General features: G+C 39.9%; 2 protein-coding genes across 2 annotated transcripts; one reads left to right on the forward strand and one right to left on the reverse strand.

Annotated features, from left to right (window-relative positions):
• Positions 1 to 1,953: 1,953 nt before the first annotated feature.
• Positions 1,954 to 78,790, reverse strand: NSD2 (nuclear receptor binding SET domain protein 2). Its single transcript, XM_084286296.1, has 23 exons — positions 78,639 to 78,790; positions 63,588 to 64,212; positions 46,614 to 46,779; positions 39,115 to 39,281; positions 38,225 to 38,716; positions 33,441 to 33,585; positions 32,324 to 32,401; positions 30,752 to 30,870; positions 27,631 to 27,712; positions 26,499 to 26,623; positions 14,234 to 14,365; positions 13,040 to 13,163; positions 11,789 to 11,989; positions 10,957 to 11,136; positions 9,748 to 9,904; positions 8,727 to 8,932; positions 8,196 to 8,299; positions 7,667 to 7,936; positions 7,455 to 7,571; positions 5,748 to 5,889; positions 4,940 to 5,046; positions 3,669 to 3,873; positions 1,954 to 2,321 (listed from the first exon to the last, which is right to left on the reverse strand). Exons 2-23 carry the CDS (start codon positions 64,182 to 64,184, stop codon positions 2,053 to 2,055), a joined length of 4,185 nt encoding a protein of 1,394 aa, XP_084142422.1. The 5' UTR covers positions 64,185 to 64,212; positions 78,639 to 78,790; the 3' UTR covers positions 1,954 to 2,052.
• A 25,245-nt stretch (positions 78,791 to 104,035) lies between these two features.
• LETM1 (leucine zipper and EF-hand containing transmembrane protein 1) lies at positions 104,036 to 134,273 on the forward strand. Its single transcript, XM_084286663.1, has 14 exons — positions 104,036 to 104,169; positions 107,302 to 107,359; positions 108,757 to 109,213; positions 112,933 to 113,076; positions 114,840 to 114,977; positions 118,012 to 118,215; positions 118,732 to 118,851; positions 119,456 to 119,587; positions 121,489 to 121,659; positions 122,300 to 122,440; positions 125,543 to 125,677; positions 126,255 to 126,445; positions 128,733 to 128,871; positions 130,374 to 134,273. Exons 1-14 carry the CDS (start codon positions 104,100 to 104,102, stop codon positions 130,521 to 130,523), a joined length of 2,250 nt encoding a protein of 749 aa, XP_084142789.1. The 5' UTR covers positions 104,036 to 104,099; the 3' UTR covers positions 130,524 to 134,273.
• The last annotated feature ends 9,906 nt before the right edge of the window (positions 134,274 to 144,179 follow it).

Here is a 144,179-nt window from a genome sequence, read left to right on the forward strand (position 1 = left end):
CACAATTTTTTGGTTTTGATTTTAAGCACAGGCCTATGCTTCAGTCTCGGTATTACAAATATCTATAGTAGAGGAAAAGTTTCTCCTCAAACTCAATTAAGAAATCTTCATTTTCTTCCTTGAGTGCAAGGCTTGGTATACCAGTTCTAGAATACAAATATTTAACACTTTCCCCCTACTTCAAACTGTGCTATTTTTTTTTCATAATTACTTGGGGAAAATAAAAAACAACATCTTCCAACAGTGTTTATACAATGGATTAAAAGAACAAAGCAGTTGTTTGGTTACAAAATAGAAATTAAAAGAGTTCAGGACAGGGCAAAGCTACATTTAAAACCTGTTTGAGTTAATAACTCCTAATAAAACCGAAGTTTTAAGTGTTGGGAACAAATGGGGATTTCAGTTAATTTCAACTAAATCTGCAGTCAAATCCTGAAAAAATACGTTTGGAAGGAAACATACACTTTTAAGATATAGCAAGGCTTCAATTTCAAAAGGGCTACACAGAGTTTCTGCACTAGTAAAGGCAAACTAAGCTAGAACATACACAAATCCTAAATGGACATGAAGGCGCACATTGTGTTTACATAGGCTAGATAACAATGGCACAAGTCAAAACTTACTTGTAACGCTGCCTAATCACACACCAATGACATGCACTGGGAAGAAAACAGGTAAAGACATTTTTCTCTACCATTTTTTCCTAGTTCTACCATTATTTCCATTAAAACTAAATCTTGTGTATTCATCTCACCGCACTGTGAGAACCTACCGGGAGCAAAGCGTTCAAAACAGCTTTGCTGATAAAACACAGTGGCGATAAGATAGTCAAGAGCAGAGCTTCTAAAAAAAGGAAGGAATGATTTCAAACAGTCTGCCAAGTCAAGTAGCCAGTTTTACATAAACTGCATAAAAACGAACAGAGTTGGGCTAAATTTCACACCACAATTTTTCCTTACATGCTTCATCAAAAATCTACTTCACTTTTAATTAGTTGTTTTGATAACTTAGTTTTTGGACTTCAGTAGCTAGTCAAGTTGCACCTTCTGTTTCAGGGTTTCATTCATGGTTTTCTCTTTTGTTCCTTGTTGGGCATTTTTTGCATTGCCACAAAGTTGCAATGCTTAGAGTTCAAGCATTCCAAAGAAATGTTTGCCTCTGCATTCTACTCCACATTAAGGAAAAAACTTTTTTTTTTTTCCAGATAATAGGTTTTCTATGATTTGTTTCTATTAAGACACAAAAATCACAGTATTGGGCCTAGAATGCAAGACGATATCCCTTTAAATCCAGACTTGTACAGCTCTGCAAGATCAAGTCAAGTTTTGCTGGAATGAAATACAGGAAAAAACAGTATAGAAAAAAATCTCTTACGATGTAAAATTTCCACTCTCAGGTACAGGGTGTGCCTTTCCCACCATGCACTATATTTCTTGGTGGAAGGATATTTAAAAAAAAAAAAAGGTTGTTTAGGAATCATTGGAGAGCAGTTTTATAGGAGCACAAACAAATTGTTTTGTGTGTGGTGACAGCGAGATACGCACCTGGATCGTGAATGGCATTCAAGCACTTGCTCTAAAACACACAAGGCAAGCAAATCTCATTGGGACCACGGACCAAGCTATTTCTTACTTAAAAGGACTCAAGCTAATAACTTCTTTCAAGGATATACTATTTTAAACATCTGTTGGTTGACAAATACTATCTTAAAACCTATGTTTACGCCTACCTGGTTTGCTTTTAACCTACCTCCAATCTGAAAGAATATTGGAGGGAACCTTTTACATTCGTAACAATTCAAGTGTAACTGTAATGCTGAGTAATAAGTTTGGTTTGTCCTGAAATTTTCTGAACTATGCAGTTCGTTATCAGTGCAGAAGCAGCAGAAGACTGCTGTGGTTGGCTCAGTGGATTTATAAAAAAAAAAAAAAAAAAAAAAAAAAAGCCCCCCCACGTAACCTTTACAGAATATACGTAAAATTGTGTCCTTCCCTGGTCATATTCACAACTTATCTACAAGATAGTGTTGGCAGTAGAAACTGCAGTCCATGACTATTTGCATTCAGCTCTCATCCATCTGTTCCTCTGCTTTCTCTTAGGCTTCAACTTGTTCAGTTTTTTGCGGGGTTTCTCAGTCTTCTGAGTTTCAACAGAATCCACCCCAAGAACATGTTCAGAGCAGCATAACTGTCCATTCAACGTGGAATTTAGTACTGTCCCGTCTTGGTGTTCCTTGCAGAAAGAATTTGGGCAGAAGTGGCAGAAAGAAACAGAAGGTTTGCCACAAACATCACAGTGGTGCCAAGGACACTCCCACTTTCCTGTGACCAAAACCAAAGAACAAATTACTAGGGAGTAAAAAAATGTCATGGTCTTTCATAGAAGTTTTGTGTTTTAGCATCTAAACAATGCACGACTTCTTTCAAAGCTAGATGAGACAGGATTACTGTGGCTAATCTCAAAAATAAAAATGCTAAATCATAATTCCAAAGCTCAACTGACAACAATAAATAATGGACTCGACATCCTTTCATTTAAATGCAGCAGTGAACTCCAGATAGAAGAAATTATTCAGGCTTTATTCCACAGCATTTTACAGAATTTGCAAGCTGGTAGAATACTCAACATCTAGTCATCTGCTGCCTACCATTACAACGCTCACCTGTTTGTTGCCGGTTTTGCTCAGGGTTGGCCAATCACAGAATCACAGAATTTCTAGGTTGGAAGAGACCTCAAGATCATCGAGTCCAACCTCTGACCTAATGCTAACAGTCCCCACTAAACCATATCCCTAAGCTCTACATCTAAACGTCTTTTAAAGACCTCCAGGGATGGTGACTCCACCACTTCCCTGGGCAGCCTGTTCCAATGTCTAACAACCCTTTCAGTGAAGAAGTTCTTCCTAACATCCAACCTAAAACTCCCCTGGCGCAACTTAAGCCCATTCCCCCTCATCCTGTCACCAGGCACGGGGGAGAACAGACCAACCCCCACCTCACTACAGCCTCCTTTAAGGTATCTGTAAAGAGCAATAAGGTCGCCCCTGAGCCTCCTTTTCTCCAGGCTGAACAAGCCCAGCTCCCTCAGCCGCTCCTCGTAGGACTTGTTCTCCAGGCCCCTCACCAGCTTCGTCGCCCTTCTCTGGACCCGCTCAAGCACCTGTGCTTCATCTACAGAAAATCTTGTCCCAGCACATTTTAGCAGTCATCCTTTTACTTGTTTCTGGGATAAAAGGCTTTGCCTGCAGAACCGGGTAGCTCCGGTAGTATCTGGAATTGCAACCTGATGTCTACTGCCCTTAAAGTTTTCCTACTCATCTTATTCCAGATGCTGCTGGTATTCTTCTGGCTTGAACTCAACTGGCTTGATATGCATTTCTGAGATATAATCAGCTTTCCTGTGACAGAGCCACACTGAGTAGGTACATCACCCAATAGGCGCAATTGCCTACATTCATAAAACCAAAGGTTGATTTTAACAGAGAAGCAGGAGAAAGGCCATCATCGTGCCTCCACGTTGAGGAAGAGCTCCTACACTACTCATGAGTGAAGTTCCCACCATCCAAAAAGAATGTTTTCAAAAAAGACACTTGTAAGAAGGTTCCTGTGCAATTAACAGGGTACCTGCAAGTTACTTATTCACACAAGCTTAACAGGGAGGTGACTCACCAAAAGGACGTTTCACCAAACCAAGACAGGAGAGATGATAAGCTTTAGTACAAGATTTCCTGTCACACAGCACCAGTTGGCCTCCATCACCACAACGGAAACAATCATCTTCAGATTCCTTCTTCCCTTCATTTTTCGTTCTGCGTCTCCGTGTTCTCTTTTTGGTCTTTTTGCCTTTTTCTTCTGAGGCATTAGTGGAAGAATTCTAAAAGATTAAGTTGCAAATCCGTAAATGCCAGTTTTGCAAAAGACAAATATTACACAAACAAGCAAAGCTGTTGGCATTCCTGGCAGACAGCACACACAGGCAAACGTTTGACTTGGTACAGACCTGTCTAGAGCCTCATGGTGCCTATCCATGTTAATAAAACCCACACTAACTCTTATAAAAAGACAAATAGAAACCACCTCTTGTCCCTACAGTTCCTTCCTATTGGTAAGCTCTTCCACTTTCTTATGACTTAAAAAAAAGTCTTCCAATTTCCAGTCTAATCTACTTATGGCTAATTTGCCTCTATTTTGTAGTTGCACTGCCAATCACTTCAATATCCTTTTTTTTTCCTCTTCCAGTTATGAGTAAATTACACTGGAATTATTAAAACCAGCATCCAATTCTATTCTTTGAAAAACACACAGCAGCGTTTCAGGAATTGTAACTGTGTACATTACGTGGGGTATTAACTATGTACATGTCCTTCTACTGGAGGACAGGTTTCAAGTTAACCTGACGTGAATCATACAGGCCATTTCGCAACAGTTTTATGTCTCCCCTGCCTCCCCACTTCAAAACTCACAATTTTTTATTCTTTAGTTCAACTTCAACTGGAAGATCTTTAATGCCTTTAGTGCACATTTTAGATTTAAACTGCAAAGTCAGAAAAACCTCACTGGCTATAGTTGAGCTCTGGAAGATAGGGTTTACCCAATAAACATTCAGTTTTGTGCTACCATCTCTCCCTGAATTCACTCTAATGAAGCACTCGAGCACCTATGGTCAGTTTGTTCTTAGTTCCTAGTTCCTATAACCTTTCCCCTCCCTCATACTTTAGAGGTGATTGGGATTAACCAGAAGTTATTCCCCTCTGCACCCACTTTTATTGCTTCTGATTCCAAAAGCTAGTGCCAGTAGCTAGCAATGTTTCTTATTCAGGAGCTAAAGTGATTATCCCTTATCATAACATAAAGCTGGTCTACCTAGACATACCCTAAAAGAAAAATCAAAGCTACTAATTTGACAAGACATTGTCAACTTATCTTGATATATTACTTGCCTTTGGTCTGTCCCCAAGAAATCCACTGCAGTTTGGGGCGCCACATTTGCAGACTGTTTTTTCATTGCCCAGACAGTCAAGGTTGTAATTGAAAGTCAGCTCCGTCCCTGAGTGAGATGAGACACACTCTTTTATTATGAAGGACAAGGTAATGAAGCCTATCAAAATTATTACAAACAAATAAAGGTTTTATTATCTGTCTTCTGGTTCTGTACTTGCTTGTCAATTTATTATCGTAAGATTTTTTACCCTTTACTGCTCACAAGCACTGACAATGATTAACTAGGTACCAGTACTGCACAATGTCTTATGCAGTTACATTTTAAAGCACGCTAGTTTGACTTTACAAAACTGCATGTGCGTAGTCTGCACATTATAGATATCCATATATATGTAGCTGTTGATATAGATATAGGTAATATAGCTGTATACAGACGTGTGCACGTATGCATTTCAATATTGTAAAAACAAACCAGAACATACATATTTTCAAACATATTTTAAACACTCACTCTCAGTCTATCTTCAGTTGAAGAAAAGATGCAGAAATACTGTTTGAGATCACTGAAACAAAAACTGCTCTACTCTTGACAGACACCACAAAGCGACTGCACAGATACTAACTATATTTAAAGAATTCACTATTAAGAAATATTACAGTAAAAGGAACACCACAAAACATCTCTTCCATGTTCTATACAAAAATATTTTACTGAATCAGTTAAATCACGACCTTGCACTGATTTAGCATATCCATGTAAATGTTTAGCTTAGTGAATTAAAATAAAACCAACACAAACTGAAATACCTGCAGGAATGTCACACACAGCAAAGAGGCCGACACGAGTGTCTCCATTTACTGTCCATTTTAGAGTTTCACAATTTGGTTGGCAGCTGTGATTCATAAAACGAGAATAGTTTCCTTTGGGGCCAGCATCAATAATACGGTCCTGGAGATCAAATCAGCAACAGAGTGAATGTTTTTCTCCCTCCCATCACAAAAAAAAGCATTTCCATAAATTATTTCAGTAGTTACATTCAAAACAGACATGGTTTTGCTACCCAGAAACTTAAAAGTAAACCAATATTACATGTTGTATTGAAAACTGTAGTGTCCCAGGTGGCCTGGAATGAGACACTCCCAAAGCAATACTCATGATCTAGCTCACCTTGTCCCAGAACCCATCTCAGCCACATGGCAGGATAAGCGTTCTTGTGAGCACTCTGCTGGTCATGTAAAATTCCCCTCACTCCAACAAGCTTTAAAACTCAAAATCAGTCCATTTACTCTTTACTTTGCATTCAAAAAGCTGTTATGCATTTACAAGTACTGTGCTTTATGGTATTTACCACGTCACTGCATGGCTACTTGCAGAGATTACCAGATTTCCACCAGCTTTCTTTCCCCAGATCAGCCTATTTTGAACAAAAACAAGTTCTTGGTAAACTAAAGAAGTCCTATCCCTAGACACAATTGCCTTTTAAGTTCTACCTCCGCCAAACATACCAGACAATAAACAAATAAAATAAAACCTTGAAATATCCAGAATTTGAAACCATGTTTCATTGCAGAGCTGCTTGAGAGAGCTTTGCTTATTTACAAAAAATATTGCACCATTCTGTCACTGAGGCAGAACTACAGTATTTTAGTTATTAAGGTTTGCTTCCAACTCATTTTTATAATGCACATGCAAAATTTTCATGACTACATGCACATACATTCAGCCCCCCTAACTGCATTTATAGGTCAACCTACAAATGGCACAGACATTTGTGAAAGGCAGAACCACGATGGTTATTTACTAACTACAGCAAGAGTCAAATGCACATTCAGTTCAGATATTTAATGAGCTGACATTGTGTGCCAGCTTAGTAGAAGGGTGAGTAACTTAAGTGTTTAGAGAAACATGGTTTCATCCTTCTTAGGCTGTGCAATAACTCCTTAGTTAGAGGGCTAACTAAACCTGTAGCTTTAGAAATATAGAGCAGTACAACCTTGGGCAAAAGAAATGATTAGGACTGCAAAAATATGAAGCCAATTCTTCTTTGCTTGGGGATACTTTCATATATCTGAAGCAGCCTTAGAACTATATTCCACAGTACTCACAAGTGAGATTTCTTTTTTAGTTGAAGTTTTGGAAAACGTATTGCTAATTAAGTCTTTCAGCTACAGCATTATTTCCCAAAACTTCACACTTTCTCCTAAAACTAGGCAGATAAATACTTTTGCTATACTTTATTTCAAGCAGCAAAGCACAAAAGGTACAGACCTTAACATATACTTTATTACATTACCTACTTAGAACCAATGAGGTACATTATAGATATACATAGAGAGAAAAAGGAGCAAGCAGGCACAGAAGATACAACATTGTAAATACATGAAACAGTGGAGCATCACAGGTGTGTGTTCAAACACACAGGAACATCAAGTGTCCCCCGAGGTTATCAAAAGTAGGAAGAGAAGTCAAAATAGCATTAGTTAAACAACAGAAGGAGATTTAAAATACTCTACCTTATCGATAGTAAGCATATAGAAGTGAGTAATGTCATTTTCATGTGCATATTTGATTCTTGCCATACATTCCTCTTCATCAATTAGCTCACCAACATACTCATTCACAAACTCTCCCTGAAAGATACCAAGTACCACTGGTAAAGTATATACCAAACCCACAGAGGACATCACAAGTTACCAAATCTTTGCTAGGCAAGAATGATTCATACCTTTTTAATGTCCCTCTTCGCAACCAGACCCCACCCTTTGCCATCCGTTTTGATGATCTTCGTCTCAGGGTATTGACGTTTTGTAAAGCACTGGTTTTGGCATCGTTCTCCTGCTGGGCAAACTTGTGGATGACACTCATACATCAGCATCCGATTGAGGCACTCGGAATCGAAGCCACAAGGGTTTTCATCTGTGGGTTTGCAGTTGCACTTGGGAATCTCAGAAATGTCAGCAGTGTATATCTGTACTTTACCACAAGGTTTATTCACCTGAATAAGACATTAAAATTGTTCAAATATCACTTCAAAACGTTAAATATATTGTATGAGTTATTACAGCTGTTACTAATTTGCTTTTGCAACATTAGGTGTTCCAACAGAAACAAAATTTCATAATTACTTGGCTCTAAAGAAAGCGCAGTTACCAACGCATCATTACAACCTCTCCTCCCCATCACACCATTCAGCTCTTACTTTCCAGTGCTAGCCTAGACCTCTGAGTACAGAGTGGGTCTTCCTCAAATTTTACCTTAATATGCTTGTACGGTGGAGGTTTACGTTCGCTTTCTTGGGTTTCTTTGGCTTCTCGCTGTAACTTTATTTCTCGAAATCGAGCTTCAGCTTCTTGCAAAGCTAAAAGAGATTGTTGTATCAAAAAAAAAATTAGAAAGAATCACTCCTGTCGAGTTGACCTGCTTAGTACCATGTGTGTTAGAGAAACATGCTCTAATTCCTAGCTAAACCATTAATTGGCTTCCAACCAATGCTTCTGGAGTGTTAATGCTCTTAACAAATTTATCAATTCTACTGCCCGAGTTATACTCATTTGCTTTTCAAAAAGCCTAAGTCATCAGAAAGAATTTCAATCAGATGCTTTTTTTTTTTTTTAAATCATGTTAATAATGTTTTAATTCAAAGTTAGTAATAGTGACTACTGGTCAAAAAAGTTTTGTACTTCAATATTGTATAACAAATGCACAGAAACAGTCCTGAGGCTACATGTGAAGAAAGTAAAACATGCATATCACAAGTTTATTTTTCTTTACTTTTAGCTATGTACCATTTTTGAAGACTTTTCCAATTCCTTTAATTCCTTGGTATCTACTCCCTCTGTCTCCCTCCATATACGGGAACACCCGTGCTTGGTGCGTCCAAAAGTAATCCTTGGAACCAAAGAAAAACACAGGAAATTCTCCGATTTCGTGCTTCATTTTCTGGATATTTGGTGGAACGTTTTTCGGATGGCAAACTTCTGCAGGCCACCATCTAGCACAGAAGTACAAATAGAAAAGCACAGCAATTTAGTAAAGCTTTTTCAGCAAGTTTAACAAAATCACCTTGAGTGGCAGTAACTGATAATTATTTCCAAATATAGGATGAAAAAAAAAATGCCTCAAACTGAAAACCAAATCAAAACACCCTGAAGTAAACTTTAAATCCCCTCCTCCCCACACTCCAACTCACTGGGCAGAGGAAGAAGATTAGGCTAGAAAACAAAAGCCCACACTCAGATCTGTAGGACTTTCACTTGTCTGCAAGATAAGCATACACATAAAGCTCCTCATATCTGGTTAGCAAAAGCATCTTTAACAAAGTCTGCGATCTCTGTAATTGTCAAAGATTAAGAGACAGCTGATAACAGCTATTAAGGCTTTCCAGGGTAAACCCCACCCACCTCTACCTCACCCAAATCTCAATGAAGTGTAAAACCTTGACAGCTTGATTGACTTATCTGCCAGTCAGGAAGGTAGCAATTTAGCCAATTACAAGTTATACAAGCTTAATTATTCGAAGAGATCTCTGAAACAAAAGGGGTTGAAGGCATCCTTAGTAGAAGCACACATCAGGAGACTCAGGAGGAGTCCTGTGAAGATACTGCCATGGCAGAGAGCAACAGCAAAGCTTTAAAGTCTTGGGACTGGGGTGCTAAGCACAGCAACAGCTCCACGTGAGGTGGGATTCCTCGTTCAGAGAAATGAGAAGTGTGTGTGCAGCAAGGTTGGCCTACAGAAGAAACCAGCTATATGACACTTTATTAAAACACTCTATTACTGTAAAAGAAAATAAATTGTTCATCAGACCTGTAATTTCCCAGTTTAACCCAAATAATATCCTGGAAATGGAGTTTCTTCCCTGCCCTGCAGTCGTTGCAGTACCAGCTCCCATCTGGCATTTCAATGTTTAAACAGTCTGGGTGAAACGCTGCAGGACATGACTCGCAGCACAACAAGCTTCCTCCTTCCGAGAAAAAAAAAAAAAAAAAAAAGATTGAAAAACATCAAGACAAAAAAAAAGTTTTGCATTCCAACCAGATTCAAAGCAGTGCGGTACATATGTGGTAGGTTCAGACAGAAAAAAATGGTTAAAACCATGCCAGTCTGCAACAAACATATCATTTAGTTGTGTACCGAAACCAAAGGATCCTGACTCATTTGAATGCCTGGCAGACTTGGGGTTAGTGATACATACAAATTAACAAGCAAGCTAGTTACAAAAAAGCCAGAATAATGTACCACAAAGTAAAATTACTTCATTTTAACAATTATAATATATTTAACATAGTTTAATATATATTAAGAATTTACTGTATGTAAAATTTGGACAACAAAAATTAAGCCTAATCAGATTTCTCTGATGTTTTTTTTCCTCGGGAGAAGAGGTGGGGAACAAGATTGTTAGTTTGTTCCATGAATTAACAAGTAGAAAGTTAGCTGCTGCTTAGCAAGCTGCTACACTGCATGTTAATTTGTTAACAAATCAGGTAAACCCTCGTTGCCACAGTTTAATCAGCACTACGCGTTTTGTGGTTCTCAATATGAAATAAATTTATTATACAACATAAAGGAAAACATCCTTAATTAGTGGCCCGCCTGGCAACAACTACTACGGATTCAATTTGCTGTCTGCTATTAAACTGAAAGCAACTCTTAAAATATTTATGTTTTAATATTACATATTAGCAATAAAGAAACACAAAAAGAGCTTCAGTACGTTGCACACAGGAAAGAACAGAGGACTTCTCATTATGCGTCTCTGGCAAAGAATTAAATTAGGCTTCTGGTTGCTGGACAAAGTCCAAGTGAAAACATTCTTTAGTAAATTATATCTGCAAAAAAAAAAGGATACTCAAAAACTTAAAGCAGCAAAAGCCAACCTGAAGTTATTTCAATATCTAAGGGAGTCAAACACTTTTCTAATAACTTTCTGTAGACAGATTAGTAAATAAAATGTAAATTGAAGAATAAAGCATTTTGCTGTTACATATACGTAAGAGCTTTGCATCAGTTTACCTTTTGAACACACAAAGCACCAGCTCACATTGACATGCGCATGATGACTTTTCCCTTTCATGGCAGTGAAATGATTCGTACAAACAATGCTGTTGGAAGCGATGACTGCACATCCTGCAGCAATGCAAACGTCTCCAGCATGGTATGCAACAGGACAGCGAACACAACGCATCATCTTTCCTAGCAAAGCAGAATACTGCCATATTATTTTTGAACAACACCCATCTCTTATTTGATCTAAAAAACTCATATTATTACCCGAGGTAGCCTATATACACAAAAAAATATATCAGCTACATCGTCAACATCTGCATATTTACGTTCAGCAACAATACTGTTTTAACAAAAGGTTTTTAAAGAACATTATACTGAGTTTAAAACACTACACTATTTAACCGTGAAGGCTTTAGCTGTGAACAACCAAGTAGACAAGCTTTCCTCAGTCATGCAGTTTTGTCTACACATGTTGCCCCAAGCTAAAAATACACATGGAGTCACATCTTCACGTTCAGCAATGTGCATTTGCAGATTTTGCCCTTGCTCTGTGTGCCCTGTCTCTCACTGACTACCATATATGCATTTCATTCTCTCTTGAGAAGAAAACATGCCTAGCCATAGATAATTTAAAGCTAGTTTAAAAAGACCATAAACAAGGTAAATACTAACATTGACAACAATTATGCAATTATTATTATTTAAAAAAAAATCTGAATCAATGGTACACATATGCCTGAAATTGCAGCTTGGAGCTACTACATAAACAAATTCCTTACCTTAACAGACCGTAAACAGACTTAATTTATCAGGCATTAAAATGTAAAAATGAAACTACCTTTTGAAATTCGTGGATGGGAGGGGTTACTAACATGACAACTTAGGCAGCTGTGGAGAGGACATCGAAAACCCCTGTTCTCAAAAACAGTTAGATGGAATTTTTTCACACAGGCTTCATGGTAGAATTTTCCACAGTGAGAGACGACACAGCGTTTCAGATCTGCCTTTCTCTCTTTACACACAAAACAGGTATGCACACCTAGTGGCAAAAGTAATGAAAATAATGTAACTAACTTTTCATCCAAATGTATATTTAAAATGTTTTTTTTGTTTTGTTTTGTTTTGTTTTTTTTTTTAATCACACAGTCACATGTAGGGGAGGTGTTGTGTTTTCTTTTAAAATGAAAGCAAATTATATTATTGGATAGAGCAATTTATTTGCTTTAACTCTTCAGCATTAAATACTGATCTGTTTAGATACAGAAAAAATAAAATCAAACAAAGCAAAAAATAAAGTTACAATGCAAACCCACTGCAGTTAAAGTGTACGCAACACCCAAAGCCTCACTGATCTGCTTTTATGTTCTTATTCATAAGCAACAGTATGCCAGGACAACTGAATTTTTTGTTAAAGCAATGAAACTGGATGATTGGTTGTCTGTGATCCTGTATAATTCGAAGCAGGTCCACCAACCTAGGAGAAATATCTGCCAATCTTTTCTCTGGACTGCTTGGATCAACCTTATTTTGAAGCAGTCTTTTTCCAGCAAGGCTCACCACATGTTCTGAACTGAACTTATGAGCAAGAACACAAATGTTTTATGTAATATTTTCGATTAAAAACTTCCAAGCAGTTATTATAGGATTAAAAGCAAATGAAATTAATAGCAATAAGGTAGTCTTTTAATAGGAAAAGCAAGAGATTGATACAGACACACAAAGAACTGAAAAAGGACTTAAAATGTTTCACTTGCTGCTTTTTAGGTCTTTTTTAGGATTTCTTAGGTCTTTGTGACAGACATTAATTCTACTCTGTAATTGTAGTCAGCAAAGAATCTGCAATTATGAAGGCAGTGGAATTCAGGGCAAATCAGCCAAGTTGCAAGAGAGCTCTCACTGAAAACAGAGTGAGCTTCCTAAAACATGGCAAAGTTACAACAGCAGTAATGAATTCCCACCCTGTCAGGCACCATGGGATAAGTATAGTTTATTCATAGATACATACTCTGTCCAGGATGATTTCCTGTAACAATGTATGAGAAAACTACAACTTTTTTTTTCTTTTATTAATAGAAAGGGACAAACTTGCCTGATGTACATTCACTACAAATGAATTTTCCTGCAGGTCTTCCAGAGAGCCCAAGGCAGCTTACATGAAAAGCTCGATAGCAAAGTCCTTCACACAGTAGGAGATCACCTGTTTTTTCACACAGCTTTTACAACACAAAGGCATTGAATGTTAAAGAAAAGTTCATATGTGGAAAAAACTGTTTTCTTTATTCCTTGTCATATATTGCTCCTCAGAAATCTCTTTTCCCATTGTTGAAATCAAATTTAACAAGTGAAGACAATTCTACAAGCATCATCACATGCCCTTGCTTCCAGTAGAAACAATTATTTGTCATTAAACTGCTTAAACTGCTAGAAACACCACTCATAGAAATATGGTTCATGAATAAATACAATTTGACAGAAAAAAGGAAAAGAAAAAAGCTCTAAGAATTTTTTCCCTGAGCACACTGATGCATCTGAGTCGTGTTAAAAAGCATCCTTATTTCCCTTTTCTTTGGCAAAAAAGAAATTAATCTAGGAGGCACAATGAAACTTCTATGCCCAGGCTGTTAGCAATGACACATGCATAACTAAAAATGAACTCGACAATAATGCTGGCAGAATTTAAGTGATTAGCCAATAATTAAAGATAGATATAACCTCATCATCACTATGTACAAGAAGAAATAGAAATATAACTCCTTGTCCAGTCTCCTAGAAACAAACATAATCTGCCCAGAGGTATTGTGTTATCCTTTCGTAATCTAAGAACAGTGTTAGAATAGTTTCAGGAAGGGTTCTGCTTTCAATATACAGGCTTTGCTCCTCGTGCAGTGCTCACTCAGAAGTGCAGAACCAACTGTGTTATATTTCCTTCACTTTATGAACAGATAAGCAAGCAGCTCTTCCCAATCATTTAACCAGTTATACGACAACATTCATGCACTTACTCTGAGGTACAAATTATGTTTATTTTACAGACCTGGAAACTAAAACAGAAAGGCTAAGTCACGTATTTGAGATCAAGGAAAAAGAAATTAGGGATCAAGAAAAAAAGAAATTAGGAATGAAGAATTCCATTTACTGACGTGGGGACCTGATCACTTATATCTCCTCCGTGAGACATGCACAATAAACCTGTTTCTGGCCTAATGTCATTTTCACCTTTAAAAAGACCTTTTCTAGGAAACCTCAGAAACCACAGCTCCCTGCCCCAGCTAACATCTCTCACCTGACACACATATTCTTTTTTTGTTCCCGCTCCTCGCTCAGATTTTTTGGATGATATAGACACTTCAGTCTGAGTTTCATCAGCACTTTCATAGGGAGACTCTGAGCGCTCATCTCCTTGGCCATCGGAGATCTGAAGATTAAACATACATGTTAGAGAAAGCAGTCACGTATGGTGCAGTTTGTTCAGAATATCAACTGAAGCAGACGGCAATTCAGGCTAACAGACTGAGGCACATTCTTTTGGGTTTATTTCCCCACCTTTAAAGGAAAAAATGGATTAAAACCAGAGTATGTATTTGTGCAAGTCTCTGCAATAACAACCATTTTCACAAATTCAACAGCTGCTAAAGCAAAATACCAAGACTTTGTAATATGGCATTTTATTCATACTCAGCTCTATGATCTAGTTAGTCAGGAGTGCCCAGCCAGTAACACGGGGACATTCTCAGATTCCTTGATTAAAGTTTGAATATGTGCTTTACGAGACACTAATAGTTCATTTCAGAAACTTAGTAAAACCTTATGCTGCATATGAAAGTCTCCTACCCAAATATTCTCCTAGAAAGTGGGACCAATATGTAGAAGAAGAAAAAAAAATACGTTCGTAGAATGTTATAACTAACAATGAATTCAAAAAGATGACTCTGTTATGGATAAATCTTATGTAACAAATCTAGATGTGTTAGAGGATCTTTTTAATATCCATAATTTACTTTAGGGAAAAGAAAGTAATACTTAGGAGAAAATATAGGGCATTTTTCAGTTCAATAGAATTTAGGGCTGGAATGCAGAAATGAGTCATTTGTCTTATCTCTTGTTACAGCATAAAATGCAGAATTTCAAATTGCTGCCCCCAGACTGAACTCAAAGAACTGTTTGGCTAAGTACATTCTCCAGGAGAGCATCCCAATTTGCATTGCAAAACAAACCTGCCACCTCTCTTGAAGCTTATTCTAATGGCTATTCACACATACCATCAAAAATACTGCCTCATGCCCCTTTTGAGTTGTCTAACTGCAAATCACAGCTGATGATGGTTTCTCAAGGGGTTTCACCTACATTAAAAGTCCTTTGGAACCAGATTTTTTCCTCCTGTGGAAGCAAGCTGCAATTAAGCCCGTTTCAATCCTATTTGGATTGAAGACCACATTTAGCCAGAATGAGGTCTCAATTTCTCACTACGGATTTTTTTCCAGCTTCAAGAGGATTTTAGTGGGTTTTCTCTAAACCTTATCTGTACTTTACAAAGGCTGTTGAAAAATCAGGCATGAGAACACCACAAGCCTCCCAAGCACTATATTCAAAGCAAATCAACATCCTGCTCCTCTCCACTACTTCTGTTCCCCTTGGCTAAGGCTCTCCCTGAGCATTTTCAACACAGCACTGAAACTCACTGTAAACTGCCAGAGTGCTCAAGAGATCATTTTGCCAATAGCTGTTTGTCAGGACACAGGCAAACTTTATATGAAGAATTTGCTTTCTGCTTTCAGATGTACAATCTTATATTTATCTACAGTAAAGCACATTTGATTAAAACCTGTCCTGCTCACCAAGTAATGGAGACAGCTACATGCAACCTCCCTATGAGCCAATCTCCACACCGTGTGCAAATTTATTAGAAGTGATTTATTTTGAAATCAGAGATAAAAATGTGAAGATGTATCAGGCCTAACATAAGTCTTTATAAAATCCCTTTAGAAATGCAGGCTTTGAGAGATTATTTCTCACCGTTGCTTCCAGCTAGCTTGCATTCCTTCAATTACCATTTGCTCTCTTTGACTTTGTATAAGAATATTTCACAAACTGGATCATATTGACTTTTTTTTTTTCCAGATTACTTGCAATGATTTAAATGCATTTTCTCTGTGCAAATGCATACTACTGAAGTGATTCCTGCCTACATTTTACCTATGAATATTTCTACAACTGGATTGATCTTGAGATTCTGCCAGAGGGTTTTAGAAGTGGGTTAAAAGAAACTGCACGTAAAATCATTGCTTTGTTCAGATACCGGGAAACCTCTGTCCTCTGGAAAGAGAGTGGAAATAGCAAACTGCAAACGCAGCTGCACCCTGAGCAGCCAGTTTTTGCTGGGAAGCGGCAGATTAAGAAAGGTAGTACCGGAGTTAAGCAAAAAAACAAAAATGTTTTCCCTTAGGGTTTAAGCGAAGTTACACAACACGCTTATTTCTGTTTAAACTATTCCCCCAGAAATGCTAATTAGTATAAGCCGTGCACTGCTGTAACTCTAAGGAAAGGTAATCCTGTTGACAGATGACAGCCCTTCAGAAACCCCTCAGATATGGGGCACAAAATCACAAACGTACAAATCATAAATTGAAAACTGTTTTCCTACAAACCTGGAATGTTACTGCCTTAGTTAATGCAATAGCCTTTCATTTACATTAAACGGCTCCTGAGCCAAAGCAGCACTGGCAAGAATTAAACACTACATCCCAAACACGGCCACAAAACCCAATTTCTAGCAGCCTGTTTAAGACAAAACTTGGCAGTTTACAGCAGCCTATAGATTAATGCCGGATTTCAAGCCTGAATACCGACATGCCTAGCATGAAGCAAATACCTTTAGTCATAGAGCTATACAGCAACGAGGCTGAGAGTGTCTTGTGAGACGAGTGTGATCTGCCCTTTGTGACTGCCCGGAGCCCCCCCCGTGTTAAAAACAAGATGCTCACCAAGCGCCAGCTCTGCACTAAGCAGGGATACCTGCTTGTGGGCTGCTGCAGTGCCAAAGAATCAATACGTGCATAAGCTCAGCATCAGGCTTTTATTGCCTTGTGCAGGCTGCTGCTACAGAGCAAAACCGCTGCCTGGCTGCTGCCGCTACCTGAAGGTTTATCACATCCAACAGTCACGTTATATGTAACTCATACAAAGCTACCATCATCACCACCCATTTTATACCAGCTCATTTTAGGAAGCTCACGAAGGAGAGGGGCTAGCAGATTCCCCCATACAATTGTAAGAAAGGGGAGCATTTCCTGAGGATAATTCAGAGTTTGAACCTAGTCTCAGGCGCTTCATCTCACAGGACAAACACTTTTCTACCGGCCACCTCCCTGTGTAAATATCCCCCATTCTACGCAGCCCTCTTTTGGGTCTGCTCCCTCTGCGGCGAGAGCTCAGCTCCCTCAGGAAAAGCGGAGGATGACAGCAGCAAAGTGAAATGCCTGCCCGTCCCCTTCAGGCCTGCGTGGAAGGGGCTGAGGCAATTTTGGCTGAAAATGTTTCTCGGGGAGGCCTTATGGCCCGGTGGCATGTAGGGCACGGCAGGCCTGGGAAGGCCACGCCTGCGCCCTCCGCAAGCCGCGGCGGCAGGGCCAGGCCTCAGACCCAGCCGGGGCTCACAACACAAATATCTGCAGGTCACAAACACCAAGGAAAGGTGATTTACAAGACAACTGCCGCAAATCGGTGCCTAAAGTAAAACACAGCCACCTCTAAAATTAAACATTAACGCTCCTGTGGTTTGTTAGCATGGCTAGCGTGTCACAGAGTGAAGGGTCTGACAGGACGTACACAAGCACGTACCCACGTCACAGCATTGTGCTGCGAGAACCGGAACAGCTTTTGGGGTCTTTTTTTTTTCAAAAATTGCTACTTTACAAACTTCAATCTTCCTTGTGATCATGCCAGAGCTTGTCTTGTTCTTATTTTTGTAACACAATCTCCTCAGCAAAGCAAATTGCATGTAATTACCTCTTCTGATATTTAGGCCAAGGTTCAAAGGAACCAACACTTCGATTAATGGCAAAAGCTGTTAATTAGTAATTTATAGCCAATGCTGGTTGCTGATTTTACATTTTGAGGAATTTCTTATTTCTCACGAAGGCAAAGTACAACTTTTAAGAAAGAGCGAATTTAGGGGGGAAAAAAGAGTTTTTCACTTTGGCTGTATAGTGACTGACAAGTTTCGGCAATGAAATCACACCCGAACTCTATAATCACCTGCATTTTTCATTAGCAATTAAAGATGTTGCAACACGGAAGACACCGTCCTTTTGCTGCAGTTAGTATCGGCACAAGCACCGGCAAACCTTACACATCACACAGGCTCCCCTTACCACCGCCTTCAATTTTTAAATCTCCCAATTATTTTTAGAGTGGCTCCCGTTAGAGGCTTGCACTGGCTGAACACAGAGCAACCGGCTGGCATTTCAGAACTCAAATCCACGTCTTTCTACTGGAAACCGCGCATCTGTGAGCACAGGGGAGAGGGAAGGGATAAAACTGGCCAGAAAACCTGGTCTGACCGAAAGCACGAGGAGCCCTGCTTCCTTTCACCGTCGGATTCTCAAGACTCTCTCTCCTCTCCCGTGTACATCAGTTGTTATTCACTGCTCGCACGTGTAAGACTCAAAGAGAACACGTAAGGACACGTGACTATTCTTATTCCCCCCTCCCCTTTTTTAACACAAGTTTTCTATAGCTTTGTTCTTGGAAAAAAAATATGTTACTGAGTAGATGGGAAAGAATTTTTGGCATCTCTGTAAATTCTTTTGGCTTCATATTGTATTTTTGCATAACGGTTGTTGCATAACGGGCAATTGTTTAACAGCTAAACAGCAGGACAAGATTTTCTATCACTTCCTGAGCTACTCTGCCCCAGCGTTTGTGCAAAAGGGATGTTCAATGTGCACAGAGATGCGAGGACAGCCTGTGGAATAATGTCATTTCCTTCTCAAGATTATGTTGAATAAGAATTTGGATTTGATGGAGGCTGTTGGGCAGGCTATGAAAGGAAGAATAAATGTCTGCAGATTCACATTTAAAATAAGACACTAAAGGGAAAAAAAATAAGGAAATAAATTGAGTCAGCTATGTGCATTTTGTGATTTTATGTTTATATTCTTAATTTTGTTTTCATTTAATCTGTCTAAAAAGATTCGCGGGGTAGGCAAAGGAAGAGGATTTGACAGAACCATCATGGAAAAACTTTTCAAATGTTTTTCCTATGAGTCTTTCCTCTGCTGCAAGACTGAGAGTTTCAGTTAAGCACACGGCTCACTGCTCCATCAATTAAATCACTTAAAGGTGAAGGGATAACCACTAATGTATGGAAACATCTCTCACTCTCACGTCATTCAGTACGTCTAGATGTTGAGTTCAACCCTACAACAACAATTTCTTAAGTATGTTTGCAAACAGGTACCTGGTTCCAGTTTCAGCCACACACTACAGCAGAAATATGAGCCAATTCCTCATCCTGGCATTATTTTAATTTTTTTTTTATATATATTTAGATGCAATTTGGTATGTAAGCTCAGCTTGCATATATCTAGGATTATAGGGATGAACTCTGCAAGTGGCATTATTAGTTCCTCATCTGGATAGTTGAAATATCATGTAATTTAATGTAAAAGAAAATCAAAATTGGTACTGACATATATCAGTATGACTGGCTGCCAACTGAGAATATGTTACAAGAAAGGATAGTCTGGAATTTAAGGAGTCAAATGATTCTGTGTTTTAAAGAAGTGGGTGAGGATGAAGTGAAATATTTATGTGGACATTTTCTTCATCCACTCATCTTTTTTTTTCTATTTAAAATTTTCTACTTCATTCACAATTTTCCACTTTGTTACAGACAGCTCCAAAATCATGTAGCAAATACCAGTGCCAGCAAAACCATTACATTGCAATTTCAAGGAAAAAGATGTTCAGAAATTCTAGATTTGAAAATAAATGGCTGTATTCATCCAATCTGCAGCCCAAGAATTAAAAAAACAAACAATGTTGCCAGAGTAAGAACACAAAATGCAACTGTTCTGCTTTTCAAGCCTGATCCTCAATCAGCTGTTGACCTGGCCATTAAATGTGGTTGTTGGTTGTTTTGTATTTTTTTCTTTTACAGTTTGGGATTAAGTCTTTATTTTTAAAAGCTGATATGCAAAACTCTCTTTGCTGGTTCATGTTATCCTGGGGGCAGGAAAGGGGTGGTGTAGGTGGTGTCTTTTTTTCTTTCCTATTAGTACCTCCTGCCCTAAAGGACTAGAACATCAATATTTGTCGAGGCCAAAACATATGCCCCATGAAGCAGAAGTTTCAAATACTATTCACTGTGTGTTAGCAATTGGAAAATGAAAAAGGTTCAATTACTCTTCAGTGCTTATGGGCTTCACTATGAATTCTCCTCTCCTGTAGCCAATTCAGACAAGCTTTCCCTGCCCAGTGTTTGAAGGTTCAAAATGAATTTGGAAATTTAACATGAGAAACTTGCTAGCATTTATGCATCCATGATGCACAAACAGGAATGGGCTCCAATAGTCACCACTCTACCAGCTGCAAACCCTTTCAGATTTTTCTACCTACCGAAGTGCAATTTCATTAAAATGTACATATTCTTCCTCAGAACACTTACTTTATCAACTCATTCAGTCTTATAAAAACACTTCTTGTATTACTCACATGTGCTTGTTTAACAGCATGTGAGTATTAAGAATACAAATTGCGGTCTTAGGGTTTTAGTCATATTCAAGACAATGTTGCTCTTCTGTCATGTTGTGCTTAAACAGTCAGAAAATCAAATAAAGGGCAAATTTTTCCAGAGCCAGAAAAGTTAACCCTCCCACTTCCCTTTGTTTTACTCAAGCATCTCTCGTTTTATAAGCCTGGCTGTAGAACATAAAATGGAAACAAAATCCACAATGTACACTTATTTTAAAGCTTGGGGTATATAAAATGAAACTAGAGCATGGTAGAAAATTCTGCTTTCTTGTTTGGTAAGCAAGTCACCTCTGCAGCAGGATCAGCAGGATCCGTAAGAGAAAAGCCCCCAAACCAAAAGTAAGCTACCACTCCTTCAGAGTTGTCTTAAGCTACTCAGCTGGCTTAATTGGCATCCTCTCTCGGGTCATCCACTATCTTTAGCAGGTATTTTTATTAAAAAAAAAAAAAAAAAAAAGTAATTTATCATTTTAGAAGCATTTTAGAAGCATGTTTCCATGACTTCTGAATGCTGTTGGCTTTTAAATTTCACTATGTTTAAATCTAAGGACACTGCTACAAGCTCACACTTCCTGAAGTGAGTTTAGGGTCAGTGATCTCCACACCACAGACATCCAGGAGGAAGTGGTCTGGTCTGGCTAAGAGCTTCCTATAGAAAGATTGGAGTAGGAATGTTCTGATAAGCAAACTCTTTAGTCTTTCCACAGGGAAACACCAACTGCATTTTCTTCTTCTTAACAAAAGCTTAATGACTGGGATTTTTGTTGTTTGTTTAATCTAAGCACAACTTCTATAAAAATAAGTTAATAAGCAACATACAGGTAGATCAGACTGTATTCAAAAGACAATCTATTGTGCACCCACACGGAGACAGAAAAACTGACAGAGCCAATTGAGTTACAGTTAACATTTCCTTTATTTCAGTATAAGAATTCCTGAACTGAAGAATGGTATTTTGGCCCATACTGCTAGACTAGATAAATTCTTTAAGTATGCGGTGCCACAAGTGTACACAGTACTATAAGAGCAAAAAGACGGCCTGGGACAAGGTTCATTTTTATTATTAGCAGTAGTTAGACGTTTCAGATAAGGATATTATGCATTTCTGAATTTGCCTGGAAAGTTAATTAAAACTCTGAGAACATTTTAAAACATTATAAAATTGCCTACAGATACTCATGATACTTTGGTTTTGGACGTGGAATAAAAACCTACATTAGATAAACATTCAGTAAACAGATTCTCTGCACTCTGAAGCCTAGGTAATACACAAGATGAGAATAGTTACATAAGAAACTTAATTTTCTACACAAAATGTGCTGCCAAAGAACAAAATTCAAGCCTAGAACTTTTTTTCCATGTGAAAGTGGAAGCATCATAACAAAACTGTATGACCTGGTGGGCAATGCAAGTCATTTCAACTGTTAGAGGCTTTAGCATGAAAGAAGTCCAATTACTTGCAGCATTCCACAAAAATGAACCCCTGTCAGCTTATTGGTGCTTTGAAACAGGAAAAAGAAAAACTATAGGCATACAGAAACAAACAGAAAACAACTGTCTGCTAAGTCACAGAGAATTCCAAGTGACACTAAATATTAAATTATTCTTAAATCTTGTTTTGAAGAGAAAATTATCTTCGAAGGAAGCTAAAATAAAATGCCAGAAGCACACTGATTTTTATTTTTTTTTAACAACCTGCAAGGTTATCTTCAACTATTTTTTTTCTTTAGGGCAGTAGTTTCTTTAAAATAATGTGAATTCCTTTCTTCCTTCCTGTTCTTAGAAACTCAAAGGCGGTTATTTTTACCTTTAGTAAGCACGCCTAGAATATTTCAGTTGTATACTGTAGGACAACTAGACTCCAGGGTTGAAAAATGGAGCTGACGTACTGTTTTGGTTGCAAGTTGTACATGTCTCATGACTGCCTTCTTCATCAAATAGCTTACCTTTTAAGATTTGTATGTGTTCTCTCCATTGTGTATACATACTAATACCCATAAAAAACACAGAAAAATCTGCCTCAAATTGATAATAAAAAAATATATCCTTTAATATGCACAAAAATAGCACAACTTAAGGCTACTGTCTTGCATTATTAGGTGTTGGAAATTTAAGAAGTTGTAGCTATAACCAGCAATTGAGTTTGTTTTGACACTGGATATTATGGAAAGTGGAAGGAATTCCCTCTAAGGAATATAAGGAACTTATGTTAAAAACAACACCTTCAAAATCTTTCACGGGCTTCTTTAAACTGCCATCTGCTGGTCAGCTCATACTTCATGAGGGTATGATGAATGACAGACTAGCTAAGAATTTAGAGTATTACATGTTCTTTATTTTATCCTCTCGTAAAAATATTACAATTCTTTGACAAAGTTCAGAAGTAGTATCTAGGCCCTGCAGGATGCTATGACACTTATCTGCTGTCAACAAATCCATCCAATTTAATGAAGCCAGCCAATCACCACAAAAATTGATTGAAAAGCTAAAGCAGATATGTCTCATGCAAACACACAAAGTGTGCTAATAATCCAGCCGCAATGGTAATGCAAAGCCTTTTTTATTTATTAAAAAATACTGGTTATGCTCTACTAGCACCTACCACATTACTGGGGAGGGGAAGGAGAAAGTAAAAGTGAAACAAGAATACACTACCTGCATCTCTTCTCACAAGTATCGTGTTTTGGATGGTTACACCAAGTCTTTTTTCAGCAGTACAAAACTACTCTGAACTTTTGCAGACTTGGAAGTGTTGACTATCTGCCTTACACTAGGCCCCACCAGTTGATTATTAAGAACTGGATTTTAAGCAAAATCATATTTCACATAAAATACTGGAGGAAATCACTATTGATGCCAAGTGCCTAGAAGTAGAATTAAGTATTTTGTTTCAAGGTATGCAGGTATGAAATTTATTCATTATGTATAAATACCAAATAAAAAATAAGGTATTGCTAACTTTTGCCCACTGACTTACAAAAAAACCTCTACTGATTCTTCTCGATACATCTTAACACAATTAAAAACCCAATTTTCTGAAAGGAGCGAATGTCTACCTTTTACTCTTTGATATGTCAGGTCTATATAAACGTTTGTCTGTTCTTAAGGCAGAAGTCCACCCCCTCCTTCCTCTTTCCCTTTTAAATTAGACACCCAAAGCAACTTGTTGATTTCAAATTTGGCCTCTATTCATATTAATTTTGTAATATTTCAAGTAAACACCATTTTAAAAAAATACCTCCAATAACGATAAAAAGCATCCAAAATCTCTAAAAAACATGTCAGATAAGATGATCTTTCAAACAAGAAAAAACTGAGCACACTCTTTCCTACTGAACATACCTTTCCTAGACTTCAGTTGCAATGGAGTGACATTTAAAAGGTGTGCAACTAGCAACAGTCCTTGACAAATAACAGTCATATGCAGGTTCCCTTCTGGAACCAGCTGTCCACAAGTAGTGTGGGGGAAAAAAAAGAAAAAAAAAAGAATGAAATAAAGAGAAAAAACAGCCAGGATCCACTTAATATTGCTGTGAAGGTGTATGTGCTTGTGGAATATGCAGTACTTTTTTTCACCTTTGTTAGAAGATCATTTAAGTCAACATTTATAGTATAATAGTGAACACAGAAATATAAAAGTTAGTCAGCAAATGTATTTAATGTTGAGAAGAATTACATCCTATTCAATTAGCTGAGCAAGGCTTTCAGCATTGCATGATTGTGTTTATGTTTTAAACTTTTTCCCTTATCACTCTGGAGAAGGTTTCCCTCTGGATGAATACTCTCAGGGCACACACAAATTAAGCCATTTAGAAAAGTGCTAAATAACAATACAAAAGGGAAAAAGGTTTTGAAAGCCACCCACAAAATTCAAGGTTTAGAGCCTTCCTTGTTCAGTAGAATAGATCAACAGTAACTTCAGAAACACATGCCTGTCATTTCTGTTTTATTTAAAGGCAAAATATACCTAATATCGTAGGAAAGAAACTGGGGCCAATCCTTAGCTGGTACAAGTTCAGGTCAGTGTAGCTTTAAACCATCTAAGGATCCAACCCACTGTTATCTACTCCCCATCCTACCCAGTACCCCACCCTTCCACCCCCCATATCTCTACTGTTTGACAGGATACATTTCTGGTATGTTGACTGTGATTGTTTTGAAACATTTTAAACCTTTGAGAACAATTAATTCCCTTTCTGATTTGTATATCTGTGTCTTACGAGCAGTGTAAGATGTTAATTTTTCTCTCATCTTTTGCTGTTTAGCAGTAGCTAAGTAAATTAAGAGCTAAGTTTTAAGATTTTCATAGAATCATCTTAGCCTATACAACCATATCCATTTTTACATGTGAATTGTTAAGATACAACCCAAAATCCTACAAAATAACCTTTTATAGGGAAAGATTTCTGGAGATTTTATTTTTTTATAACACAATATCTAGAAATAGGAGAATCTTTCTCCGGAGATTACAGTATTTAGAGATGCATATTTAGAATCAAAAGGATTGTATTTTCCTTAAATGGGTCTGGCTGAATGATGGTCCCAAACACAAACAGCTTAGACAGCAAGTGCTGGTACAAAAATCAAAATGGCAGAAACTGGTAAGTCAGCTTGGGAGTCTCTCGGTTGAGAGAACAAAATGAGAACAAGTATTACTTTACTTGATTGCTGCCCTGGACATTTTTTCCTGTGGGACTTTTGTTGTTTGTTTTATTAGGGCATAGGAGGGAGAATTTGGGGATTATTTTGTTTGATAGAATTTTTCAAGTTACAGTAAGATATACAGCCATTAACATGCAATCTTCCCCCACCCCCAAAGGTAAACCATTTACTGAACATAGTCTAGATATTTTAACTGCATTCATTATTGCGTCTAAGCGCCTCATGCTTTTGTTAGGGGAGATGAAAGAGTCTCTGCGATAGATAGAAGCCCTACTCCCTCATTAGCAGGCAAGTATTTTCTCTACAACTTCTGTAATACAAACTGCTTGAAGCTGTTTGTCCATGGATATTTTACTAAATCCTACCAAATACATTTCTGAACCCACCTGTGAAACAGCATGCATACTTCACCCTCATGCTGCCATTCTTTGGCTGATTTGTTTTAATAGTGTAGATGACTGGGGGAACGGTTTTAATGGATTGTATGAATACACTTCTGGTACATACATTTCATTTATTGTATGTCAGTTGAAAAGAATTACAGTTCCAAATATGCAGAGCTAAGACTATGATTAGTAAGTATCAAAAAGATACATCCTTCACTGCCTGCTTAACTCTACTGGCGATGAAGCTATTTGCATCACAGAGAAATAGCACTTAAACAGCCTGAAAACTAATTTGAGCTTAAAGGGGCTCTGCTCAGAAAACTGTCCAGTTCTAGATCAAACAGAGGATTAGGAAACTTGCTTCAATATAAAAGCTATGGCAACATGACAATATTGAGTTACATAATGTAACTAATGTAGTACACTTACATAAAGTCTGTAGAAGAAAATACAGAACACACTGGCATTTTACTTTGCCTCTAATAGAAGGTTACAATTCTAAAACTTTGTTGGTAAATACATTAAAAACCACAATAATATCTCGACGTCCCCAAATCAGACGTTCTTGTTACAATAAATGAATTTGCAATGCACACATTAACAGGTTTCACAGAGGCCAGAACTGTAACTTGTCTAGAGCACCAACGTTAGAGAATTCGCCTTTGTTTTTTGTTTTTAAACAAAAAGATTCACACCTGAAAATTTCTGTAATTAAATGGCTGTGTGCAAACACCACTTTTTTTTTACCTCATTCTCAGTTAAGGAAGCTGAAGGAGATGAACTCTTGCTAAAAGCAAGAGTTGAAGATTCTGCTGCTGAAGCCCGATTTCGCTTCTTCAGAGGTTTACATGCATCAGACAGATTTTTCGTTGCTGTAAAATAATTTTGGTTTACAAAGTGAAGTTTGGAACTTTAAAACGTTATCTCCCTGAAGCCATTTAAAATATTCCTTCATGTAAAGGAAGGAATGATTTAGGTAGGTCTTCTGGGAACCTACATAAGGCTGAGAGAACAAGAAGTTTCTGAAACCACGTGTTTTGTCTTGACTTTAAAAATAAAGGTTTCTATTAAGCAAATATGTACTACAAATGGCTAGAAATGTTTTCCCCAAGTTATTTTACTCATTTCTATTAAAACCAAAACACCTTGTGACTTATCGCCTCTTTAAAGCAGAGGTAACAGTTACATCCTCAGATAACTCTAGAAGGCCTATGTGATCTCATCTCAATGAGTATCACTAGTACTTTGCCAAGAGAAAGGTTACATACAGGGACCAGGTACCAGACATTATCTATGGCATGTCGCCGCTTCTACATTGCGCAGAACTTTCTGAAGCTTACTCGTCTTTGGCATTTCATTATAATACCTAGAGACACGCTCTTACAGCAGTTATCTTAAACTTGAACATCATTAATAAGTCTGACTTTTGGATTTTGGTCCAAGGTGATTTAGAATTCCCTCTCATGCGCCACACTGCCTCCCATCAAGCATCATTTACAAGGTCTAAAACCACATAGTAACTGATTACATTGATGGTCACTGCTCTTGTTTTATTGGGCAGATGAAGAATGACAAATTGGAGCAGTAGGATTCGTATCACTGCTTTCCAAGATCACAGGGCAATAGCTTTAATTTGGTGCCATCAAATGGTGAACTTGTGAACTGCTGCTCTAAATCAGCAATACACAATTTCAATCAAGTATAATGCTGCAAAATGGTGGTAGTGAAGGAAGAGGGCACGCTCCCCCCCCCAACTGTGGCATAGTGGCTGTAATTTGTTACTGCGTCAGCAAATTTAGGCGGCTGCCTCAGACAACCTGTTTATTTTAAAATTATTTAATTGAAAAAGTTACATTAAAACTTATTCTGACCACATTACCTGACTGGTTCTTTTGTGAAGAGGAGGTTTCTGTGACCTTAGTAGAGTTTGTTTTTGCTGTTTTGTCATTGCTTGTCTCCCTCTGTCACAAAAAAAAATATGAAAAAATAAAAAAACTCCTAATTTATGAGTGGTTGGACAAAACTGGCAATTACTTCTGGATTTATGTTATTAAAAAGAAAGTGTCTTTACAAATATCTGAATGGTAATGTAGTTAAGCTAGCCCCATTTAAGTGATTTTTTTAAAGCTCATCTATAGCACAGGGTACAAACCCATAAACAAATGAGAAAAATTAAAGAACAAGGTATTCCAGCATCCCACTTATCCATCCCAAACTCAGCATATCAAAAAGGGGAGCTCTATATGAAAATAAAACACGTAAATGACCCTTACTAGTCTTTGTCTATACTGGTCAAATTAAAACCTTTCATTATTAAAGGTAAACTGCAGAAGTAGTATATAAATTTGAGAATAAATGCAGAATTTTAAGTCTCAGAGGCTTGCTTTCAACTCCACAACTTATAGCAGTGCCATTTTTAAAATTACTATGGTTAAGATTGTTCCAGCATTTCCAAAATATAAACACTATTTTCAAGGGATCACATAGAGTGCATAAAGTCACTCCAGACTGAGAATTTATCATTAAATGTTCAGGCCAAAAACTAGGGAAATTTGGTCAACACTGTGTCAAAATTAGACACTATTCCTTACACATGATGCCACTGTTTTTTTCTTTGTATGTTACAAATTCATTCAAATAGTACGTCCCTAAAATTGTAGCCAAGTGTTTAACCCTGCCAAATGCTCAGACGATCAATAAGAAAATTCTAAAGAATTAGATATTTTTCATATTCTTTGTCTGACAATTTTATAAAAGCTGTCCAGGTGAACACCTTGAAAGCCAGAGACTGGTTTCCTTTGTAAAAATAAATACGAATGGATACTGTACTATAGATATGCTACAATGCACTTCTACTGATGTCTAAGCTACCCTACCACTGATGCTGCTGTGTAAAATGAATGAAAATGTACAGTTCACTCAATTTAAAGCAGGCTTTACAAAACTCCCATTGTGCTAATGTGCATTTTATATATGTCACGAAAGCACCAATAAACTAAATATTTTTTTTCAGAACTTTCATATATCTATTATGACTTTGTGCAACAACTTTGTGCAACAACATTCAGATTTCATACGTAAGAGCTGAGGGCAAAAAGGATAGGGTAACGCACAACTCTCATGCAAGAAGTGGTCATGAAAGATCATTAAAGTTTCAACTATCCAAAGCAATTCTAACATAAGCCTTCAAGCAAACTGGGACTAGAGGAAGGAAGGTGTATAGTTTGTGTTTGCTTTTTGGAATCTGTGTGTAGACATTTTTGCTGTTATTCGCTATATTTTTACTACCAGCACATATGGCTAGACGTACCCACAGCTGGTGGGAGCAGGAAAAAGACTAAGAGGTTATCAATTAAAAACTGGGAAGGCAGCAATTCTACGTGATAACTGACCCATCCGTGGACAGAAGCACAAAAATCACTGCCATATGCATCTAGTTTCCAAATTGCATAGTTTTTATACATACCAGACTCCTTGTAACTAATTCTGATAAACTGACCAGATAAAGGACATCACTTTTTAAATGTATATAACAAATTATTAAGTCAGCTTAATCAGTTATATGCATCTTATGAGAATCACTTATCTCAATCATTTGTTTTTTTCCTGTCAATTGTCAAACCTGTATCGTGGAATCAAGACACCCAAAGCTCACCTTCGTGAACTATACTGCAACCACCTTTCATTCTACTTCTGATTAATCTGTGCTAATTGTTGCAAACAAATTCAGGTCAGACAGTAAAGAAGGAACTTTGGTGACAGTCAAAACAGGGACTTCATAGCAGGAATTAACTGCAATCAATAAATATTTCCCTGTACCTAGCGCATTATAGTCAATTCAAATCAATTAGACAAGTTTAAAAATTTATCCTAGAATATAAAATGGATATTTAATGACTAATCTTTTAGAGCAAAAAGTGCAAAAACCACTTTTGGCTCTTCTCTCTGCAAAGGTAATAAAACATCTCTAAGGATTATCCTTACTCCTTACCAATAGGCTAGATAAGCCTGGCTATCCGAAATTCTACATGTTTTTTATATTGAACACTAAAGAAATTGTCTGGATATCCACCTTATCAATAGAAGCAACTAAAAGAAGAGCCTATCAAACAAACGTGACATCTATAAACGTGACCTGCAGAATTAATTTAAAAAACCACCACCTTCCTTATACTAGCTTGCTTCATTTAACCAATGTGCTACTGAGTCCTGAGGCAAGGTTTGCAATACTTACACTATGGCATGGTGCTCTTGTAAGATATCTGAAAACACCTGTGAGCTAAACTCTCCACAAATGTAAAACCTATGAAGTTCACTGGTCTAAATGCACAGCTAAATAAGCCTATGCTTGAGTGTCTCGAAGATTTGGGCTGACATCCATATACTTAGTTTTAGTGACCTGCATAAGGAAAACTCATTGTCACAAGCAAGCTATACTGAAAAGAAGCTTGTGATTTGCATGATAGAGACACAGTAATATTTATTGCAGTTTCCTAACTTAAGCAATTGGGCAGCACGTCACTAGAATGTACTACAAGCTTCATTCCAGTTCCTGAAAAGTAGTTTTCCTGTTTTGTTTTACTTGCTTTCCTCTCTCCCCGCACTTCTGTCTGCAAGCAGCATTCACTAACATATACAGATTCTTGTATACGTTCCTGTATACACTCCTGAACTCTTATTCATGGGGAAAGAAAACAACTATAAAGCATGACAATAGTGAAAGGTCATGCCTCTGCACATTCCTTTGGGAAACAGACTTTCTCAGCATACATTTTCACCAGTCTACGTAGCAAGAGCATCTTGTTATATCTCCATCCTCAAAACCAAAGAAGAAAGCCCATGGCAACAAGCTCACGTTTCTCTGAGTATTTACAACAGTTTGGTTTGATATACAAACATTACTTTTTTAATCCTGAAAATGGAAATGCTGACAAACTTAACTACAGCAATGTGTTTGGTGCTGCTATAAATCCACCCAAACAAACCAACAACATAATTACCTTCCGATTATTCTGTTTATCCATCCTGAGTCTTTTCCTAGGTGCTTCCTGAACTTCAAAATCTTCTGTAGGTTCCTTTGTCCTCTTTTTTTGGTTTCTTTTATTTCCATGTAAGTTACCTTGGGATGGGGGATGGGGGAAACTTACATGAAAAATAATCTAAAACCCACTTTCAAATTATTTTGAACTGATCTAGTTACTTAAGTTACTTTTCTTTCAGTCATTATTTTTAAAACATAGTTAAACATTAACACAGTTCGATGACCTCTTAATGCCTAAGGTCTGGTTTCTCTTTCTGAAGGCAAGCTCTAGACATATCCAAATCAATTGCTTAATACTCATTTTAGAAAGACTAAAGCACTAGTTTAAGATCTGAATATCACTGCCCAACATTTGTTTCGTATTGTTAGACTACACATGGTTGATCTATACAGCTTTTAACTCTTCTGCCACTTTATAATAGTCTCAGCACTGAATAAATGTTTACGTCTCCTTCAGGAGTTCTCCAGTTGATACTGGTGAAGTTACTGAAGACATCTATTAAAGGGCCTCTGGAAAAGACAAGATATCACCAACTGTACAGATTAATTCTCTCTTTCTGGTATGGCAATTCCAGGTGCTTTCCAACAAGCTTACTTATGTTGTACAGGAGACCATAAGATCCCCTTCCTTTGTGAACCAAAATCCTAAGAACAGATTCACTTTGGTCATTTTAAACCAAAATGGACTTATTCACACATTTTTATGATAATTCACTGTGAAGTTCAAGCAGCTGGCTAAATTACAAAAGCTCAGTGACTAACCTACATACCCTTTCCATAGGTTCAGCAATTGTTTACACTTGCTCTACCTCAAAAAGACAGATGAAAGTTTAGGAAGTGGTCTGGTTCATCAGCATGAAACGGCAACATTTTTACACTCTCCAGTACTCTCTAGTTTATGAAGCTACCGAGTATTATTAATATGAAGATTGCAAGCTCCAGGGGCACAACTATGTTAACTGAAAATTGCCCTACAGCTACAAGCATTCTATTCCAGTGGGAACAAATAGTTACAAATATTAAAAATATAGTAACTTGAAAATACGAATAATTTTCAAATTAATGTTCATATCTAAACAATCTAGGACATATTCTATTATCAAACTCTGAATCCACAAAAACAGACTGAAATGGCTCCAGGAGAACCTGCTACTTATAAAAAGCCAGAAAAAGAAATCCCACAATATTCTTCCAAGTTTAAGATAAGAGGATTTGGGTAGGGGAACGAGTCAACTGACATGTTTTCATCTGTAGATAACTATAAATGTACACAATATATGTACTAGAAACACCTGGTACAGGTACAATTTCAATTACATTTCTTGCAATATGACACTGAGGAAGGTGAACAAAATTCAGCACTACAGCGTTTAGATATTTAATTTGGGATCCATTAAAATTCTAACGTCAAGGAAGACAACATCTGAGATAAAATAAAGAGATTATGATACGTGGGCGATTACATAAAAAAATACACTCAATAGCTACTTATAATGATGAACTATTTGCACACAACACAAATTTCAATTACTTCTGGATCTTGATCTCCTTTTAGGTGAGTCTTGAAACACTTTACGTTTGGCCTCTCCAATATTCTTCAATGATGAACCTTGAGAGATACAGAATGTGTTTTTTTTTTAAACTGATATCCAAATATTTGACACTTAAATTTTAAAGTTAAAAACTTTTCAATTTTCCACAAAATGATGTTATTTCACACACACACAGATAGTTAACAAAACTGACTGCCATTTTTATACAAGTTTTTCCAAGTCTCACAAACTTTCAAACACTCCCTCTCATTCTTGTCATTGCCCAAAGCAGCACCTGTTGGTTCTAATACTTCCATAGTATGCATTCTTACAGTGCTATGAAACTATTTAAATTTGAAAAGTGATATCTATTGAAATTTGATAAAGTCCATGCAAATGCCAAACTATCTTCCTCTTTCTTTCTCAAATACATGACTCCAAAATCCTCAGATATTTTGCAAAATAGTTAAGACTCTTAATCAAAACTAAATGCTAGACAAAAGCAACAAAAAAGAAGAAAAAAAAAAGTATTTGAAATCTTGTACAACATCCTAAAAACTTTGCGTAGCACAATAAAATGCCAAGTGGATGAAAGATTTAGAATAAGGTTTGGAATACTTCTTCCTGAGTTGATGCTGATGAGGTAATATACTCTAGGTATTCGTATGAAGAAAAGGTGTAGCACTGATTACACTTTTAAAACCATTTCCTAAATCTTCTATTCAAAAAAAACAAAAAACAAAAAAACAAAACCAAAACAAACACTCAAATTTTACTAGTAGTAACACTTCGTCTTCCCTTTCCACCATCCACTAGTAACAGGCAGTGGATGCAATGGCAGCTGCTTATGGGCAGAAGAAGAATGAGAAATCAGCAATCTCTAAACAGTAGGTTTACATATAACAACTTTTCAGAACAATGAGCAAGAAATGTAGACTTCATGGGTTGCTTTTATTGTAACCATTGGCATTCCTTTGCTATTGGCACAAACACCAAGAATTAAAACTGGAAAACAGTGAAAGCTGTTTTCCCTACAGGTCTCAAATATGTGCTTAGTTTAACACCACTATGTATATCAAATTTAGTTAGAGTACACTAGCACAGTTTTACGTTTACCAGAGTCTTCTTCAGATTTGGGAGAGGTCACTATGGCAAACTTTGTGTTATAGCGAGCTTTCTGTTTTTCACTAAGCATGTTCCACTGCGATTCAAGCAATTCTTCAATCTCCTCACTTGACGCATCTGGATGTTCAGCAACCACCTATACATGCAGAAATAGGGTTTTATTAAAAAAAGGTGACCATTGAAACGAATGGCATATATTCTTCTATTGCTTTGGAAAACTGGATACAAACGAGTTATCTAACATCTGCTGTAGACAGAACTACATTCAAACATTTCGTATCCAGTTTTGGTTTGTATTTATTTTTTGAATAACCACTTCTTTCTAAAAAAAAAATAATCTTTCAGCAGATTCAGAAGTATTAGGTACCGTTTTAGAAGTATCTATTTGCCTTTTAAAATTCAGAAAATTGAGTAGATCTTGTGGTATGGTGATTCCAAAAATTTTTATTAATTCTGGATGAAGTTTAATTCTGCCCCATAGAAAACAGACAAGCAATATTGGAATAAATGCTTGCCTACAAGGACATTCACCAATCCACAGGAGAACTCGTTATGCATAGGGGTACTCCTTTATACCTATCTTAGCAGAGAGATTTACACAAACTAGCATCTGATGCAACATTCTGCTGTATTAATTTATCATTTTTATACTATTTATACAAATACTGGGAACTCAAAAAGCTGTGAATCTTTTCTTAATGTAAGCACAATACGTAACAGCCATCATTATGGAAGTTAAGAGACTTCCTAGGAAGTTTATTCAACACAAACAGGAAAGGCAGTATCTAAAAACAAACAAACAAAAAACTCCTTCAGTATTTTCATACTTTCACTTAAGGAAAAACAGATTTGATAAATCTCAGAAGTCAGAAAGCTGTAAGATTCTGAAATCTACAGCAATGAAACAGTAGCTTTAAAACCAGCCCTCACTCCCTATCTCATTACCCAGCATTCTCCAAAGCCCCACGATTTATTACTGTAGTGATGTAACCAATACCCCGAAACCATGGAGCAAAAGAAAAAGCAGGCCAACGGAGCCAAATGTTTCAACAGTAACACCATTCAACAGAACAGAAAGACAATCTTTCTGTGGAAATAATTAACCTAACTTCTAAGAACGTGTTTTAATGTTGCATTTCCTGGTATCAAACAAGGTACAAGTGTACCAAGTGTACCAGTGAAGCTCCTCCTGGAGTTGCAGTAGTTGTTACACCTTCTTCCCACTGCGATCATTCAGTGTCTAGGAAGAAAACTCATGCTGTAAGTTCTCCCCAAGTGGAGTCCTCCTGCTTCTATCTGGCACAAAATACTTGCTAGCAGAATATAACTACCTTTGGAAGCCTCTGTTCAAGGTTTGATTAATATTGCAAAGTATCCAAAAGTTATTGAGAGGGGAGAACACAGACCCACAAGAAACCTCTCCCACAGATCTCAACTCTTCAGGCAACCAAGTTAACAGCAATTTTGACCACTGTCTGCTGAGTGTATAGCTCATTCTGCCCAAGTAGGGCACTGAGTTATTTCATTTTCTAACAAGCAACTAGCTGTGCTCATACAAACAAGATGCAGTTTTGTGTCACCTCCAGTCCGACCGAAATACGAACAAAAACAACAGGCATGAGAAACCCATGGCTCTCAATGGGGGAAGCTGCACAAAGAAGCACTGCCCAACAGTTTTCTCCAAAGTCTTCACGGTGTCATACTCAATTCCTGGCATACGTAGTGGAAACAGTACATGTGAAAATCATGCACTTCTCTACAGTATTTCTTAAAGTCTAAATACGCTACAGAAAAAAATGGAAGATCTTTTCTTAGATCTGGGAATTAACATTACTATAGGTGTGGAAAACATGGTACTTAGGTCAGGCACATACTGCTCATGCAAGCATATTACCTCCACTCATTTGTCTAGATGTCCAACAGATCCTTATATATGCAGAAATCTTCAATTGTGCACCCTACTAATGAACTTATTTCTTAATTTACCTTAAAATAGTCTCAATGCCCAAATCAATGAATTCATATGAACAGCAGAGCTGTCTGTCTCTCACTGAATAATACCTTTAGCCCAAGTTAGACACTTACTTGTAACTATCATGGTGGTTGTATTTCACAGAGAAAGTCCACAAGAATGCCAGCAGTACAAGATACAGCTGAATTCCTTTGGTGACAGCATGAAATACTTAACATATCACTACAACTATGACAGTGCTCCAAGCTTTCAATGCTTCCTTTCCTCAGGGAAACATGCCTACTAAAACCATTCTCCAGCAGCAATTCCAGGCTTCAAGCAGCCATCATTAATTTCTGAAAATGTCAACTGTTTCTCACTGTTCTATCCTCAGAAAAGTAACACAAAAAGTAGTAATTAATATAACCAAACCGATACACGAATCCTACTACCATACAAATCTAGACTCCAAACAAAACACAGCGGGAATATCTCTACTTTTAAGATACCGTGTGATTATTAGAGGCCCTGAATGAGAAGTCTTTAGTCATTCCCTTCCATCTCTTCCCAAGTCTGTGAGCCAGAGAACCTCTTTAGGATACAGTTTTACTTTGTCCTTAATATATTTATGTAAATACCTAAGGAACCATACTCTGATCTCTCAGATGCCACCAATATAAATGGGTCAAAAAGAGATCTGCTTTTTAGCTGATGTTATCACTACATCTAAAATATCAGAATAACTAAAACAAGAGGAAAAAAAAAGTCTCTTGGATGGAAAGCAAACCACACAAGTTGAACCAGATAAGCCAAAGAGAAGGGAAAACACTGAGTGTTAGTTTGCACACAAATTCCACCTTCCACCAAAGCCACAAAACTGCCCTTTTAAAAGCAATCTGACAGGCCTGAAGAGTTCACTAAAATTAGGTAGCAGGTTTGGTGCAAGAAGCGTAAATATCTAAAATTGTATTTACCTTCTTTGCTAGTCGTCTTCACATCAAGAGAAAGGAAAAAACAGGCTCTAATGATCTTAACCTGTTAGAGGGACTTTTGGCTGCAGCTGTCTGTTATCTGCTGTTTTTATAACCTACATCTGTTCCATGCACAGAAATGCTTCTGTATCTAACAGCATCAGTCACATAATCGTGGATTTGGGTTTTCATGACTCATTTTATTAAAAGGTATTGTAGGTAGAAATGGTAGGATGCCCTCTCTCAAGATATATGTAGTATTTTGAAATTTATGTCCTTTTACCTATAACTCTGTGTAATACTAAACATTACCATCAGTGTGATTTTCAAGTTTATGTAAGTTTTTCAGTTTCCCAAAGTGACACTGAAGACAAATCAATTCTTCGATGTCAAATATTAATATTCTTTGCATTTTCCATCTATTATGTTGAAAGCTATAGTATAACCATAGAAGGGAATGAAACTTGATAACTGGCACAGTAAATAGCAATGTAACATCAGAGACACAGCATGTCTCTTCTGTAGTAGGATGAGTTCAGCTAAGAGTCCATAAAACCAATCATAAAAATCTAATTTCTTCCAGAGAAGTAATTTCATATGCCTCAATACTGCACAAGACTTCTTGCTACCTACCTTAAAGGCCAAGGAAATGCCCTCTTGCCATTACACAAGTTACTTACAGAAGAACTGGAAACAGAACTCACTTCTCTCAAACATGAGACAGATGTTTTACCCATACAACTTTTCATAATGAATATTTCAAAATCTGTACTTAATAGTCTGGGTACAAAACCCTCTTGTTTCCGGACCAGCAAACTGAACTGCTAATGTTTTTCTCAAGTGAACCAAATCCACAAAAAGCTATATGTACACTGTGTTCATTTTAACTCTCAAGAGGATCTTGAGTTGCAATGATCTAAAAAAGATCCTTAAGTTGAACTACTACTAATTTATTTCCTTGGAACAAAATCTGTTTTTCAACTTTTCTTCATAAAGTTCCGATTTGTTAATATTTTCTAATACAAATATCTTACAATGAAGTCAACAAATCAGCATCTAAAGACAATTAAAGTCATCTCTAACTTTCTGATCCCTTTGTGAGTATTACAGAAGAGTGCAACTAAAAGACAACATCAGAACTGATGATTCTTCCAGTGCATGGAATTGTACTGCAAATGCAGCAGAGGGCTGCTCATGATTATTGTTCAGATGTTCATAATTTTGAAGTAATGAGCTAGAACAGTGGTACTGCTTTTATGCCTCTAGCAGTCTTCATAAGAAATGTTGGTATTAAAGTAGTTATTTAATCTACCTTGCCATGGAGTGTAGTACTCTCAAAAAGGCCTAGTTTCTGTCCCAGCTGATTGCACACTGACAGTCTTTTTCATATGCTTTGCTAACTGCTGAAGCTTCTTTTGAAGTTCAGCAAAGGATTTTAGGTAGGTAAATGGAGTTTTTGAAGAGTTTGAAGACAAGCAAACAGACTGCATGATTTGAGCCACGTCATCAAAAAGAACGCATAAGCTAACTGTAAGTAGATGGCCATAAACTGCATAACCTTGTTTATACTTGCCTGAGCATATCTATGCATATCTACTATATTTTATGTATATTAAAAAATTAAGGCTAATAAAAAGGACTGTTGGATTATGTAGGAAGATACTAATGTGACATGCTTAAAGTAAAATGGCACTATCACTATTTTGTTTACTCATCTACACTCCCTCCTTTCTGTTACTGTCTAGACCAAGATTTCATGCAGGTATACCTCATCAAACCCAGAATATTACGGATTCTATCGTAGCAATTAATTTTTGTCAACTAAAGTGAAGTAAGAGCTAAAAAAGACTAACCTCATCTCTGTGCTTTTGACAAAAGACCAAAAACTGAGATACTGCATCGCCCTTTCTGCTTCGTGGAGTAGATGCTGGAGTTTTCTTTCTATTGAGAGGGGAGCCTATCCCTCTTTTGGATTCTGCCTGATCAGATGACTTTTGAGGAGTAGTATTCTTAGTCCCCGACTGACTGCTTTCTTGCGTATCATCAGTGGCAGACAATTTTGATGTCCTTCTCCTCCTCTTGTTAGGAATGCCAGACTCCTTCATTGATTTCAGATTTTCAGTCGTTTCTTCGTTTGAGTAAGATGACTCATCTATCTCCTCTAACGGCTCCACAGCAATGCCAACTTCCTTTGCCACTCGAGGATTAAGATGAGGTCTGTCCCTAATGTAGATGAAGGTGTACTTGGCCTTCCGTTCTTCCACTGTCATGCTTACTGCTTCACTTGCTTGCTTAACACCCATCTCCCACTGTGGCCGCAGTTTCCCTGAAACAGGCTTTAACATCTGCAAGATAAGAAGACTGTGTGAGAAATTTGCTCGCTTTTGATTACAGAATACCAACAGTAACAAAAAACAATTTCAAGAGACTAAGTGTAATGTACAATTACAATTCAGACACTCATATGGAATTGTATTCGATAGTACTGATACCACGTATAAATCAATGACAAAGCAGACCAGTACTCAATTTTAATAAGTAATATTTTTTAATATATTTAATAAGTAATAGTTATCAGTGATAAGCCATCCCATGCTCCACATCTGTATGTGAAATATAAGAATATGAGACTGTAAAACAAGCCATCTTAAAAGCTCCCTAGAATATCTGTTTACATCTATACATACTCATAACAGGAAATTTAAAAGAAATGCACATCTTGCCTTATTTGGAAGCTTCTTACCTTTATTTTCTCTGCTTTAGTGAGGGCTTGTTTTGCACTTTCCTGGCATAATTGTTCAAACTGGTCTTTTTCTTTGAATGGCACAAGGCTCTTCTCAAATATCCAGGCTCGCTCCGGGGCATCTCCAAAAAACTGAACATGATATTGACGAAAGCTCTTTTTCTGTCCTGAAAAATAATTTAATAAAGTATTTAAGATCCAACTTATATTGTTCTCTGTACTTCTTATAAGCTGCTAGTTACCACAATGACCAAAATACAGTACAACTGGTTTACCTTTCAAAAACCCAGTTACTGGATTGAAAGTCTCCGAGTTAGGTTATTAAGTTTGACATAAAAGCTGACCTGTTTAATACAAACAAAAATAAGCTTCGCTAAATTAACTTAAGGTTACAATCATCTGTCAGTGCTTTCTATGTATATTAACTTATATGTAAGCCTGGATCTTTCTGAAAATACTACATGTGAAAATCAATACAAAATTCAGATTTTCAAAGCTTGGATAGCCTGTGCACTAAGCCTCATCTGCAATCTACCTAAATCATAACTTTTAAATATTCTTAAATACAAACACACACTTCAGCTGATTTTAACAATTGCAATCACAACTTCATCTTAACCAAGCTTTTAAGGAATCAAGGCAAGAATGGAAAAGGATTTGTGTGGTGGAAGGGAGAGTGGGAAGATGAGAGAACAATTCTGAAATCTAGACAAGAGATATCTTTCTAAGATCAAAAAGAGGAATACTGGCTCAGTGTAGTAAGAAATAGGCATACGACCTTCCCCTACTAAAGATCTCAGCTATTCTGCAGGGAAGGGGGAAGAAAACACCTTCAAAATTCATGGAGGATTTCAGAGTTAACAACCAACTTCTACGTGGCAGATGGCATAGGTAAGAGAATCAGACTTGAGAGGTCCTTGAGCATCTCCTTCCTAAAATCTTGCAGATTTGTTGTATGCTAAGTGTTCGAATTAAAAAAAAAAAAAATAAGTTTTGCTGCGATGAGCTACACTTTTGTGGTTGTCAGTACTGCTAAAAAGGATCAGCTACCCGCCCTACATGCCCTACAGTATTCTGTATACAGTTCTTCAAGGTATCACCGTATTAGTATGTCTAAGATGTAGTCTGTGAGGAAGAGGAAATCAGGGAAGGATTTCTGTGTGGTAAGAACAAATAACAGTCGTGGTCATCTGCAACAGATGTTTTCAAACTAGGTCTAGATTTTGCTAGGTTATTCACTCACAGCATACCTTCTGATTTAGTCAGCAAATACTTCTAGCTGATTGCCTCATACACTATTATTACAGTGTTTTCTAGACTTAGAAAGAACTCTCTTTTTGCAATTACTCAGCCAATAATTATGTTTCAAGAGGTTTGATCTTGCCTCAAGATGTGGCATCTGGAACAGTAATATGAAATCAACCTAATGAATGGTATGAGCCTAGGTTTAACTAACCATTACAGCCATATATACTACACACACGAGAGCTACAAGAATGATAATGACTCATTTGAGATCAGGTATGAGACTCAAGAGGAATGGCATAGGTAAAGGTCTCAGGACTGTAGGTGTTCAAGACACAATCCGGTGGCCTAATACATGCTCCAATAAGGCACAGCAAGGAACAATTCTCTAACAGTAATTATTTTGTCCCATCAAGAAAATTCCACTTAACTAGGGACCACTGAGCTCCAATGAACTAACCTTGGATAAAATAAAGGATACATTTTGTATTTAACCAGGATGTCCTAGCTGCTGACAGAGATGGCACATGCTACATTTATGACCACCTGTTAAAATCTGCCTTTGATCATCCAACAGCCCAGTTCCTAGAAGACTCACATGCTCTCTTCCTTTTGCAATATAACACTGGATGGCTGTAACTGCCTAATTAATTAGTCTAAATAATAGTGTCTACCATTAGAAAAATTGAACCTATTTTTGAATCTGCAGGTATCTTCTGTGGTCTGAATGAGTAACAGCACTCCTGGATGAAATAAAGGACATCACTGTGGATTGCTAAATACCAAGCCACCATTTTGGGCTCACAGAAGCCCACAAACCACAAGCTGCTGGGGTTCTGGCAGAGCTTTCTGCAGGACCCACCACTGTTGTTGGTCACTCGCTGAGGAGATCACCTCAGGTGCATGCCTGCTCTGCAGCAGAGCAAGGGACTGTGGTGAACAGGGGGGTTTCCTACAAAGAAGGTTCAGGGAGTGCTGTGACCAGGGTGGGCTAACAGGGCATGGTGTGGCAGTTTGCATGGTTGGGTGTGCAGGGGGAATCATAGAATATCCTGAGCTGGAAGGGACCAACAAGGATCATGGAGTCCAACTCCTGGCTCCACACAGGGCTACCCAAAAATCAGACCCTTAAGTCTGACAGCATTGTCCAAATGCTTCTTGAACCCCAGCAGCTCGGTGCCATGACCACTGCCCTGGGGAGCCTGTCCCAGTGCTCGACCACCCTCTGGGTGCAGAACCTTTCCCTAACCCCCAGCCTGACCCTCCCCTGTCCCAGCTCCATGCCGTTCCCTCGGGTCCTGTCGCTGTCGCCAGAGAGCAGAGCTCAGCGCCTGCTCCTCCGCTCCCCCGTGAGGGAGCTGCAGGCAGCCATGAGGCCTCCCCTCAGCCTGCTCTGCTCGGGGCTGAACACAACAAGGGCCCTCAGCCGCTCCTTATGGGTCTTCCCCTCCAGAGCCCTCACCATCTTTGTAGGGCTCCTCTGGATGCAACACCATAGTTTTATGTCCTTTCTGTACCTTGGTGCCCAAAACTGATATGCCAACCGGACCCAACCCACAGGGATGCCTGCTGCCTCCCTGAGTACGAGACGTTGCTGGAAAAGTGACTGGCCTGGTATGGCCCTTTGATTATTGTTTTCTCATGCTGGCAGTGATGAGGTAGCAAAGAGAAGTCTAATAGCAATCAAATGGGATTTCAGGGACTTGGGGCAATTTGTTAAAGGATCAGGTGCACAAGCAGTGTTTTCCTCTATCCTTCCAGTAGCAGGGAACAATGGTGAAAGGAAGAGGCAGACCCAGCTGATCAACACGTGGCTCCAAGGCTGGTGTCACCAGCAGAATTTTGGGTTTCTCAATCATGGGGGGGTCCACACAATACCAGGCCTACAGGTGCTGGATGGGATCTGGCTTTCTCAGAGCAGGAAAAGGATTTTTGCGCAGGAGTTAGCAGGGCTGACTGATAAAATTTTAAGGTAGATTTGAAGGGGGAAAGGGGTAAAACCAGGCAAGCCAGTGATAAGCTATCACTGAGAGAAGGTCTCATGGGTGAAGTGGTGACTGGTGCCCATCTTGGCCACAGTGACCATGAAGTAGTCGAATTTAAAATCTTTGGTGATAGGAGGAAAACTGCCACCAAAACCTCAACCCTGGATATGAGGAGAGCAGACTTCAGACTGTTCAGGGAACTGGTTAGTAAGGTCCCCTGGGAAGCTGCTTTTGTAAACAGTTGGGTCTGTCAGTGCCGGTCAGTTTTTAAGTACCACCTCTTAAAAGCACAGGAGCAGGCAATTCCAAAATTTCTGAATCCAAGCAGGTGGAGCAGGAGGTTGGCTTGGCTAAACAGGGATCTTCTAGAGCTTAGGTGGAAAAAAGTGTATGGCCACTGGAAACAAGGTCGGGTGACTTGGGAGGTCTACAGAGGTGCTGTTTGCAACTGTAGGGAGAAAATCTGAGCAGCCAAAGCTCAGTTAGAGCTGAAGCTGGCCAGTACTGTGAAGGACAATAAAAAGGGCTTTTAAAAATATATTAACAGCAAATGGAGGACCAGAGATAACATTGGTCCATTACTTGATGAGGATGGTCACCTCACATATAGGATAGGGATATATACAAAGCAGAAACATTTAATACCTTCTTTGCCTCCGTTTTCAACACTAATGATAGGCTTTGGGGGTCCCAGAGCCCTGAGATGGAGGACTGTGACTGCGAGAATGATGAACTTGCAGCCAACCCCAAACCTGTACAGGATTTGCTGCTCCAGCTGGACGCAGGTAACCCTATTGGGCCTGACAGGATACATTCCAGGGTACTGGAAGAGCTGGCTGATCTCATCGTGAGACCTCTCTCAATTACGTTTCAATGGTCTTGGAAGAGGTCTGGAGAGGTCCCAGTTGACTGGAAGCTGGCAAACATAGTTCCTATTTTCAAGAAGGGCAAGAAAGAAGACCCTGGTAATTACAGGCCTGTCAGTCTCACTTCAGTGCCTGGTGATATTATGAAGAAGATTATTCTGGGAGTTATTGAAAAACACCTGAAAGACAATGCAGTCATTGGTCATAGCCAGCATGAGTTCATGACGGTAATGTCCTGTTTAAAGAACTTAATTTGCTCTTATGACAAGCACACCCACCTTAGTGACTAAGAGAAGCTAGCTGATGTAATCTTTTTGGATTTCAGAAAAGATTTTGATACTGTTTCTCACAGTATCCTTCTAGACAAAATGTCCAGCATACAACTAGACAAAATCCTAATGAAATGGGTGAACAATTGGCTGATGGGTCAGGCTCAAAGGATTATAGTAAATGGGGTTACATCAGGCTGTCAGCCAGTCACTAGTGGGGTTTCTCAGGACTCCACTTTACTGACAGTTCTCTTTAATGTTTTCAAAAGTGACTCGGGTGCAGGACTCGAAGGTGTATTATGTTTGTGGATGACACTAAACTAGGAAGAGCTATTGATTCCCTCAAGGTCAGAGAGACCTTGCAGAGAGATCTGGACAAATTAGAGGGCTGGGCAATCACCAACTGCATGAAGTTTAACAAGAGCCAGATTCTGCATCTGGGATGCGGCAGCCCTGGCTGTACGTACAGAGTGGGGTGTGAGAGGCTGAAAGGGAACCGGTGGTTCTGGTTGACAGCAAGCTGAACATGAGTCAAAGGTGGAGGTTCTTGGTGGAGGTTTATACCTATGTACTTCCTGAAGGTCAGAGCAAGCCCCAAATCAACTCCAGAGTAAATACCTGAAATGCTCCTCATATATATATATTATTTCAAAGAGATGGAATTTATTTTAAAGTGTGTGGGCTCCTCTTTCTGTTAGCACTCCACAGGTTCCACTCGCAGGTATGACATTGTTTGTTTGTTACCTAAATTTGTTTTTATAATTTCCTTTAAAAAGCCACCATGCTTGATAATGAAGCATTAATCTTGCTCCTTTCAAGGAGCAGAATAATTTAGTTAGGAAATAAAACAGCTCTATTTCTCTCAAAATCCAGCTCTTCTATGTCACAGTAGACTAAATAGTCAAAGACTACAACCACAGGGACTGCCTGATCAACTCTGAAAGACTGCTACACGAAATATTTGCCCAAGAAGTCTATAACAGCCATTTTAGCAATTTCACGGATTTTGAAAGGGATTTCAAGAAACCATTTAGTTTACTATCAACATTGAGTCTATCTATAATCCTAGAGATCCTCCTTCAATTTGTTCTTAAAAACCTACTGTGAATGAGATCACACAATCTCTCCAGGCAACTCATTCCAGCATGTCACTATCTTTTTCACTTCCAAGTCGTTCTTACTATGCAGTGTAAATATTCATGGTTACAAAACTGTCTTGTTCTCAGAGTAAGAAGAATTTATGTTTTTTCTTCCTTGCACGTGACTTGTGTTATTTAAGGCCAGTTAATGTGCTTCTTCTTTAGCTCCTCCTTGTCAGCATAAAGAGCCCCAGTTCCTTCTGTTTATCCTCTGTTCTTTATACGTAAGTGTAACTTTGGTCTTCCTGCAGGGAAAACTACATGGCGTTATTATGACTTTCAGATTCTTTTCTTCAGAAATGCAGCTTTCCACTCGTTTCCTAGCATGACTTTTTACCACTGAAAAAAAATATTTATTCCTACTGAATTGCATTTTTTTCAGACCACACCCTCAAAGTGTCAAGATCACTATTATTTCTAGTCCTACATGTTTCTAGTCCCTCCACATTGGTGGAGAGATTTGATTCCATCAAATTAGCGAGGGATGATTTGAAAAGGTGCCTAGAAAGCTGGCTGGGCCACTGGCCTCACAACTGTTGCAATCAGAGATACAAAGTCCAAACAGTGGTCTGTTACTTGCACTTTACTAGGGCAGATCCTGTTTAAGATCCTACCAAATGACCTGGACCAGAGCAGAGTGCTCCTGGGGAATAATTCCAGTCAGCACCCTACAGCCATGAGGAAAAACTTAACATGCTTGAGAAACAGGCTGACAGGAACCTCATTAAGTTCAACAAAAGCAAACACAGAGTCCTGCACTCAAGACAGGATAAGCTGACACCGCAGTACACAATGGATGCTGTCTGACTAGAAAGCAGCTATGCAAAAAAGATGTGGGGTCCCCGTGGACATCAAACTGAACATGAACCAACTTAACCTTGCATAACCTTGTAGTGAAGAAGGCCACATACTTGTAGAATATACAAATGGCAAGAATATAGCCAGCAGGTCAGATAAACCAAAGAGGCTTATTCCTCTCTATTCAGCACCTATGAGATCACATCTGGAATACCGTATCTAGTTTTGGGTTCCCCAGTGCAGCGAAGACACTGACATATTACAGGCAGTCCAGTGGAGGGCTAACAAGGTGATTAGGGAGCTGGAGCACAGTATGTATGTACACTAAGATGTTCAAGGAGCTTTTTAAGTCTCAGGAAACCAAAACCAAAACCAACTAAACCAGAGCAAACAACCCACTGAACTTTAGAGAGATCTTACTGCTGTCTTCAGCTGCTTAATGAAGAAGGATACAAAGAAGACTGAGCCAGACTCTCCCTGGATTCACACAGTGCTAATACAAAAGGCTTTGCAATCCCCATCCTTGAAGACATTAAATATTTCACGGGACAAGGCCTTGTGCAACCTCGTTTAGCTTGGAGAACTTGTGACAACCTACATTATCATTCTACAGGCAGCACAGATAAACTTTGAAAGTTTCAGAACAGAGTAAGAAACTGCAAATGAGATGAAGAAATTGGTACAATTTCTACTTAAGAATTACATAAACACTCAGTAGTGCCAGCATTAAAATCAGCTAATGTCTGCAGATAACTATTGATTCTATGAATCACAGAAAATGAAGCTGGCTGAATTAGGAATTGCTTTTAGTAAAGCATCATCACCAGGAGCATTTAATTCCTATTAGCTTTCAATAAAATTTTTAGCCCGTGTCACTTCTCCAAACATCACCATAAAACCAAGGGGAAGTATGTACCAGCAAATAATTTTTTAATAAAACTTGAACCAATTTCACAGATCACAATTTTGATATCCTTCAGAGAATGTTCAGAGTTACAAAATAACACAGTGAAAAAACCTCAAGCCATCATATGCTCAAGAACAGTGCTTGCATCATTTTAACATTCTTCCTGACAGCAACAAACCGGTTCAGTTACTGATACAATGGAACAGAAAGAATGAAGAACAGAACTTTTCCAAAATAATGTTTATATAATCATGAAAGGAATCTGGATGTTTGTAGGATCGCTGACATACCTTTTAGTTTAGTGTAGGCATGGAGAACAGGATCAGCAGAAACCATACATGGCCACCATGGGAAACCGGACACTTTTGACCACACTAGATCTCCTATGTTATACTTCAACAGATGGACTTTGTCTTCTTTGATGGTACTCTGAGTCAAATCTTTCTTAGCAGGAGCCTTAAAAAATGAAAAAAAAAAAAAAAGAAAAAAATTATCACCATGTTTCTCCTTCGGATATGCACTTGGATTACCAAACATCACACAAAAAATAAACAACAAACTACAGTTTGTATTCTGTTTAAATATCCTAGTTAAATGTACAAACATATACAGTGGTAAATGGAAAGAGGAAAGAGAAATATGATGCTAGAAAAGGGTTATAGTGTTTTCTAGCAAACAATAATTATATTTCTTGTGTAATAAAGACTAAGTCCCAATTCTTGTTCTCTCACAGCATAAAATTCCCAGTTCCACTTCTGTTCTTTTCAGCTTGAAATATTGGCAAATAAGCTGTAGTTTGCCTTTATCTTTTTGAATAACTGCTGAGAGATCATCAGGAAGGCTAACTCTAATTTCAACCACATTAAACGGAGCACCGACTGATGGAAAAGCCAACCTCCCTTTGTATGGAACATTATCAGTTAAGTGCTATACAAACAAAAATTCTGTTTGAGGTTAGAATCTAGAATAGACTGAAATACCATCTTTATGTCTGAAGAGTAACTACATACATAACCAGTCAAGAAAACAAAATTCTGCACCTTTTAGCTCTATTTCGACATAGTAAGGAAAGCATGACAAGAATCCTTCCCCACGTCCTTTTGCAAGTTTTTTGTTTGTTTGTTTTTTTCTATTCCAGTTCTAGCAGTAGAAGTGTGTGTGTCCAGCTGGTCCTCTAAAGCTATTCTTGCTGTTGGAAAACTATTACACAACTATTTCCCGTTCAATGGATAGATTTAAATTCTACAAGGGAGTTTTACGCTCTCCCGTGATAGGCACACGTTTTTATAGTATCATAATGAAATTCAGCAACACAGACATTTGTTCACAAGCTAGAACTATTTCACATTTGATGAAGCTAGTTACAGTCTGTCTTTTTGCCTTCATCTGTTCTATTTGATGTAAATAACGGATGCCCTTATCTTTTCAGACATGAAGACTGGATGTACAGAAGCACAGAACATGTCTCATTGCAGCTACCTAGGCATATTTTTATTTGCTTTTATCTTTTTCCAATACTATATGTATGCACAACAAATTATATCATTCATCTTTTCTAGTACCAGCTCAAGAGCTTCAGGCTTTCAGTGGATTTAATGCTAGAGAAGGAACGAAAATTTGTTTTAATTAATGGAAATGGCAAGAAGAAAGAAGGTATACTGCTAAAAGGCTGGAAATCAACAATATGGAAACGTCAGGTTACCTTGTATGTAGATTTTTAAATCCAGAGAATGCTACTATGATTAACCGCACATTATTTTCCAAGCTCAAACAACAATCTTTGACACACTCTAACAGCACAGAGATTTTTTAATATTCAGACCCAGAGGTACGTCCAGTTAGAAAGACTAAAGCTTACTGTACTGAGCAACTCCTTTCCTCAAAGCTTTTGCTTTTAAAGCTGCTCCTTGTAAACACACATGATGCTACGTCATCTGATTGCTAGGGACAGTTACTCATCTAGTGATTCAGCTTTTCTGATGAATTCAGGCTTGGTTCATGTGCCTCCAGCAAGAGCCATGTTCCCATGTCTCAAGGTTTGGCCCTCTAAGGAATCTGCAAGACCATCAGAAAACCCCTCCCGCTGAGTTTGCCTCAAGTCCAGCAGTCTCAAAAGACCTACAAGATTCCAAGCAGATGTGAAAAATCAAACGCTCCTTCTAGCAGTGAAACATGACATGAAAAGTTAAGCTTAAAGGCTACAAATTAAGAAATACATACGCTGAGAACAGATCCGGAAAAACGTTAATCCTAACACACAAACCGACTTCGGCATTGAAACAAAATAGATGGGATGCAAATATTTTTCAATGAGCTAAATTTTCAGAAATGTGAAAGTTATTCAGGATGCTACGTCTCATTTTTAATTTATGAGTCCCAGTATTCTTCAGAAAGTGCAACTAGGCTGAAAAGATTTACGACTACAATCTGAGAGGGAGCTGGCTGGAATAATGAAAAGGCTCTAGCAGTGCTTCTTACTGCAGCGGAATCTGAAAGGGATGGCAGTACAGGGGTGAATATTGCATTTCAACACATCTACGAGCACCTCACAAATCTGAAGAGCTCTGTTACCGGAATGGATCATGATAAAAACTTGAAAATGACAGCCCCCTGATAAAATCTGCAAATCGATGTAACATTTTCTGTATTTATGCTTTCTTTTATTAATAACGTGCACATGCTTTCAAAGATGGCAAGTACAGCCCAGAATTCTATATACATAATTTTTTGAAGACCTCTCATATGAGGCTATTTCTAAACAAGTTTTCCACCCAGTCTCCTGATGGCACGTATGCTATTGTATGATGAGAGCTGGAGCTTCTTTCATGAGATATCTGCACTCACTGATATTTTTAAGAAAGGGAAATCACCGTTGAAGTTACAAACTGGTAGAGAACAAGTAATTGGACTTCCAGGTGTTTTTACTTCAGAAGAAAACTGGAATTGCTGTTTAGGTGAATTTTGATTTAATAACCGAGATACCCAGATCAACTCTTTCTGTGATGACACTTAAACACTTAAGGAAGCAAATTAAAATGCAAGACTCCTGGTTTAGAGCACAACTATAAAATGAGGAAAAGAAGCTCAAGCAAGTCATACTATTTTAAAGTAATTTCTTCTCCTCAATTTTTGCCTCTAACAATATCTTTTTTTTTTTAATTTCTTGATAGTGTTCTAATTTCCTATGAGATACCCTACCCACAAATGCCAACAAAAAAAAGTCTGTATGGCTTTCCCTGCTGCAGAGGAGCATAGATCAGTCTTTACTTACTGTAATTGCTAAAATAAGTCCGGCTTGCCCTGTGTTACACCCCATTCTGCTACCTTCTCCTGTAGTTTTGACAGAAGTAAACACACACATTTAGTTGCAGAATTTCCCCGACTTCTCCTTCATTAATTATTATTAAGCTCTGCAGCCTTTCAGATAGCTACCTCCTCATCCACCTTCGCCCCAGACTTCAAACCAGCCACAATGAACAGGAAGGAGGAAACAGCAGGGTGATGGTTGGACCAGATGATCTTAAAGGTCTCCTCCAACCTTAATAATTATATGATTCTATGAGGAAACAGCCAGGGAGCTTCTTTCTTTTCTACTTTGGGCAAGAATTTCAGTCTGGGTGGCTTTTTTCTTTCTTTTTTTTCTTTTTCAAACACTAGACTGCAGAGAAGTTAACCAGACAGGATGGCTGAAGCCTGGGTGATGATTTCAGACCACATGGACCAGTCCCAGTGCCGTATACATAGACCATTTTACAGACTCCGTGCTCCTCAGTATTGCAGATGTTGGTTTCAACAGAAATCCCTGGCTCTCTGGATTAGTAACCTAATGAAAGACTTGCTCTGAGCGACAGCTAGACAGAACTTAAGTTTATGTTGTCTGGGGGTACTGTGGGGTGTGGAATGGAGAGATTTAATTACCATAACTGAGTTTTTCTGCAAGAAATTATGCCTTGAATAGTACCAGCATCCTTAAAAAATCATCTGGGACAGCAACGCAATAGGCTGAGAGAGACCAAAAAAGAAAGGAATATTTAACATGCTTTGCCTCTTCCCTTAACATTTCCAAGATTTGTTTGTCATTTCTCTCAGCACTTTCTCAAGCGATGAGTGACAGGCAGATTGACAGGACTTTCTGACGATGCTGTCAGCATTCAACCAGCCCAAAGAAGTGTAAAGTGATGGTTTGGTCACAGAAAACATTTGTATTTAATTAACTTTGCCTACAGCTCATCAAAAGAATTCATCCAGTTTTCACTTAATTCTGGTCTGACTAATATGAGGAGACGAACATACTGTGTGTGATGGGTACTTTCAAAGCTTAAAATCATTTTTGAACAACTCCAGAGAGTAATGCATTTAAGAAGAGCACTTACTGCATACAGAGCTTTACAGTTGCTTGTAGACTATGTTACGAAAACACTATGATCAGTTTGAAGTTTGCAAAGGACAAATGTAGCCCTTTCTTGAAACCACTTCGAAGGCATACTCGGTGATGCCAGACTGAGACAAATTATCTGCTTTAAAATGATCAGTGGTGAAGAGTAGAGGTACTAACATAATAATTATCTATTTTGTGTACTCGTGCATGCACGTGCAAAGAATTATAACCCCTCAAACTTACTGCAAATTACATGAAGCATCAAAAAATAGTATTTCACTACACAAACTTAGAAAGCTACAGAAATCATGAAAAACTTCATCTAATTGTAAATTATCAAAAGGGGATTAGACAAAAAACACTGCTGAAAACTGGTGGAGAATTTAATACTGGATAAGAAAAAAAAAAGAGAACAATTCAGACAGATGAAGAAAAAAAATGTTCTCTTCTATATCATAACGGGAAAGCACAAACTGAACAACTTGCAGATATCTTCCCTTCTGCCTTCATTTTCAATTCGGTTTGTATCAAAGTAATATCAGTTTGTAATTCTGTATCAAAGAATTTCTCCTAGCCTGCACTACAATCCGCTATGCTACAAATATGCAGACTGCTGAAGGTCAGCCTGCACTCCAGAATAAAAATTGACTAGCATTACAAAGAAACTAGATCAAAACAATCAAGGTTCTGGAATGGAACATATGCAGTTAAAATGTACTTTGAATCAAAATAAAAACATACAAACATAGACAGTCAATCCTTCAATATGAAAAAGACAACATTGCTTGCTGACCAAGACCACGTGTTTCCCTGGTGTTGCTATCTACTTGCGCTGTGTTTCATCTACTAATACTCCCATTTCTCTCATGGACTTGTGTAATAAAAATAGAAGTAAAAATGTTTCGTCTTCTCTTGCCTCTCTATCAGGAAAGATGGTGAACTAAGGAAGTGGCTGTAGGACAAACTCCATTCCTTTGAGACGTTCAGGAGAGCTGGGAGCTTGTCTGGAGAGCAGGAACAGAGCAGAAGAGACTCTTTCTGTAAGGTTGCTCTGTCACTTAACTTCACCAATGACTAAGTGCATTATAAGCAAACAAAAGACAAAGAATTTATATTAAAGGACAAAGATTCCAAACTTCTTTTCCTTGGGAAACAACCATCACAATTACACTGTTAGTAAAACTGCTATTGCTTCCTGAAAAAATCAAGAATGTAATTTGACAAAAGACAAACTACTGATCAGTCTTCAGGCAAAAGAACAGAGGGATGCTCCTCTCCTAATGCATTTTTTCCTCTCATTTGGGACAGAGGAATGGCTTCTTCTCGTACTGTGACTGAGGGCAAGAATCTTACGGAATCAAATCACCTCAAAACCCAAACTTATACTTGACTAAAATCAGTGCAAATCCCTCAATCAACACCTCTCCAAACGGTCTATTGCTCTGAACACGTTCAACACCCTCACAAAATATGCATTGTGTTGTGTAGTAAGGTAAAGACTGAGGGGAAGAGGACAACAAAAGCTCAGATCAGAACAAGAAGATGGACAAGTTATACTGGGGGTTGTTTTGTTAGCTTTTCAAATGACTAATTGTTTTATAGTAACCCAGAGATTTAACTAAACCCTGCCATGTTCAGTTTCTAGAACAATTATCTTCAAATTATCCTTTCTTCTGTTACTAAGCACCTGAAAAAGGGGGATCAAAATCATGACACTGTGAAGGATTACTTCTGAAGAAGACACTATATTTGATTCTTTCTGGCACAACCAGGACTTATTTATCTTTATTCCATGTGCTCAGTTGATGAAGCTATCAAGTAAGAAGACAAAAAAGGATGAAAGAAATCACTGCTCAACCTGCAGATCCCCTAAAAACTTCTCTGGTGGTCGTTGAGGCTCTTCAAAATCAAACACCAGTTTAGTGATGGTAGGTTCGTTTCCTCCATTTCTTTCCACAAACTCATCTAAAGCAGCTGATGGACAGCACGTTGCATTTCACTACACAGGACACACCCTCCAGGATGGTAAGAAAGTGGAAGACAATAAAAAATCCACTTCAGTTTAGTCATGAATTTGTAATGTAAATCATAGATTTTAAAATATGATAAAAACTCAAATTTGTATTTCAAATCCATCACTAAACTTCTGGTTACATTTCAATTTATTTTTTTTTCTGGCTTCGGTTCCCTCATTATCAAGTCTCAAGCAGATGAGATGTTTTTTAGATGCTTTTACATTTAAAAACCAATCTGTCTATCCAAATCAGCAATCTCCCTTTACACAAACACAACATGAGCAAGTATTTTAGAAATACTCTTAACACAGTATCTTACTAACTAGGATACAACCTTTTTTTTTGGAGCGAAGAGTTGAAGAGAAACAGATCCAATCATTCACAGATAGATGCAGTGAGACGCAAGTTCTGGAACATTTCCCAATCCTCAATCGTTCTGCAAACATGGAGAGCAGTTTCGTGCAGCAGCTCTGCTGAATTTCTGCATTTACATTTAGATGACCTCTTAAATCATAAGTCACTGGCTTCCCATTGCAAGGTTCCATGTTTCAGAAATCAGTATTTAAATTAGATGAGAGATTAAATTCAGAGAGTATTACAAAAAGACTTCTGCCTACATCCAACTTCTCTGGCCTTTCCCCATGCTCAGAAGTTGAAATGTTGTATCTCAGAATATGACACAGCATAGACAGAAGATGCTATACAAGTCTGGAAAAGCAGGACTGCAGAGCTGGGAGGAAGTTTAGCACAGGAACCAGTTATTTCTGCAGAATTTCCGTAAAGATGTCACGCAGGACAGCAGAAGGAAAGCTGAATCATCTCAGCATACCTAGAGGTTTTCAGAAAGCCACATCCATATGTGTTATGTTATCTGCATGTACAACAGTTTCACACATGGTTCAGATTAGAATCTGAACCAGAGCTTATCCTTAGCACCCTCATACACCCTTGTAGCGTTCAGTAGGTAAGAGTTCTCCCACAGCACTTTCTGAGTAGATATCCTCCTCTTGGTAGCTCACAAACATCCAAGGGAGCACAGGTAGATGTCCTGAATCCTCCTAATCTTGGTAGAAAAAAACAAGCCCAGGTAATCCTGACAGTTGCCAACTACATTTCCAGAACGTTGTTTTCTGGTGTTTCTTAATCTCTACAATTTTTTTTTGCAACACGAGCACGTCTGAAGTCTAGGCTTAAATAAAATAAATGCTGATTTGGCATAGAGGGCCTCTGTTAGTTAACTTATAATTTGATATAGTCTAAATACCATTTTCCTTTTTGAGTAGATCTTTGAATTGAATCCTCATACATAAAAGCAGGCACAAGAGGTTTCCAGTCAAGCAATTTCCTTTATGCTGTTACATGTAACAAGTAGGCCCTCCTCTTCTAGAGATGAAATGCAAAAAAGAGTACCAATTACCTTGATTTGGCAATGCTGAAGCATATTCCTGAAACATGCTTTATTTTCAGCGTAAAAGATGTGCAGAACACCTGGGAAACCCCAACGAGGAATACCCCAATCCCATATGAATAAGGTTGGTCATCACAGTAAAACATCATCAAGCACATGCCCAAAGTGCTACAAGATTTAAGATTGAAAATTATTTTAGTTCTTTGCAAGCATCCTCAACATCCATTTGAGTTTACATTTATTTACAAATATAAATGCATATCTCAAGTTTTTCTATCACTGGGTACTTTGAGGCCACAGATTCACTTCCCTTCTTCACCCCAGCACAGCAGGGCTTGCTGAACAACCGTCTGGGCAAAATCCAGTTTTCTCTCTCATACCGGGCTTCTAAACTGAAGCATTTTACAAACTCCCTCTTTGTGAGAGAAGAATTCATTCCTTACTATTGACAAGTTACATTTTTAGCTGCTGTCCATTTTATGATGCCCGAGGAAACAATTCCGTTAAGTTTTCCCTAAAAGCAGTTACATAAACGTTAGCCTGGCTGGGCCTATTTATTTACAATAGGATAACTGAACAATAGCAATGGGCAAACCGACAATTAGTGTCTGTGAACAAAAGACTTTGGAGGTCCTGAGGTTCACGTGCCCTACATGAAATCTACTCCAGAACAAGGAAACTCGTAAAGGAGGCTGACACCAGTGTTACACGACAGATAAAAATATTTTGCTTTGGTTACTTTGTGTAAAAGTTACTACAAAGCATCTTTCTTTCTTGACAAAAGGGGGCTGTGAGGGCCAGAAATGACATCTGGTACGGATCACTGAAGTTTCCCAAAAATCTCTCTGTAAATCTCTCCAAGTAGCACAGCCCTGAAGTGAAGATCTGACTCTCAGCTCAATGCAAAACTTAGACATGCATTATTCTGCTTAAGCAGAAAACTGAGCAGAAAGTTTTCTTTCAACAAAAAGGCTTCACTGTAGCCTGGACCAAAGCAACAAGATAACCAAACTCCTTGCTGCTCCAGCCAGTAACAGCCAACACACCTGTGGAGATGAGATGACAGTGTTCATTTCAATCATGACACCACCAGAGCAATGACTGGAAATAAGGAAATTACCAGGAAAAAGAAAAAAGAAACAAGCAAGAAATGTCATTAACTTCCCAACTACATGTATGTTATGGCGCACCATCGGTCCCTGAGGTGGAACAGGAAGAACTTATTGACCACTTTGCCTGCTCTACCCTTTCCACACCAGTGTCCAAAGACCTAAATAAAACAAAAACAAGTCCTGGAACGCACAAATCAATGATGAGTACAAAATAACATGACAACTGGCAAACCTTTTCTGAATCAGTTAGATTCCTTTACATCTGCCAGCTCTTGAGGAAAAGGGACGGATAGGCCATGCATGTGATGGAATGCCCAGCAATAAAAGCTGGGGAAGGGAAAAGAGAACTGGGGCTCGTTATGAAAACCTCCGTCCTCCTGACCAGCTGCATTGCGTACCAAGGTGTGCTTCCAAAGATGTGGCTGAACATCGCTCACTGATGGGAAGCAGGGAGGAACTGCTTTCTTCTGAGTAAGGGGGTGAGGAAGGGTTGTGGTGGGGTTCAGCTGTCCAGCTGGGTGAAACCACCACAGTCCCTTTTGGTGCCTGACGTGGAGATTGAAGGGTTGAGATAACAACAGATTCGACCAGAGCATTTTAGAGGGACCTTACAATTCTCAAATTTGTTTAACAGTTGCTGGTTGCAGCGTTGGCTGCTTTGCTCTTAATATTGTTCTGTGTGATCCTGTTTTATGTGATCCATGCCATATTCTCTCTCAGATCTGAGAGCTCGTTAAAGGCTGTGCTTGTTGTTTGTTGTTTTTTTTTTCAGCTCGCTGTGCTGTAAAGCACTGGCCTGGAGCCTAATCCGGGATTTGGGCCCTGCATTGCTCTCATCTCCGTACTTCGGGAACCATCTCTTGGAGAACATTAACAACTACAGTCTCGTTTTTTCTCCCCTGGAAGTCAGCTGCTGGAGGTTGGAGGAGGTACCTCCTCCTTCTTTCCCCCTGGGCTACTTGCAGTAGCTTTTGGGTATCTTGAACGTCCTCGGTAGGTGAACTGCAAGGAAATACAGAGCCAAAAGGGGGGCTCCTAGAAAAGTTACTGCTCTAGTCAATGCTGGGCAGTCCTCCAGAGGGAACAGAAGGGCTGGTACGCCTGACCCTAATGAAGGGCCTTCTGCTTTATATTTGCAAGAGTGGGACCCTGCCTCCAGCCAGCTGGAGGAAAGGGACAACTGGACTTACTGGACTGTGTGGATCTGATGGCCTGGCACATCAAACCCGTAGGAGCACAAGGCTCTGGTGGACACCGGTGCGCAGTGTACCCTAATGCCATCAGGCCACCAAGGGGTAGAACCTGTCCAAAAGGGTACTGGTGGGCTTTTGGCACAGCTGCCTTCAGGACAGAGAAGATTACGCAGCGGGCTACCCTGCCTAGCCTCTCAGAAAACCCTTGGTCAAAGCGTATGCCTCAAGGAGATTCAATCCTGGGAGAAACTAATCTTGGTCTAGGTTACTTGCTGTAGGAAGACATGTACTGGGTCTGGCTGGAATGTTAACTTTCCCGGCAGCAGCCCATTCAGTGCCGTACTCTGTACTTGTAGCTGGAACAGCAGTGTTATCACACCAGTGTTGTGTCTACTGCTGAGCAGCAGTGGCACAGCATTGGGCCTTTCTCTAACCCTCCTAGGGGGTGGGCAAAAAAGTGAGGAGAGAAACATCACTAGGGCAGCTGACCTAAACCAATCAAAGGGACATTCCATACCATGTGGTGTCACACTCAGCAATAAAAGGTGGAAACAGGAAGAAGAGGGGAGGGGTGGGCTCTCGTTGAGAAGACGTCGGTCCTCCTCTCGAACACCGGCTGCGTGCGTTGAGGCCTTGCTTCAAGGACGTGGTCAATCATCGCTCATTTGTGGGAAGTAGAGAGTAATTTCTTTCCTCTGCACTTCCATATCGCTTTCATTTATTTTGTTTGTTTGTTTTCCTCCCTTTTTCCCCTTTCCCTTTTATTTCCCCTTAGTTAAATTGTTTAGTTCATGGTAGTCTTTATTTAATTATTATAATTATTTCCCTTTAATTAAATTATCCTTATCTCAACCCGTGAGTTGTTCTTTGCTTTACTTCTCCCCCTCCTTATCTAAGGGAGGGGGAGTGAGAGAGCGGTTGTGGGGTTTAGCTGCCCAGCACGGTAAAACCACCACAAGACACTGCAGAACCAACGACAGGTCAGCTTCACAAGCAGCTGGGTAAGTGCAGCAATGACTTGAGCTAAGCTGGTGCTGGCAGCCAGCAAGCTGCTTCTCCTGTCCTGAGGCCTAAATCACTGCTGGCTCTTATGGACAAATTGGGAGATGCCCACAGGACAAGAAGACAATCTCTGTGTATGTGCTAAAGGACAGGGAACAGTCCTGAAGAGTATATATACAGCTGTATGCTGGATGTAACAACAATCAGATGATATAAGTGTAACGAACTACGTAGAACCTGAACGTGACACCAGTGACAGGGAATAAGGGGCAGAGGTTGCAGCTGGAAAAGTTCCACATTTCAGAAATCAGCCTTTAAATTAGATGACGCTTGCTCCTGAACAGCTGATATGCATGTTGAGGCCCTGCTTCCCACGATGTGGCCAAACATTGCTCACTGATGGGAAGAAGGGAGCAACTGTTTTCTCTCTCTTTGCTTCCCCCTGGCCTTTGCTTGTCTTTTTTCCTCTCTTCATTTTCCCCTTAATGAAATTATCCTTATCTTAACCTAGGAACCTTCTTCTTTTCATCATACCCCTCCCCCTGCTGGTTGTGTTAGAGTTCAGCTGTCCAGCAGGATGAAACCAGCACAAGAAGTAGCCATGTATTTTACTGAAAAAAAAATCACCTGAGGGCCCTGCTTCACAGCTAACCCCTACACGAGCAGCCCAGGCTCAGAAGCAGCGTATTGCCATTGCTCAGGGTCACTGTCACTGGATGCTGAATGGAAAGCTCTAGGAATCAGACCCATCTTGATCAAGCTGGCTCTGTAAAAACTTTAGAAAACTCACACCTGTGTTTTACTACCCTCTGTAAGAGATGGGTGGGAGAGGAATGTATAGATCTGATCTGGGGTCCAGGAATCACAAATTTATTAGAGTATTTCTGGATACATGAAGATCCGAGTTAAGGATTTTCAGGTACTTCTGTGACAAATCTTCTTTCTGCCACCATGTTTTCAAGACATATTGTACAGAAAACAGGCACAGAAACAGTCAAGAATCAACCAAATTTTTGTTGTTGTTGTTGTTGTTTTTTGTTTTTTTTTTTTTACAATTAAATATAACATTATAGATAATGTAACAGAAAATACATAGAGGCATTGTCATGCCACTGTATACATCCACAAGATATCTTATCTTGAATGCCTTGTACTGTTCTGGCCCTTCATTCTCAAAAAAGGAGACAGTGGAACCCAAAGGGCATCAAAGTTCTGAAGAAGGATGATAAGAAGTAACATTCTGGATTAGCTTCTCTATGTAGAAAAATGGACTGGGACTCTCCAAGCTGAAGGAAAAAAATGACCACATTTGTGAGAAATCTATAAAGCTATTAGTAAGAGAGATGTTTGTTCACAATCCCTTCTTCTAGTATTATGAGAAATATCATCAAGAGAAATAGGTGGCAAGCCAAAAAGGAAAAAGAACGGGTCCTTAACATCATATGTATCTTGCTCCATTACAGGATGTCACGCATGCAAAAAGTTCATACTGGCTCAAAAAGCAGCTGAGCTTTTCTTCCACGAATTCAGCCATCCACAGCTATTAACTTCAAAGTCATCACCACAAGCTCTGGAAACCTCTGAGTCACAAGCTGCTGGAGGCTGTATGTCCTAAGAAAGCACCGCTCCGTGCTTTGCCATCCCTATGCCTTTCTCTTGTGCAGCTTCTGCTGACCCTCACCCGCCTGAGCAGAGGTGCAGAATTAGATGGGCCTTGGATCTGACTTGTTACGGCTATTTGCATGCATCATTTCTGTCATCATGCCAAAACACTTTGTATTTGACTTGGATTCGTTCACCAATGTGTTTATGAATAGAGGGGGGAAAAAACATTCACGTTTTCCCACTCAAATATACAAAATATTTATTGAGACGACGGCTTTAAGCAAAAAACATACTTCTTTTGGACACTTACATACAAAAACAAGAAGCCTGGTAAAGAGAGCCTTGAAAAAAAGACTTCAGCTTTCTGCAATTAATTTTGTATCCACTCTGAGACTCTCTGTAGCTTTTAATCTCTCCCAAAACAAGTATACTCTTGATGCTGTACGCTTTTGGTGCTACTTAGCTTTCAAGTAGTTCTTTAAAATACTTTTCCTGTGAGACATTAAGAATGAATGATTTGAAATTCCAGAGCAACAATTACTGCTGCATGTTGCGAACTGCTTAGAACAAACAAATTTTCAAGGCATAGCTAAACATAATCCTTTACTAAGGGCTAAAGCATAACTGTAGCTCAGGAACTCTTCAAAAGAGGAGATAAGCAGTCATTTCTCTTGCTCCTGAAGGGATCACCACAAGAGATTTTAAGGTGACTCCCACTCCGCTGGGTTTCTAGTGACAGCAGCCAGGAAGCCAGTCTTATCACTTGCCTGAAGACAGGCTCTGATACCTCAACAACAGCCTATTAAGAAAAGTTATCAAGTCCAAGATACCACTTTACCCCGCAAGTGCGGATCCTGGCTCCTGGGGCACTTTAGCTGCATGTATCACAGCAAGTTATTTAGTCCTACACAACCAGGAATTCCTACTAACTGATGCTGAAAAACAATAAATTAAGTCTTCCCCCTGGAAAAGATCTATTTGACTTTTTTTTTTTTTTTTTTGGGGGGGGGGGGGGGGTTAATTAAAACAGAACAGGTCACTTCTGATATGTCTGTTTTCTCCACTCCTCGCAGCTATAAACAGGCTAATCAGTGTTTGATGAGCACAGCTCTCCCGTCTAACGGGGAACTTGTGGGTTTCTGCCTGGCTCTACTGAGTAGCTGCAAGTAGTGGGCAGAACATCAGCACCTTCAGCGGGCCGTACCTCTCAGTATCTAGCACAGAAACATGAAAAACAGCAGATAATCTTCAGACTGCTTCTGTTCTATCTTTACTCGGCTTCTAAATCTTTGCCATTCACTAGGAGAGGTCCCATAAGGTTATGTAGCCATCAGATATATTGGAGTTGGCCAGAACAGTTTTTATCTGTGAAGATGAAATGGCAACAAACACATGACGTAGCCTACTGAAATTTCTCCAGTAACTTACTACTGTCCCTAGGCAGCTGCTGCAAAGTCATTACAGACTGTCGAGTAGGAAGCGCAACAAGCTGCCAAGTTTCTGGTACAATACTACAAGACAGAAAGCTAAGTGGAAGGTACAGCTTTTGGATCACGTACATGTTGCACAGCTGGAATCCCTAAGCTAGCAAGTACAGCAGCTCGTGGACCGTCCAGGTTTGTTATGGACACAGCATTGCTGCTTTTTGGAGCTACTGCACCTATGCTAGGAAGCCATTCCAGGAGGCTATGCCAAAAGGGCAAACTGCTACTTCTAGGCCCAGACTGTCTCCTGCAGAACAAGCTCAAATGTGTCTGCATCACACACTGAGCTCTTCTTAGGGCTAGAGAGCGCAGCCCTGCTTTGGGACCACCAGCACGAGAGCTGCAGATTTATGTACTCGCTCTATTTCCTTTAAAACAAACTCCTCCGATGGAGAGGTACCGGAGGCGGAGGGAAGTGGGTGAAATGCATTGCAGGGAGGGATTTGCCATGATTTGTACAACTTCCTCTCCTTCAAACTGGGAAAGTGAAAGCAGCACAGCTGTTCCTCGGAGGCCTGGAAAAAGCTGTGGTGTCAATGGAAACCTAAATCACATCAGAGGTGGGGAGATCACATTTATTCCCAACTGCAGACCGGCTCGCAGATAAAGTTTTGGACAACCTTCCTTTATGTTAATGAAAAATGTCCAAACAAGAAAACCCAACAACAGAGCAGTGGAACATTTGTTAAACGATATGCTTCTCACCTCAGCAAGATAGCAATCTGGTACGTCCATCAAACAGAGATATAATTACCTTACACAAAAGGCAGTATTTGAACCGTGGCAATTTTTGCTGAATAGAAGAGTGAGAGCTCGGACAAGAAGAAACAGAGAAAGAAAAGCAGCCCAGAACCCAAACCAGACAATCAGGTTCTACATTAACTTGTAACCTACAGTAAACAGCTATCTAAGAACAAAATTAATCAGCTTTTATTCCAAGGACATTTTTCTAACTTCCGCTTTGCGGCCACAATCAACTACACAAAACCATGGTACAACGCACTAACATGAAGCCTTGGGATGCCAGCACTGAAATAACACAGAGCAGGGGCTTGAAACTAAAGAACGCTGATAACAGATATTACAGCTGTGATCACAGAGAACACCTGCATTTTGCTAGCCTAGATGTGAGCAAATCAGAAAAATCTCCTCCCGCACGTTCCTTAGCATGGATTTCCTTCCTTTATTTTAAACCTGCACAGTTGCAAACCTGCCCTGTAAGAGAAAGAAAAACCCTGGACATTTTACAATTCAGGAGTTTTATCACAAAACAATGTCATGTGATCTTCAAATGTTTTTCCATTTGCCCTTTGTGCTTTAAAGTGCACCATGCAAGGAAAGAAAAAAACAAAAAAACAAAAAAACAAAAACACACACACACACCAAAAACAGAGGCTTGACCCTTCTGCTCCAAGTGCTCCGAAAAGAGCAGGGTTATAATATTGCAAAGCCTGAGATCAAGCAGGTGGTTGGGCTGTTTTGGCAGGCTGGTGGCCCACTGGTTTGGCACCACTCTCCAGCCACCAAGTCCTAAGTGCTGTGGGACACAGCATTCACACTTTTTTTCCTGACAATTCCTGGCCACAGAAGAACTGAGAGAACCCAGACCAATCTTAAATGAGGCACTCATCACAAAAAATTAAAGGCCAGCCTCAACTGGCAACCGATGTGAAAGGCATTAGAATAAACTACAGAGATGGGCATACTAAATATTGCCTTCTCTTTAATAAATAAAGCCAAACCTATATGCTAGAATTGTTAATGCTAATAAATACACCGCCTTTTCTTTCAATTTGCCCTTGCTCATTAACAATGAGCAAGAATTATTCCAACCACTGACCATACCCATACTTTTTACCTCTGAGAAACGATTTGGAAAAATCTGAACCAATTAGTGTTAACACATTCTCTTTAATAAAGTTAAAGAAAACAAACTCTTTCAAAAAATCCTGAAAATACTAATATTGATCACTCAAGGAATAATGTATTGAAATCATAAATAATGTTTTCAATACTTAGAGTGTTCACACATATTTATAAACTCATTTATTAAGTGGTTTTAATGAAAACAAGGGCAAGCAAAAATCATTAATACAGCAGCAATGTGTGTGGTTCTTCTCTGCATGTGTAACCTTTAGAGAGAGTAAGAATCACCATTGATCAGTAAACCTGAAGATAATGGAAATAAAACTAACATTCATTTTGCATTTAAAGTGTGTAAAAACTGGACCTTTTCACCAGCCAAAGCTTTCATCAACATTTACCACCATTGTTATAGAACACTACTGAGTATATTATGTTTATCAGCAAGAAATCCACAAAAATATCCCTGCTACGTAGGTTTCTTTCCCTGAGACAAAATGAGTTTAAGCTACCTTCCTTTAAATGGAATCTAGCAAGAAGAACTAAACGAGAGAAAAGCTCTAGCAGCACTCTTATATTCAATGTGGTAATGTGGATTTTTTTTTTAAAGTGAAATTTCCACTTCTGCTTATGTACAAAAAAGCAAACAAACAAACAAACAAACAAAAGAACAGATTGCCTTGATCACAGAGGTTAATGACATGTAATAGAAGTATCTAGTCATTTCCACGCAGTACCCTTCACTAGGTTATAGCAAGCAAAGTCAGCTCTTTTTAGATCACAAGTAAGGGTAAGGACTACATCTGAACTGCCAAAACCAAGTACAGGCTATGCCTAAATTTAGAAGCCTCCAAAAATCCCTTGCTCAGGTGCACGTCCTGGCTAGGTCTTGGCTGCACGGCTGGATGAAGCTTCTCTTTCACTCATCCCATGTGACTACATGCCCTGACCTGCACTGGAGACTTACTTTACTTGTGTGGAAACAGAATTAGGAGAGCCTCCTAATCTAGACAAAAAGCACGGACCAGAACTACAATACATTTATCTTTAGTTGGGACAGAGTGAGAACATCATAAAAAGTGACCTGCTCAGGTGAAGCACCTATTGAAATACTTGAAATAGCAACTGACATATGAACAAACAAAGTATCAGTATTATTAACAAACAAATCTAACAAAATAAATAAAAATGTTCTAAAATGTACCTTCTTTTCAGGGGAGCTTGAAGTCTTTGACACTAACGCTGCTTCAACAAGACCCTGCTCAAGTAAGGAGTCATATTTTATGCTTCTTTTTCTGTTTCTCCTCTCCTTGTTTGCTGGCTTTTGTTCATTTTCCTCTGACTGCGACACATCTGCACCATTGTCTCCACAAATGGAAGATTCGAAAAGAGGCTTCCCGTTCATGTAGGTTTTAGTGATTTTCAGCTTGATTTCCGGAGAGCCATTCTTGATAGGAGTAGTGTTCGGTGGTGTTCCAACTCCTTTTATTTCTTGGGGTTCAAAACGTAGTTTGGCATCCTGGGCCCCAGACTCGCCGTTAAACACACGAGAAGTTAGATCTTTCAACTTGTCGGCTGGGATGAATGGAAGAGCATCGTGGCCATTATATTTTTGCATGACACCTTCCTGTAGAGTGGCAGAAAGTTGTGCTTTGCCCAAGTAGACCGAACACTCCCGATTAACTTCACAATTCTGAGTTTTCCCATTGGTATTTCCAAGGATCTCTGGTACCTGTTTCATCTTTATGTAGTTAATTTTTCGAGTTAACAGTTGAGAGCTTCTTTTGATGCTAAAGTCCATTCAGCCAGATGTTTCCAGTCTTACACTGCTGTAAGAATACAAAAAGACAAAATATCTGTAGTAATACAGAAATGAGAAAAGCTACCAAGTATTTAGATAGAGATGTCCCCAATGGCATAACATTCAGAATGAACTTTATTCAAAACTTTACTAAAAAAAGTGTTGCTTACGAACTTCATAACCAAAATACTTTAGTATCTGTTAATGTGTTATGAAAGATTCCCAGAAAAATAGATTGATAAATCGTCATTTTATTAAAACAAAACCGTAGAGAAAAATTAAGGCTTTCATTTTAATAACCTATTAACCTTGTATAGCACGGGTCCTACCTACACGAATTACTCAGAGGTATTGCACTGTTTAAAACAAGAGTTAGACACAAGTTAATAACATAATAACAATGTAAAACATCTGAGTTTCATTCTAAGAGGTTGTGCCAGAGTCAAACCCCACAGGCTGCTTTACTGTACAACTACACCATGGACAGCAGCATCACAAGCTTCTCCACCATGTCCTATGAACAGACCCCCCAGTTTTCCACCGAAGCACACCTCCTGAGGAATCCATACAGCTCAGTTTTCTACATAACTCTAAAGCAATGAAAACGAATAAAAGGTGAATATTTTGTATCATGAACACCAGTCCACTGGGAACCAGACCATCCTACAAGCCAGTGGACACACTGTGCCAAATATAAATTGTCAAAGCAACTGCTGGAGTTTCAAGTTTCTAATAAGTAACACCATCTAACAGCCATTTTTCATATAGATTTTTAAAAAAATCCAACAAGCCAAATAAGCCCTAGACGTGTTTTCTGAGGGTTCTAAAATCTAGCCCTGCCCATTTCAGCTTTATACCATATCAGCAAACAAATATATCTGGCAGAAAGACTCCTTTGTGCTGGCTTTATCTCCTCAATCTGGCAACATGATCATTTTCTTTTTTAAAAGTCATAAACATAGACTCTTCATATTAGCAGGTTCACTATACACAACAGAGAAATACATTGCCATAAATGTTACAAAATCCCAGCATAATCATCATCACACCCAGGCTTCAGGTAACCCATTTCACATGTGATTAAGTCCATGAACTCCCATGACAAGCCAAAGATTCCTCAAGCCCAGACTCATTTGCTTCCAAAAAGCAGTTAAAAACGTAGTGAATAACTGCTGAATTGCCAGTTACTATGGAAGAAATCTCTTCCAAACCTTATCGACTTGTTCATTACCATACACAGTTACAATTCTTATGACTTATTCCTCAGAACTCATGTATTTGATGCCTCTGTGTCCGGAGTAGCAACGTACAAATACTTAAGAGGGAGTGTTGCGCTAGCCTGGTAAAGCTTTGTGAGAGTGTTAAGCCTTAACTTAAAAATGAAAATGAAACCTTTTCATGCAAAAAAGGCACAACAACAACAACAAACTAAAAATCAAACTCCAGGACTCCTTAGCAAATGCTCCCATCCTCCCTAACATACCGCCTTAAGGTATGTACAAGATAAAAGGGTGCATCTCCATGCAAGCTCTACTGACTCACTTGAGAGAGGAAAACATGGGGACAAAGGAAGTTGCATTCTCCAGGGACAAAAGCAGCCTGAAAAGCTGGCATTAACAAAGTAGGAAGAGCCTACCAAGGGAGTCTGTGACAGAAAAGGTTCCAGTCTCTTTTTAGCCAGATGAAGTTCAAATTATCAATGAAATCTCTGATAATACAAGTGGAATTGGTCAACTGCATTAACCCTTTCAAAGAAGAATCAGAGGTAAATGGAAACTCAAAGCCACACCAGAGCAGAACAAAGAACTCACTAAACCAAAAGAGAACGCACATAATTCCACAAGATCTTCTCATAAAACACGGGCAATTTTTAAAGACTTCAATTCACTTAGTAATACAACGTTTTAAACTGTGATTCAGCAGATTTAACTGAAATCACATTTATTTTAAGTAACCACTGATGGCAAATTCTATAAATTTCAACAGAAAGACAAAACCATTAAAGAACATGCGAGGCTTATGGTTACTGAGACAACATTAAAGTATTTTACAATTAAAATAAAATAAAAACAAAACTAAAACACCAAATTGTTGCAAAATCACAGATCCTTAATAGAGTAAACCAGAAAGCAAAGCAGAGATTCGATCTACGCATCCAAATTCCCCCTATCTAAAAAGAAAAAAAAAAAAAAGCCTACAAATGAGCAGCTGCAAACTCAGTGCTCGCTTTTCTGTGGCTGCGTACGCCCTCCAGTGGCTACCTGAACTGGCCAGAGCACTAAACACTGCAGCTCCCCGCTTCCACAGCTTCTCGCACCAGGACCAGCACCAAAAATGTCTTGTGCAACTACCTCCAATTGATGAACTACGAGGTTAAAGTAAGTAAGTAAGTAAATAAATAAATAATAATAATAAAAATAACCTGGCTCCATTAGCTGCTTACGAGGGTCTGGATTTCTGGATCAGGACATCTGCATTTTGTAACTGTTCTGTTTGTTTTCCACCTGTAATTCTACTACTATTTTTTTTCCACATGATTAATAACAACTTTTATTCTCACTGCTTATTTCTTTAAGCTAGAAAGACATCAAGGTTGAGGCAGACCAGGACAACTCAAAAAGCAATAGCTAATCAAATTAGACTGTGTTAGTAGCATACTCAACATCAAAATACTGCATGTACTGCACAAGTGACAGTCACAGAATAGCTTAGGTTGGATCATCTTCCTTCGATCGTCTGTTGAACCCCCTGCTTAAATCAGGGACGACTCAGACCAAGCTTGTCAAGGCCTTGTCTGGACAATGACCAGTAAATAATCAAGTGAAAAGATGTGACTTAAAGTAATCAAGTTCCTCTCTCTATAGCTAACACACCCAAGGATGGTAAATTCATATTGATAAAAATAGGAAGACCTACAAGACCATGGGCAAAAGACCCTGCATTTTTAGGGGTTGCCTTGATTTGGATAATATGCCTGTGCATGAAGTTTGGTTTATGTATTAATACGCACTACTAGAAAAAACTGAGACTGAAAAAGGCTCTTCTAATTGCTGCACGATTTGTAAAGGAAAGGCAATGCAGCCAGGTCAATAGTAAATGAGGAGATGAAGACAAAGATGGTAATTTGAATCAGAAAGAACATCGGAACTGGTAGCATACAGGTTTTAGAATATGGAAAATAGACCATGTTTATGCAAAGAATTAATCAAGACAAATGAAAAGAGACACAGTGTAAGAGGTAGAGTAGTGGAAAAAGAGGAAGCAAATACAGTCAAGTAGCCCCATTAAGGAGCTGATACACAGAGAGCAACTTGCATGTCAGTCACCATTTCTAGGTCAACCCAATGGAAGAGATGGAAGTTGTCAATTCCCTTTGTCACATCTCTGTTCTTCTCTTAAAAAATAAGCTGTAGTGGGATTCTGTTAAAATGAAGACATTAGAAAATCTACATTCACAGGAATAACAAAAGGCTTCAGGAAAGAAGGGCAAATTTGAAGCTAGTTAAATTTTGCACAGTTTTTGCTGTCCTAAATTGACGGTAGTAAAATATCATAAGCAGAAGGACTGGACATTTTGTGAAAAAAGGACAATAGAGCAGAAAAGAAGAAAAGGGGATGAAAGAAAATGATCAGCAGCAGATACAGGGAGTACCATGAGCTCAGAATTAATGTAAGGAGAGCTAGAATACAGGACATTAAAGGATCAGGCGAGGCAGATCACAGAAAAGATCTGGTTGATCAGAATTCTAACAGTAAGGTCCAAAAGCAGCTCAGCATACGATTAGATTTTATAGTTAAATTAACTTCATTCTTGCTGGACAGCCGTATCGCATAGAAGCAAAAGCAATCCCTTATCTTTTTCTAGATGACACCGTATCTACAGAAAAGGAAGCATGGGGGAGGGGAGGGAAAGGCAGGGGACAAAAGCACCACACACTAATAGCAGCTAATGAGCTTAAGCTAGTATCGCCCCATATTGTCTGGTGACCCAACAAGTACAATTTTGACTAACAAAGAGGAAAAAACACGACAGACCAGAAGTCTGCTGAATAAACATGATATTTTGGCCTGCGAACAAATAGCTTTCAGTAAGCAAAAGGAGATTTGACTTATCAGAGAAAGGTCTCTAGATATTTTAATAGGACAAGGATACGTCCTGGCAGTGGCTTTGTACGTATTTTGATTCTCAAAACCAGATTTTACACAAGGCAAATTATTTTGCAGACATTTAAAGTGGTTTTATTAATTACTTGAAGGTCCGTCATATGACAGGAGTCATGTGCCAAATGCAGTCAGTCTGCATGTCACATTCCTCCTTCACTGTCCAGGCCACTATCATTTGTGTGATATTTATTATTCACTTCTTCCACATCTGCTTCAATTTCAGAGATGCTTTTCTTGTGTGTCAGAAATAATGGAGTAGTCCATTCCTTCCAATTCTGCCAAAGGGAGCAAACAGAGTAAACAATCAACAACAAGCGCCACTATGAAATACCACTTCTGTTTTGTCTCAGACTTTTCTTAAAGCCATTTCTCAGGTGAATTACTTAAGGGGGGGACAACATATCTAGAAACAAATTCACAGTAAAAGAACATCCACAAAAGCTATTTTTATTACCTACAAATCAGGCTTTCAGCTGCTGCTGAAAAAGCTAATAGATGGCTACTGTGTTGTGTTTTTTTTCCTCTGTAAAGGTAACTTTGTAGTAAGCCCTCTCCATTCTCTCACCAATCTTAAGGCCAAAGGCTATTCCTATTTTCAGATCAGAAGTAGACAAAATACTTAGAGATTTATCAAAGTTACAATACATTCCACTAATACATTTGAAAATCTGGCGTATGATTATTCCTACTACCTTGTATTAAAAAAACAGAATATCAAATAGGAGTAAAGACATACAACATGTTCTCTGTCGTGCAGTGATTATTCTACACTATATTAAAATAATGAAAAATTACTAGAGGATTACTAAACAGTAATTCTGATTTACGTTCAGAAAAAATGTCTAACTGAAAATCACATTGTGGGTCTGCCAACAGCTGTTGTAAACCAGCTCTATCCAGCAAATTCTGCTTTTCTCACAAAGTGAAACGTTACTGTAGCAGCTAATAGATAACCCAAAATCATTATACCAAATGTTTCTAACAATTTACCACTAGTATTTCCTGTTTAGAAGACCTAGAAAAGAAAAATCAAAATTAAAAAAAAGGCTCTTCTGGACTATAGTTAAGTTTAAAAGCGCCTTAAGTAAAGACTTATCTAGTCTCACTGCAGATAGACAATGATTCCAGTTAACCTGTCAGTTGACAACGCTGACCTACTAAGTATTTTTGAATGACTACAACAAAATTTCTTTATCCTTACAGCACATGATGTTTATATAGACTCTTAGCGTGCCTTTGCAGAAAAAGACGAAGCATGTTTTGAAACTGTGTGAAAAGGTTACAATAACCAGCATGAGTACAGTTGCACTTGCACTTGTTTGCCACCAAATGTTTTTAAATTATCAATCTTCTCTAATTCTGCTTTTTTCTTAATGGATAACATGTCAGAACTTATTTGACATAATGTTTTCATCAACTGAAACAAGCATTTATTGCCTTCAGGAGAAGGCAATAGGCAATATGAGCTTGTACAGAATGCAAGCTTGTACAGTTAAGAATTGTACAACGGCAAGTGAAGAATTTCTTCATTCTAAATGTTACTTGCTATTGCAAAAAGCAAGTTTACAAAACTGATGAACTTTTTGTTCCTCTCCAGAAAAACCTTGTAACCAACCTCTACTGCTAAGGATAAGGCTAGAAGATTCTACTACAGGACCTCTCCCCATTAATTTGTCGTCTTCAAAATCAAGATTTTTTTTGCCACTGCAGAAGAAATTGAATTTTGTCAGTTTCACTCCTGGTACTGAAGGTGGGTGGTTAAGTAAGGTAGACAGATTTGAGCAAATTCCTGTAGAATGATGTATTTTTGACTGAAGGGAGATTACAGATCTCTTCCTCATTTCTAGGGCCACAAATCAAATAGAAAAGAGTTCCTTCTTTTCTGCTGATAAGCAGAAAGGAACATCAGTGCCTAAAATGGCAGAAACTACTGGATTTACCACCAGAATTTAATAAAGTAGGTGGCCCTTATAGTTGCTTAGCAAATGGATCCAAAAAAGCCCTATTTTCAAATGCGTACTTGAGACTTTTCTGCCTCCTTGGGGGTTTCCAAATGGTTCAGCTTAAGGAAAGGCTGCTCTCCGGCAGAACAATTGACGATACAATACAGCCTAGGTGCTTACTCACCAATGAAATGATCTCTCTCTCTCTCTGAGGACGAACCAAATGCAATCTCAAATAACTCAGCACTTAGTTGCAGAGCTCCTTCCTCGTTCATGCTGTTTTTGTGTGTTGTTTTTTTTTTTTTTTTTTTTTTCCCACCTGCTCCAAGCCTACCTTCGTTTCCCACGCCTTCTTTAATCCTACAGCTTTTTCTTTTCAGCAGCCTGCCTCTGCTCCTTGCACCATATCTTCAGGACCTGGATCCTCTGGTTCTACATAATACTCACTGCTGCAGGTTAATGCACTATAATCTGTTTCCTCTTCACTGTGGTCAATGATCCTGCCCTTCCTCTCATTTGTAGTGATGACAGCATAGGAACTGCCTGAAGCTTCGCTGTGTCATGAACATTTCTGATCATGCATATTCTGATGATCAAATCTGGGATGACATCACAAAATAAGTTATCAATGTAAGCAATGAATCAAATTGTAGGATTAAGAAAATGCTATCTGCTACACCTCTACAGAAACAAACAACATTGCCCAGATCAGATAACAGCTAATTTTAATAAAGATACAACCATTTTGCCTAGACCTCTTAGAACACTTTGTATCTATCACTGCATTACCCAGGTAGGTGGATTTAGATGCCAGAAGCATACTCTCTGCATTGCAATCGTAAAAAGCTGCGTTGTGATGCTGGTGATATATGAGGCCTTGCCACCAGTATGAAGGCCCAGCTACATGAATATAGCATCAAAACCTTCAGCACAGCGCAGTATTTGCCCATGTCTTCTGGTTGTACAAGCAGCAATACACCAAACTGACAGTGCATCTATAATGTGGTCGGGTAACGCTTGTAAAAATATATATATTTATACATACCTGGGAGGTAACGTTCAAAGAGAGGTAATACTAACTCAAATGCGCTACAGCCTTTTACTGGTAGACTTGCACCTATCACCAGAACCTGCTTATATTTATATCTGATCAACATAATTGTGTCCACAATGCAATCCTGGCCATACTGGACTAATTCTGGTGCATTTTGCACATCAACTGTAACCATGTACATCAAATTATGTTCTTTATCCTATCAATGCATTATTTCAAAGCAAAGCTAGCACACATAAATTACAGACATATAGCAGGAGCACTCAAACAAGGACTAAGTTCACGAGAGTCTCTACCATTAGACACCCAACAAATCCAAATACCTGCTAATAAGTGGCCTTTCTGGTTAGGACACTGTTTGAAGTACAAAGTATCTCCCTGTGCCAGGGCTTTCACAGACTTTTCCCAAAATGCATTACTACATTCTCTTGGCTCTTAATTCCCTTTCTACTTTTTTCACTCAGTCTACACGAAGAATGTCTCCAGAGCATAGTATGACTGTTACAGGTAAAGAGACTACAAGGAAGTTTTATGTTTCTGCAGCTGTCTTGTGGCTTACCCATTTCACCTGGGGACAGAAAGATAAAACACTTTCCCGTCCAACAAGCCAATTCTTGACCTTCTTGCCCACTTTCCCAACCCTGCTTTGAGAGCCTTACAATGGGCATTTTTTTGCCACTTTTGCTGTCCTTTCACCTCGCATAGTATTAGCTCTGCGGATTAGTTCACTGCCTTATCAAACACAGCTCTTTAGAGAAATTCTGAGGTAACTGCTTCTTATCAGAAAATCTAGAGTTTTGACTGTCGAAATAAGCCTTGTTAAGCAATTGTAGTTGCTATGATTACTTGCAGAAGTTCTGAGGGCTCAACTATCACTACCACTTTGGAGCCAAGCATTCCACTGCTGAATAGATCCTGCACATGCCCTTTCTGCATTACATTTAAAGCCTATTACTTTTTATTTCATTAATTATATACCTTGTTTCTGTACTGCTGCTGAATTTCAGTCGTGTCCCAGATTGGCTCACAACATTTGTTTCCAGTTTATTCAGGAGTGCTACTACACAGCAGCTTCTGATAGCCTGCAGTTTGCATCCATAGAAAAATCACAACTTTAATTTCATTCTGAAGTATCTGATTGAACGTTCCTGGCAACTGCTCCAGCTAGCAAAAGGATCCATATTTACCTCTTCCATCCTACACTGCTCTCCAAGGTTCATTCTTTGGCTTAAATCCCTCTGGCTTTATTATCAGACTAGAATCTGGGCATTCTTCACTACACAGATAACTCCCCTGTTTAGATGTTTGAGTGCCAGTGCAGCCAGGTTCTGTGCTCCGATGGCATCCCACCAAGGCTGGCAAGTTACACAATTGATTTATCTGACACACGATCTCGTGAACCTCAGCTCCACAGGCTAACCCATGCCACAGCGGGCACATTTACACTTCAGTATATTACAATGAATAAATAAATGAAATGGGTCCCGACCACTATGACAGGAGGCTGTTCTACTGCAGCTTCTTCCTAGGGCGGCTTTTATTCTTTTATCAGTCATTTTTCGAAATGTTTCAAATGAAGTTCAGATCACATTTCTAATAAAATCTTACCTAACCTCAGCCTTCTTTCTCAAAAATATTTTTGTCACAAAATATTCACCTTCTGCTCCTCGGTGCATCTATTATTCAGCAGGGCACAACGCAGAGAACAGGACAACATTCACGCTCTGCTTTGTCTTTGATCGTGGCTAAGAAAACATGGAATTCTGAGGTTAGTCTTCAAGGCCAAATATGTTTAAAGATGATTATTAGTTTAAAACACAAGCTTCTAAATCGTTCTGTGTGTTTTAGCACAGATATGTCAGTACTTCAGTAGGAGGTACAGACCAGAAAAGGTTTCAGAAGGACAGTTAAATGCCCGTCTCCGTCAGCCAACAGAACAAGACCACCCCATGCTTCTCTAAAGAGTCACAGAGAAACCTGACAGTATCTTTCACAGACAGCACAAGAAAAACGTTAAAGCTTCTATGAAAGTCTATTCCAATTTAAGGACTCCTTATAAAGGACATGAATAGGCTCTAAAAAGTCCTGAAGTACCTTTCAGTTTGCAGAAGGGTTGGGTTTTTCCCCCCCCCTTTGTTAGTTTTATATTTAATTATGCGGCAGGAGGCTACGGCTAGGAGGAAAGTAGCACATCATGCTATAGTTTTTCAGTCCTTTGCCACATATGTATCCTTCCTCCAAATATGGATGAATATAAAATAGCTCCAATTTGTACTGGGGAGCTGAATACCAAAGTTCAAAACAAGATCAAATTGCTATCTTGCACTAAGTTAAAAATAGGACAAGTTAAAAGGATGGGGACAAAACTAGAAACTGAGCCATCACCTGTTGAGTAACCCTTTTTAATTTAACGCATGCTTTAAGTCACTTAGATGTTTCATTAGTTCCAAATTATGTCAAATGCCAGAACCTGCATTGACGGTGCCCCAGGACAAAGTAATTTTGTCTAAGATAAGAATACTCTGAAGTACGCGGCGCTTCATTTTTCCATACCTAGTCAATTCAATTTCATTGCTATGAAACCCTCAAATGAAGGTTTTCAAACATCTCCTTTCCACACGTGGCTGGCTCATCACTCCGCTCTGCTATCAGAACAATTTCCATGCAATGGTATTATTGGTGAACGGTAGCAAAAAGTATAGCACAAGCCTCACTTTTGATCCGACCATGATTACTAGGTATTTCTCTGCTGCACACAAAACACATTTTAAGAGCACCAGTTTGCGCGATGGCCTATTTCATGCTCCAGACAGAAGCAGCCTTTCAAATGCACCAGAGACTCAATAGATTAGCTGGTGCTAAAGTTTAGAGTTGCTTGGGAGCGAAGTAATGCATGATGGACTGTGCATTAACCTATCATCACCAGACACGAGGTATTAGTATATATGATCTGTTCCCAGGAATCTTGGGTATTTTCATAGTTTGCTGTTCACCAGAAGGGCAGCAGAACAGAGTACGTATGACCTAAGTTTCCCTTGTAACACGTTCTAAATACTTTCCTTCCTGCTGATGCTAGAAAACGTGAAGTAACTACACTGGACACCATCAATTTGATAAAAAGATTACAAACGGTACTTGATATATCACTTCTGTAATTTCTGTCAGTGTAAACCAAAAGAAAAAACCTTTAGTACATTTATACAGCTGTCTTATTAGCTCCAACAACTGCAGGTCATAGGGAAGCCAATTTGAAGTTGCAGTGAAGGTTGAATTTGGGTATTTTCTCTCTCTTCCTTCAAAAAGCGTTCTCAGAACCAAAGCTTTTCAAGTAACCACTAACTTTATAAAATGGCTAACCGACCCATTCGACTGGCCACCCCAATTTACAGGCTGCAGGGTGACTGCTGGCACGTCAGCGAGGCTCTCCTCATCACCCCCTTTCTCCCAAATCTTCCACAGTTATGCACTAAAGGAAATTTAGACTCCTGTGCCAAGCCCTGATGGGATTTTTTCTCTCTCCCCACTTTCCCACATGCCCACTTATCCTGGTTGGCGCATTCCATCTCCACCTCCTCATTTACACCACCAAGAGGCCAGTACATCCTCAGGGAAGGCTTTTTTCAAAGCTATACCCTAACTGGAAAGCAAGGCTTCCTGGAAAGGCGGACTTACTTATCCGCTTAGATCCGCTTCAGTGTCGCCAGTCTTCTTCACCCAAAGCCTGGATGCAAGAGCGATACCAGAGCGTATTTACCCAACCCTAAGGCCATTTCATTTGTCTTTGCCAAAAACCTCAGAAAGACCTCAAACAATACAGCCACGAACACAGTATTAAAACACGCAGTCATCATCTACGGCGTTATTATTAGTTGCATCGAGCGCTTCTTTACTGATGTTTGTTTACTGACTGTTAGGGGATCTGCTGCTTCCAGCGGCATCGCTCCGTGGGTGCCTCCCATTGTGCAGCCCGGTGCTCTTGAGGAGAGGCGAATTTCTTTTCCCCCTGAAAAGGCTAGGTGCTTCACCTCATTCTACGGGAAAAAAATACGTGCAATTTTCATGCATTCAACCATCTTCTCTGCTTAAAACCTACAAGATGTCTTTGTAGCTACATAAGGGGGAGTGACCAGAGGTGACCGAAACGCAGCACGAACCCTGCCTGTATCTTCTCATCATAAACTACGTCCTTGATCCAGTAATCTGCCCCGAGCAGGTGAACCTTTATGTATGCATGGAGTTCCAGGGTAGTCAATAGGCTTTGATCGACCACCAGGAAAGACACGCATTTATCAGCCCGGAGAAATCAGGCCTCGCTTTGGAAGCGCACTGACACCGGTGGAACAAAAAGCAGGCTCAGTGCAAAAGTGAGAGGTGAATGGGCCACAAACAATAGGACGCTGAAAAACAATCCCTTCTTTCCATTCCTGGGCTGCTCTGCTAGCGCAATGTTTTGGACGCGAGCTCAGATACATAGACACAAATACACACACACACAAACATCCACACACATCAATTTCACTGCTAAATACTAGAAAGCAACCCCCCACACATTGTTTTTGCTTCCAGTCTTTAAAAAGAAACAAAAAAAAAAAAAAAGTTTTTTGGGGGTGTAATAACCAGTCTTTTGCATGCAGCTGTAATTTACATGCAATATTCTCATCTGCAAAACAACCACAGGCATCAGAAAAAAGCATACAGCCCCACAGATATTACAACACAAATATTTTTTCATTCTTACTGCTGATTTGCTGGACTCATACTGAACTAAAAGGAAATATATTTTACATTTAATTTCAAATGCATTAACCACTTTAATTCCACACCCTTAAAATATCACGGCCTAGTTTTCTTCTGAGATTTTCTAATAACATTTGATAAATTTATAGGTTTCACTGTACTTTCCAAATCTGATTTTTTTCTGAGCATGTATGAAGGTGGAATTCCTACAATCTTCATAACAACTAGCCATGCAGTCCCCAGGAACATCCAGAGCTTTTACATTTAAATACTGTGGAAAAATGTCACATTTTCTGATGGCTACCAACTAGATGAAAATCCTGGCATGTTTTAGGAAATGGGACGTAGATGCTTACTGAAACAACCAAAAAAAAATTGCATATACTGTTAGTACTGAGCCCTGAGTAGTCCTGAAAAACAGTGGTTTTATTCAATGATTACATCCAACAGTCAAATAATACCACACTGTGAAATTGAGGAGTTTATTAAGGTTGATATGCTGCATTTCCTGAGAAAAAAATCCCACAGCAAAACAAGCAAATAATAGCTTCAACAATAAATTCACAGAGATTCTACTTACATACAAAAATGTTGGTGAAGAACCAATTTATTCTTTCAGCCCTGGCCACACATTCCATGTTTAAGGAATTTTAGTAAGCATCTGTCCACATAAACCACCGGCAAGGACTCTTTGCAAAATCTATTACAAACTTCACTGCCACCCTACAGTGTTTACAGTTACCTTCCTTAGATGTCTGAAAATGTTTGAAAGCCAAGCATATCTTTTTTTTTTTTTTTTTTTTTTTTTTTTTTTTTAGACACAGACCTCGTTTAGCTTACTCAGCACAGGCAGCATTAGCTCCTAAATTTAAGAATCATTATAAACCAATTTTAATGCAAATGCCAATAAGGAAACTGTTCACACACACAAAATACATGGGCAGTGACTGATACCAGCCTCCTGCCTGTTTAATGGCTGTTAGCTACAGGCCCATTTTCTCTGAAATCTGTTTAAATACAGTGTTTACTGTCTCTGCACTTCTACTAGTATTTACCCCTCCGTTCAGCCGACATATTTAAAAAAAACAAAAACAAAAAAGCAAGTATAAATACGTTCAAGAAGTGTGGCAAATTCCCTCCTCCACCCCCAGAGCGGTAAAGCCACAGCGGATGAGCTGTAACTATGGCCTTGGGAATACAAGTTCCCCAGGCTCTTTTACCACACAAATATCAATTCAAGTTGCAAGAGCCCTATCCTCTCCTCCTTAATGCAGATCGAGCCAGGCAGCCCCACAGCCTTTGCAGGAAGGTTTTCTTCCCGTTTTCCTAGCGAGCCTCTCCTCCGGTACCGGTCCAGGATGGAGCACAGGAGGGTGTAAGTGGAAGGATCATCACACCAGTGTTTAGTGGAGGAATAAATCAAACATGGCTTCCCCCTCCATACATTTCCAGAGTTACATTCACTCCTGCTGCCGTGCGATCCCACTCCCACCCGCAGCGAAGGGGCAGGAGCAGCCCCCACCTCCCCAAACCCCAATGCCATGGGGTGGGGGGGTGACCCCGGCTGCTCCCCATCCTGACGGGGGGAAGATTTAAATCCCAGGGGAGGGTTTTTAGGGGTGTTTTTTTTTTTTTTTTTTTTTCCTCCCCTTCATCGGCTTCCCCCCCCCCTTGCTTTTGCGTTTCTCTTTCTGCTTTGCACTGATTAACACCCCCCCACCTCCAGCTCCTGAGGGGGGGGGGTGCAGCGCTCCCTCACCCCTTTATGCTGCCCCCGGCCTCCCGCAGAGCTCAGGAGGAGGAGGAGGAGGAGGAAGGCGAGGAGAGGAGAGGAGGGGGGGAAAAGGATGAAGCTGCAACAGCCGGGACTCCGGCTCGGCATCGCCCCCCCCGAGGCACGGCTCCTGCGGCAGGCTGGGGGGGGGGACGGGGTTTGGGGGGGTATGAGGGAGGGGTTAAAGGGGAAAAGGGGGGGTTGGGGGAGGTGGGGAGGTATTGGGGGGGGTGGGGATGGGATTTGGGGTGGTTGGAGGGATTTAGGGGGGGTTGGGGGTGAAGGGGCAGGTAGCGAGGGGGAGGTAGCGGTGGTGGCTGATGGGGGAGCGCAGGCTTGGGGTGGTGGGGGGGGGGGGGGGGGGGCCACAACACAAACCCATAAAAATAAATAAATTTAAAAAAATAACACAAAAACCCCTCCTCTCAGGAAAATCAAAAGGGGAAACGGGAGGTGCCCGGCTACAGGCGGGTAAACCAAGGGGGGGGGGGGGGGGGCACCTCCTGTGAGGAGAGACCCCGGCCCCACACCACCACCACCACACCACCGCCTCCCTCAGGGGGTGCCGGGGCAGCGCCCTCAGCCCCAGCCCGCGGCCAGGCGAGGCGGCGACATCCCGGAGGGCGACGGAACCACCACCACCAGAGCCACCACCAGAGCCACCGCCACAGCCGCCACCCCGCTCCCGCCTCCCGCCCGCGGGGCCTTGCGGGAACGTGCCCCGGTGCCTCCCTCTGAGGGGAAAGGGGGAAAGCAAAGCAGCCCGGCGGCGGCTCACTGACCTGTGCCCTAGCGCATCGTTCTCCCCCCGGGGAGCCGGGCGTGAGGCGGCGGCGGGAGCTGGGCGCCGGGGGAGCTGTGAGGAGGAGGAGGAGGAGGAGGTGAAGGAGGAGGAGACGGCGGCGGCGGCGGGAGCCGAAGGGACGCGGACACGGCAACGGCGGCGGCGGCTCCTGCGCGGCGGCCCCGCCCCCTCCTCCGGCCAGAACCAGCGCGAAAAATCCCGGCCGCTGATTGGGCGCCGCCGCTGCGCTGCCCCCGGAGCGGCTGTTTCAAATCCCCCCGCACGGAGCCGCCCGCACGCGCGGCCGGGAGCAGCGCCAGCAGTGCCAGCGGTAGAAGCGGTAGCAGTGGCAGCAGCAGCAGTGGCAGCAGTGCCGGCAGCAGCAGCAGCAGCGCGCGGGGCTGCGGGAGCGGCGCGAGGGCCGCCCGCCCGCTCTGACAGGGCCGGCGGCGGTGGCGGACCCAGGGGAGGGCGGGCGGGGAGGCTGAAGGCGGGAGCTGTGTGGGGCCCTCGAGGGTGTGCGTGTATGTGGGGGGGGGGGGGGGGGTCCCCAGGTGGGCGACAGCGCGTCTTTTATCACCTTTTTCCTCATATTTTATTATACTGTATTCTTTTTACCTCTTTTTTTTTTTTTTTTTTTTTTTTTTTTTCTCCTCTCTCAGCCTTCTACGCGGGGGCGTCTGGTAACCGTGCCCTCCTAACCCAGCACATGTGCGCTCTTCTGAAATAAAGCCCTGATCTAAGCCAAATGTTTTGACTTTCCCCACCGCTGCACACGATCCCGAGGCTCTGGGATGGTTTGTGAGGACTGAAACGCGCCTGGCTGCGAATTACCGGGGCTGTCTTCCTCGGGAAGCAGGGCCTGGTTTATTTGTTCTCGCTCGCATCAAAATAAGTACATGTGCTTGCAATTTGCCAATTGGAAGCACAGCTATTTTTCAGGCCAAATCGTTAAATATCTGTCATGCTCTGATAGGAACAAATATTCCCATGAGCTGTCGCAGCGGGTAATGCAAAGCAGGTAACAGCAAACTGCTCTGAGCCTTAAGGGGCTGAGAAAGGATTGGGGAATGCTGGCCAGGGCTAAAGGACATCGCCTGTGGGTGCTGTAAGGCCTGGCTCACCCCAAAAGGTGATCAGGAGGTAAGGGAGCAGGGCAGCACCCCAGCACCGTCCATCCTCGCTGTAGTCCCATCTGCTATGGAAATCCTCGGGCCACCCTGTCCAGTCCTTACTGGTAGAGGTCATGGTCTGTGGGTGTCTTTGCCATGGGTTTAACGGGGGTGCAACTTCCCTCAAACAGCGGTTAACAGTCGAATGGTTTGCACTTGGTGCTAATTACTTAGTAATGAGAAACTTAATCAGGGGCTGATTAAAACTTTAATCTCAAAGTGGCTGAAGGAAATCTATCTCTAGTGATAAAGGTACCTGGACTTGTTTTTTTCACCTTTCTGTTTAAAAAAAAAAAAAACACGATGTTAGGCACATGAGATTTAGCTTCTGAATGTCAGTTTTTACAGCATTAAAGAAAAATGTAGAGCTGTTACATTGTAAAATAGTTAATTTGAAATAAACATTGTGACAAATTTCTAGTTTCCATTTTTTTCAAGATCAGTTATGTGTTTACAGAAAAAATGTTTTCTAATTAAAGATAGAGGCGCTGTATCAACACAAATTAATAGATGTACAAGTATGCGGATCCTGCAGTTTTGCTACATAATGGCATATATAGGAGTGCTTTTCTTCCACAGTTGAGCAATAATGTAAGGAGAAAACAAACAAACAAACTGAAAGTATGAAGCATGTTATGTTTTCAGGGGTTCTTGCTGTTTTCTGCAGAAGATTATGTAAGAAACCAGGTTAGTTACCAGTAACTGATATACTTCAAATGCACTATCTACTCTCTGCAACAAATTCTGTGCTCAGGTTTATTAACTATCTCTATGATTATTATTATTTTATTTTTTTTTAATTCTGTCCTTACTAGTAATGTATAAGATCCTCCAGGTATTGCAGTTTTCATGTTTGTCTTCTCTGTCAGTTGTTTAAGATTTAAGTGGAAGGATTTTGCTATCATGGTCAAGGTGACAACAAATCTTTCTTACTCCTTTCAGCTCGTATAGATCATTGGCCTTGTCTGTGCTATTAAGATTTGCAACCACCTAATTACATCCTAATAGACCCACCATGCAAATGTACAGTGGAGCTTATGTTGGAAAGTGAAAGATGTTAACTGGAAAGGCACCGTTTCAGACTATACTTAGACATTATTGCAAATTTGTTGAAAGGCAAGGCCCTTTTAGTGAGAAACTGTGTATGCAGTTTTCCAACTTCAAAAACAATTGACTGTTTTCTTGAGCTCCTATCAAGATAATAAAATTCTTTTTTCCATGGCATTACCCAATGAGGTTGACTCTCTGAAAGTAGATAGTTATTTTATGTTTTTCAAAGCTGAGTTCAAAAAAGTTTTAAGTTCTATTGAACAGGTGTGAATGACTGCATGTGCAGTGTAGAAGGAGGTTGTGCTAACAAGAGTCTCAGTACGTTACTTTTGAGTGCTAGCCTTGAAATAATCAAAGTAAATGTCCCCTAATCTGCTTCTGGTAGTTTTCAAATTTCCAGAGCAAACCTCTTGGGAGTTTTATCCTCTTTGATAGTAATTTTGAGTTTGAAAGTATTTTTTTCAGTTTGATGTTTCTTAGGTAGCAGAACAGGTCATTGAAGCCAAATGATGTATAGCTAGAGTAGATCATAGTATTCATTTATTGAGTCATGTTTCATTTGGTATCTAAAATCTGATTGTTTTAATTTCACCTTTTATGGACATATTGTATTAACAAATAGTATCAAGATCAATATCTGTTCAACTCAAAGGAATTTAAATAAATGTAGTGTTGTGTATTGATCTAGAAACATTTAAATGTTTTAGAGATTATTAATTAGCTAGTAGGCTGAAGGATAATTTGCAATTAAAACACAATTCCAAGAACGTTTTCACTATTTATTCAGCTATAATGGTAGGCAGTGCCCCTGACCTTAGGCGTATGTTATGATACATAGAAGTTCTAAGGCAGAAGGAAGGCGATTCTTTTTGTTGCCATCACAGGGACCGGAGCATCTGAAAGGCTAAGTAAGGCCCACATTGTAGTCAGCGTAGTTTCACTGTGTTAGGCAGAGCTCAGAAACTAATCAAATGTGTGTGGCACTATTCCATGCAACGGTGCAAAAATCTCTCCCCTGTGAGCCTGGTCAGCCCTGTTAACAAGGGGATAGGGCACGTTTTGAGGTAACTCTCACTATGAGAAATAAGGAAGATTTGCAGTCCCTGTGCTAAAGCTTTGCCATTGTCCTGCCACAGGTCAAACATAATGGAGGGGTAGTTAGCAAGCATGCTTAATCTAATTGTAGATCTTCATGGAAAGAACTTCATGTTTATATTTTTCTCCTGATTGCTTTCTGGGTTTTTTAGTCTTTTATTTTTGTTTCAGGTTTTCACATCAGTGTCTAGTTAGTAAATATTCTTCTGGATACAGATAATCTTGGCAGCGATGTAGAGTTGTACTGAAGTTAAGTGAGCGCAGCTGATGAGTAAATCAGATCCTCCCAACTGCACAGCCTATCCGCAGTGTTTACTGTCCTGCAGGTGAGATAAGGGATGTACTAGGCCATATAGAACCCACAAACGTAGATATTTTGTTTCACTGGCTTTTTCCACCTCTTCAGGCTAAACACTGAAGGCATTGTAGTTCTACTTCAAAACGTGAATGCACTGGGAAAGTTAATACTGCCTGTTCTGTTTTGTTGTAGCACTGATGCGGAGAGATCTTCCCAGTCTTGTCCCTCATCACCATGGCTGCTCTTCCACGCTGGCAGCCCATCACCTGAGCACTGGCTTCAGCCAGCAGTCCATGTTTTTTTTTTTTAGGATTAACGGTGAGTAATGGTTATTTCCAACCTGAGCCCTGTCTGAACCTATCCTCAGCTGTGTTAGGTGTAGATAGACAGAGCCACTGATCCTTCATTGTGTCAGTCCACGTGCCATCAAGACTGCTAAGAAAAATCTTTATCAGCACCTATACATTTGTTTTTGGGCAGGCAACATGCTCCATTCTGCTTAATACAAAGAAAGCAAGCTGCTGTCGTAGATTTAAGTATTAAAAACTTAATATAAACTTGTATTAACAACTTTATAAACTTCATGAAACTTCGTATTTTATATTAAAACTTAATATAAACTTAAGTATAAAACTTAAAACAGCATTACAAAATACTTTAGCTGTAGCATAGTAATTCTGGGATTGTAGTACTAAATGAATGCTTGGGAGCCTACAAATGCACTGGCCAATTAATCTGAATGAAAGTTCATAAAAATGGTAATTTAAAATTTCAGCATTGTGTATTAGAATTCTTTAAAATAAAGTCAAAAATGAGAAAGAACAGGCTTTTCAGACTTTTTGTATGTTTTGTAAAATCTCAGATAAAATGGAGTAATAGTATTTTTAATTGAAAGTTGATTTTTCAAGAAGAAAGTAATCTGCTTAGAGAATTTCTAACGTAATTGTCCAAATGAGAGACATCCAAAGTGTGCAACTATACTGTATAACTCAAATACAGTTCAGAGTAAGAAATTTTAATGTCAGTGAAAATATACAGTTAAACGTGAATCTTCTTACTATGAGTTGTGCACCAATCTGTTTAGCAGGTACGTTTTCAGTTAGGAAAATAATGGGATCAGATGTCACTTCTCACAAATAGTCTCTTTCTGTTTGCATCATTTATGCTAAGCAGAAGGAAGGGAAGTGTCACTGAGCGAGCAAAAGGAATGCTGAAGACATGAGGGAGTGGGTTACATCTTCAGGGGAAGGCAGAGGGCAGGAGAAAGGAAAACTGAGGATCATATCCCTGCTGTTTTCCAGTGTTGGGATGATAAAAAACAGCTGTATACTAATTCTAAGTAGCTAACATGCTCCAGCCTAGTAAAAGGGACTTCAGTGCACTGATAAAGTTGTCTATAGAAATTATGCCTGTATCTTCAGCATCAGTATGACTTACTTTAAATGTTGCTGACATTCAGAGTAAAATAAATCTAATGTTTGTGGGAACACAAAGCTTGAGGATTCAAAACACAGTAACTCCTCCCTCTATTGACTGCATAGTATGTTATGTTTATAAACATAATCTCACTTAGAAGTATAAATACCAAAATGTGTTCATAATCATAACTATTATTTAGCATTAGAGCAAAATTACAATTTTTTGGAATATATTTGATATTAGTCTCTAGATTTTAGCTTGTTAAGACAGAAGCTCAACTCTCAGCTTCTGAGGATCTACAACGTAGATTTTACTGTTAATTCTGTTGCATTTCAAATTATGATTTATGTTTAATCTTCACATAATTATTGTTCAGCGATAAGCGCAAAGTGCTAAGTTCTACAGCAATGTAAGTCTCGAAGGCTTTCTTTCGTTTTGGCAGAGAAGTGACTATTGATATTTCCACTGTATGCCAGTGCCAAAGAATAAAGTTTGTTAAGGGTTGAATAGGCCAGATAGATAATGCTACTTCTGTTTTCAGCAGACTCTAATGCAATGTTTTATTTCGCACATATATTAATCTTTGCAGCCTCTATGCAGAATGGTGAGGGTAACTCTGTCAGTCCTAAAGGTTAATTTCATTCTTCTTTAAGGCATGCCATTATTCTGTTAACAGTAATTGCTCTTTTTTGAATGATTAATTTGATCATATGAACTGTTTCTAATTATGTTGGTGGCTGGCAATTTCCTGTACTGAGAAATTGTGGCTGTGATCATATCCCATTTACTCAGTGTATATGCCTTGAGAAGAATGCTTGCTGACAGACATTTTCAGAAATATCCACTAATTTTGAGAACTGTTTGGGGAATTTATATAAGATTTCTAGCACTTGTTTTATATTGTTGTTGAGTGTGTGCAAGTATACTTCATAAGGGCTGAAGCAACTGGATTTGAGCCATAGGATAGGCAGGTTTGCAAATGAAGGCCGAACTGCTAAATTATCACCTGTCCTGATTTTGCTGTGAAAACTGAAGGGAGTAGGATGTGTTTCTTGCACATTTAACCATGTTCTTGAGCTTGATATGCTAGCTCCTCTAAGCTATATTTGTTCGCTTCAGTTATTGTTAATGAGCCAGAGCTTACACTTTGCAAATCGGTGCAGGCGTATTATGAGACACTTGCTTGGTGAACAAGCCCTAGCAGGGAGTGAAAGGTGGCTGCTGAGCTGCCTGCAGGAGCCGTACTGCGGTTCACTGTCAGCAGCTCAACCCTAAATGCAAGAGTGATCCCACCATGGCAGTTCGTGCTCCAGCGCTGGATCTGCGTCCAGTTCATCCAGTACAGAAACATTGCCCTATTTCAGCTGCATTTACACCAGCTGAACTAAACTGTGACTCAAATCAAGAATGCACTCATCGGAGAAGAGGTGTTGGGCTTAGCCAGCATGTAGGAGGCATCCCCCATGAGCGTTCACTCACTTTGTTGTCTCACGCCGAAGCTGAGCATGGTTGTAGTACTGCTGTGCTAATAATAGCAGCATTCCCATGGACGCAAGCCATCGTGTGTTAGACACTCCTCCTCTTGCAATTGCTACAGCAACTGGGTACATGGTATCTGCTGAAGGGCTGAGGTTATGTGCATCTTCTAGGTTTGAAAATAAATTGTTTGCAGTCGTCCAAAGAAGGACATAGACTCCTGAATTCTGAGTGCCATTCAAGTGCTTAACCTGTATATCTAGGCCTCAGCTTCTCTCTTACCCCAGGAGCCTTTAGAGGGACTAGAAATGCTACTTTTGCCTTTGACTGGAAGTACGCTGCTTCCAGAATGCAGCTCATCTGAAATACCAGACTCCCAAAACAGTGATGCCTCCAGTGACCTGACAGAGGTCTTTCCAGTGCGACTAAATGTTTTGCTGCAAGATGCCAGCTTAAAGGCACGTTCTACGTGTTCCTTGTTTCACGTACACTTGTAAAACACTTACATTTGACTTTTATTTGGAGTCACTCTAGCAAATGCACGTGCCTCATGTTATGTATGCGAGTTGTCTCCTTGCAGCCCCAGTCCTCTGTGTTTTAATACAGTTGTAATCCCCACCACCTGCAGGGAGTCAGGCCTAGCGCATCCTAGTCCTGCATGACAGAATAGCTGCATGACTGTTTGTGTTCCCTGATTTGTCTGTAATGTGTCCCTGAGGATTTTTGCAGGCAGGCGGCAGACTGCCTGTGTGTCTGCTATGGATGCATGACTTATAATATGCTAGAGAACTTTACCAGCCTTCCACTGGCTACTTAAAATTGGTCTGGTGATCCCCACCCCCCTGCACAAACACACACTGCCTCTCCAGCTGTATATTTCCCTCCCCGTTTGCTGTTGCCACCTCTGAGGCAGTGACATCTAATCTGTTTGTGAATCAGCTCAGGCCCTGACACGGTTTCCAGCCTGGTGTGCGAAGGTAAGCTGACTCCCTTCATGAATGGATCACGAGGTCCTGCTTCAGAGGCTCGGGCCGGGGATGGTAACACCTCCTGTTGCCCAACCACAGTTTGCTGCTGTGTGGCTGGCTGTCTTCATCTGCTTGAAGCCATTCTAAAACTAATAAATAACGAGGCACGCTCTCAGAACTTACCAGATTCCTGACTGTACAAACAGCAAATATAAATCTGAATGACACTTTGGAGGTGCTTTTTACAATGCAATATAAACATAGTGACTAAGCCTCTGGAAAGGCCTAAGAGTATGCCCACACTGGGACAGTTGCTAGGGCTGGCCCTATCTGATTTAGGAAACACCGTAAAGAAGTCATTGGTTAGTGGGAAACATCTACTCAAGAGTAGTGTTTGAACAGTGCAGGTCCCAGAACAGAATTCCACTTTAATAGCGGCCAAGATTCATTTAAATATGTACTGTGGCTTGTGAGAATTAATTTCTAGGTCAGCTTAAATAATAAGTTATTCTATTCTTCCATTTCCCTTTCATGGTATTGTAGGCAAATTAATTGTATTTCAAGCATTAAATAATTTTAAAGATTTAATTTATGACCCAACTATATTTGCCTTCTAAAAACTCTCAAGGGCAGGGACTTCAAAGTCTTACATGTTCATACGGCACCAGTACAGGAGCCCTTAGCATGTTGGTGTCCTGTAAGCAATACTGAAATATAAATGTTAAATAATGGTGTCTTCTAAAGGTATGAGCCATGTGTTCTGCAAGCTTTTGGCACACTCACGAGTGTGCACCAGGCAGACACGCACTTTGGAGTTTGAAAGATGAGCCCCTTTTGAACTGTAAGCATCTCATCTCAGCATGATTCCTAAGGAGAAAATCTTTTTCTCTTGTCCAAGCGTTTTGGATTTATGTAGGCCCTGTGGAGTTCACTGGTGGGTTTATTTGGCAGGTGGGCCTTATTAACCTGCCAGCAAGGGACTATTTGACCTGCTTAGGTTTGAACAGCTTGTAAATAAAGATTCTGTCAGGGAAGAGAGATTCTCCTGTGCTTCAGACTATTTATATCTCTTATAACTGTGGCTGTTATAAAGAAACAGAAGGTCTGGGATGTGAGACAGAAAGCCCTGAGGGAGTCTTACATGTTGTATTTGGATTGCTGTGTTAATATCCTAAAATAAACACAGCATGCCAGAAAATGGGGAATACTTTTTTTTTGGTAATTATTATTAATTCAAAGACCTAAATTATTGGTTATTGAATGGAGTATGGCTGAGCTTGGCTGCAGAGGACAATAAAATAACCTCTTAATTTAACACTAGCAGCTATTGGCAATCAATGGGAACCAGACATTTAATGAGCTTCATTTCCCTCTTCTTTTTTTTTCTCTCCCCACATTGTTCTCAAGTTTCATAATTACTAGTACCAATGTTTTTACAGCTCAGGTTAATAATAAATGCAATAGGTTTGCAATAAATTGTAATCTTAATCGAAATCAAGCAGTGACTGGTACAGTCTCCATCAGTGGAAAAAACTTTAATTGGGAAAAAAAAAAGTATTGTATTGAAAGGTATGTTGTGTTTCAGATTTAAAAATCCTTTCAAAAAAGTCTTTTGGCCTTTCTGGTGCAGGACTGACTTTAGGGTCCTCTCTAACTATCATATGCCCATTAAAAAAATTACATATCTATGTCAATGGAAATAATTACAATGCAAGAAAAAATGTTTTATCTCATTCAGAAACCACCATCTTGGACTAGATAAGTGATGATTTCTGAGAAAGGTTTCCTTCTGCTTCAGTTGACCTACTCAGGACACCCAAATGCCACTGCAGATCAAATGTCATTGGGTTCAGCGTCTGCTGAATCTCTGTTGAGATTTTGCGTATGTATTACTTGTTTGTTCATTTGAAAGTCAATTTTGCAATATTTCTGTCTTCTGTCCTGAAAGGGCTCAATAAACGTTCTTTGATCTTAGGTTAGGCCGATCTGCTCCTTATTCAATCTAGTGATATTTTTGAATATTAACAGTCACCAGATTATAGAAAATGGGTTGAGTTTACAACCATAAGCATAACTAGCTGCAAAAGTATGTAAACCAAGAGCTGCTGCTGTGGCCACAGAGAGCTTGATCTCGGGGAAGGACAAGCAGGATATTACCACTGACGTGTGCTGAGGGGAGAAAGGCTTCCAAATTCTACTAAGTCACCATAACTTTGCCAGCGGAAACCACTCAGAAGAGATGCCAAGAGGGGCAACGTCCTTTCTTGTTTTGTTCAACCCCTTTTCCAAGTGGGCATCCCTTTTATGCGCTGCATCCCCTGGCTCCTGGCCCTGCAGTGAAGTGGTGCTGGCAAAGCCCTGTGCACCTGTTCCAGACGGATTAGCCGCTGGTGACAGCCCATACCCAGAATTTCCTCTGCAGATGCTAGCACCCTTCAACAAGTGAGTCAGAACCGTTTGACTGAGAGCTTTTTATAGTTGTTGAGGGTGATGCTAATCATCCTAATAAAGTCGAGTTCTTAATCTCTCATACTTAATGGTTTGCCATTGGTCAGACAATGATGCCATGATCTTCTTCGCTCCCATCCTTATTTGCTCTACCAGCACTGCAAAACACTATTAAGCTTTTATGATCATCTGTCATTATGTTGGAAAGTGAGTGTTGTCTGGTGGATAAGATGGCAGGCTGACTCCAGAATTGACTCCGCTAATGAATTCACCATTGGGAAATCTAAGACTATATTACTTCCTCTGCTGTTTTGATTTTCCTACCGATAAATACATTCATTTAAGAATTCAATAAACAACTCATACTGAAAGTCAAGCACGCCAGGACTGGTTTGCGGTACTGGGCTTTACATTAAATTCTCTAGTCCAAGGAATCAGATTTTGTCTGTATTGTATTCACATATGTTGATGTGCAGCATAAACAATTACAGTGCTATCTGCTTATAAAAATAATATGCACTTTTCTCTTTCGTCTGCTGCTAATAGGTCTTCATGTTTTGGTAGAAAATGGTTTTTGATATAAATAATTTACTTTATTGTTCATGAAAACTGTGTCCATATAGCTAAAGGGAACAAATGTCCTAAATTTAATTTCCCCTAAGGGTTTTTTTTTTTCCTTTTCATTTTTCTTTCTACAAATACATAAAAAGAGTCAGGCACTTCCTGCTATGCCCTAAGCACAATTTTAGTTCCTGGTGTATCCACTCTAACGTATACAGGAAGGAAGGAATAATCTCTTTCAGGCTGTAGTGCTTTTGCAGTGCCTGCAGTAGCTGTAGCTCAGACTATCCATAAGCGACTAATACTGGAGGGATTGTGCAATGTTTGATCTTTGGGAGTAATAAGGAACAGGCCCATTCATAGGTGAGAATAATATGCTTGGATCAGCATTGTGCAATACACTGAAGCAGACAATGTTCCTGCATCAGGGAGACTACCATCGGCGAGAATTAACCCAAGTATTCATAGCAGTCATGAAATGCACTGAATAAAAAGAATTCTTTCTAAAATAAAACCCTCCACTTTCCAGACAGGAGAAAGTAAGATTGATTAGGCACCACTTGTAAAAGGTAGAATTTGTGAACGGGGAGGATGTTAAGTGCTTCTAGAGAAGAAGGATTTGCAAGAGAAGCCTGATAAGATAAAGATTTGTCCAAAACAGGACTGGGAAGTGGCTAAGTGGGAACTGCGAGCTGAGTGTGTGGGAGGGAAAGAGGCAAGCATTCATTTCACTGCACACTAAGAACAGGAAAAAAACATGGACGGGGCGTGGGGGGGCAGATTTTTGTTTTTTAGTTTGCTTAAAATTAAGTGACATGTTGCTTTTAATTCTGTAAGATACTAAAGCTGTATTCATTTGCTTTTATTGTCCAATTAAAAGTTTTTGTCCTTTCTTCTCATTCTTCTCTTTATCTCTGTCAAAAGAAACCCAAGTAACAGATCCATCCTGATTCACCTCTCAATCCAATAGTTCTACTTTGGTCTAAATCCAACCACTTTGCTTTCCAGGTAGCGGCTGTTATTCTGAAGAAGCATGCTGCAGAGCCGTCCTAGCTCTCACCTGCTAGCAATCAGACAGGTCCAACATACCCTCGCACCATGGAAAAGCCTTCCCCAGGTCCCTGTGCCAAGCTGATGTTAGGACAGAATAGCATAAAATAGGTTATTCAGCTGGTGAGGGAGTAAGGCAGAGCTGCCTGGTAAAGCAGTTTTTCAGCCTTTTGTGCAGTGTATCGGGAATCAGGATCTGGACGTTTCACCATAAATGAGCTGTTTACTAAACATTTCCTGCAACTTTCAGTAAACAGATTGGTTCATCCTTTTACTTATTAAGATGCTCTTATCCTTGCTATAAAAACATATGTAATCTGGAGAGATTTCTGAGTGACAGAGTGGATTTGTGAAAACATCCGCATAATGTTTTTCCACTTGCTTTCAGCCCTGTTCTTGGATTTGCTGGCTGAGACAATGTTTGGAGTGAAGTCATGTGATCAATCTGCATTTTCTTGCAGTCTTCCTGAGCTGTTGCACCACTCTTTTTCATGCTAGGTATTCTGTTGATCTATAGATCTAGGCTCCTTTTTTTTTTTTTTTAAGGGTAATAAATCAAAATTATACAGTGTTAAGGATTTCAGTCAGAGAGATTATGTCAGAATTAGAACATTCCCGAGTGAAGGTCATATAAATCAATCCTTCAGTTATTCCATTTTCAGTTTCATTGTAATGAACAGTACCCTGCTTGCAGTGAGAGGGCTTATGGTGCTAGAATACTGATAAGATGATATTGCATTCAGAGTACATTTTCTGCTATTGGATGAAATCTGCAATGCGATATATGACATCTGTACGAGGGTCTGTGTTGAAATGCCTTGAAATTGTCAAATTATAACATTCTAGAGATGAGCTTGCTTTGTAAAATCATTGAATCACCTTTATTGCGGAAAGAATTTAAATGATCAAAGTAATAACAAAGCTCTTGTAGTAGAAATGTAAAAGGAAAACCTATCACTCTTTCAGTGCTGGCATATTAAACAAGTTAATGGTATATTGCTGTGCCTTCCTAACACTGGGGTATAATTTTTACCTGGGTAGTAATACCTAACAATTAACACCACTTCCCATACGTTAAGTACTTGACAAATTATTTATAATAATATAGCAGCTAAGAAGCCATTTTAATTGCTTGTGGAATTGTAACACAGAAATAAGGAATTTGGGATTGGGATCAGACTGTTGGGATTTTGTGTTATGCTGCTGATTGTTCAGGTTGTTGTCTAAATTCCTCCATCATCCAGACACGCAACCTATAAATACTTGCTAATGTGTATATTGAAGCTGTGCTCGCAGGACAGTGTGAAGCAAATATTACTCCTTGATCGCACTCCTACTCACTTTACCCTGGGGAAATAGCTAAAACATGTGCATCTGCATTTATTCATTTGCTATACACAGCCCTCCACTGACATGCCAATATACCAGAGCTTGTCTGCTAGCTTATTTTCTTTTCACTGACTGCTCTTCCCACCAGCTTCTCCCTGGTTTAGCCACCTCTGATCTGTGTGTGCCTTCCTCCAGCCTCCGTGCCCCCTGCCCTGCACAGACACTCAGCTGGAGGCCGCAGGAGGAGGAGGAGCTCTCCAGGGTTCTGCTTAAGCTGAGGTGCAAGCAGCTGGGAGGATCAGCATTTGGGGAGAAATACCTCCAAACTGTCCTTTGATCCAGCCAGCTGGAATCAGCTTGCAGAAGTGAGAGCTTGCCCAATGGCTAAATAGGGCAAATAGTGCACCAAAGTGCTAAAGGCTCTCCACTGCAAGGTTAAAGATGGAAACAGTAATTTTGGCAGCTCCCCATCTACCTGAATACATCACGATGTTCTGAGCAGTGCCTTCAGTGTGGAACTTGCAGTCTTCCATGTTGTATTTCTGGAAGGACAGTTTAAGTAGACCATGGGAGGTGGGACAATGGTTGCACTGGAGGGGACAGCAGAGTTTCAGTACCACTGTGATGTTGAGGCAGGTGGACCTGCAGCTGATGGATTCACTTCCTCAGGATCTGTTCAGGAATGATCTCATGGTGCTGGGAACTCTGGGCAGTCCTGAAGGATGGTGGAGTGTGGTTTTTAAAATTTTCATCAGGATTTTTTAAGGAGATGACTTTAGCTTTCTGGTTGTGCTGGAAATCTAACAGCATCACCATTTTATCAGCAGCTTCAACAGGGACATTGAAAGAGTCAGCCTCTCCACACTACTTGGTAGATTGACTAGGACTAAGCAGCCCGTGGAAAACGTTTGCAGAGTTTTTACACTCCTCAGAGCCTGCCATTCTGGAGCACAAGAGCTGAGGGATGACAAGCTTAAGACAAAGCACAAGGACCAGAGAGGCTGGTGGTGATAACCATACGAAAAATAGACAAACCAGAAGGAGTGGGGAAGAGTGAAAGGGGCACAATAAGAAGTGCACCGGGATATTATGCAGCTTTTCAGGAAACAATGGCAGATGTTAAGCAGCTCATTAGAGAGGCACAAATCTCTCCAAACGGTAATACCAGATCTGGCCAACTGCAGCATGAATGGGAGCGTGGGTACACAAGCGTGGGTTGCGTGTGCCTCTGCAGTGCGGAGGCTTGAAGACAGGTTTGCCACAAGCACACGTGCACGTGAGCTGGGACACAGCAATATACAAGTAACCTTGGTGACAGAGGCAAGACTGAAACACGCATTCATAGCTCCCAGCTCTGTGCACAGACCACTAGACTACCTTCTGTGTTTATCAGCAGCGATGAAATACAACAGTCACTGCTGCAGGCGGAGGAGGCTAATGGCAGCGACACTCTGTGCTTGCCCTATTTCTCATACTCCTTCCCTAAGCACTCGTTGCTGGCTATGATCAGGGGTTGGATAAAGGGACAAACGCCTTTGGTCTAGCCTGGTGCAGTTGTTCTAGTTTCCATAATGCCCAGTGAAGCCCTCATCCACCCTAAATAAAGAACAGGATGTGGCACAGTAAGTTTCTTTGTTTACAATGTCTTAATAAATTCCAGAACAAATGTACTCAATTTGGAAGCAAAGGAACATTTTCTTACTGTCAGAACTACAAGCTCATCTTGAAAGCTGATAGTCATTGCTTGCTTTCTTTCCTGTATATCAATGCAAATAAAGCTCTGGAAACAAAATCTGTGAATTTCTTCTGCAGTACCTTCTCTCTGCCTTCACATCCTCTCTCAGCAGCATCAGTAATTCTTACCTTCAACAGGTTTATGAAATGTCTCAGCTGAATGAAAATGTGTTGTTACCGATAGAGGAGAAGGACTGGAATTCATCTTATTTATTTATTTATTTATTTTTTACAGTGAAATGGCATTAGTTATGTTGACATCCCAGTTATAAAGGGAGCAAAAACTATAATATTATTTTATCCACGTAAGTAAAGTGACACTGTTGACAATCCTGTTATTCTACATAGTGAAATTATTTTTGTATGACGCTTTCATTAAATAATGTAAACATATGGATTGCATAGGTATTAGTAAGGGCACAAATTGCTCAGAAGAAATGATCGGTGATGTTAATTTTTTTCAGTTAAATTCCAGTTTATCGTCACTCAGTGATTCTTGTGTTTGCCGTAATAAAGATTCTTTTGGGGTTCTAATTATTAACTTTTGAGGAACGCCACTACCACACCAAATTGAGAAGAAGGTCAGTGCACCCAGGAATCTGGGAAAATACTTGCATTGGAGCAAAGTGTCTTTCCTGTTGGTTTATTTAGACAATTCAAAGTTTTAAACAGAAAGATAGCAGATAATGATTAATATGAAGCCTGCTGCCACCGGAGTAATGTATTCTTATCAAAGCCTGACACAAAAATCTCTCCCAGCCAGATCTGTCATTTTCTATTTGGAGAATATTGGCTTGTTCATCTTGCCTTTTGAAATGTGCTTAAACAGACAAAAATTCAGAGTAGTCAGAGAAAGGAAACACCTTTGAGATTCATTTCTAATATATTTTCATTAATCTCAACGGAGCAACAGCAAGAGTATTTAGCCCGTATGCTCTGCAAAGGAGAAAAATGCAGTTCCATAGACAAAAGGCATGCTCTGGTTAAATCAATTTCTATAGCATCTTGCCTCGACATATTTGAGAGCGCTATCTTTCTCAATTAATGTCAGCTCTGCTCTGGGAATACTCTTTGGTAGTTAACTGTTGCTGTTAGAGAGCTAACTTTAGATATAACACAGCTGGCTTATGTATTTTGCTGTTAATATTTTTGGTAATGGAACAACAAATTGCAAGCAAACAACCTATTAAGCAGAATGTAGCAGAGTTTCCACCCAAATAAATCAATTTTAAGGATAAGAAAACCCAACTGTAAATTTCTTTTGACTGACTCGAGATAAAAAAAATCAATGATAAACCTCAGGTCTTAGGGTTTCCTTTTTCCCAGATTCCTAAGTCTCTGGACTACTGGTGTCTACACACGTGCCTCTGTGCAAACACAAAATATTTCTAGAATATTTCATTTAAAGTTCATTCTTGGGCAGCTTCTCTACTTTCACTTCCACTTCTATGAAAGTCAAATAGAAAACCCTCAAACAGCCCAGCTCTCGCATAGCACAAGAAGGGAGGAAGAGCAGACATGATGTTTAGAGGGTATCAGAAAAAATGCAATGGATTTGAGAAAAAATCACGGGGCAAAGAAGAAGATGGCAATTGAAGGAAGGAGATAATGGGAAGCAAATATGAGACAAATTTCTAACGTATGTGTTGTCATGGCTCTTTCATAGGTCACTACCCACTAGAGGGAGATGCACGGTAGTTTGTTTCCAGGCAGCTCGTGGCAGAAGTTGGACTTTGTCAAGATCTGGAGGGAGGAAGCACTGTGGTATGAAAGCCAAAGAAGATGCAAGTTCCCTACCCCGGTACAGTTTCATGGTGCAAAGTTCTCTGTATGTTGCCAACTGGATTGAAATCCTTCCCCCTTCTGGCCTGGCTTTCATTGCACTTTTGTTCAAAAAATGCCCATCTCTCTTAACCTCTTTGTTCTCTTGGTGATGGCAATGCCTGGAGTGAAGGCTGGCAGCAATGCTCTGGGGCTAACTGAGCTGTCACAGCCCCCCAGGACTGGGCCAGCCATGCATGCCTGAAGCCAACTGGCTTGAGACCCACCAACGTTGACCCTTCAGTCCACCTCAGACACCTTCTTAGATGTGATTTATCCATCAGGTCCTCCAGTTTTCATTAGCTGTCCATGGGTAATCACGTGCGGTCTCTTATTCTCACCTCTCTTTATTTGCAGAATGCAAAAGGCTTTTAAAAGTAGGGTCTGGTGTGTCCTTTCCTCAAGGAAAACCAAGAAGGAAAGTAGTAACAGATGCTTAGAATTGAGAACAGGGCATAGGAAAAGTAGCCCTTCCCTGGTTGTAAGAGGAATGAAAATCAGTAGTTTAGGGACGTCCTGAACCAGATGTTGTAGCAGACGAGCATGTGTCAGAGACATTGTTGAGCCTACCTCCCATGAATTTGTCTGTTTTCTTTCTGAACCTATTTATTTATACTTTGGGGTTTCAGAGCATCCTGTGGCAAGAAGTTAATATGAAAATATATTTCCTTCTGTTCTTTTTAAGCCCTGCTCCCTGACAGACTGCATTAATATGGTATTACGAGCCGTGATAATAACCATCTTCTATTCACTTTCCTCCCACCTTCATTATTTTCCAGACCTCTGTGTATCTCCCTCCTGTTGCGGCACAGCGTTCAAGTCCCAGTCTGGTCCCTGTTTATGCCAGGATTTTTGAATGACATGAGGGCTTTTCAGAATTAAGCTATTAGCACTGACAACAGCCCTCTCTCCGCTCTAACCTTGCCTCTCTCCGTAAGAGCTGTTGGGTAAATAAGTACATAATGCAAACTCAGAAAAGATGCATAATTATTTCCACACACTGAAAGAAAGAAACACAGGAAGCCTGCAGTCGATAGGCCGGTGTCACAGATAGAAATGACTGGTCTAACACACTGTGAACGAAGTCAGAGCCAAAGCAATTATCTAATGCCTGTGAACCCTCAGGGTCAACAACACTCTCTGCTACCATGCCTAGTGCCAGAAAAGTTCTCTGACAAACACCAGCCATCAAAAACACTTCTTCCTCTCGAACGCCCTGTGACTAGTTCCCCAAGTGGCCCATGCTTACATCCTGCTCACCTTCAAATTCCATCAGAAATAGCACAGGGCACTACTGGAGTAGTTCAACAACCTTGGTCTGAGGATTGCGAAAATCATGGCACAGCTCCGTTTGTCAGCGCCCTGATATGACCCGTAGCACAAACCAGGTGAAGGTAATTTTAAAGAAGCAGATTTGCAAAAAAAAAAAAATCCAAATATAAGCAACACATTTACATTTCTAATCCAAAACAACAGACAGAAAGGAAAAGAAATAGGGTGCACAGGACATTTATGGACCTGGAAGAGCAGCTGGCTGGGCTCTGTAAGAAAACTAGGCACAGGTGCTGGGATTGAGCCCAGGGCCTTGATTCCCAGCTGGCACACTGAAAGAGGCTTCCAGCTCAGAGAGAGTTAGATGTCTGTTCCTTGGGAGGAGAGGCCTCGGAAAGGGGAGGAGGTTGTTCCCTTAGCATGACAAGAAAGCACTGTTGCCTGAGCCAAAGGGGAACGGAGTCTTTTTTGTTGATATCTGTTGGGTGTATTTCCTCTTTCATCTGTTGGATTAGTGATAAAAAAGGAAAATGAGAGATATGTATCGAGCCAGAGTGAGCATGGGGCTTGTCATCCTGACTGAAAAGCAGCCTGGATGGCTTACTTTTACCTGTTGCTCAGATTAGCCCAGCAAGTCCCTCTCGCCGTACAGCACAGCTGATGAACCACTAGATATTTGCAGCCCCCAGCTGCGCCTTCAGTTCTGACACAAAGCTCCCTCCTGAAGTTGCTTTCAGAGGAGAGTGCCCAGTTCGGGGACTTTACTTCCCCTGGATACTGTTGAAATCCAACAGTAACGCTCTTTTAGGTCAACTTTGTATTTTCTTATACACGGATACAACTTGCTAGCCAGCTTCGTGCAGCCACATAACCAGGATTAAAGCATCTAACGCGTTACCGAGAGAGAAAAAAAAACTAACTGCTTTAAGGTAACAGGACATTTGGGGGCGAATGCCTCCTAAGTGTCTCTAGGGGACACTATAATAGCAGTAAAGTGAATAGAGGCCTATGACACAGGAGAGAGGTTGCTGATTACATGGGAAAACCCAGACAAAGCGTCTTCTGTTTCTGATGCCTGAAATTCAGCCACATAGGAAAAAAAAAGCAGGATACTGGCAAAGCACCACTGGCATGTACTTGCGCTCGATGGCTCTTTGTTATTTTTCTGTTGCTTCACATCACGTTTTACCAGGTATTTCCCCTCAAGATTCTGAGATACCTACACATATCTGTCCAAACCGAGTTTTGTCAATAGAGCTGCGCCTTCACTTGCCTTGGAAGTTATCATTTTTTTTCTGTATCATAAGAACAAAGATTTTGTAAAAAGTGTATTTTCAGCCCTTTCCACCACTTTTATGATATTATCTGGCAAGCGCCACGATTTGATCCTACGAATGCCTAACTGCGCATGTTCCTTCACCACATTGTGCCTGTTAATGTCACTACCAGCAAAGGGACATGGCATACATATGCATGCGTGGGATTGGGGCCCAACAGCTCAGGTCCTGCTGAGGTCAAGGCACAGACATCCAGACAAACACTGATTTAGAAAATTTACAGTATTAGAGGACGGTTGTAGAAAGGGAAAGCGCACTGACCATTCCAAAGGAACCAACTCCTTTTTTAAATCTCTTAATCTGCTTTTCATTATCTCTGTGGGGAGGCCTCTTGAGAAAAGCAGCTCTTTGACTTGAATAAAGGAGGGGCTGTGGGCTTGCATGCTGGAATGGGGAGGTCATTGTATGGCAGCACAGAAGATGGGAGTGTTAGTCAGGTCAAGGAGAACAGGATAAAAAAGTGTGAGATCTGTGTTACAGCCTTGGTCTGGATTATGTAAGGTAGCGAGTTTAAACCAGAGAAGGTAAACAAGAGAGAGTGATTCAAAGGTTAGAAAGACATATTCTGGTGGGGTCATTCGGGCTGGCTGTTAGGAAAAAATATATGGGCTAGGACTGATATGATCAGCAAAAACAGCAAGGAAGAGGTAACAATAGCTGAGGCCCAAAAGGGCTAAATTCTGCACAGGAATTTTAAGCATCAGGCTACAGCAAATCAACCTTTCCATCTTCAATATCTTTCTTACTCGTTCTTTTAAAAGACATGCTTAGTTCTTCCCTCCTTTGAGGCAGACAATGCCTGGAGGACAACGGGACATAGCATTTTGCCTGCTACCCAGTCATACAGCTGTGTGCATGTGCTGGCTGTAATCTTCTCCCCCTCTAAACTTGCGCTTATCACAAGCAGCCTCGGCATTGCCAAATTGCTAAAGAAAGTTATGTTATTGCCACTAAAATAGCCCGTGGAAGTAGCCCATTTTTCTCCCCGTCTTTCAGAATACAGAGATAAAGTTTTTCCTAAAAAGGTGTGGGGACCTTCTGCTGTTTCTTTAATGGACACAGCCTGGAAGGTATCTGGCTTGTGGGACCCTCGTATTCTTCCAGCACTCCATTCATACGGTCTGACTTCACGAGGAGTTTTAAGATCCATAAGGAGTGCAGGATCAGGTCTACTAAATCCGGGATGGGGCTGGGGGAGGGCTTCTGTGGCTGCAGGCTTTTCTTGTCTCATTTCTTGATGAGTTTATGAAAGCAGAGGTAGCAGATTTCAGGCTTTTATTGACAGTAACACAACATTTGGTGTTTTCTTAAAGACCTAACTCTGAGAGGCAGATGATGGCACAAGATTGTCAGCTTTCTGTGTTTCTAATTGCAGACAGGAACTTGCAAACCCTGCAGACTCGGGAAAAAAAAAAAAAAAAAAAAAAAAAAAAAAAAGAAGGCAAAGAATAACTCCAAATGCATATTTTTAAAGCTTGTCATTCATAAAATCAAATTGATGACTTGGGAGGCCTAACAGGTTATTTTAAATACAGCACTGTGTTAATATTGCAGCAAAATCCCAGACTTTCTCATATCAGCTGGCACTAACAGGTGCATTTTTAACACTGGAGACTCCTTTTGTTGTCTTTTTTTTTTTTTTTTTTCCCCCTCCATATTTTTGGAGGTCTAAATCAGTTTACTCGTTATTGGTTCATTCTTTCTTTTTTGCTATGCCAATAGCCTGAGCCCTGTCTGCCCTCCCTCCTCTGCTTGCTCCTGCCTTGGCCAGAACCTTCTAGCTTTTTCCCCATGTCCTCCCCCACTCCTGTAGACTGCAGCGCCCCAAAACACTGCTTTGTGCAATGATTATGCATCTTTTCCGCTTGTTTGTTTCACGTAAGCTCCATCTGCTGGTTAAAACTAGAATCTGTATGTCTTTTTGCTATGAACTGCAAACTCTACCTTTTCCTCAATTGGAAAAGCCATCGTACCCTGTTTGTGTTCTCCCAGCCGTGTTCTCCTTGTCTGCATGCATGTGTCAAATTTAATTAATGACGACCCAATCTGTTATAATATCAGGCCAATTTGGGTCAAATCTTCTAAAATACACCTTTTTGACTGGAATTTGAGCAGGTAATTATCCTTGGATCCGGAGTGACCGTTTACAGCACATTATTAGTGTCATGGAAATCTCTGAGGCGCTTCTAACTGCGTTGTTCACAAAAGCACCCAGCTCAGACTGTTTCTGTGCTGCTGATGATGTGTAGCCACTGCTGCTGTTTTTTTGGCACATTACACACAGGAGCGAACTTGTGACCTGGACATACATAGAGAGCAAGTCTGTAATCCAGCTACCACTTGAACTTTTACCTTTGGGCTTTAACATTCACAGAGCAACAGGCTTTGTATCCTGGGAGTCTCTCCAAAATACCTGTGATTATGAATGGGAGTATTTTTCAAGAACTACCAATAATCTGTTGGGTTTCTCCCACAAGTGTAACTCCCACAAGTAACTCAGTGTAACTTCCCACACAGTAATGCCTTTTTTTTTTTTCTTTTTTTTTTTTTTTTCCTATATTTATGCTGAACAGCGGTGAATAAAGATGAGGTTGATCCCATATTGTTGAATCTATTCAAGGAGACAACCTGGCGATTGCCATAGAAACAGGTTCTGCACACTAAAAGCTTAATCCTACTTTTAAATACTGTATATGGACCTGTACTGCTACACAGCTTATAGTCACACTGTGTAAACATACACGGTGCTGCAGCAGAGAAATAGCAATCCTGTCTTTCGTCCCATCAAATGCTGATTATGCTCTCACCTCCTCCCATTTCCAGCCCAGGGCATCATATATTGCACCTCCTTCCCCTTCATGCACCAAGTCTTACGTCCCCAGTGCCTTGCTGCCAGCTTGGCTTGTCACTCGGGTGCAATGGGGAACCGAAGCCATGTGTGTGAAATTAATGTGGTCCCGCCATAGATTTGGCATTGCTACATAGCCCCTTTCATGAGCTATAGGACAGCTAGCTGTGCATCTGAAGCTGGGAGTGACAGTCCTGCTAACCACCCTCCAAAAATATCCGCAGGATCCAGGAAGGGCATCCTGGGACATGTCCTCAGGGAAGGGGTGACAAACGTGGTGAACATGGAGAGATGTCACCTCCAACTGTGTAGATATTTTTGGCAGGCCCCAGGGGAATCCCACACCCCATATGCATCTGCATATCACACGCTAGAGCTTAATAGATGGTGAAGAGGAAAGGAGTAAGGGACAATAGCAATCAGAATTTCATATAACTGTTTACTATGGGGAATCTGTCGTGCTATGAAATACAGGATTTCTGGAAGAGCAAACTGCATATGTAGCTAATTACCTTACAGTTCTGTTCTTTGTTCATATACACATTTGTTCCCCAATTTCCAGACTGATCTCTAAACTTCTTTAAAAGGAATTGTAAGTTCGTCTGCTCCATTTTCCAGTCTATGAAAGTAATGCACAGAGGCAGGAATAATCTTTGTTTTTAGAGATCTTATGCACATACCTCTTTAGACAAACAAAATATTCTTGCTTTTTTTTTTTTTTTTTTTTTTTTTTCATATTACTGGGTTGTGCTCAAATATCATCAGTAAAGTACATGTTTTGGTGGTCCCATAAACTATAACAGGCACCATGGTTTCCTGTTATTTGCAGTTTGTTTTGTAATTGTTTAGACAGCTCTCACCTTGCTCTTGCTGATATTTAACATTTGTGGGAAAAAGTTGATGTTTAATATGAAATAATAACCTTAATTTTGTTTAAATACTGCATTAATTTGCATCATTCTCAGATCCTTATTAAATCCAGCTAGGAGGAAGGATTTGCATTTCTTCTGTTTAGTCTCTCACCCTATTCCTGCTACAAAACATATCATTTTCAACAAGATGGCTGACAGTTTTTCCAAACAACATGGTTGCTTTAAGAATCATGTCTAAAATGGCTGTAGCAGCTTAAGTTTTTTTTCAAAATAAAACTCTAGCAACTATGTGTATCACATCTTATTCTGGGTATGAGTGTTTTTGTTGTGAACTCCTAGGCTGTTGGTCTGAACAGACTGAAAGGTTTTATTTTTTTTAAAGCAAAATATGACCTTCATGGAAGGCCTGTACACACAATCATTAGGTCTTGTCATATGGGAACAATTCGTGTAACTACTTGTAAATTATTAATACTTAATTTCTTTCTTAAGCTTTATTTCCCAATACTTGGTAAGTGCACAAAATCAATTAGTGTTTCGAAACTGCATCTGTTCGGGAAATTTTCACAGTGTATTATCATTTCTTTTCATACATGGAAGAAACCCATGTAACTTCCAGGTATAAACAAACCTGGAACAAAAGGCTGTACAAAAACATAACTGATTCAGTTCTGAAAAGGGTTGCGTGTACATCATCTGGCATGCTGAATACTATTGAAATTAATGAAACTATTGAAAGTCTCATTCCTTGTCTGCATAAGTGTATTGAGCCCACCGTAATCATCTGTTTGCTGTCTGAAATCTCTTGTCAATACTTTAATGACTTCAGAGCATATTCTTCTTCTTGTATAGACTTCATATAATGTTTCTACATAATTAAGCAGCTTTGTTAAAGGAACTGCCATTAGTTGCCCCATTTCATTTAGTTTAGTTATCAGCCAACCAGAAAGAAAAAAAGAGTAACAAGAGAAGGCTACAAACCCAGTCTAGTGAGAGAAATGTGTAGATTGGGAAGTGGTTTTTTTTTTTTTTTTTAAAGATTGCTGTAGTAACATAAAGCACTATTGTTATATTAGACATTTTAAATAATATTAACCATTTAAATGCACTATAGAGTTAAATACTTGTACAGCACACACAGCTGTCTAAAAATCTTGCAATACATTTGGGAGCCTAACGTTTTAAAAGCAGCTCTGATAATAAGTACATAAATAATAATACCAATTACAATTTTAATTGTCACTAAACGAAAATAGTATTTTTGTAACCAATCCAAAGATAAGTGAGAAAAGGGTATCTCGATTCATTTGAGTATTTGGTCAATTGAATATTCCATCCTCACACAGTCTATTTAATGAAAAATATAAGTAGAATATATTTAATAAAAAATATAAGTAGTATAAATTTAATCTGAGTTGTTCATGCTAAGGAGAAACCCAGATGATTTTCTTTAAATACATAAAAGAACTTAAAATAATAATTAATTTCCTGCATTTTCCAAGTCTCAAGCATGAAAGGGTGACTTCAGACACATCTGCTTTCTTCTCCTGTATAAGATGCTGTTTTCAGTCGGTCGTATTTTGGGTCAAACCTGAGGATTCTGCCACCCTTTACAGATAGAGTAAAAGAGCACCTATATTCTTTTGGGGCTTACGTGGGCGTGTAGGGGAACAACTTCCCAGTGTTTTAAGTAACTTGTGAAATGTAAGCGGGGTAAAGAAGCGTTATCTTTGTGTTTTTGGAGACCTGTCCTTGAGGCAGCCATCTTGTTGGCAGTGGGTGTCAGCCATCTTGTTGAAAAACACAGCAGCTTTTCCCCCATTTTTTTTTTTTTTTTTTTTTAGAACAAGGAAGCCATTACCACCCAAACCACGTATTCCTAATTTTCACAATTTCATTATTCTCGGATGAAATGATAATTTCTGCAGTTCAATCCTGGTTGTTTTCCGTGTCTGTATGACTAAAACCTCAGCAAAACGAATGGCAGTGGTTAATGCTGTAGAAAAGTACCTATTGAATATTTGATAGCAGATGCTAATGCTGCTCAGGAGTAGGTGGGTATTTGCACAGTAACACGCTACAGCAGCCCAACTATTAATGAGGATTAATTAGCAAATGATGTTGGCTGATTGACTGTTTTATGTACAATTTTAATAAAAAATACACTTGTAAAGCTCGAAGGAAAATAAAATTTAAAAAAAAGGTGTTTTTTCCGTCACGTCCTGAGATACACGCACATGCTGCCAAGCAGCACTTGACGCTACCCAAAAAGCCAGTTTTTGGCCCCAAACGAGCCAGCCACCAGCCCTGTGAGCTCTGGGCAGGGGCAAAGAGAGCCTGGGGGCTGAACCCCGCGGCGGCCCCGGCTCTGTCACATCGCCACTCCGTGACCTGCCGCTATCCCCTCAGGGCACCGCAGACTTTTGGAGCCACAAGATCCCGGGGGCGGCTCGGGGATCCCAAATCCACCCCACCAAACCCCCCCGGCGCCGCTGCCTGATGCCGGACTACATCTCCCAGCGCGCACCGCGACACCCTTCCCTTGTAGTCCCGAGGAACTACAACCCCCGTCCCTCCCCAGCGCCTTACCGTGCCGAGGACTACATTTCCCGGCGTGCCCCGCTCCTCCGCGGACAGGGGCGGGAGGCAGCCGCCCCGGGGGCGGCCATGAGCAGGCCGGCAGCCCGCCGCTAGGCCGCCGCCGCCAAGATGGCGTCCGTGCTGCTCCGCGCCTGCGGCCGGCCGGCCCGCCGCCTGCCGCGCTGCCGGGCCCCCAGCGGTGAGGCGCCCGGCGGGGCTGAGGGGGGGGCCGGGGGGAGCTGAGGGAGGGGAAGGAGGCAGGGAGGGGACGGCGACGGCCACGGCGACGCCCGGGGGGGTCCCTGGGGCTGGCTGAGGGGGTGCAGCCCCGGTGTTTTTTTCGCTGATTTTTTTTCATCCCCGGTTTCCTGGCGTTGTTCCCATTGCAGCCCGTGGGCCTCGCTCCGCTGTGTCCCTGAGGGAGGTCCCTCAGCCCCTTCCTTGGGGTTTGATCGTGAGGGAGATGTCAGCTTGGCTTCTTCCAAGTGGCCTCGCAAGATCTGGGAAATAAACCCAAAACCCAGCGTGCCATAACAGCTTCCATCACTAATTAGTATGATTTACCAGCAATCCAACTAATTTGTCAGTTTATATATCTTCCAGCCCTGCTTTGGTGTTCACGGCGAGGTTCAGCCGTGCCCGACACAGCCCCGGCTGTCAGAGCAGGCTGCCTGCACACACACCTCCTGGCAGCCCCGGCGGCCACACGTCCAATTATTGGCCTCGATAACAGCCAGCTTCTTGCTTACAGCCAGCGCTGAAGTGCGATAGTTCCTGCTGGTTGTCAGTGTGGTTCTTTTCCTCATGTTTTGTTTTTAGCTGTAGTTATAAAGACATTTATTTAGGCTGAGCTTGCACAGTGGCCTGAGCAAACAGCTGGGATTTCTTATCCATCCAGTTTTATTAAAAACGGGGAAGTGACACATCCGTGCACCTTCAGAGTAGGTGGGAGCTTTGGTTCCTCTGGTGGCATAGAGTAAGAAGAAATGCCACTAATCCCTCCGTTGTTGTTTGTTACAAATCTCACCCCAGATGAAAACTTTCATCTGCTGAAATGCTGTGGTAAAGCCAAATCGCTTGTGTGTTGTAACGTACTCTGCTCGTGGTATAACCAGGACTTCTTAATCGGAGTGTTAGTCCGTTATTAACACATCATTTTGTATCATTTTTTGTATAGTGTCTTGCTTTACTTAGCTCATCTTCTTTGCTTTACGTGTCAGTAATCTAAAATTAAGTTAAAGCTAAGTGCTTGTAAGAATCCTAAATGATGTTCTTGTAAAGATCAAGCTGTTAAGCACTGCAGGCTTGTAGTTTGTAGGGACTTACTTCATGTTAGCCTTTTCTTTTAAAAAACTCCCAGCAGTTAACAGAGCACAGATATTCTACGTTTAAAACCTTGGTTTTGATGTTCCACTGAAATACAAAACCAAACTTTCTGATGACCTGTTTTCCACAAGGAATATGTTTATGTGTAGCTTGTCTGCCACTGTCGCATCTCTTACTTCCAAAGCAAGTTCCCCTAATGGAGGTTTCTTAAATGAAGTGTTGAGTACGGTGAGCTATGTTCACCTTGTTCAGACACGTGTGTCTTAACCTAGAAGCAAGGAGTATGGACATTGCTCTTTTCTGAACCAGGTGTGTATTTTCATTCAGAGCTGGGTCACTCTTAGGTACATGGCTAGAACATAGACTCGGCCAAAAAGAGCTCTTTTTGACAGAACTAGCAAGGTTGAAATGAAGTTATTCTGTAGCTTGTTCCAGTCACATCCACGTTTTGCGTGCCCATTCACACTCCGAATGGCAGTGTGACAAGAATTGTTTGAGTCAGCATGTTTTCTTTCTTGTGGTAATTACGGAGTTTTGTTCTTTGTCCCCTTCTTTAGAATGAGTGGATCCTAGCTGGAAGAAAAATAAAGATAAGTGAAGTGAAAGGGTTGTGCTGGTAGTGAGCTCTGTTTAAGAAACTCCAAGTCAGCTTTGATCTTTTCCATGTCATTCCCCTTTGCTCTAGGTGCACCTGTCTGTAAAGGTAATGGCCTCTACCAGTAGGCCTCATTTTTTTTTGTTGTTGTGGGTGCAGTTTTTGGCTAATTTAGGCTTTGTGTGCTTCCTGGCACCGAGGTAAGGAAACAGATTACAGTGCTGGGGCTCATCCGTCAAGATTTTGACTACTCTGATTTGCTCAGCTGTTCCTTAGAGTAGGGGCATCCTTCTGAGATGGCTTGATTCTCAGGTCGAGAAATTCAGCCTTTGCTCAGAATGCCTTCTCAGCCTCTCAGGGCTTGATTTATGAGCCAGAAGGGACTGGCTTTTACTTGCAGTGATAGTGGTTACCTGTTAAACTTTGATGTAACTTGAGAAGGGTGAATCCTTTTCCTTTGACTTGATAATGCCGTAGCTTGTGTGGTAATGACATCAAAGCCCACTGAGCATGGGACGTGATAATCCCAAATTACTGGGATATTTCTTTGGTAAGTCAGTTTGTCTTTTTTCTTCTTCCTTCCGTGCCTCTTGATTGCCCTACCTGATTCTGAAGGTATCTCTTTTCCTGTAATAATTAGGCTGTGTTGTTGGGGAAGGCTTTAGTGCTGCATTTCCTCAAATACCACACTCTCTACTTCAGGTTCTGTCATAGGTTATACCTTTGATGATGGAAAAATTGACCGATAACCTTCAAAACCACCCTCATACCCTGCCATCTCTTGGCCTTGTCCAGAATTAGTAGGTGATAATCCATCCAGATCATCTCGTGTTGTGGTGGTGTGGAACCATGCAGAAATTACTTTTGCTTTCAGTGAGGTTTTTATGAGTTGCAGTTGCTTGTCCAAAGGACTCAGAGACTTGTTAAGGCAATTTAACAAGTTGCGGCAGTACCTCGTGTTGCACAGAGTTCGACTGTATGTATGGACAGTTTGCCTGAACACTTCTGGGGATGCCAGCCACGTTACAGAATTGCTTCCCACCTGTTTTTCCATTTCATCCCCTGAGTCAGGGGATTACAGATTGAGAGAAAGGAGGAGACCGTGACGTGTGCTTTGGCTTCTGCTGAAATACGATGAGGTTCTTAGGCTTTAGTACATCACATTGCTATTGTCAAAGCATAAAACCCCTCTTGCTTGGATGTTGGTGATTGTGCACAATCATCTAAAGTGTGGTTGTGCTTACAATAAGAAAGTCCAGTTGCTGCTAAGCACCTTTTTTATTGTATTTTCGTTGGTAGCTATCTCTTAATAAGACCAGTCTTTTACAATCATGTTCGTGAACAATTCACTCTATGGATAAATGACTTTCTGAATTTCAGAATGAATGCTAATAACTGGTGTTTTTCTAGGTAACTTGGGGGATCGGGCATGTCTAAGCTGTACGTCCCTGAGGTTGACAAACAAAATGTGAGTAAATACGATTTTTTTTCTAAACTCAGAGCTGTACCAAATTGTCAGTTAGTATACTATAATAGAATGCAGCTTTCACTCTTGTAGACAAAAATGTGCAAAACATCAGTTTCAGTTTATGTTACAGACAGATGAAGAAGTCTGAGTATTTACTACTCTTCGTCTGCCTGGTTGACTGGGGGAGAAGGAAAGTGAGATCTTCCTTTTTTCACCCACTTTGACCATTTTTGTTTCCCTCATGATGTGAAAGAAATAGAATATTAATATTTTGTTCTTGACTGATTCCAAGGGGCATAATGGGATTTCATGGGCTCCTTGTGTACTTCCTCTGGGGGGTTCCACAGAGGAAACATTCAATCAAATCTAACTTAAAACGTGTGGTTTGGTAGTTAGGAATGTAGTCACTGGAGTTGTATCTCAGTTAAACCACGGCAGTGTACTGTATGGTACAGCCTTGGTTGAGGCTCTCCTAGGAAGTGATGACCTCTTCTGAAAACGAATCCAGCTGCTACGTGTTCTTAAGACACTTGCGGAGTTGGATGTTGACAGAGTTCGTGCTTCGTTCCTGACCTGGCTCACAAGGCTTGCTTGAATTTTCTAATGCTTTACCTTGTAATATTGGACACCTACCGCAACAGTAGGTAGCTGCTATACAGGGTACTGTATCTGTATTTTATATATACAATGTAGGATATTGTATTTGCTGTTTTAATTTTGTCGTATTTTTCTGAAAAGCTGCGAAATATGAGCCTCCTTGCATATATTGAGTAGTTCTAATGTGCGTGTAAATAATGATTTTGAATAATGTCTTCTGTTTACATTTAATAAAAGAAAAAGAACAAAATTCTTAATAGGGTAGAAGACTGTTGCTCCTGTATGCATCACCTCAGTACCATGATGGAGCTTTATTTATAAAGTTTCTGCTGAAAAAGGGAAACAAGATGCATGGAGATAGGCAAAGAGGAACTCTAATGAAATTGGATTTCTCTGATGCTAATCACCCCCTAACTCAGCACCTGTTCCAAGTCTGCAGCCTGTGATCTCTCCAGTGTTTCCTTCAAACAGGAGAAGTAATAGAAGGGGCTCTATGTTATTTATGGTTTTACAGATTTATTTTCAAATGGAAGGCACTTATGGTCGCTGCTTTTTATTTAATTTGAGTAAAATAAGCTACATTTTCAAAGTAGTTTAAGATAGATGCAGTTGTTTTTTTTTGTTTTGTTTTGTTTTTTTTTGCTGGCCTGTTTTTTTGTCATGAAGTAAAGCTAAACGTTTAGACATCCTGGTCTTGGGATTCGTAGGTTTTCTTGGCTTTCCTAAAATATATGGTAGATGTTTCTCAACTGATGCAGCATCTGTTGGTAATCCTTGAATGCTTTCTTTTTCTTTTGAAGGACTGTACACTTTAAATATTGCACTAGTGTCTCTCCTGTTTATGCATACTCCAAAAAAGACCACTACTGTTGTTGGACTAGAGGATCTGAACGAACGTACTTTACTCTTATGAGCTCTTCTGGCTCATGGATGCCCCTAGCAGCCATAGGTGTTTTAGGTCCCCGGTATCTTCCAGTTAGATGGTGGCATTCTTCGCGTTCCCTTCAAGATGACTCCATAGTTGAAAAGTCACTGAAGTCCTTAAAGGACAAAAACAAGAAGCTGGAGGAAGGAGGACCTGTATATAGTCCAACGGAGGTGGAAGTCGTGAAAAAATCTATTGGACAGAGGATTGTGGATGAGCTGAAGCATTATTACCATGGTTTTCGGTTACTATGGATCGACACAAAAATAGCTGCAAGGATGCTCTGGAGAATCCTTCATGGAAATACGCTGTCACGTCGAGAACGGAGACAGGTACTGAGTGAAAACCAATTTCATTGTAGTGACCATACTGATCGCTCAATTTTTTCCAACTGAATTCATTCTTTTTGTTGGGTGTTGCTCCTAGAACTAAAATTGCTGTGTTGATTTCTCTCCTCGTCCCTCCTCCTCCTTTTAGTAACTCCCTGCGTGTTCACTAAAAACTTTTGATTTGATGAATTTGACAAGTATTTCCTCGTTATGTACCTAATTTTACAAAGTAATGATTAACAATTGACCATTTTCATGGACAATTTGAAAGTATCACGGTTCAGTGAAGTATGCAGAAATGTTTCTTTTCCTGTATTTGCAGGATTAGACAAATGACAGAAATGCATATGTAGCAGTTTTCATCTCCTGCTACAGCAGCAGTGGTTGATGGTATTTGGTCTCAGCATCTTCACACTACTTTCTGCTGGTACAAGAGTGCATTTGGCAGCTGATCCAGCCAGAGCATTGCTCAGCAATAAATTTAAAAGTCTGTGCTGACATAGAAGAGGAGATTGTGTATTGGGAAGAAAGAGCAGCTGAGGAGAGGGGGGGAAGTGAGGACAGCGGGACTTGAGGAAGTGGCAGTTCTGGTTTGTGCTGCCTTGTTCAGAGGTTTGGGATATTGGGAAAACCAAGTGAGACTTGTTAATTTATGGTTTAAAATGGAATCAAAAATCTTCCACAAGGCAGGACTGGAACCATTGGCTTTCCTGCATCTTTGGTGTTTGCTGAGCCATAATTGTGTGAAATGATACAAATCAGAGAAAAATACGAATACCATGGAAATGCTTCTGCTGAAAGATCAGAACTGAGTACTAGAAGGCATGAACCTATAGAATTAATACGGTATCTTTGGACAGGCATGCACTGTTTGGTCAATAGATGGGTTTGTTCACCTGATTGTTCTTTAGTACTGCCAGTTAGCGACCACGGAACTGTCTTTCTCATAGCTCTCTAGTGGCGTTTGGCCTTCCTGAACTTTATTTTTTTTTTGCAGAAGAGCACTTTCTCCTATTTTAAATAAAATAGGAGTTTCTGTGCAGGTATAAGTTGGTGTTCACGTTGATGTAGCATCTCTTCTTACAATGTACAAAGAGATGCTACAGTCTGTGTGGCAGCTGTAGGAAAAATAGTTTTAAGAACTACAGCAATGTGATTTTCTCAATCAAGGTTGTGTACTTTCTTGGTGTGGAGGTAGAGGATGTCCTGTTTCTGAAATAAAATTGTGGTAGGCTTTGAACCTAGGGTCAGTGAAGAGCAAAACAGCCTACAGCTGAACAAAACCTTTGCACATGCTTATTTTAAACCTTTATTTTTCTTTAACAGCTTTTTTTTTTTTTTTTTTAAATTTAGCCTTAAATGCAGACTGATTTAAAGAAGTCTAAAACACAGAAATGTTGCTCCTGGACTTCTTAAGTATATATATTCCTAAATATATTTATATGTATATATTTGGAGGACATACTGCTTTAAATGTATTTAACCGTGCATGAACCGACAGTCCAGAAAAATCTTATCTTCACTCAAACTGACAAATGAGTTATTTCTGCCTGCCCTTTCCTTCCTCTTTGGAGGCAATAATGGAAAGATAGCCAAGTAATCTAACCACATTAACAAGCAATTGCAGCGTGGCTAATGCAAGGGAACTACTGCTTATGTAAACCAAAAATCAGGCACAAAATTCTCCACGTACGATTGCTGGTGGGGCTTGGACTCAACAGGGTCACTTCTGTACGCTTAGGAGATAAGTCAGAAAGAAGGAAAGCATGCAAAATACAAGCACTGGCTGTTTAAAAACTACTTTCTACAGCAGGATAACTCAGGTCATTTAGGCTAGATGGCAGATACTACAGAGCTTGTGGTAAGTACATTGACCTTAACAGACCCTCCTGTCCTGGGGAGAGAAAAAAAGGGGAGCGTGTAGTATGTACAGCAGATAGAGCAGTCACAAGTCCTTCACGCTGTACTGCCAAACAATGTGTGTGTAATCATGCACCACTGCATTAGGTTATGTGCACAGATGTATTTCTTTCAGTTTCATGCAGTTTCATGGTTTATGGAAGCTGATCCAGGGCTGTGCTGCTGCAGAAGTTGCCTGTCCTGCTTGGTACTTAAATACAAGTGCTTCACCCCACCCCACCCCTTTTTAGTTTGTGCTAATCCTTTTCTGCATGTCTGCGTATGTATTTATGGGTTAGTTTTAGCTGGATCAGTGGTGTGCCTTCACGTTGGGACTGCTGGTGCACATTTATGACTTAATGCATTATCTCGGGTTAGTGTTACGTTAGCTTAATCCAGTTGTAAAACTGCTTCTTTAGGTTTGGATTTCACCACATACAAATACTTTCAGTATCTAAAAATAGATGCTGGATAGAAATAGGACCACTGCATTGCATTCTGTACAATCATTTGAACTTTTTCTAGGGAAAATATACTTGCTTGTATGACTTAATTTTTTCTTCTGAACTTTCTTACATCCTTTTGAACTCCCTGGTATTCATTTATCTTCTATTGTTGGAATGAATGGAAACATGTTTGAATCCGTAAACAACGGACCAAAGCTTCCTTTCTGGGAAGCTGAATTTGTTTCATACAGCAAAAAATGTCTAACTTTGTGTCGGAGAAGTGTGTGCTTTCCTCAAACTATATATAAGGTCTCGGGGTGGTTTTATGCCGAGAAAATGGTGACTAAAGTTTTATTGGTTTTGTACTCTACAAAGTGGTTCCACAGCAGCACGCAGCTTGTACGGGCTGTTTGTTGCTGTTGTTTTCCCTGGATTGGCATCAGTTTTGGGGAGGGAAAGAAAGGAAGAAGCATATATTTACTTGTGTAATAGCATTTATGTTGCTAGTTTTTATCAGTCATAACTATTTATTAAGTCATGATGTTGACTGACAGTGCTGTGGCAGTAGTGTACATCTGGCCTTCAGCCTCTGATTTAGGAACTGCCATTATTCCCAATAACTGCTTATTTGCTTTATGAAATGAGACAGAGTCAAGCAGGATCTGCACTCCCCCAATATAAACCAAGTTATTAAGCTTCAGAGTTCTGAAATATGACTACAGACTGTATGGCCTAATTCATGTGCTTGTGGGTGTACAGAAATCAAAAGGGCAATATTTATTTCATGCAGTTCAAGATTTAGTAACTAATGCATCTGCCTGCTTCAGGGGGATTACTGCTCTAGAAAAGCCCTAACTTAAAAAAAAATAAAAAAAATCTACCAAGCTGGGCTCATTACCCTGGATTTAAATGTACATTACAATTGTTATAAGGCCAGGGGGGAGGGATCTTTCATTTTATTCTTGATTACTTAGTCCATAGTAGCTCATGCATGTAAGAAGTGGTGGAGCACAAATAAAGATGAATAAAAGAAGTTAAGCAGCTTTAACAGCAACAAATGACCACCTCCTGTTTTCAGGTGCTTTTAAGAGGTTTAAATGAGATACTTGTTCAATAATCCTATTGAGACACAGTGAGGCTTTTGAAATACTTTCTATAGCATTGAAAACTGCAGAAACTCTGGCACTCTGTAGTATATAGCAACTTTAAGAAAAAGATACTAAAACCTGACTTCTTCACGCTCTTTGTTATTTTAAATTTCCTTTCTGGCAAATGTAGCTACATTTAAGTGGTAATTTTGATTCTAATACAGAGTATTTTTGAAATAAATATATAACATTTTGCTTATCAATACACTTTTTTTTTTATTTCTTCCAGTTTCTTCGAATATGCGCTGACCTCTTCCGCTTGGTTCCTTTCCTAGTTTTTCTCGTTGTCCCATTTATGGAATTTTTACTTCCAGTAGCTCTTAAGTTGTTCCCTAATATGCTTCCCTCTACATTTGAGACAAAGTCTAAAAAGGTAAGTAAGTGAATTTGTTTCAATTTTGCTTGGAAAAACTTAAAGCTTGCCTGTTAAATGTTACCTGAACATACTTTATGCCTGCTGTGCATGTCTGGGGAATCCTATTAACAAAATCCGTGATTTAATTCTTAATTAAAAGTTAATTAAGTGCTTTCTTGTAGCTAATATAGTTTTATAACCAACAAAAGCTGTAATGGCTTTTTTAAAATTATTTTTAGTGAGCAGGAAAATACATGCATCATTCTAGTTAAGATCATATTTTAATTTACAGATTATTTTATTCTGTAACAATTTCAGGAAGAATATTTGGCAACTTACTGTTATTAAGCTGTTCTAATGATTTATAAGGCTTTATATTGCTATATAAAATTAAAGTATATTATTACTAAATAAATATTTTTTAAGCCAAAATAAAATTTTATAAGGTACTAAGAGATACAGAATGGAAAAATCTACATGAGGGTTATTGGTAGCTACACATTTAAATAAGGTTCCACAGGCAGGATAGTAAAGTAAACAGTGCTGCAGTAATTAACAGAATAGCATTTCAGTTTCCTGGTTTGTCGTATATATGGAAGAGAAAACAGTTTTATTAAATAAAAGCGGGAAAAAAGCTTCTTATTTTGTCAAATAAAAACAGAAAATAATGCTCAGAAATTACATAGGAGCAGCAAAACTTGACATACATTTGAGGCTGTGAAGGGATTTTTAGGATGATTGCTCCAGGTGATCCTAGTATAAGCCTAACTGTGTTTCTGAGTTGTTTGGTTTTTTCACATTCTAGTGTGTGACCTAAACTATGTTTCAGTCATATCCAACACCAATTTTAGGTTATTACTAAAGATAACCTACTGTTTGGACTACTAGATATTTTTCGTCAGTATTGGGGTGTATTTTTGATGCTGTTCTGATGATTTTGCTGTTAACATCTAGGAATGAACCAGCGCCACCCTAGCTTTCTGTTTTGTACATGCAGGTGCTTGCTTAGCTGTCAAGGCTGTTAGCTTCTCTTTTTTTGTTGTTTTTGTTTTTTCTATTTGTTTGTTTTTTGGTATCTGTTTTCTATGACTGTTACAGAGCAGAAACAAAAGCTGCAAAACTTTTTTTCTGCTTTGCATTACATTCGTCAGTTTTTGATAGTCTTTATTCTTGATGCAAGTTTTTTTGTATCTATGCTAAATATGTTATATATCTTCTTATACATCGTTTGGTCTAAGCTTCATTTAATTTTTCTTGTTTAGTGCTTTGTAAAAGCAACCAGACCGTTCTCCCCTTTCCCTCAGACCCTGAAAAATTCTCCGTATCAGAACACAGAATAATTACATGAGGTTTGTAGGTAGTGACCTCCCAGTCAGCCACAGATACAGTCAATCACTGGGAATTGTGTATTGCATCTAAGTAACTATTAAGTTCTAATTCTGCAATAAATCCCCCTTTTATTTTGGGTGAGGTGTGAAGTAGAACGTGACCTGGATACAAGAGTTGGGAGTTAGCCAAACCAAAGTTGATTACTTTCTGTTTTTTTGTTCCTAGGTGGGTGGGTTTATGTTAGTAGTAGTGGGTGAGGCCACTCATGTTGTATTCCACTCTGTTGGCATTGCACCTTGTGCTTTATGGAGCTTTGCGCTGTTCAACCTGAATTTGTGTGATTTAAGCGCTGCAAATAACTTGTCTGAGGGCAGAAGAAGTGGTATTTAGTGCGTGTATCTTTGGAATGAACATTTAAAATCAATTTAAAATCAAATTATTTTTTTTAACAGGAGGAGAGATTGAAGAAACAACTGAGAGTAAAGCTTGAATTGGCTAAATTCCTTCAAGACACGATTGAGGAGATGGCCTTAAAAAATAAAGCAGCCAAAGGAAATGTTACAAAAGATTTTTCAACTTTCTTTCAAAAGGTAAAAAAAAAAAAAAAAAAAAAAAGCTTGATATTTTGTTTGGTCTGTGGTAATTGGCAGTTCCCTTTCCTTCCCTTTACATATCATCAACTACCTGTTCTGTTGGATTTGAAAGAGCAGGATTTTCTTCAGGATAGATTTATTTTTTTTGCATGTAATACTTCACTGTTCTTAGCTTTTGTATTCTAGCTGGTGCTCTTACTCTCTCCTTAATTCTAGAAGGAATATACTTCTGCTCATTTTCTTTGCGTTCTTATCTTATCTCTTTGTTAATGAGTTAATTCTGACATCCCAAAGAGTACGTATGCAGTGTTTACACGTAGTTCTTGGCCTGGTTTTGTGAACACTGGGTGTTAAAATGCAAAGACAAATAGTTCTTTCCTAAGTACCTGATTAAAAGTCATTGGAGGAAATGTAAAGTTTGTTCTTTTTTTTTTTGTCATATTTAATCCTATCTTCATTTTTTTTTTTTTTAACACAGTTTCTATACAGCTGAAATCCTTTGAGATGCTGACTAGAATTTAGGGTTTCGCTAGAATATGGGTGTTATATTTGGTACAAGTTTTTTCTATTATCACACTTGCTGGAACATAGACTGCACGTCAAACACCTCCCTCATAAGTTGACCGCCGCTAGGTTTGATAGTTGTTTCCTTTCACCAAGTAGTAGGTAAGGTATTCTCTGGAGAGAAGAAAAATGCATTCATAAATCTTCTCAGGATAGGATTCATCTCAGTCCACTCACACTTCTGCTTTCTGTAGTTGTGGGGCTGTTCAACTGAGACAAGGACCATCTGCTGCTGCCAGGTGCTTTTCTGAAAGTAAAAGTGTCATCTCTCTTCTTGAGGAGAGTAGGAATGGCTGAGAGTTTTAAGCAAAGTCAGGGGCTCTTGCCCTTTGCACAGAAAAAGACACACAAGCCTGGGGATTTGAGACCTGAGCTTTTCAAGGCTTGTTAGTTAGCTTGAGCTTTTTCTGCTTGTGAGTGCAGAGACTAAACTTCTTAAAGGGTGGGGTAATAAGTTGATGGCAGCAAGTGGGGTACTTCCAATAATGGTATTGCTGTTGGCAACTTGTGCCAGTATCTGCTTGCAAAGTCCATGTACTTTGAAGCTGCTTTGCAGTCAAGGGTTTCTGTCCTTTTTTATCTGCAGAAAATCTCAAGTGATTAGTTACCATGACTAGTACCAGAAGCATTAAAACTTTCTTCTGCAGACTCTGGGAGCATGCCACTGCCATGATTCATATTTGAAACATTTCATTTTCTTTTGAAAGAACGACTAAGAATTTAAATTCAGGGGTTAATTTCTATGGAAATTAATGACGTATCACTCCACTTTTGCTAGGGGGAGTTCCAAGCTTCTGTGATGACTAAAAGGAAGCTTCAGGCCCTGCTTTCCTTATGTGTGGGTGTGCTTTTTACAGCCATAACTTTCTCGTTTGTGCCATGGAGACGAACTCTGATGTCATTTCACCATCCTAGAAAATAAATGTCAGAGTAAAAAGAAGGTTAAATGTTTCCCCACTGCTTCTGCATTGAAGTATTTGCTTCTACAGGATCCACTGATTACAGGCTTTAACAAGTTTGCTTCAGAACTGTCTTGTTTTGTAGCTCATGATGAAGTGTCAATTTGCACTCTAAAGAAATAGGGTGTTTTTTTCCCTCTTTCTCTACGTATTTTGTCTCTGCCAAAACTCAGCTTTAAGCAAAGAAGAAAATACTTCTAATGTTTTCCTAAGGTTCCAGTATTAGCTCCTGTGTTGAAGGAGCTGGTGATACGGAGTAACAAGGCCTTTGACCTTCCTTTCTCAGAATTAGTTTCTCTGCTACCCAGCCATCCGGGAAGTTAATGGATTCAAAATCATCCAAATCTTTATCTTTTATTAATCAGCTATTGATTAAAAGAGTTGAGTTAACTAAAACAAGTAGGTGCAATAAACCAGGCTATATAGGATTTTAGACTGTACTTACTATCAGTTAACTTACGTTTGCAGGGCTTAAAAAGGGTAGAGGGATTAGGAAATTTTTGTCTATCTACTCTTTAAACTGAAGGTGTTAAGTGGCTGGAAGTTAGTCTTTGATTGTTAGGTTCTGTAAATTTTTGATTCAGTAATATCGCCAATAAGCACTTAATGGTATACTTAAAATAGTATAATCAACAGCATTATACATAACAAAGTTCTACTATGCCCTGATGAGACTAAGGATTTTTTTTTCCTGCTTTAAACTGTTATTTTTGCTTCTAGTATTTCAATTTAATTACTGTGAAGTACACATTATGTAAAGACTTAACTTTGCATTTGTATAAGCATTTACATAGATCCTTCCATCTAGATTCATTCAGTGTTCTGCCAGATAGTGGTTTATACTTTGGAGTAACTTCAAGCGTGTTTGCATTGAGATGCTGCAGAACAGCTAGGAATTTGAAGCAAAACAATATTGTAACAGTCGCAGTTGTGGAGAGGATTTAGGTAGGCAAGTTCCCAAATTATCACTTCATAGGGACCCCAATGTTGCAAATATTTACAATTGGGAATTGTGGCATGCTTCTCAGTGTATCTTAACAGACTGATGCTTTTAACATGCTTTATGTTCACTAAACATGGTACCAGAAAGAATACTTGCCTACGTGACTTCTGTAGCAACTGTTCTTCTGTACTTCTCTTAGGTATTTTGAGATATTTCAAGGCAGTGCCAATTCAGAGAAAACTACTCATTAGTATACATATGCATCTAATTGTTGGTTTTGATTGATTTTATCTAGCTAAGTGCATTATGCAGTGCTGCTGGGAACTGTTAACACCATCAACTCTATTGTCTTTTATAGTAAACGCTTATTTTTTGGAAAAAAAAAAAAGACAAAAACAAAAAACAAACAACAACAACAAAAAACATGACTTCCTTATATCTTATTTCCTATTACGAAAGTTGAGGCAAAGTACCTGACAAATGAGATCAATTCTTATTGTTCAAAATAATGTCCAAGCATGGAATTTGCTTTGAAAGGCTTTTTGTTTCTTTGTTTTTCTTACAGATCAGGGAAACTGGCGAAAGACCCAGTAATGAAGAGATCTTAAGGTTCTCGAAACTATTTGAAGATGAGTTGACTCTGGACAATCTTACCAGGCCTCAGCTGGTGGCACTTTGTAAATTGCTGGAACTTCAATCAATTGGGACAAATAACTTCCTCCGTTTCCAGTTGACTATGAGGCTGAGAAGTATAAAAGCAGATGACAAAGTGAGTCATTTGAAATATGTACTGGTTAATAATGTTTATGTGTAAGACTGGGTGTATTTCTGTAAACTTTTTCTAAGTATTTTCCTGTTTTTGTCTTAATTATTTTTGAGCTAACTTAAAAAGGCTTCAAGAGTTTTTGTAATCTTATGTCTCTCTAAAGAAAAACCTGCCATTTTTTAATCTACCATTAATTACAATGAAATTAATCGTATTAAAAAGAAGAGCATTTCTGTGAAACTATAACTTGTGAAGGAGCTAATAGAAATACAAACTCAGAGAGAAATTGGCATTACCATGATGGAGCTGTTAAGATCACAGTATAATGTTCACTGCTGTTTGAGAAGTGCAGGCTGTTTGGTGTTATCACAGCAGCCTCTAGTGGCCATTGTAAAAAAAAAAAAAAGCAAAAAACAAAAAACAAAACAAAACAAAAAAAACAGACTTCTGGGAGCACGTTGATGGTTGTTTTTCATTTTTGAGCTGTTACATGTTGAGTTTATTTTACGTTCTGTGCAGCTGATTGCTGAAGAAGGAGTTGATACCCTGACTGTTAAAGAGCTGCAGGCAGCATGTCGTGCACGAGGAATGAGAGCCCTTGGTGTGACAGAGGAGCGTCTCAAAGAACAGCTAAAACAGGTATGTTTTTGCAACATTGAATGCCCAGGCTTAATTTTAATTGCTAGCTATGATTCTTGTTATTATTCTGATAAGATATTTTGATTCTATTCTTATTAAAGGCAGGGCTAAAACAGTCTCCTTAATAACCTTTTGTCATATGTACTGTATAAGTAAATAGTAGCTTCTGTTTTTTAACTGGGCCATGATGTTTTGATGATGCAAATACATACATACATAGTCTTAAATATGTTTTTAATTTTGCCTCTTTGTCTTGTTAACTATCTGTATTACTCTAAAAAAAAAACACTTTTATCTGAGTATATCTTAGAGAAAATAAATTTTGTCTTTTGGTTGTCTGGTTTAGAGGAAGATGCATAAGAAACAAAATAATTCCTCAAATATTCTATACGTCTTCAAACAAATTACTTCTTCAAACACTTCTTCAATGCAATTTCTCTTTAATTTTTTGCTGCTTATAGGCTGTAGCTCCTGTGCTAGGATGTTGATTGATAACTAGTGATAAAAATTAGAATTTACTCTTGTGTATATGCTTGAATTGATTTGTCAAAAGAGAAAGAAATCCAAAAGCTGAAGGCTTCTGTTTTATGTATTGTATTCATAGTGGCTAGATCTGCACCTGAACCAGGAAATCCCTACTTCACTGCTAATTTTATCCAGAGCCATGTATCTTCCAGACACCCTTTCTCCAGCTGATCAGCTCAAAACAACGCTTCAGACACTACCAGAGAGTGTTGTAAGTATGATTTATACAGTTCATAACTAACTCTCATTATCATCACTGAAAATCCTGTTTAGAGCAGTAGATATTCTTCATTCTTTTCTTTGAAAAGCTGAAAAATGGGTAGGTTTATTTGAGTGGCCTTGGAACACACTGGTTGGATTTGGAGGGGCCTGAGAATAAAGCAAATGAAAAGCATTATTTCATTGCATGAGGGTAGACAGTAGTATAGAAATATATGCAATACACTTTTACTTGAATAAGATCCAAACTACACTGTAGGCAATATAAAGATGCATACAGTGTTTGCAGGCTCTGCTGCTATGTTGATTATGGTTAATAAGACATGGAGTTGAAGTTTGAGTTGCTCTATGGATTTCTTTTTCTGGGTATTGGTGGTTGTTCTAGATGAATTCAGACCTTTTCATGTGTAGATGAAATTTCTCAAGCCACATTTAAGAATGAGAGGTGAAACTGCTGATCATAATTTTCCACTTCATGAAGAACAGAGGTGGAAATACTCATAAATGTCACATATCTACAATCTTCCATTGAAAATTGACTGAGACATGACAGGCTGGGATATGGCTCTTGACTTACTGATTTCTTGTTGGATCTGGAAGCTGTCATGGCTGAGCTCAGTTGCTCGTATCAAAATTAATTCTATCTTCAAAACAACTTGTTATGTAGGTTTACAGATCCAAGTGTGACTTTGGCCAAAAGCAGACTGTATGGATAAAGTTGCGTTATTCTCTTACAGGACTTAAATTTTGTTTCACCAAATTGTGTATATGTGTTATGAACAGTAATGCTAGAAAAATACCTCCGGTTTGTGGAAGAAAGATCTATTAAAATCAGTCATTCTCTCTAGTGGTGCTTTTTATGTGAATTCCATCTTTCCTATCATAATGGAGGTTAGTTATCACTTGAAATGAATTCATTTCTACCTTAATAGCAATAACAGCTGTGGAGATCCTTGAGGCAGATTTTTATTGTTTCTCTATTTCAGAAGTGGAACCTTTTATGTGGTTTACAAATCCAGTTATTAGCGCACCACATAGTTCTTAAGTGTATGGTGTTTTGCTATTTTTCTTGGTTTACCTGATTTGTAAAAATTTGAATTTATTCTGTGTTAAACTCAGCCAGGAGTTGAAAATAGATGCACAACTGTGTTCCTCTTAACGTAGCTGTTTGTGGTTTTTGTTGCAAAGGTACACTTCAAGAAACCTTGCCATCAGTAATAGCTTTTACTGTATTTTTCTGCTCCAGGGTTACAGTTAGATCTGCTTGTCCTGTGCTGTTTCTTTGTCACTTTAGTGTTAAATTGTTTACCCTCAAATCTATATGAGACGAATTTCTTCTGTGATACTGTTCTCAGAATTCATAAATAACAGGAGATGGTTTATTACGTTCACTCAGAGACTGAAACTGTTTACTATACAACATACCACGAAGTATTCTATGCATCCCTGTATATTAGCTTCTTAATTGAGAATATCCTTAGCAAGGAGGCCATGAACCAAACTTATGTAGGGTTAGATAAACTTAGAAACTGGAACTCAGAAACTGCAAAAGCAAGACTTGTAATCAAGACAATTTCAGGAAAACCAATTATTTCAGTCTTTTATTGTGAAAATGTTAATGTTTTGTAAAGAGAGAAATTATTTGAATAGAGTATTGGTGATCTTGAAAGAAAGAGAATGAAGAATGTATTACACTTTCAGAATGGAAAGCTCTCATTTTCAGAGAAAGAATAATCTTTTTCTGAAAAATGGGGGAAAAAAATAGGACAGTTTTCTGGTGTTTTAATTGCATTCATTAGCATACCTGTACTACCTATCTCAGTAACGGTATACAGACTGTTTATGTTATGTAGCAAGAGAGAGATTTTTATAGACCTCTTGCATTATTTTTAGGCCAAAGAGGCTCAAGTCAAAGTGGCAGAAGTTGAAGGTGAGAAAATAGATAACAAAGCACGACTGGAAGCAACACTTCAGGAGGAAGAAGCCATCAGGAAAGAAAATGAAGAAAAAGAGTTGGAAAGAATGTCTGAAGCTGCAGAGAAAGCCAAAGAAACCCTTCAAGCTGTAAGTTCTGTTCTCAACTGCTGAGAAATAAACATCAGTGTCGTGATGAAAAGCAGCATGTTATGGGTTATTGCCTCTGTTCCACACACTGTCTGCAGTAAACTGGACTTTAGGTCTACGTCCAAAAAAGGTGGGAAAACTTTAAGACAGAATACAACACAGAAGGATTCACTGTGAAACACAGACTTTGCCTTATGTATCTCTGATTTCTCTTCTTAATCAGAGTAATGAAAGAAACCATTTATTCCTCTAGCAAAAGGCATGGTGGCTTGTGTTTTTTCTTGTTAATTTTGACTTTTAGTGTGTGTGTTTTTCATTACTGTAAATTTAGTTCTTGCTTTTGGCTCTATTTGTCATTAACCAGGTGATGTCCTTGGTGTAGTACTTGAGTATAAACGCTGCTGCTGGGCTGGCTTACTGAGTGCATAAAGCCTCAGTTGTTCACAGGCACAGTTTGTTAAGCATGTTTGGTATTTTAATATGCAACCACTTGATATATTGCAATTTTTTTAGCATTGTCATAAAAAAGTCTACATCTGCTTTGGCAACTACTTCTATTTTAAGAAGCCATTCTTTGCTGATCCTAATACAGATAACATTATCTTTGTTTAATTAAACTTCTCGGGTCCGTCAAATTTAGAAAGAGGTGGACTCAGCAGCAGATCTTGAACCAGCTGATTTGCAAGTTAAAAGTCAGATGGCTATGGATGGTGAACAAGAACTGGCAAGGGCAGATAAGGAGACCTTGAAAGACACGGCACCTGTACTGGAGGGCATTAAGGTAATCTGGAAAACTGTACGTGATTGAAAATGTGTAACCATGAAGTATTTCCTTTATCTGTATTATTGAAACTAATGCCTGTTTTGGGGGGCATTTGCACTGGATACAGACATAAAAAAAGCTATGCATGTTTATATATATAATACATAAATTTTCATATTTATAAATGCATAAACCTGTGTGTATATATATGTATATGTAGTTAACATAAGGAAGGTGAGGACAAGAGTAGGTAAAGGTGAGTGTTTGTTTCTTTTCAAGGGTGTAATTCAGACCAAAGGATTAAATACAGAGATTCCCAGATTTGAACTAAACTACTGACTTCCTCTTCTAAGCAGATATGTGCACTATATGTATACTATAAAAATTTGTAGTATATTCTCTTGCCATTTCTTCAGTATATTGCTGAACATAATTCCTACCACTGTTAGAAGTTAATTTCTAGGATTATCATACTTTGCGTGCTTTGCATCAGAGCATGCTTTGTTAGTCAGGTAACTGTTTGCTGTCTGGCTTGGTTGTGGCTGGATAAATTGAAAAAAAAGGTCGTACAAAAACAGAATTTAGCTGAATCTTTTTGCAGTCTTTATCTTCACTCCAGTTTATGGATGTCTTTTTGTGGGGAGCTCAAAACTGGGTGCAGTGTTTAGATGTGGCCAGATGAAGTGCATACCAAGTGCCAGGTAAAGACGCGTAGTCAGTCCCGTCAATCTACTGATTTTGACCCTGGTTGCTGTTAGCTTTTGCTGCCAGAGCATGCTGCTGGCTTGTGATCATGTTGCTGTCTGTTGAGGCTACCCAAATGCTTTTCAGCAGAGCTCTCATGAAGTGGTCATAAAGAACAGGCTTGCATATATTCAGGAAGAAAATAGGTTCCAAGCATAAGTTTAGAGAACTCTTCAAAAGAGTTACTCTTTCAACTCTGGATATGAATACCAAACCAAGATTATTTTTTTTAAGAGAATTAAGAAATTGAGACTGTGGAATAGGCATTTCACATTTAAAATACTCTAGCCATAGTTTTGCAATTACTGACAATAGCATGATATGAAATAGATGTTCTGAAAATGTAGGAAACTTGTAATATTGTTACACTCTTGCATAACTTAAAATACTGCTGTAGAAGATTGGGGAGGTTCGTTTTCATGTTCTTCTTGGGTTTGTAACATTTTTCCATAAAATAATATACGTAGAGATTGTGTAGCCCAATCCTGTTGCTCAAAGCAGAGTCAGCTGGAAGGGCTAGGGAGGTGATCGTCCCCCTGTACTCAGCTCTGGTGAGGCCGCACCTCGAGTACTGTGTTCAGTTTTGGGCCCCTCGCTACAAGAAGGACATCGAGGTGCTTGAGCGGGTGCAGAGAAGGGCGACGAAGCTGGTGAGGGGCCTGGAGAACAAGTCCTATGAGGAGTGGCTGAGGGAGCTGGGCTTGTTCAGCCTGGAGAAGAGGAGGCTCAGGGGCGACCTTATCGCTCTTTTTAGGTACCTCAAGGGAGGCTGTAGCGAGGTGGGGGTTGTCCTGTTCTCCCACGTGCCTGGTGACAGGACGAGGGGGAATGGGCTTAAGTTGAGCCAGGGGAGTTTTAGGTTAGATGTTAGGAAGAACTTCTTCACTGAAAGGGTTGTGAGGCACTGTAACAGGCTGCCCAGGGAAGTGGTGGAGTCACCATCCCTGGAGGTCTTTAAAAGACGTTTAGATGTAGAGCTTAGGGAAATGGTTTAGTGGGGACTGTTAGCGTTAGGTCAGAGGTTGGACTTGATGACCTTGAGGTCTCTTCCAACCTAGAAAATTCTGTGATTCTGTGATTCTGTGAATGCCCAGGACTGTGTTCATTTTGGTTTTGAGTATCTGCAAGGATGGAGACTTCAGTGCTTCTCTGTCTGCAGACTTGTTGAGGGTCCAGTGTGTACCATCCCGGAGGTCACTAATGGAAGTGTTGGGCATACTGTTGACCCCTGGGGTACACCAGTATTGACTAGCTTCTACTTCCAGGACACTGTCATTATCTACCTGCTATTATTATAACATAATGTGTTTAATTTAAACTGCTGCCAAACAGATATTAATGGTAACAGCAGAATTTGGGAGAGATTTATTTCAGGTAAAGATAATACAAAATGGAATAACTAAGGGAATTAAACATTTTATTTCAAACTCTTATTTCCACATTAGTGTTACCTGTTGAGGGAAAAATATTAGACTGACTTCTTGAAGATGACTAATTTTATTTTAGGCAGAGGAATTTTTTTTGAGTTGCTTTTTTTTTTTTTTTTTTTTTTTTTTTTTGGCTACTGTATTAAAATCAAAAGCAAGGTTGATGTTTAGACAGTAACAGGACACTATATACTCAGTTTCAAAGGGCATGAACGCATAGTTTAAGAAGTTCCGTAGTTGTTTCTTGGAAGCATATCATCCCATATGTTTATGGCATCCTTGTTTGCCTGTGTCTTTCTGTACTCTGCTTATATGGCTGAGAGTCTTTTCAGAACAAAAGCTGGTATCCGGGTAGGACTAATGCAGTACCCTAACTGTGCCTGCTAACGTGGGATTTTAGTATTTTTAATGAATAATTCTTTAAATTTTATTTTTGATGTATTTGTTTAGGGGTTACATTTCTATTCTTGGCACTTTAAAAGACAAATAGACATCACAAACCATGGATGTTCATACACATCATTACACAAGTTGTTGAAGATCATTTTGTTCCAGCTCAGCTTCCTGAACTTCGTTCTGCAAAATCTTTTGTGTAATGAATATTTCCTGTATATAATATCAGAATCATTTCTCAGTTTGGGTTTTCCATTCAGCAGAGAAGGAAGTAAAAAACTTTTAAATGAGACATTTAGGTATAGGACTTCAAATAGCCAAAACACACATAATGAATCATACTACCTGGTCTTGCTACTAATGTGCTTAGAAAGTACCATGGCCAACTAATTCCCTTAGTATTTAAGATTAGATTTTGGAGCATTAGCTCCAAAATGCCAGTCTGTACTATGTTGACTCTGAATATAGAAAAAGAATCTGGAGCGTGTCCTTTCCTAGAGTTTTGGGGAAAATACACACGTATCTTTCACTGATCTGTATATATTTTCTGTTACAGGGTGAGGAAATAACTAAGGAGGAGATTGACATGCTGAGTGATGCTTGTAACAAGCTGCAGGAACAGAAGAAATCACTAACAAAGGAAAAGGAGGAGCTTGAGGAATTGAAGGGTGATATCCAGGAATATAATGAGGTAAAGTGGGGAAGGAAGTGTTTGATTTTTTTTTTTTTTTTTTTTTAGAATTCCTGTTCATTATCAGTTTTTGTATAAATGACCCCGCATGATCAAAGATTATCTTGGATGTCTGTTAGCTTGCATTTGGTAGCTGAGTAATTGAGGTTTATACTGCTTTATGGGACAATGCAGAGCTTTATTGGCTCAATGTGTTTAAAGCCTAGTTAGAATCATTGGAGTAGTTTCCACTAAGTGAGGGTCCTTTTCCTGCTCTTATTTCTAGTGTGACCAGAATAACATGTGCTGAGCATGCTGCAGTTCTTTCTTGTCAAGCATAGATGTCACTATTACAGATGCCTTGAGTTAATGAGTAAATCAGTATTACAAAGGCTGTAGAAAGTACCATCTAAAGGATGCATGAAAATGGCTGCAGTGCTAAGAGTTTGCTCTAATTTCACTTTGGCTTTGTATGTCATTTTATTTACAAATGGTGCTAAATGGCACTTGAAATGCTCATCTCTTAGGTTAGTAGTGGCTGTTGTAGAGAATTCAGACCCACAGAAATGTTTTTCTTTCTTGTGACCATTTCTTTCAGGATTTGCAAGAAATAAAGGAGCTCTCTAAGACTGGCCAGGAAGAGGTAGTGGAAGAGTCAAAGGCAAGCAAGCGATTGACCAAAAGGGTGAACCGAATGATTGGTCAGATAGATAAAATTATTAATGAGTTGGAGACAAACCAAAAGACGGTGGATGTAAAGGTGGATGATGGTGCTAGTCCTCCTGCTGGGTAAGTATCTAGAGAGCACTGAATGTATCTCTTACTGATCATCTTAAGTCTTTCTGATGTCTGAAGTCTGATTAGAAAAGACTTAGAAAATAAGTTGTTTAAAATCTCAATATTTATTTTAAAAACAAAATTAACAAAATTGTCCCATAGATTTTTTTTTTTTCTTCTGCAGTGTGTTAGATACGGTTGAAGTGATGATAGGAAAGCAACAGGTATAATTTTGTTGGGTGCTTGTCAGGAAGGAGGGGGTTCTGAAAGCCAGGATGTTGATTAGCATCATATCATCTGTAACACATGTGGCACTAATGATGGTGCAGGTGAAATCATGCCTTCAGTAATGCTGCTCAGCCAGTATGTTTGCCCTGTGTCACTGAAAGACTGTGCAAAAGTATGGTGAGCATGTTCATGTTCTGCTTCAGTAGTGAACATGTAATGAGGGGAAAAATAACAATAAAATCTGTTCTGTCTGGTGTAAGCAGACAACATCTTGAAGAGAAATGAGGGAACAGATCTAATGGAAGCAAGGAGGTAAATTTACATGGTTCCCTTCTGAAGACTTGCTTCATTTCAATTTTGACACACTTGCAAATGTGATGGTAAAATTAGTATTTGAGAGGTCTGGCTAAAAAGTTTATCCCAAATCAAAGATCACCCCTTTCAAGTAAAAGCTAACAATTCTCATTTGAAACTTCATTTATCAACACTTCCCCAAATCTTGATGGTACTAGAGGCTTTCAGGCAGTGACATGTCACACAGTCATATGTTACTTATTATGACGATGAGATATCAATAAACTGTGACAATTTTCAATTTGTGGTTATAAATGCAGTGTTAAAATTTGTGCTTGCACAATTTTGTGTAACTCATTAAGCTTCCCAGCTTCCAAAGAGCATAACCTAAACAGAAATAAGGATTTTGCTTCATTTCTTGCAAACTTATTTTTTTCCAGTCCCCAGGGCAAGCAGTCATTTGTTTCAGATTTTCTATGAGATTAAGGAGGCCATTTGAAAGGTGCTATAGAGGGTTCTTGATCAAAACCATCCAAATTTGTAAATTAAAAATAAAATACAGCATCTGCTTGTATTGAATATAATTATGCTTTATTTAATGCATGGCTTTGGGGAGGAGAACTTCAATTTTGTGTGTGATTTGTTAACAATTGAAAATGGTAAGTTTGAACATTTGCTTAATTGCCAAAGGTTTGTTTTTTAATGTTTAAGTCAAAGCAGTCATTATGTAGCCATGAAAAATCATAGAAGCAAAAGTGCAGGATAATTAGTGGCATTCTGAGAATCATAGAATGGTTTGGGCTGGAAGAGACCTTAAAGATCATCTAATTCCAATCCCCTGCACTGGGTAGGGACACCTCCCACCAGACCAGGCTGCCCAAAGCCCCATCTAGCCTGGCCTTGGACACTGTCAGGGATGGGGCATCCACAGCTTGTGTGGACAGCCTGTTCAGTGCATCACCACTCTCTGAGTGAAGAATTTCTTCTACCTGATTTTCATTGAAAATGAAATGGCCCTTGAATAAAAATCATTCTGTGCTTAGAGATTAGGGGCATGTATGGAGCATTAAAGCCCTTCTATTTAATATTTATTCCGCTCACTGTCTCCTGTATTTCAGCTTGACCTGTGCTGGAAGATGGTTCCTTAATAAAACTGCATAAACAAGCAGAGGTTTCAGGTTGCAGGAAACAGACAACTTCATGAGATGAATAAGCAGATACTGGGAACACTTGAAAACTAGTTCTAATGTGAAGTTTAGTCCTTTCCTTTACAGAGTGTATTCTTTGGTATGAGGAAATGAAGCCTATTTTAATGAAATAGCCAAGTTGCTAAAACCAATTAGTTGTCAAGCTTTTGCTTTCCTGTGACTTTGTGCTTTTTTTCTGCATGCTTGAGTTGTTTTGTGTAGGCCCACCTCTCCTAAATCCACAGGGGTGACAGGTGTGTGACACTGCACCTTTGATAAATGGAGAGTGCAAAGGGCGTTAGATATACAGGCTAGGAAGCACAGAAACTGCTAAACTTTCACCTGTATTCGTGCAATAAAGAAAGTGGAACCAAGAGTGTGAGTTTCTGTGGAAAGATAAAGATTAATTTGAAACGTGCTTTGCTGATCAGTAACTCATTTTTCTTTTTTTGCATTCTGTTCAGGGTTAGGAATAATTATTTAATGTTTGACAAGTGACCCGCAGTGTAGTGACTTTCAGTACTGTCTTTTATGACCTTTAATCTTCTGGAGTAACTGCTTGCTGTAAAGAGATTGTGCTGCTTCTTTAGGGAGAATCTCATCAGTATTGCTGAGCTAATTAATGCGATGAAACAAATCCAGAAGATTCCAGAGGAGAAGCTAACTAGGATTGCAGAGGCACTAGATGAAAACAAGGATGGCAAAATTGATATAGATAATGTTGTTAAGGTAAGTCTATGAACTATTTAAAGAAAATAAGGCTAGCCATTCTTCAAATATTATGCCAGTTTTGACTTAAATTCATATTGATGCTTTTTTCAAGAATCCTTACTTGATGCCAATGAGTTTTCTGGGAATGTATTGTGAGTAGATTTTAAAATAAATAGTAGCATCTCCAGGACCTATATAGCTGTTGTTTCTGGAGGGCTGGAGGGGGAATGATTCTTACCCTGTGTCTGTTACCTGCATTAGAGGTAGGTTTGTCTTGCGTATGTAAAGTTCTGTAAAATCTGGTAATTCTGTTATGCTACCTATGAGTGGGAGGGAGAATGAAAAAGGACCTTTGGATCTGCTTCAGGAGTACCAGTATTTCTTCAGTCTTGACATCTTCTGCCTACTTGTGTACTTAATTTCATTGTGACCTATATCTTCTGTGCTTGTAAGACTTCAGACCATCAGTTGTACTACAGGTCCACTGTAAATGACTAACTTTGTCAGTGAGCTCAGCTCTTAAAGCTGACAGGGTCTATCTGGCAGTAGCAATAGTGGCCTCTGATAACTTGACCTTTCTGTCTCTTTCTGCTTCCTTTCTGCTCCTTTTAATGTAATGTCTCAGTGCTTTTTCAGAGGCATTTTTCCACTCAGTGGGTATTGTGTTCTGTATACGATACTGTGCTTTTAGACAACCCTTTATTACCCACTTTGTCCTGTTTTCTTGTTTTGCAGAACTTTCTCAGGTTCCCCCTGTATTTCGAATCCTTCATTTTCCTGTTTCTTTTCTGCTTGGTAAACTTAGATGTCCTGTACTGTACAGAAATCCTCTTTAAAGATAGAACACTATGGCCAGCTAAAAAATACAGTATCAGCTTTTTGAAATACATTTTTTCTCTTCACTGATACTCTGAACAGCTGTTGCATTGAGTAACATTTAGCACACAGGGAAAATGAACTTCCTGAATTCTGCATATAATGCTGGACAATTTTAAGAACTTGGGGAGCTGTGTCAAGAACATATTTGTACAAAAAGCTGTATAAAGGAATTTGGAAGTGCATGCTAAACGATTTTTTTTTAAATTTTGCTCTCCAAAAGACCTACCCTCCCCCTGCTTTGTTGTTTTTTGTAAATTTATGCCTTTCTATTTAGTACAAGTCTCCTCAACAAAATGAAGCCTATAATGCAGATACTATCTAAATACTATTTCAGAAGTATTAGATACTGAATCTGAGCTTTCTGTTGAAACATATAGTAAGTGGGTTTGTCTTAACAAAAGTTCTAAACTATCATGTGTCGAGATCAAAAGTTTTAGATCACTTGCTTTAAAATTTGCAGATATGTCTTAGGCACTGATTGTAGCTTATATTTATTTCATGTTAGAAAAAACAAAACAAAACAAAACACCATTCTTGAATATAAGAGAAGTGGCTGCTTTTTTCTTAACAAAAATTAAGATATAAAAATGTCTAAAAAATGTAAAAAATACTGTTTTAAATTTCATTCGATGTTCATGTAGGTAGTAGAATTGATTGACAAAGAAGATATTGATATTGGCACCAGCCAGGTTGCTGAGATTATGGCACTGCTTCAAAAGGAAGAAAAACTGGAAGAAAAAGAGAAAGCAAAGGAAAAGCACGATAAAGAAGCTGCAGAAATAAAGAATTAAGCTTCAGAATCTGAAGCAAAGCCCAATTGTAACCAAAACTGTGTATATCTTTGTGTCTAATGGCTACATATTACTTGAGCTTTTGTGATTATGGAAAGTGTTTTAAGCTGATTCTAGTAATAAATTGTAGATATGTTTTCTGACATATGGAATGAAATTTCCGTTCATCAGAGAAATGATTTACTGTCATTCCATACAGATGAAAACAAAATATGCTTCTTCAGCAGTGTTCCTGCCCACAAAATCATGTATTTGCACTCATTGTTGTGGTACAGTGATCCATTAAACTTGCAAGTCTGCTGTATAAATTAAGTGTATTGATCATGGAAAGATGTTTTTCATTTATTTCCTTTTCATCGTTACATGGGGCCCAACCTTGCTTTGCTTCTACCTTCTGGCTCTTTCAGAATTTAATACAAGCTTTCCCTTCAGTCACAATACCACGTTTTTTGGTAACCTGTTGGTGAAGATTCTGTGGCTTCAATAGTAGCTCATTAGGTTGAGCCTTACATGAACTAAATATCACTAAGTTGTTGCCTCACTGACAGAGAATGTGACATTCTAATCACTTGTATGAATTCATGATTTTTTTTTCCTGTTGAAGGGAAAATCAGACTTATTTTTCCCTAGAATTGAAACTTCCCATGAAGTTTGCTTCTTATGGGTGCCTTAAATTTCTTAAGACTAGGGAGTAGATATCGTCACTTCTACTCAAACTTCCATGAATTACTAAAGAAAGCATTAGAATCACAGGAGCCTTTCAAACAGTTTCAGAACACAATCTGTCACAGAGTAAAATGAGATAAAGTGGTTGTCTAAACAGCAAAATGAAATTAAGGGAAAAATGTCAGTTGTGATCTTTCTGCAAATATTTTTTAAAAAAGCAATTATGAAGGTGTGTTGGTTGTTATTCATCTGGCAATTACTTACCATAACTAGTTCTGTTACCTCTCGATTGTCATCTCAGGTATAAAATCATTAACCAGGTACATTCAAAGTACTTAAATACTTTCATCTCATGGCCTTGCTTACTGTGCAGTCAGCAAGTGACGTCTGATATTGGCAGTGTTTTGATTACATCGGCTTCCTAATTAATTGATTGCTGTCTTTGTGTTATTAAATACTGACAGTAAGTCAAGGTTTACTTTTTAATGTCTGTCCAGAGTAGTAAATTTTTAAGTTTCAAAAACAAAATGCCAACTGTAGGAGGTTCATATTTCCTGGTAACCTGGAATTTCCCTTGTTTCTTAAAATCTATGATGAAATACAACAAGTATGACTTGAACCAGCAGGGTTATTTTTTTTTCTCTTTTTTTTTCACCCAGTATCATAGGATCTCTTGATTTTGTGTACATTATAGAGAGCACATCGTATGTCTCTGTACACAGCAATATTGAGGTGGGCAGTTAGTAGTATTAGTGCTTTTAGTAGTAGTAGCATATTTTTATAGAAAATGTTGACTCCCAGATGTATTTCAGCATAATTCTATGTTCAGTATTTATCTAGATTGGCTAAATTATTTGTAAAAATTCATTTCAAGTTAGTGGAACAAAAAAAGTTTGGACAGTCTCATGGCTTGCATAATGGACCATTGTATTTAGTTGTTTCCAAAGCAAAGTGTACAGTAGGATGTACAATACAAATAATTCTAGAAAAAGGGTCAGTGTTTAAATATTGAGTTAATATTCTGTACAGTTTGAGAAGAAAGCTGCTTTTACGGTAGGTAATATGACTGTTCCTCCTGAGAATTGCTGTAATTATATCTTAAGTGTAAAATTATTGTAACAAAGCTGAAATTTCAAATCAGTATGAACTTTGCAATTAATGTACCCATAAATGAGGGGGGTTATTCTCCTGTAAATTAAGACTTACTTGGAGATTACAGCATGAAAGTTAGTTTGTAGATTTTGAGGATAGGACTTCACTGGATGCTTTTTTAGGCCCAAACTTGTCTTAGGTGAAAAAGTGAGAGTAACTTGACAAAAAAAGTAAAATTTTAAAACTAATTTTACATTGTATAAATAACTATTAAAATGAATGGGCTTTTATGTACTCCAAATTCTGTATTTGCTTATCTTCAGTTTGAGAACAGCATATAACAGACTTACTTAACATTCCTGAGATGCAGTGAAGTTATTTGTTATTTGAGCTAAAAAGGTCTGCTAGCTTTCACACGACAGCAAAAGCCTCAGCATGAGGAGGACTCAAATGCATACAAGTTGAAAACAGGGAGCTAGCAGAAAAAGCTGTTTTCAAAGTGTTACAGATTGAAGTTTCATACATCATTAATTCTCCTGACAGTACGTTATCTGACTGTAGTGTTCAGGAGTTTAAGACACATTGCTGCTGTTCTTGGATTGTGTTTACTTTTCACATAAATTGTCTATGGATTAAGTAAGAAGGGAGCCAAAAGTAGCCGATTCTTTTCCTATAAAGAATGTTCCAATTGAAATAATTTTGGTATGGTTACTGAAGACTTTCAGCTTTTCGACTGGTTTGAAATTTCATCATTGTATATGATGAAATTTTAATGGTTTACATAGAAAAAAAAAAAAACACTTAAATGTATGGCTTTCAGTCACAAATGTCAGTTTTTCCCCTGTTACCTTAAGAGTTTAAGTGACATACACATCAGTAGCGAGGCATTTCTGTGGGAAATCTCTTTATTCTGATGTCAAAAGTAGGGAAGCCCGTGACAACTGGACTTTAACATGTTCTGCAAGCTCAGAAAGATTGGGAAGCCCTCAGTGATTGACGTTTACTCAGTTTCAAACCTTCATGAACAGCTCTACAGGTGAACCAGGCAACACGAGCAGATCGGTGGCTTGTGGACTAGCTCCAGATAACGTGCTTTGTTGTCTCTCATGTTGACCAAAACCAGAAGCCACAGTACTTTCAGAGAAAGGATGACTTCCAGGTGTACAGTAACTGGTCAGAACTTATTCCTGAGTGAATATTAAATCAGGAGATGTAAATATTTGTTTAAATAATTAAAAGGACGTGTGGGATTTGGGTGACCTTGTGACTTACACAGGCAAAGCCTCTACGCTCAGAGTTGGGTAATCAATCAGTAAAGCCGTTGTTGGGGTTGTTTCAGATCCATCTAAAATAATAAATTATTGAGGTGAGTGTTTAAAAGAAAAAAAAAAAAGTAGGATGTCCTTTCTTCTTCCCCTTCAAAACAGTTATAGGACCTATTTTATTGACAAATTTGTTTCCAACTTGTTATCTCAAAAGATGGTTTTTACTGAGATTTTCATCGCTGATTGCATGATGTATGAGTAAACCTGCCTGCAAGTTAAGTAACAAAAAGCTAACTAATAGGTGGTTTGTCAGCAGGAATGCATGCAGGCAGAGAATTCGCTTGACAAGAGAGTTCATTGCACTATAGGCTTTGTCTGGGGGAAAAAGTTGCATCTTTTATACAACTCTGAAATAACTCTTGAACTTTGTATCTACATATCCTGCTAATCATTTAATCTTCAGCTACTTCAGCATGTATTTAAATCCTTTTAAATTGTTTATATGAAATTATTGGGTATATTTAATTAAAAAGAAAAATCCCACATTCTGTTCTTGGTATGTATTCAAAGTTTTGAGTTTAAGAATTTCAGTCTATGTTATAAATTTAAGTTAAAAATTCTTGTCTATGCTCTGAGCATACTGGTCCTGTGTTTGCCATAATGCAATACAATTTTTTTTAAGTTAATTGGAGCTTGTGTCCTTTTAGTTTTAATAAATGTATCATTTTGAAACCTGATCTGTCCATTACTTTATTTTCTTGTGTTTTTCTTTGTTTAGTGTTAATCGATTGCTGTTCAGATGAGATTCCTGATGATAAGCTTTGAAACTAAGATGCTTGGGGTGGAAGAGGACACACAACAGGTGGTGTGTGCCTATATTTATATATACATATGTATTCCTCCGTTGGCTTAATGTTCTTTACAGAGCTCACTTCAGTGTACAGCAGGCTTCTAAGCCTTGAGCACATCCCACAAAATGCTTTTTCATTAGAAAGCTGTTTGTGATTTATTGTTACCTCTCTCCCTGGAGCTTTGGCAGCCTGGGTGGGAAGCGGAGCCCAAGTCAGCAAGGTGTTCAGTGCACGTGTGGTCCCTTGGAAATAATTGAGCCATCTCGAGCATAATTTGTATTGGAATTGCTCTCGGAAGTGTCAGTGCTCATCTTGGCTCAGCTGTGCTCAGGACTAAGAAGTGCAGAGCAGGGATGAGCCAGGCCCAGAAGATGCAGAGGTCCCGTTGCAGGGGCCTGCGTTGCAGCCAGCCCCCTGGCTTCTTGCAGATAGGATTTGGGAACACGCAAACATGTGGATCCACTTTCTGGTGTCAAAGTACTCCCAACAGATGGCTGAAGACAACTTCCTGTCTCGAGGTGCTTTTGGAATAACTTAATCAATAAGCTGAGTTTGGTTGCGGATTTTTGCTTCTCCACTTAAAGCCAAATGCCATATATCAAATAATGGCTGAAAAGGAACAAGTTCTGATACTTCCTAAGCTTTTGCTTTAAAATTTCCTTTAATGACAGGCTTATTTAGGGCAAATAGGATTGCTGTGCAGCAGTGTGGTAAAGCAGACTAGCAAGGAAATTGTGGCTTTGAGTTTGCAAACTCAAGGTGCTCATTGACAAGTGCGCTTGATCATCATGACGTCCTGAGTGCCCAAGACAGCTACATCCATTTTTGATTTACTGAGATAATTCTTTATATGAAAGAAATAGCTCTCTTTTCTAAGCATGTAATGAAGACTTAGATTGTAATAACTAGACTCAGTTGCTCTAAAGGAAAAAGGGTGTGTTTTTGTAACTCTTGCTTTCATGGAGTGGGAAAATAAAACAGCTATACCCATGCCCAGGCGGGGAGCCTGGCTGCTCTGCTTGTCCTTGTAGGTGCCAGGCATGGGCCAAATCCAAGCCTCAGGATTGCTGGGGCTGGATGAGAGCCGTGTGGTGCAGCTCCTGATCAGGGCTGGGCTCCCGGGACCCTGCTTGTCTGGGTCTGAGCATCCCCAAGGGTGGAGACCGCGACCATTGGGCAGCCTCTGCTGGTGTTTGATCACTCTTGGGAAGAAGAGAGTTTTCCTTGTGCTTCCCCTGTGTCAAATGAGCGTTAATCCATTCTTACAGATGATAATTGTCCACAAATATACACCAAGGGGGGTGATAATTAACGTCACTAATTAGAAATTCTAGATAATGGAGACGTTGCTACAATCCAGTGAAATGGAAATCAGGCTGCCAATGTGGGTATGCGGAAAACTGCTTGGAAAAACTTCTGACTTGATCAAATTCAGGTCTTACAGCTAATGCAGGAGTATTGCTGCAAAACCTTTTGGTGAAAAGTCATTTAAATGGTGACTAAATAGTTTCTCTGGCTCAGGAGTCTTACTTTTCTCACTGCTTCTACATTGAAAAGTGTTTCTGGTGTTTTCCTGAATTATTTCTCAAGTCTGATGTGAACAGGAGGATGTTTGTAGTATGTTTCTAATTCCCTGTACTCTGTGCTCACTTCCATTTTAGTGTACTATTGGATATAAATCTTTCTCAGTAGTTAAATATCCTTCACAGGTCAAAAATTCTTTGGGGGCTCATTAGCATGTACAATTTTACACTTGCCAAACCTTCTGTGGTTTTCAAACATCAGTTTCTCTCATCTAACTGGCGTAAAGGATTTTTTTGCCGTGCAAGAGATGGATCTGATTCAGATTTGCCTCTTTCCGTCTAGTATTTCTCTTTATGTGCGTTGGCAGAGCAGAGCCCTTCGTGAACGGCCTGATTTATGTCCTAGCGAAGGCTGCAGCCAGCGGTTCGAGATGTCAAAGCCTCCAGTGCGTGCAGGGAGCGGCTGTGCAGTCTCCCTCCCCCTGCCTTTTGTCCTGGCTCCAAGGTGAGAGCGAGCAAAGTTCCCTCTCCTTCATTTCTTACCATGTTTTTGGACCCTCTGCTGGGCAAGGGCTTCAGAGCCTGCCCGAAGGAGAGCTGCTGAAAAGAGCTTAAGATGAGCAAATAATAATAATAATAATAATAATAATAATAATAATAATAATAATAATAATAATAATAGGTCTTGAATATTATTAAATTACTTTATTTATATTTATATTATATTTTTTCAATTTATAACTTTTTATATTATACTTTTTATATTTTTATTATCAATAGTAAATTGACATTTGGATGATGATGATGATTATTATTATTATTATTTATTATTATGGGAAGTAACAGCCTGTTATGTAGGAAACCTGAGAATCTCTTCAGCTTACTTCAGACTTGAAAAAATAAGATTTTTTTCCCCCTCAGACTTAATATACCCTAAAGAAGTAAACAAATCAGCACGTTTTTCTTCTCCCTCCTCCCCATACCCAAACTTTCACTTTTCTCCATCCCTTACTCAACTTGCAGGACTAAGCAGGGACAATTTGTCGGGTCCTTGTTACACTTCAGGTACTTTCCCAGTACCTTGCTTTGTGATGGTAGAAGCAGAGCTGAAACAGTTACCATTAATTCTTTTTAATTCACGTCTCACTAGGTGTTTTCTTGGTCCGTGTCAGCTCAGCCACTCAGCAGCAGCCTTCATCGGGCTCCATGCTCACCTTCCTCTGCCACAAGCGTACGCCCTGGCGGTGGCTGAATTTTTTTCACCCTTCCCTTTGGATCCCAGCACAGGGAGCTGCATTTTTCACCAGCCACAAAATTTCAGGGAAAAAAAAAAATCTGCTCCAAGGTTTAGCCTTCAAAATCAAGAGTGGCATTGAGAGGGAAGGCACGGGCAGCCGTATTTTTAGACCTACCTTCTGTGACCAGAGTTACGCATCCAAATGCTGTAACAAAAATAGCACTGTGGTGCCGCAGTGACTCGGTGTGATTTGGTTTGAGGTGTACCTAAACCCCTTGGGGCACCCTTTTCCCTAGAAAACCCTTTGTGCCCGCTCTGGAAATGAGCTAGCTGGGAGTTGGATGTGCAAACTCAAGAATTAATGGACATCAGTCTGAAAAAACCTTTGGAATAAGTGATGAGGAGGAAGAATTAGCACAGAAACCCGGCTACATTTTAAATGCATGATGCTGCAGTCACCGAGACCTTTGGTGTGGCAAAGAGGCTAGCTGGGCAGGATGGTGAGGGGATTTTGGGGACTTCAAGGGGCCAGTGGTGGCCACTCGCTTGGTGACATGGCCTGACCAGAGCAGGCACGGAGCTGCTGGTGGGGAGGGATGGGATGGGATGGGATGGGACGGGATGGAATGGGATAGGATGCAATGGGACAGGAGAACCTCACCAGGCAGAGGGTGCTGCAGTGCCAAGCATCACGCTGGGTCACACCACTCACTGCCCTTCCCTTACTGCTCTTCTTCTTTCCCACCCTACACCTGGCGCTTCATATCTGGTTTGAAATTACAAAACGCTTTTTGTAATTAGCATTGCAAATCCTCCGCCTTCCAGCTAAAATGCTGCACGCATCCCCTCCCCGCATTCACATGACTTCTCCCATCGGATCCCATGCCTGATTTTCCCCAGCCCATATTTATTTACACCCAGGTCCTTGCTCTGAGCTCACAAGCTCCGTTCCCTGCTTGTTGTCTTATTCTCTCCCCCTGAAGCTGCTGTCATCCCAAGGCCACATCTGGCTGCCGGGTGTCCCCACGCTCCCCCCATTTCATACTCCATCTCCTCTCCTTGTGTCACCACGACACTGCTTGCTTGCTTTGACCTAGTATAATTGTCCACTGGACTTTCTAAAATTAATCCCTGTTTAAAACACAGCATCATTTCTAAGAAATTCTCCAAATCTCCAGTTTAAAAATTGACACTGAAGGAGGGCCGACCGCAGTCCCCTGGTCAGTTCTTGTACCGGTTTGTTGCTATCACACTGTGGTTTGTGGGGGTTTTCTTGTGGACGAAGGCAGGGGGAAGGAGTCTTTAATAAGACAAAAATAAATGATTTCCCTGCCCTTGGAAAATCAAGTAACAAAAGCCAAACTGTTTCTAGTGAATTTGTCTGACACCAATTTCTGTAATTTCAGCTTCAGTTTGCTTGGTGGAAAAGCCTCTGAAGCTGTTTTCTTTGTTGAGTGCTCATATTATGCATTAACTTGTGTAACTTTGAAGCTGCACAGCTCCTCCAGAAGCTCCCTAACTTTCTCATTAGTGACCCGTGTCCCCCCTGCCCAGAGCCCTTCCTGCTGGGTCGGTGAGTGCAGCGTTTGTTACAAACTCTGCCGCACCAAGGCTTTGCTCAAGGTGCCCAGAGCTGCCTTGTGTGATGTCTCCTACCTTGGCTCGATCTGACGCCACGTCCAGAGGTGCTTCCCAGCCCCTGCTGAGGATTCGGTCCCTTTGTGATGGGTCAAGTTGCTCATCTGGGCTTGCATCCTCCCACCAAGCCCCCAGCTGCTGTAAGAGCAGCAATGCCAGTGTGCTCTGTTAAGAATAGGTTACACACATGTGATTTGGTGGCTTGGATGTGATGCTTCAAATAACTCAGGCATGTTTTAAAGAAACGTAGCTTGTTGAAAGGGTATGAACTGGAAAATCGGAATAATTCTGGCTGGAGTGGCCCCCTGGTGGTCATTGAATCCAGCCTCCTGCTCAGAGTGGGGCTGTGTTTCGATGGCCTTGCCCTTTACCTGTTCTGATGACCCTGAGGATGGAGATCACACAGATTCCCCAGGTCTGGGTTCTGTGTGTGACCGCCCTGTTGGTGACAATATTTTCCTAACACCTGGTGGGTTTCTCCTATGTCACATAGGAGAAATCCTATGTCAACCTCTGGTGGGATTCTCCTATTGATCCCTGCTTTCCAGGGGGCCAATCCCCATCCTATGCTGGCATGGGGTTGCTCCTCCCTGGGCACAGGACCCTTTGGCTTTGTAATGTTCCCATCACCCTGCTTCTCCAGCCTGCTTGTGCATGCAGCCCCCTGCCTGCGGGGAATGATGCCCAACACCACACTGAAGAAGAAGGGTATGGAGGAAGGACCAAAATGAAAACAAGAGGGTCACATGGACAAAACACCATGTGGAATCATTAAGTCTCACTTGCCAAATCCATGAGGTTATTCAGGGTGAAACCAGCACAATGACAGCCATGGAACTGATGGCAATTTGTGCAATTATTATACAGTGAACAAACCACCATGTGGTGTTAGAGAAGGTCTGAAAAAAAAAAATTAATAGGCTGTTGGTTCAAATGTGAAAGCACTAAACTCATCGACTGTGATGTGCTCTAAAAACAGAGACCTGAGCCTCTGCATCGAAAATATAACGCTTCCCTTAGGAAGCCTTATCCAGGTCTAAGCAGAAAGCTTTCTGGCTGATGCCCAAATACTGTTTTTTTGTTTGTTTGTTTGTTGCTTCTTTTTTTCCAAAGTACCATAATTATCTTTGTTTTCATTATTTTTGGTGGTAAGTTTTCCGTGGTCTTTTCCCCATTTTGGTTAAGCAGTAGTGTGTGTGCAGCTGATGATGCTGGGAACAACGGCATTCCTGTCACTGTGAAATGATATCAGTTGAAAAGCTTATGGGATTTTGTACGTACTGGACTTACAAATCATAAATGACTTGTTCATTATTTACTCTGCATGGGGTAAAACCTTAAACAAAAAGTTGTTCTCTGGTTCACCTTCACATCACTCGCTTTCTGCCCTCCACCTTTGCTAGCTTTGAGCTGTGGCAGCACAGATTTTTTCAACATATTTCGTGGTGCTGGTCACTGTGGTTCAGAAGCTGCTGTACAGCAGAGCTGGAACTTGCTGGATCTTGGACCAAAGTGGATGGGTTATGGGGTTTTTGTTTGATCTACAAATTTCTGTGCTGTTTTGCCCCAGGCCCTACAGAATGATTTAAACGCTGCCTTGACAGTTCAGAGCTGCTGCTTGTTTAAAAGCACTTTGCAGCCACAGGGACTGTTTCTCAGCAGTACCTGAGGGCTGTAAAAAACAGAATAACCCCCGAATGGTCTGTGTGTAAGTCCAGATGCAGCCTGTATGCAGGTGAGGATTCCTTTGGGATTGGTGTCACAAGACAATTAAGATGCCAGGAAGAACAGGGGATTAAAAAGCATTTTCAGATCATAACAGATCTGAATATAACATGCCGTGATGCCAACAAAGATCGTGGTGACATCCTCCATATCCAGCCCCACACTCACTGGCTCCAGATCCTAAAACCTTTACTCTCACAGTGGTTTTTTATAGTGGGACTCTAGCAGTGAGGACTGCAGGCTGCCATGTCCGAATAAACCTCCTGATCTCCCAGTGCTGGATGGAAAGAGGCCAGCTGGGGAGTTTGCCCAAAGCCTTTCCTCGTTGGCTTTCCTCGTTGTCGTTCCCCGCACAGGATGCATAAACCCCTGGAGGGGGGAGGAATAATTTCTCCTCCACAAGAGTTATCCGTGGGGCTGCAGCCAGGGAGATGAATTTCGGGACAGACGTAAGCAGGAAGGTGCGATCCAGTGCACACACGCGTAACGAGGAGGCAGCAGCTGGAGAGGCTGCAGGGCAACGGGGGAACATCTGGAAGCGATGGGGACTGCAGCCCAAGTGGGACAGCGTGACGCCGAGAGCTTTCTGGGCTGGCTCCACAGCTGAGCTGTGTTTAGGATAAGGGAGGTGGCTGCAGCGGGTGCTGACGAGGTCTGAAGCACGCTGTGTTAAATCCAGCCTCGGGTAATGCTCCCCACCGCTGATACTGAGGGGCTGGAGCGGGTCCAGATTGATATGGATAACGCACGGCTGGTTGCTGTGAGTTAACAGCCCCTACTTTTAGTAGGGAACCCCTACATTTGGGAACCCCCACTTTTGGGAACCCCCACGTTTGGGAACGTTTGCTGCTCAAATCCCAGCACTCCCTTCTCCTCCAGAGGCTGATATGGGCATTTAAACCAGCTCCGCTCCTGATTTAAGGTATTGCCCCAGATTAGGGATAGAAGGATTTAGGATGGGATCGCGGGATGTCTCTGATGCAATGCCCTGAACCAGGCACGTCCCGGTCAGAGCAGGCTGCTCAGGGCTTTGTCCAGCTGAATGCAAGGGTTTGGCCCCAGGATGGAGAGGCCACAACCTCCCCAGACAGCCTGCTTGTGATCATTGACCACCTCTACAGCGACTTTTTTCCTTTGATTTAATTGCCATTTCCCACCTTGCAACTCACCTCCGTTGCCTCTCGGTGCAATCAGTAACATTAATTATTAATTAACCAAATCCCTGGGTTAATACCCCGAGGGCAGCACGTCCCTTGGTAGCCAGCCACCGGGCTTTAATTTGCTGGCACCGGAGGAGTGGAGGACACGAAGCATTCCTGCTTTTTCCAGGTCTGAACACCACAGCAGGGCCGCTGTGTCAGCAGAGCAGTGGAGCCTGGGTTATCCCATCCCCTCGGTACCTCTCCCACACAGATTTTCTACATGGGGCCAGCGGTGGCCCCAGGAACACCTGCGTTTTTGCCAGGCGATGAATCCATCCCCATGCAAAGCCCGTGTGCAGTGGTTGAAGGCGCCCCTGGAAGCCTTGGGGATGAAAAGCCCTGCAAAGACCGGAGTTGTTTATTATTATGATTGCTAAAATAAAACTTTAAGACATCTTAATGTAAAGAGCTCGTTGGAAGGTTTACAATTAGGGGTGTTTTATGAGGGGAGAAATTATTTCCAAGAACCAAATTACAGCAAGTCCCCCTCAGGACAAGGCAAAAGAAGAGTTCAAGTGTATTACAAAATCAGCATGGCTATAGCTTTCTAAGCTTTTAAGATCCCTTGATATCGGGGGAAAGGGGAAAGGAGAGTCAGGCAGCCAGAAGAGGAATCTGTCTCTATTGGGAAACCATTACAAGGATGCAATGTGGTGGCTGGGACCCAGGCAGAATTTGAATGTCATCCCTTTTCTATAAATCATGCAGAAGCATCGTCACATTTTAAAATGCGGAGCCCAGAGGGAAGTATTTTCTCTCTCTGTTGAGCTGGGATGTAATGTTGGGGACTGGAATTCAAGGGTCCCAGGCAGAGGGGCCCCGGGTGGTGTGTCCCAGCTGCTGCGGAGCAAAGGGATGAGGATGCTGCACTGGGAACATGTCTCAAGGCTGCAGCCCCTTGCCTTGAGGGTTGTCCTGGCCATATGCAATGCCCAGCAGGAAAATGGGATCTTCACCATGGGTCACATTTCCTCTCTAGAGCATGGGTGGAGAGGCTGCCACCTAGACCCAGAGTCATAGGACTGCACTGGTGTCAAATAACAGTGATGCAACTCGAACAGAAAGCTTTAGGGGCAAAAAATTGGAGTTTCCTGTGGAAATTCAAGGCGAGCAAAGGCCAGTGGGCACATCCCATGCAGCTTTCAGCAGTGATGCCACCTGGTGCTTAGCCTGCATGCTGTACAAGTAGCTCTTGCATTACCATCATGCTGCCCTGCACGCTGTCCTGCAGGAGATGGGGAGGTGCAGCAGGCTCCTGGTGATCTGTGCTTATAAAGTTTTGGGAGCCTGGCTCCACGGAGGTGTGCAATTCTGGTTTTACTGACAAAATCATGCTCACAAAAACCCTGTTGAGAGCTCAGCTGTACTTGTAGCTGGGCCCAGCCCTTCTCTGCACCGTATCAGAGATGCATCCCTTGCTCAGTGTCTGTGGTGTGAACAACCAGAGTGTGGGCAATACGTGCAATCCATTCCTGCCTTATTTACACAGCCTTCCCCCCTGTGCCTGAACCAGGGAAGAAAACTGATGGAAGGGAGACAAAGTGGTTGCTAATTAGCAATTACTTCATTAATAGAAGACATCTGCTTCACATTAGGCAGGTGGAGATGAAGGAGGCTGAATCTCACATCCTCAGTGATTAGCTGGGGGCTTGTTCCTGTGGGCTCAGAGTGCAAAGTCTGAGTAACTTTTGAAAGCAAGAAATGGCTGTCATTTAGGAAAAACGGTGAAAATGTTTTTGGTTGTTTGCTGTTTGTTTTGGCTTTTGTGATATTTTCTTTTTTCCCAATAATCTTACAGGCATTCCTGGGGTCATTTCAGAGGGAGGTGTGATTCTCCCTTGCAGAGCAGAAACAAGAGCCCAGGAAGGTAGCAAGATGAAGGGAATGAGCTGGGGGGACGGGATTACCTCCAGGAGAGGGGCTGGAGGAACGCCAACAGCTAAATGACTGAACCACCTTCAAAGGAATTTGGCAGATCGCCTTCCCCAGCCACCAGGCTGCTTTGGGAGATGCCTTTCACTGTGTTGGGGTGAATATCACCGAGCAGGAACAGGAAAAAGACTCCAGCCCTTCTGACACAGCAGAGGTTTCCTCCTAGAAGACAGGGATAAGGAGGACGGAGGGCTTCATATGGGCCACTGTGGGACTATAACACCACGAAGGCCAACGGTGAGCACTTCAAGCATGGCCTGGGCAGCGTTGAGCAGAAGGTGTTGGGCAAGTCCTTGAAGTCCGAGTTTCTGCGAGAGAATTTGGATTTATTTTTTTTTGTCAGAGAATTGTGTGCAGGGTGGACAAGGAAACAAATATGTCTGAGAGAATCAACAGCTTGGGAATATGCAAGTTAACTTTCCATGGCTGTGTTTCTTTGAAGGTATCCCCTTCCCCTAAATTTTTCTCTGCTCCCCTCAGTCGTATTTCTGTCCAAAATTTCTTCCCCTCCAAAAGCTGGAATAC

Source organism: Netta rufina (genome assembly GCF_964035555.1).
Source record: "Netta rufina genome assembly, chromosome: 4".
Lineage (NCBI taxonomy): Eukaryota > Metazoa > Chordata > Aves > Anseriformes > Anatidae > Netta > Netta rufina.

Coding starts and splice junctions, on each gene's coding strand:
- NSD2 (XM_084286296.1), bottom strand. CDS start 64,184: ATGGACTTTAGCATCAAAAGAAGCTCTCAACTGTTAACTCGAAAAATT. Junction 5,047..5,747: donor TGTGTGTGACATTCCTGCAG/GTATTTCAGTTT, acceptor CATCTCACTCAG/GGACGGAGCTGACTTTCAAT. Junction 3,874..4,939: donor TTCTTGGGGACAGACCAAAG/GCAAGTAATATA, acceptor TTAATCTTTTAG/AATTCTTCCACTAATGCCTC.
- LETM1 (XM_084286663.1), top strand. CDS start 104,100: ATGGCGTCCGTGCTGCTCCGCGCCTGCGGCCGGCCGGCCCGCCGCCTG. Junction 114,978..118,011: donor TTTCAACTTTCTTTCAAAAG/GTAAAAAAAAAA, acceptor TTTTTCTTACAG/ATCAGGGAAACTGGCGAAAG. Junction 122,441..125,542: donor CTGTACTGGAGGGCATTAAG/GTAATCTGGAAA, acceptor TTTCTGTTACAG/GGTGAGGAAATAACTAAGGA.